General features: G+C 41.8%; 1 protein-coding gene across 5 annotated transcripts; it reads left to right on the top strand.

Annotated features, from left to right (window-relative positions):
* Positions 1-52848: 52848 nt before the first annotated feature.
* XPO1 (exportin 1) lies at positions 52849-119472 on the top strand. Of its 5 annotated transcripts, none has more exons than XM_074989451.1 (25): positions 52849-53557; positions 57670-57801; positions 61239-61340; positions 65101-65173; positions 84043-84104; positions 84183-84227; positions 84359-84540; positions 84979-85027; positions 85109-85228; positions 85359-85487; positions 94437-94595; positions 96631-96828; positions 99124-99262; positions 102482-102663; positions 106432-106588; positions 106733-106896; positions 107734-107868; positions 108576-108759; positions 110573-110679; positions 111172-111366; positions 115250-115418; positions 117124-117258; positions 117359-117518; positions 117601-117697; positions 118437-119472. In XM_074989451.1, exons 2-25 carry the CDS (start codon positions 57676-57678, stop codon positions 118581-118583), a joined length of 3216 nt encoding a protein of 1071 aa, XP_074845552.1. In that variant the 5' UTR covers positions 52849-53557; positions 57670-57675; the 3' UTR covers positions 118584-119472. The 5 variants fall into 5 exon arrangements, with proteins under 5 accessions (XP_074845552.1, XP_074845551.1, XP_074845553.1 ...); XM_074989450.1 differs by lacking the exon at positions 52849-53557 and adding an exon at positions 54144-54256; XM_074989452.1 differs by lacking the exon at positions 52849-53557 and adding an exon at positions 54652-54671.
* The last annotated feature ends 2424 nt before the right edge of the window (positions 119473-121896 follow it).

Consider the following 121896-nt stretch of genomic DNA (forward strand, 5'->3'; position numbering starts at 1 on the left):
CATACACTAACCAAACATCCTTCAGCTTTTTGTCTGCATTCCATTACTGCAAATGTGTGGATTTGTGTTAAGTACAGGAGTTAATGGATGCTCAGAAGTTAGCAGACGAGTTAATCATCATCAAGGAAACTGGAGTGTAGTAAAAACTGGCCTCAGACAATGCAGTAGCTCAGGGTTCGTGGGGCTTTTCAGCATGGACCACATCTGAATAGAGTTTTATGATTTTATAACACCCCTGTGATGGCTACAATAATTCCTCCAATGAAAAAGTAATACTAGGGAAGTATTGTGTATTTTTAGCTGACTTTAACACAACTGAGGTGTTGGTAACAAAGAGAAGAGCCAGTACCATGTGACCACTTGGATCTCCACAGACCACCAAGTGTTCCTCTGGTCACCTGTGTTCCATGGATCACAGTTTGGAAACGGCTGCAGTAGATGAAGAGCAACTGCCAAGTGAAGGGATTTGTTACATCCTCTGTGCTAGAAGTCTATTGGCACAAGCTCAAACTGACTAAATTTATTTTTGTGGGCTCCTAAGGGAGTTATCAGATTGCATCTGTATCCCTGTATCACTTTTCATAACATATCATTTTTCAGGCAAGTTCTATTGCCCTCTAAGAATTTGCAAATTAAGATTTCTAGTTTATACTGTGATATGAAGAATTATGTTATTATTCCCATTATGAAACAATGTGCAAAATAGCTACTTTAACTTGTAACTGAAGGCAGAAATTCACAAGAAATGATGTTGGCGTGTCAGATCGTTGCAATGTCGTGTCACAAGTATTTTCACATAGAAAGCCTGTGAATAATAAAAGTCTTCTCTTTCTAGTTGTTTACTGAAAAATATTTGTCCCGCTGCACCAATCTGAACGTGATCTTCAGTACACTAAAGGAAAGTAAATGAGTAATAGATATTGATAGTGGCTGGCTATGCAAGACTAGAACCAAAGAAACTTAGGGTTAGAGGAGACCGCATGGGTCATCTAGTCTAACCTTCTGCCAAAATGGAGGATTTCTTATGGTCAAACCATCCAAGACAGATGGCTACCCAGTTTCCTTTTAAAACTTCACATGAAGAAGATTCAACCATCTCATGTGGCAGTCAGTTCCATCGTACTATTGTTTTTACAGATAGGAAGTTTTTCCTGAGATTAAATTTAATCTGCTGTGCTGAAGTTTGAACCTCTTGTCCTGCCATCTGTGGCAAAAGAGAACTTTTCTTGATTTTTTTTTTGTTGCAGCCTTTCAAGTGTCTGAAGACAAGTATCATATTTTCCCCTTAAACTCCTCTTTTTCAAACTATATATGAAAGCTTGTCTCCCACCAACTGAAGTTAGTCCAATGAAAAAATACTATCTCACCAACCTTGTCTTCATTTTTTCATGTCAGCCCAGTAAGCACCAAGTGACATAACAAAGAAATCAAGTAGATTTATTATTGGGAAAATATGTTTTCTTTGAGAATTTCTTCTGAGCATAAGTTATTTCAGCAAAGCCATAGATATTCCAAGTGGCATTTGGTAAGAGAAAATTCCTGTTGATTCCCTTAATCCCCCTGATTTTAACAATATGTCCCAGAATATTCCTGTGATAGTCAATGCATGGAGAATTTGTGGAACAAGTGCAGAATTTCAGCTCCACAGTTGTGGAGGTACATGGACCAAGGTGCAGCAATGGCACCTCACAGTTTCTCTCCTGGTTGCAACTTTTGGGGGATGACCAAAACTTGAAGCGCAATTTAAATACGGAACTTGGAATATACAATTGTCCTTTTTTAAATGAAAAATTTACAAAATATTCTTTTACTTCACTACTTCCAGTTTAGATGTTTTTGAGTTATTGCTCCATCTCTTGTATTATCATTATTTTATCTCTTTTTAATTTCATTCTGTTCTCTACAGGTTCTTATCCTGCCCACACCACTGTAGTATATGAGCACCTGAACTCCTTCTTTCCCTTCTATTGCACTGTAAGCAGCATACGGGATTGTGGCAACATAGCAAAGTGGGGGATACAATAGGACAGGGGACAAAAGAGGGACTACAGTCATTATAACATATATATATAGATAGATATTTAATTTTTATAAAGGGACCACAAACCCTGTGAACCAACTTTGCATTTCATAGTTGGCACCTATCAGGCTTCACAAAAGGGGCCTGAAACTAAGATTTAAAGACCCCCCCATCTCTGATGCACTTCAGATTTGGAGCTAGATCCAGATCCAGTTTCATTGTTTGGCCTCCACATTCATGTGTAGAATCATAACCCCCAACTTTGGGAGTATTTGCATTGGTTCATGGACATCCTGGCTGGTAATTGTGTATCTTTTAAAACAACTACCTATTGAATGAAGACCAGTCCAGTCGCCCAGGTCTAAAGCTTACGGGCAACAATCCATTTTTATTCTGATTGGTTTATTATCCATTGCCTCAGTTCAGACATAGGAATATTAGTAAATCAAACAAATCACATGTGCAAGAATACTTTGAAACAATATGCAAAACAGGAACATTGACATCCACCAGGGATAACTGAAACACTGAACAAACAGGAGAAAGTGATGACAAATTCCTAAAGCCATCCATAAGGAGATTTGCCAGTGACTGAACTTTACTGTTCTCACTGGGACTCTATTTGTTCATTGTGGCTTCAGTCAGAATCTAGAGTAATAATATCAGTTCACTACTACTTTCTCATCCTTAGCAATGTGTCCTCTTGTCATTGGGCCTTATGAAAATGGGCACATTTTAATTCTTCATTGTAATCCAAATTGCAGTAGTCTTGTGCCAAGGATATATGTACCAGCCAACTTTTACAACTGTAAAACCAGGAGATTTATCTTGGTCTTAACCTGAGAGCATCCCATACAACGTTAGCAGCAGATTCAAAATCTGGAGACGCTCCTGATCAAGAGGAATATTGGAAATCTTAAAGAAATGTGGAAATCTTCCACCTGGCCACTGAATAGAAGTAGAGGTACTTTAGAGCATTTTTGCAGTCTCCAGGAGGGAATTCATCATGGATCATTTTTACTTCTTCCAACCCAAACTCTAGGTCAAGGACTGCAAAATGTACCAGGAACACCTGATCCCTCTGAACATTGTTATGCTTTTTGTAATTTATCTGTGGGCCACTTATTGGATGTGCCCAGTTGTAGTGTCAAGGAACTTACCACAAACAGCTACTTTATTTTGAGGGGTGACCATTTGAGATCCCAAGAAAAGCTATACAAACAACACCCCATGTCATTACCCAGGTCTGTTAGATTCACACTAAACAAACAGGTGTACAGGGATGGTATCCCAGTAGTTTAAGAGCAGCCTGAGCTAATTTTGGCAATTGAAAGTCCATTGAAACACAGTAGTGATGAAGGTCATATGGATCATCTTTGGCAACATGCACAGAGTCTGAAGCTTGAAAGGTAACACTGCATCTGCTTACTACTTATAGTGCTTGTTCAGGCTTGGAAGGCTGAAGACATTCAGCACCCTTTGCGTTTGTAAAAAGAATGTCAACAGAGGGTTTGCCTCCAAATATTTTAAGAGCTTGACCAAGGTCAGTGTAAAGAGCAGTGAAATATGATCCATTTTTTTATTTGTTTCTGAGTTGAGTGAAACATTGAGCTAAGTAGGATATTTTATAATGTCAGCTTCAGTTTCATCTTTAAAGTTAATTGACAGGCATGGTAAACCTGACATAAATCTGTAAGTGAACTGCCAAGGTTCTGTGATTCTCAGTAGGTGCATACAATTTCTTAGAAATCAGTAACAGTTTCACTTGGAATGCAATTTATTCCACTTGAATATCTGCTAGAGTTAGTTATCTTGCCTGAAAATGTCCTGAACACAGTATGTAGCAGATTACTGGTGTGATAGTTGATAATTCCAAAACTGGGACTCCATCAAATCAAAATAGGAACAAGAAATAAAACGAATCACTTCTCACTAAACCCAGCCCTTTCAGAAATGCAAATATTGGCTCTTCCTAGGGGAAAGTAGTGGAACACACACTCCACTTGTGTTAATAATGTTTTGCAGTTCAACTACTAAACTCTTTCTTCAAGAAAGATTCTCATAAAGATCAAACCTTAAGGACTCAATTGTTTGGTGTTATGGGATATTCTTGCACTATTGCAGTAGCAAGGGGGTGAGGGATAGCTCAGTGGTTTGAGCATTGGCCTGCTAAACTCAGGGTTGTAAACTCAATCCTTGAGGAGGCCATTTAGGGATTGGGGCAAATATATGTCAGGGATGGTGCTTGGTCCTGCCAAGAGGACAGGGGACTAGACTAGATGACCTCCTGATCTCCTTTCCAGCTCTAGGAGATATGTATCATTAATTAATTAGAACAAAATTGTCCTAAATCAAATGTAGGAGGATTTCCTTTGCATAAGTATAAAACCTACACAACCTTTCTTCCTTCCTTGGCCACTAACATAGGGATGGTGGCTAGGGGGGCATATCTCACTCAGCCCTCATGATCTCTTTCTGCCAGAATGGTCCCATGGACTATAGGCCTCCAGCATAAAACAGAGCAATTGTCAGGCTTCTCTACTTCATACCTAGGACCAGCCAGACAACAGGGCTACAGTTACACTACAGCAATCTGTTGACAGAAGTCACTGTTGGAAGAGATTTCCCAACAAAACTTCTATTGACAGAATATGACCATACACAAAAGCCAACCAGAAGAGCACTCCACTTTGTCTACAGAGCAGCTGGACTGCTCATCTGCTCTTTCGAGAAAACAGGCACCCAGAAGCACAGCAGACAGGGCTGTCCATTGTTCTGGATATTCCATCTGTTGAAAGAAGGGCCCCCAGATCATCCACGCAGTTTTTGTTGACAAAATCTGTCAACAGCAGTGTTATTCAGCTGGGCCAGGGCACAAAGCATGGTTACCTTGACCATGTTGACCCCGGGGCGGGCAGCCGGCAGGGGTTATGGTGGGTCAGGACCCTCGTGCCTAGGTCTCCTGAGCCATAAGAGGCTGAGGAGAGTGGCCATGAGATTGCCCAGCAGCCGTGTCAGGCTGCAGCTGCTGGGGGGTCTATGACAGTGGTGGGTTCTGAGGATCAGGACAAGGCACTGGCTCAGCCTTGCTGTAAGCAGCATGGCAGGCCTTAGCACCACGTGCAGCGTGTGGCTGTTTGGGAGGAGCCCTTTAACGTGGCGCATGGCCAGCACCCCTGGAATAGCTTTCTGGCCATGGGACCCTGTCTATGGTGTTTCCTGCTTCTTTCTTCTGGAAGACCATCTGTGGCTGTGTAGATGCGATCTTCTGGAAGAAGGGGCAGCTCTTTCAGAACACGTTTAGCATGTGGAAGCAATCTTCCAGAAGATGATCCTCCGGAAGACAGCTTTCTGGTTTCTGTCACAGGTTTATAGAATGCAAAAGTAAGACCTCATGCCTAGAAATCACTGGTGCCTATACCCACAAAAGGAAGGGAAAGAAGAGATTCATCCTCTTCCTGTGCCAAAAGGTTCAGCCACCTCTTGGTTGCTCATGGAACTCACCATGAAGCAGATAGCTTTGCACCACCCCCTATGCAAGCCAGTGGTTAAATGCCATGATTTGGCCCTGTTTTTTTCTTTGTGGTGGTTTTTTCAGAAAATTCTGTGACGTTACAATATATGACCCAATCTTCCCATCCACGTATTATATGTGTTTTCCCCTTTACAGTAGGGTACCCATGATATCTATGTCACTGTTGCATACCAGCTTCTGAATGTCTCTGACCTCTGTTGATTCCTTGAATCTGTTAGACTGATGGCCAACATCAGGGATTGAAACAGAGACCTTCAGAGATAGAAAAATAGGAGTGTGAACTGAAGAACCAGTGCCTTCTGAGATTGTAATAGACTCATATCCAAACAAAGCAGGCAAAGAGGAGAATGTATACTGCACATTAATTAATGGATTACATTAGGTCTATGGAGGAGCTGGTTTCACGTATCATCAATCCTGGATGTAGTAGTGCTCCTGAAAACCTTATCACAATCTTTGTTCTTACTGCTACTGCTATTGTTGAAGCTCTCAACTTGGTTTTGGTCAGATATTTCTTGTAGTGTTTGTTCTTTTTCCTTCTATGCTTTGCACTGATCAGTTAAGATTTGTTTCAGCCATGGCCAAAAATGTGATTACACCTAGCACATTCTCTGTGTGAATATAATTTTCCATATAGAACTTTTCCTTGAAGAGGTAAGGACAATATTCAGTGGAGAAGGGCCTCTGGTCTGTTCTAACTATTCAGATCCAGACCCAGATTTCAAATGCTCCAAGGTTTGGGGAAGTTCAACTGTGGGGCTCTTTAAAAGAAACCTAGAAAGAAGTCAGCTGAGGTTTTCACAACCAAGTTCAGCAGCTGGAAGCACCTAAAGTGTGAAGATACTTGGGTCTGAGATTTTTGGTTCTGTCCCACCTCTGGTCTCTATCAAGTATTATATGAGGTTTTCTTGATTTTCTTGATTCACTAACCACTCTTAAATAAACATTAAGGCTTGTTGCACATAACAAACACAGACAAAATGTACGTATTTTTCATGATGCTCAACAGCAAGTTATTAAAATCCCAGCTAAGATTTTAATGCAACTTCTTATTTAGAGTCTCCCCTTAAAAGGTCAGAGCATGAGTGGGAAAGGGCAGTGACGAAAGGCTAGGATCCACGCTGCTGAACAGACCCAAGTTCTGTGATTCATGGTGAAAGAAAGCCTTTTCCCAGTGCTTGTAGGATTTCTTTTCCCATGACTGCAGTACTAGAAAAACCTCATCATCCCAAGTCACATGTCATATTTCCCCAAGACATGACAGGAATAAATAGCAGAAGCCAGCAAGGGAAATAAACACTTTAAAGAAACAATACTATATAAAGTACAAAGCTCCCTCCTGTGCCTCTCTGGAGAGGCCTTTCTCCCTCCTTTATCCATTTAGAGGAGACGAGTCATGTTCCAGATTTCCACTGATTTGTTACGAGGAACATAACTGTGACTAGAGACTTCAGTGTGCATGCACAAAGACTCTGGCATATGAAGTGGATATCCAGTGCTTTTTTTTGTGCTGGTACTTGCTGGTACTAAGTACCAGTACCTCAGCAGCCCCAGCCATGGGATTGGCTGGGAGGTGGGGGACGGGAGTAGGGCAGGGAGCTGGCTTAGTACTGGCTCCTCTTTTTTTACAAAAAAAAGTTGCTGTGGATAACAATGTGCCCACCAAACTGATTTGTGTAGAGAAGTGCTTGTTTGCATGTACAAATGCATACTGTGTGTGCACAGATCAGAGACTCTTTGAAAATATATCTAAGTCAGCTGGCTCAGCTGTTTTGCCACAACTCCAGCAAAGAAAGAGAGTGGGAATTCACACCCACTTATTCCACAATTCTGCTCTCACAGTCTCACAGAACACTTAATTAGAAACACAGTTAGGAACAAAATTCCCTGTGAGCCTTCAAATTTCCTGGAAGCAGTCACTGATTTTTTTAAATTGTAATCTGTGACGTGACTTATCTATCTCACCACCTCTTCCTCAAGGACGTTGGGAGATTGTCCCAGCAGAGATAAAAGTTAGGGAGTGGCAGTTCCTGTCCACAAACTTAATATGTGAATCTACATAGGGTGTACACTCCCTGTTATAGATGTGCACTATAAGAGAAACACGTGGTCAGGTATCTGGAGACAGTAATTATTATTGTCCTGATATTACTTCGCATATGTCATTGTAGGAATATTTGTTGAGGACCTCACCTTTCAGAAGCTCCTTATGAGAATTTACAGCTCAATTAAAACTCTGATCATTAATGTCCACATTGATATCTGATGTATGTATAATTGTTAATTATTGATGTATGTATGCGTGCAATGGTCACTCTATACTGGATGCTTTCCAGATATTCAGTAAGAACAGTCCCAACTCAGAGTAGCTCACAGTCTAAGGCTATGTCTACACTATGAGATAATATCGATTTTAAATCATTCAGCCCAGTTTTTCCAAGTGCATGTCTTTACTGTAAATTACATTAGCTCCATTTATGGTGTACTAAAATGGACATAATATCATAATATCGTAGTAACCTTACTGGTGTAGTGTTCAGTTCAAATTTAAAATTCCAAATGGAGGGTAGTGAGGAAGCACGTCTTTAAATCAAATTTTTCAGCCTCCAGATATGTCCCATATAGGCCCTACAGTTCTCTGCTATGGCCTTTTCCATATCCACTGCTCTCAGGTGTGGAGGAATTAGACAACAGAAAGACTGTTTCAGTTCGGCACCTGGAAGCCCGTGGCTGTAGGATCATGAGAGGCTGAAAAATCTTCATTTTGTTTGTAGTAGCATGGCTGTGGGGTCTGTGGTTCTGTGTATATCCCTGCTAGCTGCCTTTTTTTCTGCACTGCCTGGCACCAGTTGCTGCCCCCTCCCTGCCCCGCACCATGTGATAGATAGGCTTTGGGTGGGAGTTGTGCTTGTCTCATAGGATGAGAAACTTATTTTCAGTCCAGCCCCCCACATCCCCTCCCTATCATCCCCGAGAGGCACCACGCATTCTGGAACTTTCCCTCGCACGCGTCACTTGGCAGTTAGTCTGTGGGTAGGGGTCATGCTTGAACGAGAATCTTCTCTTCAGCCGTTTATATGTTGTCTTGACCCCCATATCCCTCCCTTCCCTCTCCCCAGAGGTGCCACACAGTCTGGAACTTTCCTGTGCCCTGCTGCATCATCTGGCTTGACCCTGGACCAATAACAGGATGTGCTGCGCAAGGTGCCAGACAGCAAGGATGCAGTGAGGGTCCCGTAGCCGGCCAGGGGAAGTCTTCCTGATCCGTCATGACTTTTGAGCAACAGAGAAGAAAGTACTTTGTCACTAGTGTGGCTGTCCTCTCAGAGGAAATTTTTGGATGGGCTTTAGCTATAGTCAGGGGTCTTTTAGCCACCCGGGGGAAGTCTCTCTTGGCAGTCACAATTTTCAGGGCTGGCTGTAGTCAGGGGCCTTTTAGCCGTACCAAGCCGTAACTGTTTCAATGAAGGCAATGTAGTAGCTATACAATTACCACAGTTCTCAAAGTAAGGCTTACAGTGAGGAATATTCTTCTGAGGGTCTTCTTTGGCAGGTGCAAACCTGGCTGTAGTCTGGGGTCTTTTAGCTTCCCTGAGCCGTAACTGTTTCAATGATTCATTGCAGTTTCAGTGTAGTGCCTGTGTCTGCTTAAACATATTCTTCTTCTAAGCATCTCCTTTTCCAGGAGGTCTACATCCAGTTGCAGGTCCAAACCTAGATCCAAACGTAGGCACGCTGTTAATAGGGGCAGGAGGTGGTTCTCCCTGGGCAGTCATGATTTTTGGGGGCTGTCTGTAGCCAGGGGTCTTTTAGCACTCAAGCTGTAACTGTTTCAATGATTCATTACAGTGTAGCACACGTCTACTTAAAAAAATTCTTCTTCTGAGGGTCTTCTTTGTCAGGAGGTCTAGATCCAAATTTAAACCTGCAAAGATCCAGTGCTTTTGCATCCCATTTCCAAAAGCCTTTCAGCTGGGAAACCCAGAATCTTTTCTCTAACCATTCCTAAGCTCTTTACTACCCCTCTCTTCCCCTTCCCTCAATTATAAAAAGCACATCTCTAATAAAGGCAAGCCAGATCCCGTCTGGAAAAAGAGATGTTTGTTTAACACAGCACGGGGAAGAGGGAAGGAAATGTGGGAAGATGTCATCAAATACCCACATCGACTTGTGGGACATTTTTTCCCATGCTGCACCAGTGAAAATAACCACAATGCTATGGGGTTCAGGGAACTGTGGGGTAGGTTCCCACAATACTCTGCTGCAGCACTTGATTTAAGTGTGGCAGCAATAAGTCGATTTTGTGGGGAGCATGTGGGAATGCGAAGGTACTCAAAATAGAATTGATAAAACCTAGCATTAATAAATTGATGTTAAGAAAATCACTTTTAGCTCATAGAGTAGATGCAGCTTAAAGTAGTGGTGGGTAACCTGCACCCCATAGGTCACATGCGGCCTATCCGGCTTTTACATGTGGCCCATGAGACATTTTGTTTACCATTGGTTACCAGATTCTGCTGGTTTTAGTCTGCACAGTTTTTCTTCTACCCCTAGTACTAAAATGACACGTACATGAAGAGAGGGCACATGAAGTGAGTTACATGCTGTTTGCATACTATATTGACAGTGAGAGCTATATAATCCCTCTGTGTATCATTAAAGCACTGCCACAGTTCAGTTGGCACACCCTGAAAAGTCTAGGTACACAAGCAGAGCTGGCAAAACTACCCTATCCACTCAGGCTTAGGTTGGCCATCACTGGTCTAAAGACTGATACACAAGCAGTCAGAGGTTGGGAAAGGAAAATGGTAGGTAATTTGAATCACCTTGATTTAATAGCCTGCAAAATAATAATACAGGTGCAAAATAAAAAATCAGACCTGTAGCACTTGCAAGACTAACAATATTATTTATTAGGTGAGGAGCTTTCATGGGACAGACCCACTTCTTCAGATCTGGAAAATTCAGAATTTTCTTTTTTGTTTTGTGAAGATACAGACTAACACAGCTACCTCTCTGTGGCTAATACAGGTGCAGTTGCCCAAGTGCATCCAGGCCTACAGACGGGAGGAAGGCAAAGGAGATAGTTGCTCCTGGGTCTGAAATGCTGTGGTGGTGGTTGGGCCCAGGGCTCAGTGACATAAGCTCTGCCACAGTCTCCCTCCCACCTTGCACTCAGGCTCACAGCGGCTGTTGGCACCACTGAGTGCATCATACGTTGTGCCTTGCCTAGACCCTGCCGAAGCAGCTGGTAGGGCTGATATGTTGAATAACTGAGCCAGTATATGCTGTTTCTGATCTCACCAGTCACAAGAACAGTCATTTAGGTTCCTGACCACTGTCCTCTTCTCTGACCACCTTGACTTTGGAACTCCATAGCTGGTAGATTATAATGAGATTCTTTTCAGCCTTTATATTTAGTAAATGCATGTGTGGATTCTCATACTCTGTGCAATGGTGTTATTTTTGGTATCGGAGTGTAATGCTCTGGCTATATGCTTTCATGAGGACCTTTGTTATTAGATATGGTTTGTGGTAAAATATGCATTTTGTAGACACTGACAGAGCTTGTGTACCTTTTGAAGAAGTCAAATTATGCAACAAAGAAATAATGGATCTATGTGGGCTGAGCCAAGAGCATGCTCTGTTACAGTGTTGAGTCATTCACATGATTAGCGTATACTCAAATTCTTTAAGCTAGTCTCCTTTTATTTGAAAATAACCATAAAATTCATTTCCTACATAATTGCAGTCAAAGCTGAACCCTGCAGAAATGAAAGGATGGCACATACAGATCATCTACAGTATTTTGCCTCATTTGGGTGTACAAATGATACCATGACATTAATTGTGATTGACAGGTTGCTCTAAGAGATTAAAAGGGGTGGTCTTGTGGCTAAATCACTGGATTGTGGAACAAATCCTTCCTTTGCCACAGACTAGATCTGCAAGCTTGGGCAAGACATTTAATGTCTGGAACGTTATTCTCAGATACAAAACCCAGGAATAATACTTTTCTACACCTTTTCTTGGCTACTGAGATAAGTTCTTTGGAGCAGGGAATGTCTATTACTACAATTCATTAGCATAGTGTTGTGTGTCTGTACGACATCTAGCACTAGGGAGGTTTACTGTGGATGTTTCTTTGAAATATAAGTAACACTAGTAAGCATATGGTATGTTCAATCACTCTTCACTTGATCAGCTCAAAAACATAGTGTGAGTATCAGCTCTAGAGGTGAGTAGTGACAGACCATTCATAACTTTTCTTTCTTTCTAGTTTAAACGGCTTACCAGTTATATCTGTTCAGAGAACACTTATTGAAAATACATCAGTGGGTTTATTACCTCATGCTAGACAAACACTTTGGTGACTTGTTTACGAGAGCTGTGTGTTAAATAGCTGGATTGTTGTTTTGACCCTTTACCTAGATTTTTTCTTAGAAGTTACTGGAGAGCCATGTGAAACAAGTACAAAAGCTTAGAGCCAGGACTGCTATTAACAGCAGATAACATAACTATAAAGCTGCAAAATTAGACATGTTATGCATTAGCAAAATGGACTTTATGATAGTGTTTTTGATAATGGATGACAATTTCATATGGGTGTATTTACAGCTCTGTGTTAATCACTACAAGCAAGTGCTGTCATATCATTGTGAACAATGCACACTAAACGATTGTAAAGACACTGGACCGAGTCCTGGAGCCCATATTCATTTTCTGCTCAGTCCTTTGCTCTCATAGTGATTGTTGTTATTATGTTTTCTACTGGAATCATCACAATTGAAACAATTAAAATTTTGCCTGAGTAATGATTGATACAAAGCTATAAACATTTCAGGATATGGCCCCATGCATTAGCAATCTTAAGTCAAGGTGGATAATACAAGTTTTCTTTGCCATCTGCAAGTGGCAAACAACCAATGTTCCCTACAAGCTAAGCACTTGAACAACAATGCAAGAGAAATTCAAATGTTGCCCAGCTGACTAGCAGAGTGCCCACCTCACCAACAGACAGCAGCATGTGTTTCTATTGGTGTCCCACATCTGCACATACCTTGGTGCATATAACAAAATTTATTCTGCACGTGGATGGGAAAAATTAGCAGGAACCCTGTACATAACCCCAAAATGTCTGTCCTTCTCTTAAATTAAACAATGTATGGAAACAATATTTTCAACATCAGTATTTTAGATTTATAGCACTTTCCAATTACTGTATTTCTTCTCAAAGTGTCATGTAATAAGAGGTAGGACAATTGTTGCAGGAGAAGTGATTTCCACATTACAGCTCATGTTGCTTATATGTTTCCACTCCCCAGTCTACGTAACGTTGTCTATTGACATAACCTACTGTGACTTTTCAGGCAAGACAGTATTCTCTCATTGTTTAGTGTGTATATGCATTCCATAATCAGTCCATATTCCATAGCTAAGGCTAAGCTAAGGCTAAAGGGGGAGCAGTGAAGAGAGTGAAAAGAAGAGCTAATTTAAACAGGCGCAGAAACACAAGGCAATAAATCTGTTGCTGCTGCAATTAAATTAGAGTCTAATCTTTTCTCCACTGAAGTTTTGCAATTGATTGTTTTTTTAGCTATTTTGTGCTATAGTGCAATCATTTAGTGCTTTAGAGACACACAGATCAAGCCTCCTTTAAGGCAGGTATCATATTTAAATTGGCTAGGGCTCATGGGCTTGTAGCCCATTTCACAGGATGTGCCCCTACACACCAAGCCTTCTACTGGAGGAGCAAAAATGTCTCCCAGGCACAGAGCACTCATGGAGGTCAGTGGAGTTAGCACTGGTTCCCACACATCTAACTTAAGCTCAGGTAGCAGACAGAGCCTCTCTTGTGATGATAGTTAAAGGAGCCTTTGTGCTGAGTGTGCCCTCTCCTTCTGGGGATGGAAGTAGGTCCTCCCTCCTCCTTCACAGAACTCAGCCTGCTTGTAAATAGGGAGTGCTGGATAGAGGGGGATCCAGGCAGTCCAAGGAGGAGCAGCCAAATGGACAGCTTTTGTATGGGTGGGCCCTGTTACCATTAACCCCACCCCAACAGGATGAGCCATACAGATGCATAAATTCAGAGCTAGCATGGTCCTATTGCACCCCAAAGGCATGGAGACGTGGACAAGGGAAAGCAAAGTCAGCTCTACAGCCTGAGCTGAGCACAAGCTGGCTTTTTGCTCATGTGGTAGAGGCATGTGGCTTTAGCCCTTGGGTCACAGGTTCAATCCCTCCTGCCAAAAACCAGGGTTGGTAGGCTTTACAAGTAGGGACTTGTCCAGGATGAACTGCTGGGAGGTCTTAGAATCTTGGCATCTGCTTCCTCAGTGGAAGGAAGTATGAGACCAATTACAAGGGAAAGCCTTAGGTGCAAGCCAGTTGGCTTTTAGCTCATGTGGTAGAGATGTGTCTTTAGCTCTCTAAGATTGCAGGTGTAATTCCACCTGCTGACAACCAGGGTCTATTGGCTCTACACTATGTTGGAATATATGTAAGATTCCAGACTGCTTTCATCTAGCCCTGGAACAGGAGAGAGTAATGTGCCTGCCCTGAACTAATTCATTGTGCTCTTCCCTTCTAGCAAACTTAAAACTATGGGCCTGTCACCAGGGGAGCTGGTCCTAAAGGAGATTGGTGCTTCACTGCATCATGTGCCAGCCTCAGCCTGGCTTCTCAGGTGAAAGCACTATACCCAAGATGACATAGAAGTGAGTGAAGCAGAGCCAGACCTGCTAGGCTGTAAAGGGAAGCTTTTGGTTCTGAGGGAGAGGCATAGGTAGATTCCTATAGAGAAATGCCCTTTAAGGGGGTTTGCCATAGCAGGTAGGTGAAAGACCTGGCTGGGGTCACTTGCTGTGTAGTTAGCCACAAAAAGCCTCTAAGTCTTAGGAAGACTAAGTAGCAGGGCCTGGTTTACCTGTTGTGACTGATGTTGAATTGTTTGAATAATAAACTCCCAGTCAGAGAAAGGGAGGGAAATGGTGGTAATGGGGGAATACAGTTGGCTTCTGAGCTGACCTCATGGCATATGTGAGTAGGGAAACTGAAGCAGTGGCAGGGTACGATGCTAGGATGAGGGAGGACTTTTACAGGGTGGAAAGGCCAGGTCTACACTGCAGGGGAAGATCAAATTAAGATAAGAATTCGAGCCTGAAGCAAACCATCAAGTTGGGGCAAAATCTTGTTGTTGAAAAGAAAAGTTCGGGCCAGGAGTCAGCAGCTTCCAGCATGGGTATGAGAGCCAATTTTCATCTGTACGTGACCTGGGAGCTCAGACCCACCCATCCTCCTCCATGCAGCTGGGAGCTTGCTCAAAGCCATGCTGCCTGTGGATTAACAAAAGACCAGCTAATGCTACCCATCACCACTTAAATGGTAAAGCTCTGCATCTTAATTTATTTATTAATGAAGCTGTTGTAAGTAGGACTATTGGTGATTTTAAAAAGTAATACAGGCACTTGGACCGTACACAGAGGTCAAAAGGTCAAATTTCAGCACTCTACCTCAGAAAGGTAGCTGATCCCTGGTTTAGGCAAATTAGTGTTTGTTTAGTGTCTGTGGTGTCTGGTGACTTAGTACCTATGCACCACCACAAAGATGTATCTTAAAACAATATTTATAATGGAAAAAATAGAATACACAATGGCTACGTCTACACGTGCCCCAAACTTCGAAATGGCCATGCAAATGGCCATTTCGAAGTTTACTAATGAAGCGCTGAAATGCATATTCAGCGCTTCATTAGCATGCGGGCGGCAGCAGCGCTTCAAAATTGACGCGCCTTGCCGCCGCGCGGCGCGTCCAGACGGGGCTCCTTTTCGAAAGGGCCCCGCCTACTTCGAAGTCCCTTTATTCCCATGAGCTCATGGGAATAAGGGGACTTCGAAGTAGGTGGCATCCTTTCGAAAAGGAGCCCCGTCTGGACGCGCCGCACGGCGGCAAGGCGCGTCAATTTTGAAGCGCCGCTGCCACCCGCATGCTAATGAAGCGCTGAATATGCATTTCAGCACTTCATTAGTAAACTTCGAAATGGCCATTTGCATGGCCATTTTGAAGTTTGGGGCACGTGTAGACACGGCCAATATCTGACAAATTGTAATCCCATAGGAGGTGCTTACAAATTGGCTGCTCTTTTCTTTTCTTGTCTCAGCAAGGAAGAAACAAAGCCACTATAAACTATGCATTGTACTGCTATAAAAACAAAGTAAGCAGGGAGGAAATGTCTAATGGAAATTCCCACTGCCTCCCTTAGCTAGAAGACAGAAAGGAAGACTTGTCACTTAGACACAAGGGATGCTATTCAGGGATTACTATAGGTAGCACTAAAAGCAGATATGAAGTACGGTACTGACCAAGGGGATGGGAAGCTGGATTGGACAGTCTTGATTTGCTGCCTCCCCATTTCCATGATAAAATGACTTGTTAGAAGTTACAGCTGGCTGGCTGGCTGTTTCTAGATAACTTGCAGACCAGAGTAAGGCTTTGCTATCAGGCACAGGTGATGTGCCCCATTGGATACAGCCTTGTGCTAGAGCACAGTGAAGGATGGGGACCAACTGAACCCTATTCTGGAGTTGCTGTGGGGCAAGTCTGAGCACAGAAACATTCTGGCTGTGTCTATGTCGCTTCCCACCTCAATCCATTAATTGTGTCAAGGGCTCCTGGAGGGGAAGAAGTATGTAGAAGCAGCAGAGACACCTTGGCTCCCTAAATCAGCTGTATTTTGCAAGTACCCATGCTTTGCATCCCTCTTCCACCAGCATAGACTGTTCAAAGGAGCTTTAGGATACTAGGGAATGTGGCTCAGAAACCCCACCTCCTTGTAGTCTATTTTGAATTAAAGAAGCACAGAAATATGTATTTACACACACACACTCTATATCTGAGCTCTGTGCCACTGACCTCAATGGCAGCAGGGTTGAATCAATACTGAGTACTAGGAAATACTGGTTGAACCTCTTTAATCCGGCACCCTCGGGACCTGACTGGTGCCAAATGAATTTGCTGGACCTTGGAAGGTCAATATTGTCTGGCAGCATATTACCAATACTTCCAGTGCTTATTGGGCTCTTAGAATACATTTAGGGGTAAATTACAGCTAAACAATAGCACAGAACACTGAGAACCAGAACTGGTGGCTGTAAACAAACTTCATGGGACCACAGGAAACTTGGCCACACCCATGGTAAGTGGTCATCCAGCTAACTAAAATCATGCCACATTACGGATATTGCTGGATGAAGGAGTGCCGTCGAAAGGGGTTCAACCTATATTTGTGTTTTAGAAAGGAACGAGCAACATCACTATGGACCCATAATGGAATTTAATGGCAACTAGATGATTGATATCACCAATGAGGAGCTTTGGAACAGAGCAGGACAAGAACCACTTGATGTTCAAATCAAGAGAAGAAAGTGGGGATGGCCACACTCGCATAAAACTATCATCCAGTATAGTCCGTCAAGCTCTCAAATGGAACCTGCAAGGAAAACACTAAAGAGGAAAACCTAGGACAATGTGGAGAAGATCTACTGAGACCGAAGGACAACAACTAAGGCTATGGCCACCCTTGGCCAAAACTTCGAAATGGCCATGCAAATGGCCATTTTGAAGATTACTAATGAGGCACTGAATTGAATATTCAGCACCTCATTAGCATTAGAATGCTTCCAGCCGAGACATTTCGAAAGCACCGCTTTCGAATGCTCGCAGCTCGGCGCAGCTACACAGGGGTCCTTTACGAAAGGACCCAACACCTGTTGAAATCCCCTTATTCCTCTCAGCAGAGGGGAATAAGGGGATTTCGAAACCCCCCTGTAGCCGCGCTGAGCCACGAGCGTTCGAAAGTGGCGCTTTCGAAGCGCCACAGCCAGAAGCATCCTAATGCTAATGATGTACTGAATATTCAACTCAGCGCCTCATTAGTAATCTTTGAAATGGCCATTTGCATGGCCATTTCGAAGTTTTGGCCAAGTGTGGCTGCAGCCTACAAGTTTTGTCCTGAGACAGAGTGAAGTGAAGGAGACTTGCAGATGTCCTATGCTCCATCTGGGGTACAAGGGGGGTTTAAGTCAGGAAGATTGATAAATAAAGAGTCTCGGTGAATGATGGAGTCACCTCTTGTAGCTGCACAGGTGTTAATATTTGTGCAAAATCAGCCCACAATTGGGCTTTCTATAAAGCAGAGGAGTTTGACACTAAAGAAAGTCAACACTTTGCAGTAGTTGCCACATGCTGGCATCTGTACAAAAATGCTCCATAGTCTTGCAGTGTTAGATCATGAATCCAGCATGTCAAAGAGATGGAAGCTATCACAAAATTAAACAGATTCAGATTTGCCCACAGTTACAAGATGTCCTCTAATTACAAGAAGAAACTTGATTAAGTTCTTGCTAAAACTTCTGCCTGTAAAACATCCTACTGCAATGAATCCAAGCCAAAGTCATGGCCTTTTAAATAGTACAAAAATGTACAAATATAAAATGTACTAAATCAGGAGTTGGAGGGGAGGCAGGAATTGGGAAACTTCTATGTTTGCAGAATAAAAACGTGACTTGTGCCAGGGATAATCCATTCTGTATACATATTCACACCTAGCTGAAGAAGAGGTACTAATGGTCACTAATATGAAAGAAGCTGTCTTTAAAGGAGATTTGTAACATTCTCTTTTTTCAGATCTAGGAGTAGCAGCTGTAAATTCTTTCAGGGATATTATCTGTCAATCTCCAAAAGGAAACAAAGTAAAATTAAAATATAAATATAATTAATTGGAAATAATATGCATAGAAAGAAACACTACTGAGATTGAGAATTGTAGCTTGAGTTTTTTAAACAAGTTGCGTGTGCAATTATGTATTTAATTTGCATGAGCAATTACTATGATCATAATTACTATAATCGGACCATAATTAACTATTCGTGTAATTGCATTATCTGTGCACTTACTGTAATTTATTTACAACATAATTATAGAAATCAATCATTGAACAGCAAATAAGGAATCTTGTGTAACTCTTGCGGTTGCAGGAGCAAGAAAATTGAAAAGCTGAGTATTTTAATGGTGATTTTTGCCATCAATATGTTGAATCATTTTTGGAACTGAGGGTACAACCTTATCTCACTGGAGTCAAGGAGTTTTGCCTTTGATTTCAATAGATCTAGGATTCTGCCTTCAAAATACAAACTGATACTGCATGTACTCACTCTACTAATTTTTGACCTGATGCCATAATAAGTGGGGAGTTAGATGACTCTTGTAAAATACACCAGTCATATGTACCACTGTCTGATAAGGATGGTACTAAAACTTGTGGTACCGTATATAGCACCAGGAAGCCTCAGAAAGCCAAATGCTATCCAAACAGCCAAAACCTGAGGCATTTGAAGATATTCACACCTTGGAAGAGGCATTCCACACATCTAATAATTCTTATATGGCACTTTCCATCAGTAGATCACTAAGTGCTTTACAAAAGGAGGTCAGTACCATGATCACAATTTTTTATAGATTGGAAAACTGAGGCAAAGACAGGTGAAGTGACTTGCTGAAGGTCACCCAGTGACCTAGTAGCACAGCTAGAGACAGAACCTCCATCTCCTCTTCTCTTCCTGTTAGACAACATTGCCTCTTCATCTAGGAGAAAGTCCTTGCAGACAACACGTGACCAAAGTAACTAGACTGAGCATTTAACCAGCTGCTCTTGGTATTAAGGTGTTTTAAACCAAACAAAAAAAAAGTTAGCTAATATTTTAATTAACATATTTTAAAAAACCACTACACCAATTGTAGGTAAGGTTTAACATTCTTTTAGCTGGTTGTGGTGAGCAGGATGGATTACTGTTTTGCACTAAGATAAAATTCACTCCTGGTTTTAATTTAGCCTGAAAATGCACATCCTAACCAGACCAGTAGATGGCATAAGCCATTTATTTCATGATATTCAGTACAGTATTTACTGTACTATCTTCAAAATAGTGGTGTTACACATGCCTACTTTTTTATAGCCTAATGGCTGTCACTCCTAAAATATTCAAATTGGTACAGTGGTTGACTGTGCCTTTTGGATATTCAAGCTAACTAATTTCTACTTTTGCTATAAATTTGAAGTAGAAATTCATTATACACAAACTCACAAGACTAGATATTCAAAGATGTGCATCCAAATCTGTCTTGGAAAAAAGAGGTTAAATAAGGAATTAAATATATTTACTTATTTGGAGTTATTAAATAACAAGAGGGGCATCAGTCTGAACACCTTGTTAATAGTTCAACACATCAAAATAAACACAGCCCTGTAATGTATGACAATATGAAACAGACATGCAAGAAAAAATAACGCTTCCCAACATGTAGTAGTGTGCTCTGCTCCTTTAAATGTATGGGGAGCCAGAGAGCTGCAAGTTCTGGCTTCAGGAGCAGCAAGATAGGCAGGTGTTGGTAATCAGTTGATGCAGCTAAGCAGCAGCTAATGATTGACTCCAATTCTCTGCCAAAAGATTATAAGTGAGGACCGAGCTATGTAAGAAAAGGAGAACTAGGAGAGAGAAATGTTTTGGAAGGGGTGGCAAGTTGAGGCCTTACAGAACTAGTTATGATCAAGACCATCACTTTTGTTACTTTTCTATATTTCTTGTATTTGTGTAGCAGAAAAGTAAAAGCACTTGAGCAGCAGGCTAAAACAGAGTTGGATGTGGCTGAGGGTATGTCTTCACTACAGGGAAGATCGATCTTCCCATTGTTGATCTTCTGGAGCTCAATTTAGCACACCTAGCAAGGATGCGGTAAATGGAAGTTGCAGGGCTCCCACATCAGTGCCAGTATTCCTGGCCCAACCCCCACCCTTAGCAGTAAGGGAAGATGGACTTTGGATCAGGCCTTAAATGCCAAAATTCTCTAGCTAGGATGGGGTTTTTGGGATTAGTCATCTGTACTCTCAACTTCTGATGCTGCTTCTGTGTGAATCATTCACTGCATAAATACATCCATGATTTGTTAGGCTTTGCCATACAATTTTGCTGAAGGAAAATTCTAATCATTCTTAAATAAACACAAGACGAGTGCTAAGGGACATAGATCTCTGAATAATTAGTAGCTATTTTATTTTGTTGTTAAAAATTGTGGAACAAAGAATGCTGGGAAAATGGGGGGAAGGGCCTTATATTCTGTAAAGCATAGAACTTGTACTGGTAATATTTTGGTGTAGAACTTTCTGTGCCTCTAAGGAAGAAAAGTAGTTCACTAAGACACCATTTTCTCAATACTGCAAACCTAACTGTAGCTATGTAATTATATGACTTTAAGAAATAAAATTTCATGTTTCCATAGCAATATTATGGCTTCACTTCACTTTACAGGGATCATATAACTCTTGGTTTTATAGCAAGTGTTCACCATGGAAGCACATGCTAAAGGCCTTGGAATCATAGGGTAATTATCTGCTTATTTTTGTGGGGAGGTTTTCATCAAAAATTGAATTGCTAAGAAAAATGTTACTGGCTATTTCAAGCAGTTCGCTCTGAGACCTCTCTTCTTGCTTCTGAAAGAAGTGCATAGAGTGGGTGCTGCTGGAGTAAAACCTAAGGATATGGGTCCCAATTCTGAAAGGTGTTTATAACCTATGAACCTGCTGGGTGTTGTTCACTGTCACATGTAGTGGTACCTAGACCACTTACAGAGAGAAAGGATGTATCTCCTCTACAGCCTCAGATGAGAGTCAGCTGGCTCTTAACTCAAACTGCAGTGACTCACGTACTAAGCTCTAGAGGTCACAGCTTTGAGTTTGCCTGTTGGTAGTTACATTGCAGAGCCTAATTCTCATTGATTATGTCTGCATTAGAGAGTTTTATAGACAAAACTGGGGTTGGGACCATCCAGATGATATTGTGGTATCTTCATGTACTGAGAATACCTCTCCAGGGGAGGGAACTCCAGTTATTAGGAAGAGACAGGTACTAATAATGGGCAATTTGATCATTAGCAGTATAGATAGCTGTGTTTGCAATGACTGGGACAACTGTATGGTGACTTGCCTGCTGGAATACATATTTGTTGAGACATCTAGAAAGACTTATGTATAGTGCTGGAAGGACCCAGTCGTTGTCAGACATGTAGGCACCAATGACATAGGCAAGGAGAGAAGTTCTGGAGGCCAAATATAGGGTGTTAGGGTATTAGATGGAAGTCAAGGACCTCCATGGTAGCATTCTCTGAAATGCTTTGAGTTCCACATGCAGGGTCAGGTGAACAGTCAGAATTGCAGGATATAAATGTATGGATGGGATGATGGTATGAGAAGAAGGGGATTTAGGTTTGTTAGGGACTGGAGAAACTTCTGTGAAAGAGATTGTGACTCTATACCCTGGGAGACAACCTGTAACCTCCATTTTCCTCATCTGTATATAACTATGCTATTGAATATAAAGGATACCATATGAATTTTTGGGGAAGGATTATGATCTGTGGAATGGGACCACTACTATTCAACATATTCATTTAATAATCTGGAAAAAGACATAAAGAGTGAGGTGGCAAATTTTTCAGATGATGAAAAACTACTCAAAATAGTTAAGATCAAGGAACATGTCAAAGACTTACCAAGGGATCTTACAAAACTGGGTGATTGTGCAACAAAATTGCGGATGAAATTTAATGTTGATAACTGCAAGGTAATGCACATTGGAAAAGATAATCCCAAATATACATATAAAATTAAGGGGTGTAAATTAGCTGTTATAACTCAAGAAAGCAATCTTGGTCTGGGTCTATATCTGCCCCGAATTTCAAAGGGGGCATGTTAATCAGGGCAATGGGAGATTACTAATGAAGTGCTGCAGTGAATATGGAGCACTTCATTAGGCTAATTCTCCTGCGCGGCAACTTCGAAGCATCAAACTTAGAAGTACTGGCATGTGTGTAGCCGGGGGGACTTCAAAATAGTGTGCACACTTAGAAGTGCCTTTACTTGTCACCCATGCCAGGGCTTTGAAGTTTGATTCTTCCAAATTGCGGCAGGGGAGAGTTAGCCTAATGAAGTGCTGCATATTCACCACAGCACTTCATTAGTGATCTCCCATCACCCTGATTAACATGCCTCCTTTGAAGTTGGGGGGAAGTGTAGGCAAGCCCTTGGAGTTATATGGATAGTTCTCTAAAACATTCACTCAATGTGTAGTGGAAATCAAAAATGTAACAGCATGTTGGAAGTCATTAAACAAGGGATAGCTAATAAGACAGAAAATATTGCATCATCTTTATATAAATCCACAGTATGTCCCCATCTTGAACACTACATGCCCCATTTCAAAAAAATATATATACTGGAATTGGAACAGGTACAGAAAAGATAAAAGTTATTAAGGATATGAAACAGCTTCCATGTAAGGAGAGATAAATGAGACTGGGACTTTTCAACTTGGAAAAGAGATGACTAAGGGGGAACATGACAGGTCTATAAAATCATGTGTGGTGTGGAGAAGGAAGTGCTATTTCGTCCTCATAACACAAGAACTATGGGTCACTAAATGAAATTAATAGGCAGCAGGTTTAAATCAAACAAAAGGAAATATTTCTTCAAATAAAACACTGTGAACTTGTGGAACTCTTTATCAGAAACTATTGTGAAGCCCAAGAATAGAGCAGAGTTAAAAAAGAACTAGATAAATGCATGGAGGATCGGTCCATCAATGCCTGTTATTAGCCATTATGGGCAGGAATGGTGTGCCTAGCCTTTATTTGCCAAAGGCTGGAAGTGGGTGGCAGGGGATGGATCACTTGGTTATTGCCTGTTCCATTCATTCCCTCTGGGGCATCTGTCACTGTCCACTGTCACAAGGAAGGATACTGAGCTAGACAGACCTTTGGTCTGATCCAGTACAGCCATTCTTATGTTTTTAATGCACCTTGCCTCTTGCCTCTCACTGCGATTTATTGTTTGAAAACAAAGAACTTAAACAACACAAAATAACATAACTGACAAATGTAGGATACAATCCTCAGAGATCTTCCACTTCCTCCACCACTCATGAGAAAAGCAGAAGACATTCTACTCTTCTTGGCGCCTGGTCCCACCTTCCTATTCCTTATATACCTCACCCATGTGATGTACAAAGATTCCTTACCTGTTCCTTTCCAGGCACTTGTATCACTGTAAACTTGTGTTAAGAGAATGGAATAGGAACTCAAGAGATCAGACTTCAATTCTCAGCTCTTCCGTGAATTTCTTGTATGAACTTGGGCAAGTCTCTTTGAAAATTGTTCTACTTCCTAATCTTCTGCTTGTATCATGTATCCTTTTCCCTACTCTTGTCTATTTGTACAGTAAATTCTTCAGCCCAGGTACTATCTCTTACTCTGTGTGTGTGTGTGTGTGTGTGTGTGTGTGTGTGTGTGTGTGTGAGAGAGAGAGAGAGAGAGAGAGAGAGAGAGAGAGAGAGAGAGAGAGATGCCTAGAGCAACAGAACCCTGATGTTCATTGAGGTCTCTAGGTGTGACCACAAAACTGTTAATATTTGTGACTATACATTGGGAGCTGGAACCCACTACTTGATTTCTTCTATTGAAAGCTTGTAAAATGAAGCTGACTTGTTGGGAAGGATAAATTTCATGTTAAGGGCTGCCCAGAGGCTGCTAATGAGAATGCTGACTGGTACTATCTGACCTTTCTTCTATTATAAGAAGGAGGAATTCCCCTGAAGTGATAAAAAGGTGGGCACTTCAATTAATCTGAAGGATTTTAGAGATCTGCACAAGAAAAGGTGCCTCCATATTAAGGGAGTACTGAGATGAGTCTAGGACTCTCTTGGTGATGTCCCCTGAATCAGACATGTCTGTGCCTTTTAGATTAAGATGATTTGGAGAAACAGTTGTCATCTCAGGACAAGAAAAAAATCTGCCTAATTCTGTTCAGTCAGTTATAGCATTTGTTTAATGCCCATTTCGGAGAAGGAACTGGTCCCCCAAGACTTCAGAGATACCCTGATTGTACACACATACAAGAGAAAAGGTGACTGTGCATGTTGTGATGACCATCTGAACATCTCTATGCTGTCTATAACTGGTAAAGTCCTGGCCCTCATCCTTTACAACCAGCTTTCACTACATGTATTCAAAGATGGCATTAATCTTGAAAGTCAGTGAGGGTTTCATGCCAGTCAAGCCACTGCCGATATGATATTTACAGACAGATACAAGAGAAACGTAGAGAGCAACATAAGGACCTCAATGTGATTTTCATCTACTTGACCAAGGCATTCGACATGGTCAACAGAAATGGGCTCTGGAAAATACTTGGCTCGCCTGAAAAATTTATCAGCATTGTTCGGTCTTTACATGATGGGATGCTTTGTCACATCCTTAACAATGGGGAGACATCAGCACCTTTTGAAATATCAAATGGTACAAAGCAAGGCTATGGCCTTGCTCCTCTCCTGTTCAACATCTACTTTTCAATGATGCTTTTGGTTGCTTTTAAGGACTGCACATTGGGCATACCTATTCAGTTCCAAACAGATGGAAGTATTTTCACTTTCCAGAGACTTCAGGCTCACACTGATGTAAGGAATGTGGCAGCAGGAATGCAATGCTGCTGAAGGCTGGGAGGAATGTGTCTCCCAGAGATCATTTGCATGAGAATGCAAAGGGGTGCATGTGTGATACCTTTCAGGCAAAGCCTAATGGGTAGCAAGTAAGCTATGAGATTTTGTCTATTGTAAACACATTGTTGTAAAATCACAATTTATGCTGACACTCAGTGTGGGAGTTGTGGGATCTCATCAATATTCTGGGTTGTTGTGGGGGACAGGGCAGTCGCCATACCTGCATAAGACATTGATTACACAGGGCTCCCTGGTTTAAAGCATTGTGAGGGAAGAGAAGAGGGGTATTAGTTGAGTCAGCTTGTTGAGTGCCTTGGTGTATATGTTGGCTGTATAGCTGTAAGCCTGGCTTGACAAGCCTTCCCTACCTGTTGAAAGACAGAATGGGATACTAGGGTTTTTGTAACAGCAACAAAGGGTCCTGTGGTACTTTATAGACTAACAGAAAAGTTTTGAGCATGAGCTTTTGTGAGCACAGACTCACTTCATCAGATGATTTTTATGGTTTTTCATCACAGGGTTTTTATGAAACTCTGTACTGGAGATATTAAGAGCTGAAATCATGGAGTAGCAACTGAGGCTATGTGGAGCTGAAATCACAGAGTTCTGCCTCAGGGCAATTCCCCCAGTAGATGCTGGAGGGTGGGTGGTAGGAGGAGTGGTGGATGGCAGCAACCGACTGGTGGCCGGTAAGGGAGAAGCGGCAGATGGTGCAAGTGGCCGGTAAGGGAGCAGCAGACAGATGGACTGTGTGACCGGCAGGCAGCCAGTAGGAGGCGTAGCCAGCGGCCAGCAGGTGGCAGTCAGTGGGATGCTGCAGACAAGTGGACAGGTAGTACTGCCCTGGTGATGATTCCGTAGGCACTGAGTCTGGGACTGCACCGCGAGAGGTACACCCTGTAACTGTGTGTGGGGAAAGGGCAAAGAGACCCAGCAAGAGACTCGGTTCTATAGCGTATGGGGATAGTATCTTGTTAAAGGGGCTTGTCTCTCCTTTGCTTAGATATACTGCATCTGTCACCGTAAACTTGGGGTAGGTTATTGTCATTAAATAAGCTGTTTCTATCTTAGACTTTGTGCTTGCGACGGGTGGGGAGAGAACTGCCTTACAGGCACCCAGCATGTGGGGTGAGATTGTCCCAGGCCACTGGGTGGGGCTTGAGCCGGTTGGTTGTATCCTTGACAGGAACCCCCTAGGAGTTGAACCCGGCCCTTCTGGCAGGCACCTGGCATTAATAGAAGGGTTACACTAAAGTGGTTACTACAACTATGCATGACCTTCTGTTTGCTGATGACTGTGCATTGTTGGTTCATTCAGCAGAGGATGCACAGGAGCTTTTTGACCACTTTGTTCCTTCTGTTCACCACTTTGGACTCACAGTGAGCCTCAAGAAGACAGAACTTTTGCCTCAGCCTGTTTGGAAGGAGTCCAGCACTCGAGTGATCACTGCTGCTGGTATTGTCCTTAAGTCTGTTGACAAGTTCTGCTAACTTGGAAGTGGACTGTCCTCTAGCATAAACATGGATCAGACAGTACCAGTAGGCATCCTTCAGTCTGCATAGACTATGGATCGCGCCCTTTATAGTTTCAACTGAGGACTTCATTTACAATGTCTACTGTGACTATGAAGACCCACATGAGGGTGACAGTCCTTGCTGCATCTCTTGCAGATGTGGTGGGTGTCTGGCAAGTCCTTAGTGTGCTTTCTGTGCACTCGCTTCTCCTCTGCTAGCTGTCTGATCCTCACCTCGCCCTTCTGAAGGCCCTTGTGTAACCCCTGCCTCCATCTGCTGCAGTCATCTGCTAGTTCTTCCCAGTTGTCCAGCTCGATGTCTACCTCTCTGAGGTCGCTCTTGCAGACATCTTTGTAGCGCAACTGGGGGCGTCCGGGAGGTCTTTTGCCAGAGGCTAGCTCACCATACAGGATGTCTTTTGGAATCCTTCCATCATTCATCCTGTGGACGTGGCCAAGGCAGTGGAGCCGACGCTGCCTGAGGAGGGTGTGCATGGTTGGAATTCCAGCTTGCTCGAGGATGCACCTGAGGCAGCGCAAGTGGAAGACGTTCAGCCTCTTTTCCTGGCGGGCATACAGGGTCCAAGTCTCGCTGCCATAAAGGAGGGTGCTGAGGATGCAGGCTCTGTAGACTTGCATTTTGGTGTGAGTGTACAGCTTGTTGTTATTCCACACTCTCTTGCTGCGTCTGGACAGAGTTGTGGCCGCTTTTCCGATCCTTCTATTTAGCTCAGTGTCCAACGACAAGGTGTCAGTGATGGTGGACCTGAGGTAAATGAACTCGTGGATGACCTCTAACATATAGTTGTCAATGCTGATTGATGGGGATTCAGCAACATCCTGACCAAGTACGTTTGTCTTCTTTAGGCTGATGGTAAGCCCAAAGTCCTTGCACGCTTTGGAGAACTGATCCAGCAGTTTTTGAAGCTGGTCTTCCGTGTGAGATACTACAGCAGCATCTTCTGTGAACAGCATGTCTCTGATGGGGACTTCCCGCACCTTAGACTTAGCTTTCAGCCTTGCAAGATTAAACAGTTTCCCATCAGATCTTGTGTGCAGCAAGATGCCCTCTGTTGAAGATCCAAAGGCATGCTTTGGGAGGAGTGCGAAGAAGATCCTGAACAATGTCGGAGCAAGCACGCATCCTTGTTTGACGCCGCTCCTGATTCTGAAAGCATCTGATAATGCGCCGTCATATTGGATGGTTCCTCTCGTGTCTTCATGGAACGACTGGATCATCTTGAGTAACCGTGGAGGACAGCCTATCTTGTGGAGCAGTTTGAACAGACCATCCCTGCTGACCAAGTCAAAGGCCTTGGTCAGGTCAATGAAGGCTATGTAGAGTGGCTTCCTCTGCTCCCTGCACTTCTCCTGCAGCTGCCTTAGAGAGAAGACCATGTCAACGGTAGACCTCTCTGCATGGAATCCGCACTGCGATTCGGGGTACACCCTTCTCAGCAATCTTCTGGAGTCTGCCACGTATGACGCGAGCGAACAGTTTACCAGTGACGCTTAGGAGGGAGATTCCACGGTAGTTGTTGCAGTTGCTTCTGTCTCCTTTGTTCTTATACAACGTTACAATGTTAGCGTCGCGCATATCCTGTGGAACCTCACCCTCTTTCCAGCACCGGCACAGTAGCTCATGTAGGGGTTCCAGGAGTGTGTCCGCGGCACACTTGATTACCTCTGGTGGTATACCATCCTGGCCAGGGGCCTTTCCTGCTGCAATGCTGTCGATGGCTCTCTTCAGTTCATCCACAGTCGGTTCCTGATCCAGTTCGTCCATTACTGGTAGGAGCTCGACGGCATCGAGGGCTGCGTCAACCACAACGTTCTCGCGTGAGTACAGCTCGGAGTAGTGGTCAACCCAGCGCTCCACCTGTTTGGCTTTGTCAGCGATGACTTCACCAGATTTGGATTTCAGAGGTGCCATCTTGTTCTGGGTGGGTCCTAATGCCTTCTTCATACCCTCGTACATTCCTCTGAGATTACCAAAGTCAGCACAGGTCTGGATGCTGCTGCATAGCTGGAGCCAGTGGTTGTTGGCACAGCGCCTGGCTGTCTGCTGTACTGTTCTTCTGGCCGCTCTAAGTGCTTGCAGGGTACTCTGGCTCGGTGAGTGTTTGTACTCCAGGAGTGCAGTGCGCTTCTTTTCAATGACTGGAATCATCTCATCGGAGTTAGGTTTGAACCAGTCATTCGTGTTTCTAGCTCTTCTTCCAAACACCGACCAGGCCGTGTTGTAAATTGTATCCCTCAGATGTTGCCATTTGGATGTCACATCGGCGCCCCCAGGGCCGCTGCACAGATTTTCCTGGAGGGTCTCTCTGAACTTTTCAGCTTTCTCCGAGTTTGCCGTCTTTCTGGCGTCAATGCGGGGCCTTCCAGCAGGTTTAGAGCGGTACAGCTTCTTGGGTCTCAGCTTTAGCTTGGAGCAAACTAGTGAGTGATCTGTATCACAGTCAGCACTATGATAGCTGTGTGTCAGAAGGACATTTTTGAGGTTATTACGCCTAGTGATGACCATGTCTAGTTGATGCCAGTGCTTCGAGCGTGGGTGTCTCCATGACACTCTGTGCTGTGGCTTCGTTTGGAAGAATGTGTTTGTGATGCACAGATTGTGGTACGTGCACAGTTCAAGGAGACACTGTCCATTGTCATTCATTTTTCCCACACCACATGGGAGCAGATGGGGGTAGTGGGTTGGAGAGGGTCCTATGATGATGGTAGCTGGGGGGGGGTGAAAGGTGGGGAGGAGGTTCCCGGGGATATGAGGTCATTGCTCCACAGGGAGCTATCTTGACTCATGGTGACAGGGAGGTGTGAAGTAGTGGGATCCTTAACCACATTCTCCACACCCCACTGCCTTGTGGGTTATCCTGGGAAGGAGCAAGGCTAAGGGAGTAAACCCTGACAGAAAATCTGGAGTGGAGTCCGAAGGCGGTTCGGTGTCAACTTCTGGCACTGTCTCGGCAACTCCTGCAGCTGAGCTGGTACCAGATGTGGAGGTTATCCTCTCCTTTGGACTATATCAGTAAAGCCGAGAGGGGGACACTGGTGTCTGGGCAGCCCAGAGTCTCCATAATAAGTGCCCAGGCTCGCACCCGGAGAGGTACTCCGGCATCGCTGAACAGCGTTGCATCAACATGGGAGGCAACAGATACCGGTTATAAGCTCTTGCTCGACTGGCGTAGAGAACGAGTGCCAGGGGTTGCCTTCAGCGGTGGGAGAGATCCTTGCATCTCACTGGACAGTCACCGCCCGCCTCAAGCTGGGCAGCTCCCAGCCAATAGGGAACAGTCCCGCCACAGTTCACCTGCCTCGCTGGGTGCGTGAGGCTTAAGGTTCCTGAACCTGACAAGTGACTGAAATTTGGGCACCAGGCAAACCAATAAGTAAATCAACAAGAAATGAGAAACATCAACAATTTAAGCTTGCTTGCTGGAATGTGCGGACCATGCTGACCGGCTTGACTGAAGATCTTCAGGCCATCAGTGACACCTGAAAGACTGCTGTCATCAACAAGGAACTGAAGAGGCTCCGAGTTGATATCACTGCACTGCAAGAGATGCGACTCGCAGATTCAGGATCTATAAAGGAAAAGGACTACACCTTTTTCTGGCAGGGTAAAGCCCAAGAAGAACCCAGAGAGCGTGGTGTTGGCTTTGGTGTCAGAAACACCCTTCTACAAATGGTGGAATTAGTCATGGGCAGATCAGAAAGACTTCTTCGGATCACGCTTTAAACTTGCGCTGGTCCCGTCCACCTGATCAGCGCTTATGCTCCAACCCTGTACGCCACACCAGAAGTAAAAGACAAGTTCTATGACGTGCTTAGTGCTGCTGTAGCGCAAATACCTGCTTGTGAACAACTGTACATCTTGGGTGACTTCAATGCAAGAGTTGGAGCTGATTGGGCCTCATGGCCTTCCTGTTTAGGATCAGACATATCTGCTTGATTAGCCAAAGCCAGCTCAACTGTTGGATAATTGAGCAAACGCTGGGGTGACCATCCATCCTGTATTGGGCGGGACAGTCCCATATTTGGGGTGCCAAAAAGGCATCCTGACTTATTTTTCAAAAGGGTCTCATTGTCCCATATTTGGGCAGTCCCCTCCCCCACTTCGCTGAGCCTCGGGAGAGCGTGAGCAGCTGCCACTTACCTGGTGCTCTGGGGGAGCAACGGCAGCTGCCGCTTTCCTGGGAGCGCTGGAGGCTGCCGCTTTTGCAGGGCTCCCAGGGAGTGCTAGCAGCCGCTGCTTCCCTGGGGCTCCTAGGGATGGCCAGCGGCTGCTGCTTCCCTGGGCTCCCAAGGAGTGCTGGTGGCTGTCGCCTCCTTCCCAACTCCCCGGGGCTTGGAGGAGCTGCCTCTCCCCACATATCTCCCTGTCACATATTTGGGACAGGGAGATATGGTCACCCTATCAAATGCCTATGGAATGAGCAAGATATTAAATTCCATACCAAGGTAGCAGTCTATCAGACAATAGTCCTGAATATCCTGCTATATGGCTCCTAATCATGTACAATATATATCCACCATGTTTTGAAACTCAATCCATTCTATATGCGCTGTCTGAGCAAGATTGCCCACATAAATTGGTGGCACAAAATTCTTTACACAGAGGTTCTTAAGCTATGTGGTGTCATAGGCATGGAAGTGATGCTTATGAACAAACAACTTTGCTGGAATAGTCATGTTATGAGGATGGATGGTACCCAAATAACAAAGATGGTCTTTTATGGCCAGCTTGCTCATGGACAGTGGTCAGTATATTTGCTATAAAGACACCTTAAAGGCCAACGCAAAGTCATGCGGTATATCTCCCAATGATCTGGAAACTCTAGTTCAGGACAGACAGTCCTGGTGGCAAACCACGGTAGTCTCTTAATTGCTTTGAGAGTCAGCATATCCAGGAACTACAGGAAAAGTGTAGGATCCAAAAAGAACGTACAATGCCTGCAGCTGGCGTTTTTTCATGTGACATCTGTAATCGGCTCTGCCAATCAAGGATTAATTTATTCGCTCACCAACCGCATCACAGAAGATGAGATCTGTCGATACAGCTCAGTGCAAGGAAAGTTAGCATTTGTCATAAAATTCCTCAAAGATTTGAACTGACCTTATCAGAAGGTGCCTGATTGCCTTGGGCAGTTGCATAACAATGGAGGCCTTCCTCACTGCTCTAACTGCTCTTATCTCACCTGGAAGAGGAATATTTGAAGGACCAGTTGGCACTTTAATTTGGATGCTAACTTCAACAAATTCCGGAGCCAACAAGAAAGCTGCCAAAGAATCACTGGAGTCACAGAAGTGAGAGTTGGGAAAGATGGATTACACAATCCAATTCATCACCCTGCCTACAGTCACTTTCAGTGTGATGGCCTATCTATTTTAAATGTTTCCAGTGATGGGCTTTCCAGCCCTTCTCTTGAGATACCATTTTACATTCTAATATGTATTGCTATCACAAAGACCGTGTCTACACTAGCCAAAAACTTCATATTCAGCGCCTCATTAACATGCGGGTGGCTGCGACACTTCGAAATTGACACGGCTCACCGCCACACGGCTCGTCCAGACAGGGCTCCTTTTCGAAAGGACCCTAGCTACTTTGAAGTGCCCTTATTCTTATCTGCTCATAGGAATAAGGGGACTTCAAAGTAGCCGGGGTCCTTTCGAAAAGGAGCCCCGTCTGGGTGAGCTGCGTCAATTTCAAAGTGCTGCGGCCGCCCACATGCTAATGAGGCGCTGAATATGTATTTCAGCGCTTCATTAGTAAACTTCGAAATTGCCATTTGCATGGCAATTTCAAAGTTTTTGGCTAGTGTACACACAGCCAAAGTGTTTCCTAAAATTTTTCTTTCATCTCATTATCCTAACTATACCTCTGTAAACTATGCAGAACAATTCCTCTCTAAATTTCTTTGCCTCATCCAACAATTATAACAAAGTCAGCAAACTGTACTAGATCTTTGCTGTTTTAATCTTTTCTCATATCATTCCCACCCCCTTCCCCAGGCTGTAGATTGTCTCTCTTCCCTTCTCCCGAACTGCACTCTGTTTGCCAAAATATTTTATCATTGGTTGCCTAGAACATGTCTTGATGTAGGCCCAAATCCTCAAAGGTATTTAAGTGCCTAGACAATATTCTTGTGTGCAGCTTCCTGAATCTCTCCTGTTTGTTGAAGCTGTTCCATTGTGTATAAATGTTTAGGGTCTCTTGGACAGAGAGAAAGTAATGACTGTATAGTCCTCTGGTGAGGGAACCCATAGGAAGAGGAGAAACTTAGGCTACGTCTACACTACAGAGTTATGTCAAAATAACAGACATTATTTTGAAATAACTTTGCTGGCATTTATATCACGCACATGCTATTTCAAAATAAATTTGAAATAGCAGGTGTGTTATTTGGAAATCAGTAAAGCTCATTGCAGGAGGAATAATGCCTATTTTGAAATAGGCTCTGTTAAGACATGGGATGGAGCTATTTGGAAATAAGCTGCAATGATATCCAATGACACTCATTTGAAATAGCACTGTGTGTCCAGAACTACTGTTTCAAAATAGTTTGCTGCTATTTCAGAATACATTTTATGTGTGTCTGTGTTATTTCAAAATAAAATATTTCCAAATAGCTGTTTTGAAATATCTTATTTCAAAATAACTGTAGTGTCGATTTAGCTTTTGGTTCAGTCTTCCTGTTCACATGTCTAATTATTTATCCGAAGTGAATCAGCTTCAACAGGAGAGACTGAGTTTCCCTCCAGTGCCCCCATGAGCATATCCATCACTCAGTGATTAAAATACCCTCCTGAGAGATAGAAAATGCCTGTCAGGCAGCGAGACCTGCAGTTGGGTGTTCCACATTCCAGGTAAGTGCTCTAAGCACTGTGATAAAAGTTATAAGGCAGGTATCAGGAACCACCACCTTCCTCTGCCCCACATTTTGTGCAGTGTGAGGAAGATGTAACTCATTCTCCAGTAAAGACAGCTTAGATGATTAAGCTACCTGGCTGCAGGAGAGAGGAGTTGTGGATCACAAGTAGAAAAGAGGCCTCCCTCCTGCTTGGACTTAGGTTTCAAACTGTGAGAGGAAGGGGACCCAAGACATACCTCTCAGGTTAGCATCTCACATTGGCTAGCTTAGGCAGCTCCCTACTTGGCATGGTGACTTTTCTGGATCCTGTTTTTAGGCACCTATCTTTTTCCCCATGCATTGTGTTGGAAAGCTATGATGGGCTTCATGGATCTCATTGTTCTTGTGATTTTCTAAGTGCCTGAAAATTAGCCTTGTGATGCTGAGTGTTGCAACACCTAATTCATAGATCCATGCCCTAGAGTCATTATTAGGGTTAGCACTATTACTTCTCACTTTTGTGGTATCACAGACAAGCTCAGCATACCCAAGTGGGGAATAGAAGCTCCAGTAACAGCATTTACATTAATACTTTAGGCTGATGTGTCCCTGAATAAAACAGAAATGTCCCACCATCCTGTTATTGTACAAAATAGTGATTTTGTAAACACCTGCAACCCTGTGAGAATGCCCAACATACACCTTTCACACTATTCCTCTATCCAGATGCTCCATGAGCACACAGTCCATTCCAAGGGTGTCAGAGAAGGCAAAGTCAGTAATGCTGCTGGGCTGTGGAGGGCAACAGACAGAAGTAGGAAGCTTTTCTTTCTCTGTTCATTCCACTGCAAAAATTCTCCTGCGCATTCCTTATTCTGGCACTACAAGTATACTCCTAGAGTCCTTGGCTTGGCCTATACGGAAGAATTAGGTCAATATAAGGCAGCTTACATTGACCTAATTATGTCACAACAGCCTTGTCCCACCATGGTAAGTGCTCCACTACACTGACACAACACCACCTCCACAGGAGACATAGGGTTATCAGTGTAGTTAAGTGATGCAGTGTCCACGTAGACACTGTTACTTACAGTGGCTGTTGGTTGTCATTTTTGTGAATTTCACAGCTTCTGGAGCCATGAACTTAAAGAAATACCAGGCTGGTGAATTTCTGCTACAGCTTGGCTGCCCGGCATCCCAGCTCCTACTGCAGCTCCCCTGCTCTCAGCAAAGAGGTGAGAAACCCAGGTGACTGCCCCCTGGTTTTGGCAGAGAACAAGGAGGTGAGATGCCCAGGAGGCAGCTGGACTTCTGGTGTGAAGCTGGTGGAGCTGAGTGCCCTAACTCTCAGTTCACCCCAACTCCATGTTCACCTTCTCAGTCAGTGCACTGCCAACAGGAGGAGGTTAGTGTGGACTTGCCTCTAGATTGAAAGCCCAAAAGGGACTATAGATCATCTAGTCCGGCTCTTGGATATGACAGGCCGCCAACACCACCCAGCGCTGGCACACTAATTAATCCCAGCATACTCTGTGTGCCTATCCCAACAAGCATCATGGTTTTTCAGTTTGAAAATTAGTCCATTATGCACTTTGGTTGCCCAATATTGAAAACTATGATAGGATTTTTGGATCCCTAATACAGAAACACTGGCTAATTTTAGCTGAAACGTATTTGTTGGCTTTTGCTTTTGACGGCCTTTCCATAACCAATCGTATGCACGAAAACCATGCATTTTGAAGATGGCAGTACTGCTCCTGGATTACTTCAAAGGATCATAAGGCTCTTACCACCACCCCAACAAAGAAGTGTCTAAAACTAGCAGAGGATGAACTTTCTCTTTGTGCCTCTGTTTATATTGCCTGCTTTTTTCTCCTGAGGCACTGTTTAAACAATTTAAACTGTTATGTTTGAATTTGAAGCCGTGACCTTCCACTGCTTACTGTCAGAAAGATAAGTAATGACACAATTACAATGAATGAAACAAGTTTAGTTTGCAAGTTCTGAAAGTCCAAGATTTAACTTGCGTTTTGTCAATCTTCCAGACTATATTCATGGATCTCACTGTTCACGCTGAATTTTTAATATATTTGTTTGGAAGACAGCCTCAGGCAGAATTTGGTTATTGTAAAACTTCTCACGAATATACTCTAGGAGGGAATAGGATGTTTAAAATCAGTGCATCTTCTCTTCCATGGGTTTATGTTTTCAAGGTTCTTTTTCTCAATTAAGAAGAGCTAGAAACTTTCTTTTAAACAAGTATTTAGAACATGTCAAATACTGGAATAATGTATAGGAAATCCCTACTCATACTATGCAAATGCACAAGAAGTCAATGGGACAGCAAATGTAAGGCAAGCTGAATTTGGCCTTATCATAGGTAATTCCCCCAGTGATAAAATAAAGTGACTGCTTGACAAACAATGCTATCATAATGAGAACATCTTTTCAGTCATTACATCACCTGATAAAGAGACAAATATCAGTTTTGTTTTCTCAGGTTGGTTATGGACAAAAGATATTGATTCTTAAATATTTCCCTTCCTACTAGCTATTTACTATGACATGCAGAAAACCACACAGCTGAAGCTCATTTAAGTATATTGCATTGCTGTAAAGGACATTCACTACATTCATGGTTAGGATGCTAAGAAATGTCTTTAATTTATTAAAGGTTCCTACTCTCTTCTTCTACTCCACGGACCACAGAACACAGACAGACAGAATTGCAAGACCTAGCATGTTTCCAGATTTGTAACAAGCGTCTTTTATATTTGACTGCTAATGGATGTCTTTGTTTCTGAAACTGTATTTATGAGGCAATGCTGGCCTAGGCAATTCAGCCATCAGTATCTTTTCTTTGTACTACACTTTACAGTTCAAAAGCAAATAAAAATAGTTAATGGTGACTGTTAAGGTGTCAAATTCAATCTGTTAGGCTATTGATTATATTTGGATGTCCTAATGAACACAGCATGCATTTTTGTTGGTTATCCTGCAGTATAACTTAGTAGTTTGAGTGCTAAAAATAACATTAAAGTTATATTTTCAGTATGTGATAGCCAATATTTTCAACAAAAGAAACAAAATTAAGATGAGAGTGAGTTTCTCATGGAGGAGATATCTAATAGCTTATATTTTAATTACACAATAAGTTTATTTTAATATTTGTATCAGACTGTCCAGTACTCTTATTGATTGTTGGCCAAAAATTAGTGTCCAAATTCTTCACTCTTCTATGCCCTAGAGATACTAAAGTTCAAAAAGCTGGATGCCTGGGCCAGTTGATTTGAAATAATTTCCCACTTTGCCTACTTCTGGTAACTTTTAGACCAATAATTTTAATACAAGGTAACCCAGTAGCACTTTAAAGACTTACAAACTAATTTATTAGGTGGTCAGCTTTCGTGGGATAGACCCGGAGTCTGTTCTGGTATGGCTATGGTCTGAAGAAGTGGGTCTGTCCCACAAAAGCTCACCACCTAATAAATGATTTTGTTAGTCTTTAAAGTGCTACTGGACTGCTTTTTTGTTTTGATAGTATATAAACTAATATGGCTATCTCTGTTACTATTAAATACAACGTAAATCTGTGAGTCTAATGAAAGCAAAAGAGTAATTTTATTAGAGGTACAAAGTATAGGATCTCTTCAGTCTTGTGGCTCTTATACTGACATGTAAATTTAAAACTTCTTGTAACTGCTAAAAGAATGCTTTGAAATCCGAGGAACTGTACCCACTATAATCTGAAACATAGAAGGTTTAAAGGTAAATGTTGTTAGGAGCAATATAGCAGAGAATTGTGCTAGTCAATTCATGCTATAGCTTCTTCTTGCAGATATGGCAGTAAATGCCAATACCATACTTTTATTTTACAGTGCAATTCTCTGACTAAATCCATAGTCGCACTAGTCAGGGAAATCATGGTGTCATAGGTCCCTAATAGCAACAACCATACAACAGGGTTTGCATATACACAACAGTGTTACAAACTGTGTTAAACTAGATTTTAACTCTGATCTGAACCAATTTATTGGAACATTGCTGGTGCAACTGTGATTTAGATGAGAATACAATACAAATTCCCAATTTCTCTGGGCAGGCAGTCTCTCACACCAGAGTTTCTAAGCTTTGAGTCCTGAGCTTCCTTCAGGGAAGTTAATCCAGTTGAGGCCCCACTACCCTGCATTTCTGCTATATGTTGTTAAAGGCCAATATATCTTAATGTCAACATTTTTTACTATGGAACTTTATTGCCCAACTTTGGGAAATGCTGACATGATTCTTCCTTTCCTTTCTGACATGTTTTTGTTAGCACTTAAAGAGTTAGAAATTGTGACACAAATAGTCACTGACATCATGTTTGTAGGTATAGCTGCCTCTTTCATAACAGGTATATGTGGCTGCTTCTACTATAGCATTATTAATACACAACCCACTGATTTCATTCAGTATCTAAACTAGTGACTTGTCTGGTATGGAGCAACTTTGCAGATCATGCCATAAATAATCTCTCTGTGGTAAACAGGAATGAGGATGAGCTACAATGGCAAATAACTTTTAAAACTACAGCTGGAGAGGAAAGGTGATGGTGAATGAGTGAAATTTACCAGGGACAAAATTCAGCCATGTAAAAATCCATGCTCCTGAAAAACCTCAGATGGATCTAAACCAGGGGCAGCAACCTGCAGCTCCAGAGCCACATGCAGCTCTCTAAGGAGACACTTGCATTTCTGAGCTCTGCCACCACTGACTCCTCTTGCAGCTCCCTGCCCCACCCCCACACTGAAGTTATGGAACTTAATGGAAGTGGCATAGCAGCCAGAATGGCAGTGGGAGGGATCCAGCCATTAAACCAATTCTATTGAGTTCCATAACTTCAGCAGGGGCAGTGAGCCACCTATGCTGCAGGTAGGGGGAGGGGAAGCCAAATCTGTTCCTGCTGGAGCCATGCTATGAAGGAGGAAGAGGTGGGGGGAGGCCTCCTGGGAGCCAAGTGCAGCTTCCCTCCCCATGGGGGCAGCACCTCCACTGGGCAGTGCGGTGTGCCTCAGGTCTGCTTGCCATGCAGCTGTGGCCCCTCCCCATTTCTGCTGGCAGCCACTGGAGTCTGGAGACATGTCCCAGTGGAAGCTCATCTCTCCCAAGACCTGACCCAGCTCCCTGCCTGGCACCAGGACCTGGCAAGTCTGGCACCAGTGCTGTTGGGTGGGGAGTGGCTGGGAAAGGTGCAGGCACTTTCTGGCCTGAGAAGCTGTAGGAGGAGGAGGGCGAGGAGATTCAGAGCATGTGCAGGCAGGAAAGCAGTGGGTGGGCAAGTAAGCTCCAGGTTCAGTGGGCAGGTTAAGGCAGGGTGGCTGAGGCGGGTTAAACCTGGGGGTGGTGGGACAGTTTGGGGCTGAGAGGAGTTAAGCCTGGGGGTTGGGGGCAGGTGTGTGGGATGGAAGGTAAAGCTTGGGGATGAGGGACGGACCTGGGGACTGAGGTGAGTAAAACCTGAAGATGGGGGGTAACAACTTCCTAGCTGGTACAAATCATTGTGTGGGTGCTGTTCTTAAAATAGGGGTGACAAAAAGTATGGTTTGATGTTATTTATTAAGGATCATCTCATATTCATGTGCATTGTGGCTCCTGAAGTATTGATTGTAACTGATTTTGAAAAAAATGGCTCTTCTCACTATTTTGGTTGCAGACCCCTGGTCTAAACAGAAGGGAAGTGCTACACTACTTCTGTTATGAAAGTAAGTTGATATAACTTGAATAAATGTGAGAATTAATGCCATTACATCTCCAAATGTCTCACATACTGATTGACTCTCTAATAATAGGACATTTAAGGAGAAAGTCCCAAGAAAATCGACAGTTGTCCAACTAAGATATCAGACCTATGTACAGCTGAAGTGAAAAAAAAATATAGATAGATAGATAGAATACTTGGAAGGGTTAAGAGAAAAGGTTGGAAGATGATACTTTATAGCTATGTCCTTGCTTAGAGTCTAAGTTTCATTCCTCGTGTCCAAAATACCATTGGCATCCACTGGAGTTTAAAACATGCAAAGAATGCAGCTCTTTGGTTTACAAAATTCAGCTTGTCTCAACTCAAAAATGTCATGCAAGGGTGATGATGGATTAGGACAATGTGATGTTTATTTATGAAGAGAAACTAGAGAGAAAGCTGATTAGTCTGAGGATGTGAAGAAGAGATGTGAAGGAAGGTGTGCAAGTGTATTGGAAGTATAGCAAAAAGCAATCAGGTGCTCCTTTCTAACTTGTGCTGCAGGAAGTTACCCGACTAATAGTGTGTTTGGGTACTGAAAAGACTAAATAATATCATTAGTTATTTGCAGACAGAAAACATGTAAGGTTCTAATTACATAATAAAGGGAGTCAGTTGCTCACCCTTTGTGTTGAGGAAAGAGTTCCACAAAATACAAGATTCTACACAAATTAGGGCTTGTCTGCACTTAAAACGCTACAGTAGTGCCCTTGTAGTTGCACCACTGTAGCGCTTCCATGTACACCTTCCCAACATGAATGGAAGGGGTGCGTCCATTTGCATAAATAATCCATCCCCCAAGAAGCAGAAGCAAAGTGATGGTTTAGAGCTGATGGACCCAAGTCATCAGCAAGTGGGATTGAACCAGAGAGGTTAAAGCTATATGCATTTACCACAGTGCCAGGCAAAATATGGCCCATAAGCCAGGTTTGGCCCATCAAACTTCTTAATCTGGCTTGCATGCCATCCCTCTGGAACTCTCAGGCATGGAGCAGGTCCAATGTGTGGCTCTCTGCACTGTGTGCTGATTAGGAGAGAGGCTTTGCATGGAAAATGGCCAATGGGAGCTGAGAGATTGTGTTGGGGTCAGGCGCAGCACCTGAAGCTTCCACTGCCGCCCCACAGCAAGCATCACAGAGAACAGCATGGAACAGCCAGCTGTTTTGAGTGCTCTGGGGCTGCTGAAAGGGAGACACTTGCCTGAGTGTCCTGCTGGGTGGCTGTCTGGGAGCTGCCTAGGTAAGTACTTCCCAGCAAGAACCTGCCTTTGGCACCCCACCCTCTCCTGTACCCTAACTCTCTGCTCAAGTCACTACCCCCACCTGCCCCAGGCCACCATCCAAACCCTCTGCAACTCCCCATCATAGGTCACAACTCCCTCCAAAACCCTGCATCTGTTCCTAGATCCCTCCCCCAGTATGTCCTGCACACATACTCCCCCATCTCCTGCATCCCCATGCCTTATCCTAGGTCACAATACCTTCCTTCACCCAATCACCTACTTAGACTCCACACCCTCTCCAGCACCCCAGTCCCCTACCCCAAGTTCTCTTCTGCACCCAACCTCCATCCCAGACCCCACAACTCATCCATGGAAAAGTTCAGCCCTTGACCACTTACCAAAATCTTGGAGTGGCTTCCCATCAAAAATTATTGCCCACCCCTGGTCTACCACATGGGCCAAAAGCCATCTGACTTTCAGCTAAGGCTGTACAGCAGACTTCACTCTCCTTTCTAGTGGTCTCACTGCCTCTGAGTTATAGTTGGAAGAATTCTTTTGTTGACCCTAGAACTGTCTATATGGAGATGAAGGTCACCTTAACACACCATTCTGGGATATGGTATTTTCATAACCCCTACCCACATAGTTAAACTGACCTAATTTTCTAGTGTAGATGGCTTTTGTAACATCCTTTGTATGTCTATTCACATTATTTTTCTCAGGATACGTTAGTTTGTGTTTTCCCACATTGTGCTAGATTTTCTTTCCAGATTCTTTTGTATTATTGTCATATCCCCATTTGCAACATCTCCCCATTTATTATCAACTGCAAGTTTTATTAATGTTCTGTTGACACCACTGTCTGGACCATTATTTTAGAACATTTAGCAGGACACACCAGTTTTTCCTGCTGTACTAGATGATCAGTTAAGCACAGAATCCACTAAACAAATTTAGAAAATTAAGCGAAAAAGTCAACCAAAAATCTTTGAGAATTTAAATAGATATAGGTAGAATCTTGATCAAAACCAGCAAGTGTCACTCATAAATTCATTTAAAAATTAGATATTAAATACAAAAGGTGAGAGAGAGCTGGCACTATAGTTTTGGTTCCTGAAACAAAGCTAGATTAAAGACTGCAATGGGACAAAGGATGGAACAGCTTTCACTGATGGCTTTCATTAACCAAACAAACATTGAACTCCCATCCAATGAAAGCTGCAAAAAAGCATTTTAAGCAGGAACTGCTACACAGGGTGGCAGGGATAAAACAGAGATCAGCCAACTTAATATAAGATACATGTACATCTACATTTTGAAATTTGATCTTGTAGCACCTGATTTTGAAAGCGTCAACAAGCAATATAAAAAACCTTGCATAGAACTATCTAGCCTAGAGGTCAGCACCCCAGGCACACATGCCAAGAGTAGCATGTGAGCCAATTTTCATCAGCACATGAGTGGGAGCTCAGCCCTGTCCCTCCTCCCCCCCATGCAGCCTGCTCAAAGCCATGCCTCCCATGGATTAACAAAAGACCAGCTAATGGTACCAACCACCACCTAAACGGTAAAGCTCTGCATCTTAATTAATGAAGATGTTGTAAGTAGGACTATGTATCACCGGCAATTGGACTGTACATAGATATCAAAAGGTCAGAAGTGTAGCCATGTTAGCCTGTAGCTGCAAAAACAAAAAGTCCTGTGGCACCTTATAGACAAACAGATTTTTCTGAAGCATAAGCTTTCATGTGCAAAGACTCACATGGCCAGATACATGGGTAAATCAACTGGTCTACATTTTCCTTGGGAGACATCACTGCAGTAGAATTGCTAGTGGCATATGGGCTCAGGTAACTTTGAGGAGCTAGCAGTGGCTGTACTTTCTGAGCCTTTGTTAATCTCAGGAGTGAGATACCAGCTAAAATTACCACTGGCTATGGAGAATCGTGCCAGTGCTAAGTATCATTGCCTTCAATCCATACCCATGGAAACACGGTCTGAAAGTTCTTTCATGTAACTGAAAAATTCTCTCTTCATTCCCCCTCTCCACCACCCAGGCCCCTGCTAGGTCCATCGTGCCACCTGGAGAGCTATATTGTGCATAGTTACCCCAAGGCTGAATTGTCAATAGGCATGTTGTGTTTAAACTTCAGAGGACGAAGGGGAGGGAATTCTGAACCTTAACTTTAACTTTCCCCTGTCACTGTACATTCAATTCTATCTCTGTTCTATCTGCTGCTGCCGCCCATTGAAGCTTTGACATTTCCTCCCTACACACCTATAAATGCCTGACCATGATGAGGAAAAACAAGAGGATATGGGAAAATGTGTTCAATGAGATCCTGCAAGTCATTGCTATATTGGCTTGTGAATAGGAAGCCATGAGGATGAATAATTCAGAGAATATGGAGATGGAAAGAGCAGACAAGAGAAAGGCCCAGGAGTAAGAGGGGGAGCTGCACCAGAACTTATGTGGCTTTTCCACTATGCTGCACTTGTTTAACCTGCAGATCCAACAATCATGGGCTCACCGCCTTCCTCTGCGGCTAACGGAGAACTCCATTTTAGCATCTCCCCAAGTCCCCAACACTGCACATGGCATCAGAAGGAACATCCTTAGCCCTACCATACCATGCTGTGAGACACTAAGGACCACCACAGACAGATTCACTGAGCTACAAGCCATGGTTGCTGTATGGGAGCTAACTGGACATGAATGTTCTCTTGCCTTTAAATTCTGTTCATTTCAGAAGCTTTTATTGTATTTGTTTTTAATTGCACCTTGTTTTGGTAACAATCTACTTGTTGGTAAATAGTTCATCCTTTGTTACTAGTTCTAGTAAAAGCCTGCAGTACTTGTCACACTCAGGTCACGAGACATTTTATCTTGATTCTCCATTCCTGGCCAACGGGAACTGCGGGGAGCCATACCTGTGGACAGTCAAGGTAAGCAAAATGTCTCTTAGCCCACCAACAAATTACCCTGAGAGCCACCTGCCAAAGTTTGCCAACCCCTGCTGTGTAAGAACAGAACTCTAAGGATCAGTGACAATATAATAATTATAAATGTACACAGCAAGCATCACGAATTTCACAGGTGCCTTAAGACAGTTCCATTCTCAAATATATATCACGTACTTCACAATTCCAAATAGCCCCCGTAACTTCAGGGCCAGGTGGAGCACAGTCCACCAAAGCACATTACAATGGCTGACTACTAAAGTGCTCTTTCAAGGCCTCCCTTAGCCTCACAGCTCTGCATTGAGCTATTGTAACCTTACAATTGAGGGTTCGTAGGACCTGTACATACTAGTTCTTAGTTTGGTACAATATAAGTTGCTCAGAGGTGTGAAAAAGCTACTTCTGAACAACGTAAGTTACACCAACCTAATAGACAGCACTATATCCACAGGAGACACAGCTACTACTCCTGCTTGGGGAGAAGTAATTATGCTGACAGGAGAGCTCTCGCCTGTTGGCATACAACATCCGCACTAGCAGTGCTATAGCAGCTCTCTTATATTGATCTAGATGCACTGTTGTACTGAAGACTAGCCCTCGGATAGCAAGATCCCCACCTCTGCCCTCCATCATGGTAGCAACTTTTCCCAGTTTGTCACTCACATATTATGCAGAATACAACAGGTGGCAATAATCACTGTGACGTTTTTCTCCCTGGCTTCCAATCTTGCGAGTAATCAGCACCAGCATCCCTTCAGCCTACCCTAAGCACATTCATTGGCAACTGTCATTCCGCACCTATACAACAGGTAATTGGATCTTTCCTTGAAGCTCTTGAGGTGTCCAGCACATGGCTTCATGAGCCAGTGGAACACAGGACAGTGTGGGTCTTCCCATAATTGCTACTGGCACGTATATTGCTAATAGCAATGCAGTGGTTGGGAAAGAATATCCCTGCTTGCAGATTTCTGAACTCTCTTATGTTCCTAAACATGCAAGCATCATACATCTTCTCTGTAAACTCAGGGTTGTGAGTTCAGTCCTTGAGGAGGCTGTTTGGGACAAATAGACTTGAAAAAAAATCTGTTGGGGTCCCTTCTAGTTCTATGAGATATATATTATGTATGCATTATTATGGATAACAATGGTATCACTAAAAAGCAGTAAAGTAGCACTTTAAAGACTAACAAAATAATTTATTAGGTGAGCTTTCGTGGGACAGACCCACTTCTTCAGACCATAGCCATACCAGAACAGACTCAATATTTAAGGCATAGAGAACCAAAAATAGTAATCAATGTTGACAAATCAGAAAAAAAAATTATCAAGGTGAGCAAATCAGAGAGCAGAGGGTGGGAGGGAGGAGTGTCGAGAATTAGATTAAGCCAGTATGCAAAAAAGCCCCTATAGTATCCCAGAAAATTTGCATCCCGGTTCAAACCATGTGTTAATGTGTCAAATTTGAATATGAAAGAGAGTTCAGCAGCCTCTCCTTCCAAAGCAGTGTGAAAATTCTTCTTCAATAAGACCCAAACTCTTAAGTCATTAATAGAATGGCCCACTCCATTAAAATGTAGACTAACTGATTTGTGGATCAGGAGTGTTTTGATGTCTGTTTTGTGCCCATTAACTCTTTGTCAGAGAGTTTGAAGTCTGTCCAATATACAAAGCATCTGGGCATTCTTGGCACATGATGGCATATATGATATTAGTTGAGGAACATGAGAATGTGCCCGTGATTTTGTGACTAACCTGGTTAGGTCCAGTGATGGTATCTCCAGAATAGACATGTGGACAAAGCTAGCAGCGGGCTTTGTTGCAAGGAAAAGTCCCAGGACTGGTGTTCCTGCGGTATAGACTGTGGCTGCTGGTGAGAATCCTCATAAGATTGGGAGGTTGTCCGTAGGAGAGAACAGGCCTGTCACCTAGGGCTTTCTGGAGTGTGACATCCTGATTAAGGATAGGTTGTGGGTCTTTAATAATGCGTTGCAGTGGTTTGAGATGGGGGCTGTAGGTAATGACCAGTGGTGTTCTGTTCTTTGCTTTTTTGGGCCTATCTTGGAGTAGCTGGTCTCTGGGTACGCGTCTGGCCCTGTTGATTTGTTTTTTCATTTCTCCTGGTGGGTAATTCAGGTTTATGAATATTTGGTAAAGATCTTGTAGTTTTTGGTCTCTGTCGGTAGGATCAGAGCAAATGTGATTGCACCTAAGGGCTTGATTGTAAACAAATGGATGTAGTTATGTGTGCAGGATGGAAGCTAGAAACGTGTAGGTAAGTATAGCGATCAGTGGGTTTACAGTACAGTGTGGTACCAATTAGGCCATCCTTGATTTGTACTGTAGTGTCCAGGAAATGTATCTCTTGCATGGAGTAATCAAGGCATAAGTTGATAGTGGGGTACAAATTGTTAAAGTCCCTGTGGAATTCTTCTATGTCTTAAATATTGACTCTGTTCTGGTATGGCTATGGTCTGAAGAAGTGGATCTGTCCCACGAAAGCTCACCTAATAAATTATTTTGTTAGTCTTTAAAGTGCCACTTTACTGCTTTTTTGTTTTGATATTATATAGACTAGCATGCCTTTCTCTTTGTTACTAATGGTATCGCTGTATCTGTAGTCACTGCATGTCATCCCAAATGTGCTTTATGATGCAATCCATCAGTCAGTGGTGATTCCCTGAGTAGAGAAACAGTACTCCACCATCTGCATTGGCTTCAAAAACTCCACCACCAACCTTAAACTGGTTTTTGCTGTGTCTTACAGCAATCTGTCCTCCATGGAATCGTTGTATCTCCTGTTGTTGCAGGTCTTCCTACAGCTCTGCAAATACCAGAGGATCTTTTATCCTGTGTTTGCAATGTTCATAAAAGCCGTGTAAAGCTGTGTGGGCTCCATCCTACTTCCAGAGATGGCAGACAGCAAAAAGAGCTTTATACTTTTTTGTGGATGTTTAAAAATGGTGTGGAAATTATGGGACATACATGAAGAAATTTGCACAAGAGGAATTTGATCCACTGCTGCAAGTCATTCCTGTGCAGTGTGTTTCTGCCTTACCATGAACTGCCATAACTTCTCAAGACAGTGAGCAAAATGATGGGAAAATGCATACTGTACTGAAATATAAGCATTCCTGGTGAGTATGCACCGCACTGATGCAAGTAGCCAAGTAGGCAAAGACACATCCTAACTGCAGCAGTTTTATGTTGCAATAACGTACTCCGATCAACATTTGTTGTGAAGTTATAACCTTAATTCTGCAAAATCCAAGAAAAGAAATGTGCAGATGGTTATTTTTCTTCAGGCATTTTTGACCAAAGAATAAGGTCCAGGATCTCATTTCATTGGGCTATGCATTTATCTGACCAAAGCTGTTAGCTACACATTGCAAGATGACTATGATATTTAAAAGTCTGTGAACATTAAAAAGGTTTGCAATGATCTATTAGACCTCTAAATAACTTAAGCATGCTGCTTCTCCAGAAAAAACCTCAAGGAAAGGTAAATTAAACAAATTCTGATTTCCTAGCTCAAACTGCATTTGACATGCAATTTCAAAAATGTCGTTGTAAAAGTGAAAACTTTCATACTTTCTACCATACTTTAAATTTGATTCAATATTTTTTCTGACAGAGAACCAAACAAACAAGAAAGCAAAAAACATGAGGGTTTACTGACTTAATTTTGAAAAAGTGAAGAGGTGGGGTACCAAATTCCACCGTATAATGGAAAACTATCTGCAAGTTGAGAAACTGCCTTCCGTAATAGACATGTATTCGTACAAAGGGCAAGCCCATCTGGATCAGTTAAGCAGAAATCAGCAATGATATAATAGATTTCTGCTTACAAACTGTTGGTATGGTAAGGTCTATAACTTGGCAAAAAGATGGTCTATAATATTTTTTGCAGTATTAGAAACCAAACAACCATTTCTTTCTTATTGAGCATTATCTGAGATAGCAGAGGCCAAGGTGTTCTAAACTGCTTGGAGAAGGCAGAAGAAATAAAAAGGCAAAATATACGATATTTCATCATCCCAAGTCCAGACTGTGTAAAGCAGGTAAAATCACAATCTCCCACTTCAACACAGTGCAACACTGTAAAGACCACTCATTTTTACTTAGAATTCCCTAAACTGTAACTTTTACATCATATGTCCTAAAAATAATTTTGCCCTGAACAAGCTTAGATATTTAAAATATATTTATCACCACTAATTTATATTTGCTGTTGTGTTCCTTTCAACTTGCTCTATGAAAACAGATACTTTTGTCCCTAGCCTACTTTACTATCACTTTCAGATTCTAGGTCATAGTGTCGCAGCATTTGATTTCAGGGATGGGAGCAGATTTCCCCATACCTAACCAACTCAGTTCATTTACATACATGCTCTTGTTTAAACCATGGTTATAGAGATGTTTTAAAGTCTTTAGACAAACTGGGGGAAAAAAACAGTAATTAAGGAGTTCATATTCCATAGCCTAAACTAAGTGACAGTGCTACAAGCATTGTGCACAGGGTTTACATGTCAAGAAGATACGATTTTAATCCTTGCAGAAACATCTGTCATGGATAGTGTGTATCTAACATGGATAATGCACATTTTGGTGGAGGAGAATGGGGACATCTTTACTACATTCACGTATTTCCAGTTTATTATTAAAAGATTCCATTTAAATATCCAAAAGTCATGCATGTAAGAGTTTTTTTAAGTTTTTCAGTGAGTTTTCTCCTTAAGTTATATCAAAGTAAGAAAAGGTTTGACAGACCTGTGTTTGCAGTCAAAAGTAAGTCTCCTTATAGATACACTTTGGTCAAGAATAGATAACCCTATACAATTCTGTATGCGGTAATGCTAGGTGCTACACCAACTCCTTCAAAGATATTTTACTATCGTTTTTTACCTTTAGTGATACAAGAGATCAGAGTGTAGTATTTTCTGCTTTGGAAATATAAAGGGGACCAGTCGCTTTCTGCAAAAGAAGTTTCTGTTGATGTTCTTCGGCCGCTTTTATGATTTTTCTTTCCTAGATTATCACAGTGGTTTTATTTAAAGTTATCCACCACCGTCATGTGATTAGCTTAGTCATTATACTGCATTATACTGTACACAGCAGCCCCCCCTCCCCCCCGAATTGCATGAGAATCAGGTTCCTGGGGAACCAGGTGTAATTCAAATTTTGTGCAAGATGAGGTGGAGGCGGGGCCGCCAGTTCCAGACACATGGAGCTGCTGGCGCCTGGGATGTCCAGCAGCAAAAGGGCTGGGAGCTGGCCAGAGCACAGCGCTTCACTACTGGCTCCAGCCCCCGGATCCCCCAGCTGCACGAAGCTGGCAGCAGCCATGCCAGTCTGGCTCCTGGCTCCTGCAGCTGCTGAAAGCCGGGCAGCAGCTGTGCTGGTTTGGCTCTCCCAGGCGGATAAGCCAGGGAGCAGCCACATCACTGCACCTGTCTGGTCCCCAGCTCCTCCAGCAGGAGGAACCCAGGCCCACTGGCTCCAGCCTCCAGGGAACTCCTAGAGCCAGGGGAATCCCTAGCAGCAAAGGGGCTCAGAGCCAGCCAGCAGTGGCTCCCTGGGGCTGGAGCTGGCAAAATGCTGCATTCTGCCAGCTCCCATCCCCTTTAACACCTGGGGATTCCCTGGCCTGGCTGCTCCCGCCACTGGGGTTCCCCTCAACTTGCGTTAAAATGAGGAACAGGCAGGTCAAGTTGGCATATTTCAGGGGTCTACTGAAGGACTAGATGTTGTCTTAGGTGTCAATGGATGTTTCATCTGCAGCCTTTAATGGGATTAATGGTTAAATATGTTCCATGTGAAATGAGGAATTCTGATTAGGTAAAACCTAAAACAGTGGTTCACAACCTTTTCATTAACAGGACACACTTCAACACGACAAACATTTCAAAGCACCCCACTTTTATCAGGTGAACAGATGGTTCCCAAATGTCACATATTTCTTACATTTACTATGGTTACTAGAGAGGTTTGCAACTTAGCAGTGCAAACTACAAGCTAAACAGAGATCAAATGGGATGTTAAGCAATTGAGTAGCTGGTAAAAATTTCAGCAGTTACTCGATTACCTATGGGTGAGTGGGGAGGGAGGCAGCTCCAGAGAGCAGGCTTGCGTCCTCACCAGCCTGTGGGAGCTGGGAGATGGCATTTAAAATGCATTCCAGCTACAAGAGGCTGCCTGCCTGCCTCCCTCCCTCCTTGCCACGGCAGAGAAAGGACATGGGCTCCCTGCCAGCCCGTTTGGGATGGGAAACGGCATTTCAGCTGCCTTATGTTGTGAATGGGCTTGTGTGAGGCTGGTATTTCTCCTCCTGGCGGCTCTGCAAAGAACCACCTTGAGGAAAAACTGACAAATCCCATGGCAGCTGGGACTCAGGCAGCCTGGCTGGTTGAGCCCTAGCTGGCATAGGGGATAGTCAGTCCTCCCTTCCCTCTTCCTCCATCCCTCCCCCTGCAGACAGAAAGCAAAGGGAAATTGACAAATTTTCACAGCACACTTAGGCACTTCTTACAGCACTTGATGTGTCACCATGCACCAGTTGAAAACCACTGTCCTAAAGCATCTAGCAAGAGTACAATATAAATTTACACAAGAGTGTAAATACAAGGTATATAAGTTTTTACTCCTATTTAGCTATATACTTCATAAGCAGCAACTTCAACTCCTATGAATGAAAGCAATATTTTGTCTTTGGCCGTGTCTACACTAGGCAAAAACTGCAAAATGGCCATGCAAATGGCCATTTCGAAGTTTACTAATGAAGCGCTGAAATACATATTCAGCGCCTCATTAGCATGCAGGTGGCCACAGCACTTCGAAATTGACGCAGCTTGCCCAGACGGGGCTCCTTTTCAAAAGGACCCTGGCTACTTCAGTCTCCTTATTCCTATCTGCTCTATGTCTACACTGCTTTTTGGCTAGTGTAGACATAGCCTTTATGTCTACCTTTTGTACAGTGCACCAAAATGACAAAACATGTTACAAATGAAAGGCATAATTTTTATGTTACTAAAGTAATGCCTTTTGCGAGGGATTTGGTGCTCAAATTAGCATTGCTGGTTCAAATCCTCCTTGAAAAACAAAATTGATTCAGAATACATGCTGTAAAAATCTGTACTTTTTAATAGAAAGAAGAGCTAAGTACTTTTAAAAGTTCATTAGAAGATTCTGTTTCTCCCATTAAAAATTAACAATCTTTTATAACACACTCCTACGTACAGTATTTCCCCCAGCAACATTTGAATAGACCTTACTTTTTGGCATATTGATTCTGGGAATGGTGCACCTTGTTATGTGAATACTTACTGAAGTTAATTATAATTAAACTCATTGATATATACCAGTGAGAAGCAACTCAGGAATGTGGTGTACAGTCTTCATAATTACCTGTGTGTGATTATATTTTCCCAACAGGAGAACAGGGCACTGCAGAAGGCTGGCCCAAAGTACTCCCTCATGTACAGAACTGGCCTCAGTTCCCTGCCATCTGCCAGTGGGACTGGCATCAATCCACCCACCGCCCACCTGCATGAGTTTGGCCCAAGACTCCACCACCTACCCGTATGTGGGGCTAGCCTAACGCTCCTCTGTGCCCCCTGTGCATATGGCCAGCACAAGATCCCCTATGGTCTACCAAGCTCCAATCTCTAATCCACCCTGTCCCCCACGCATTCCTCTGTGTCCTGGTAGAAGTCACCCCCCCCCCGTTGTTGTTGGGGGCAAGTCTGTGCACTTGTCCAGTTTGCTCTTACCCACTGATGCGCAGGCCACAAAAGCAGGTGGACAAGTGAACAAGTCTGCCCCAAAAAAACCAAGCCAGGGCTTAAAGGAACTATCCTGTCATACTGAGGCATATGGTCACTCTATAACTAGCAACAGAGAGGAAGCCGTGCTAGTCTATACACTATCAAAACAAAAAGCAGTCAAGTAGCACTTTAAAGACTAGCAAAATAGTTTATTAGGTGAGCTTTCATGGGACAGACCCACTTCTTCAGACCATAGCCAGACCAGAACAGACTCAATATTTAAGGCACCAAGAACCAAAAACAGTAAGCAAGGAGGACAAATCAGAAAAAGATAATCAAGGTGAGCAAATCAGAGAGTGGAGGGGGGCGGGGGGAAGGCCAAGAATTAGATTGAGCCAAATATGCAGACGAGCCCCTATAGTGACTCAGAAAGTTCTCATCACGATTTAAACCATGTGTTAATGTGCCGAATTTGAATATAAAAGCCAGCTCGGCTGCTTCCCTTTCCAGAACTATGCCATAATTCCTTTTCAGTAACACACATACCTTGAGGTCATTGACAGAATGCCCCATTCCATTAAAATGTAGACTAACTATAACTCTAATTAGCGTGAGCTTCCCTAGCAAAGCCTCCCCCACCGTCTCAGCTCGCATCCCTTTGTCAGCCAACTGTTTCCTGGAGAAAGTCACAGTCATCGCGCGACCAGTTTCAGCCGTCAGAGAGCAGGCTACAACTGCCCCCCACCACCCCGCCCCCCCTTCAGTGAAAAGCGCGGGGACGCCCTGCTTGAGTCTCTGCGCCCGTTACCCTGCTGAGGCCCGGAACTGCCGCGCCCAGCTTCACTGCAATAGGGCCGTTGGAAGACCGAGGGAGACAGTGAGGGGGAGGTGGGGGCTACCCTTCTCTCCCTCTCTCTCACACACACACACACACACAATAGAATCCACTGGGCTTTTCTACCTGCCCTTCTCCCGTTACCCCCCGGAGCCAGCCACAGCCGCACTCCCCAGGGCCGACTCCCTCCCAGCGAAGGCAAAGAGAGGCCCCTACTCCTACAAGACACCAGCCGGCGGCAGGTCTCTACATGCGCTACAGTCTCCTAGAGTCCCGGGTAGCTCACAAACCCAGACCCACGACACCCAGCGCTTTCTCAGTCCGCCTCACTACCCGTCCTACGCAACCGCGCGCCCTTCTGCACGCACAGTCGCAAAAGCTTCGATCAAATTCCTACGTCATTCCAAGCGCCCAGCCAATCATCTGTAGGTAAAAACTGCGCTCGCGGGTCGGAAGCTGAGGGCGCGCACAGACTTTGAGCGACAGCTGGATGTGACCAATCAGTGAAGGCTATCGCGCCACCACCTTCCCTCTCTGCGGGCAAATCGCTGCTGGAGAGGAGGCGGGGTCTCCCACAGCCCCCTCCGTCTCAGCCGAGCAGTAGATGGACGGCCTCTTGTCCAATGAGAAGCGAGGCCGCCTGCGCAGCGGCCGCGTTCGTAACCAATGGGAGCAGCTGCTGGGCGGAGGCCCCAGGTTTCCAAACGCTTCGCGGCGCCATGGGCTGAAAACTAAACCGAGATGGAATCTCCCAGTCTGAACCGGTTTGAGCCGGTTCCGAGTCTGTGGCACTAGGAGGGGGAGAAACGCTGCGCTCACTCCCTGCCGCCGTCGTCGCTGCTGCCTCCGCCGCTGTGTGTGTGACCTGCTCACAGGGGAGCCCGCAGGGGGAGCCGCCGACACACCCGCGGGGGCAAAAGTTTAGTGCGAGTGGGGGGGAGATGGGGGTGAACTGAGTCCCGGCCAGATCAGGGGGAGCAGCACTGGCCCGGGCAGGCAGAGACTCAGCCAGAGAAGCCCGGGGCCTGGGGAGCGAGAGACCTGGGGCCCACCAACGCAGCGGGGCCTGGGGAGCGCGGGACTTAGAGAGAGCCAGGAAGGCAGAGAGCCGGGGCCTGGGGAGCTAGAGCCAAGCAGCCGAGAAGGGAGGGGCTCCATCCCCGGTGCTGGGTGGCCTTGGCCCCGGAGCAGGGAGCTGGGGGCCTAGTCCTTGTAGGGGGAGCCAGCAGTAGCAGTAGGGAGTGAGTGAGCGAGCTTGGCCAGGGGTTAGCAGCAGCCCGCGCTGAGCGTGTCATACACCCAGCCCAGTGCACGCTTGTCTCGAAGGCGGTGGGGGGAGAAGGGTGACACCAATACACGCTCAGTAGGGGAGGGCGCGCGTGTGATTTCTCCTGATTTTTTTTTGGTGTGGTTGGAAACTTCACCTCCCCCGCCCGCATTTTTAAAGGAAGAGGCTGTAAATAACTACTTAGGTAAGTAACTCTTAATACTATGGGGGTGAAGAATGTGGGGCGGGGGGAGTGTGAGGGGTAAAAGGGGCCCAAAGAAGGGTGGATGTGTGTGGCGGGCGGAAAGGCACAATGGGGCGCAAGACTCGGGGCGGGAGACGTGTGCTCTGTGGGTACAAGCATCAGACGACACGGCTGTGCAATTGACTAGAGAGCAGATTCTACCACTGATGCCATGGATGTAGGGAAAGAGGGAGCGTAGTATGGGGAGGCTACTCTCTGGGCTCGTGGGGCTGGATGATGGTAATTCTGTGCCTTTGGTTATAGGTGAAGTGTGGGGCTGGGGCTGCCGTTGGGAACCCGAGAAACTAGGAACCTAATCTGTAAATTATTAGGAGTGGAAGTTTCCAGAAATATTTTTGTGTGTCTGTGCAGCAGTATTGAAACGTCCGCCTGGATCACGTGGGGTGGCCCTGTATACAACGCAGGGATCGAGTGGAGGGAGGGGCTGCAGTGTCTCTGTTGCTCTGTGCAAAGAAACCCAACAAACCCCCTTCTGTTCTTAACCCCCCAACTTTAACCCCGTCCAACTTCGGCAGATACTTTCAGTATTAACTGTCAGGAGAACCGGTTGTCGTATAATTGTGTGTTTTTAATGGTATAATGTTTCACGTACTGCGGTATTCGGCTGCTTCGCAAGGGAAGTCAGTTACGGCTTTTACAGTGAGTGGGTGTGCGTCTGTGTTCACACGTGTGTGCACGCAGTATTTGTGTACATCAGCTATCTTGCTGACAACAATTCTAATGTATTTGCAGTGAACTGGGTGTATGTTGTGTAATCAGATGTGTTTGCCAGTTTGCAAGGACTATTTAACAAAAGTTCTACTACCCATTATTACTGTACACCCGTATGTGGGGGAAGAAAGCATGTTTTGAACTGCGGCATTAACTTTAATATAACTGGACACTAAATTTTTGTGTATGTTGGAATTGGTTGGTAATGCATTTGCAGTGTGTTGTGCAGATAGAAAAACCGACACTTTAAATTGCTTGATATAAATAGTCCAGCTAGTTTTGAAGAGTGGTGGGATGCCGATTTTACTCCAGTTGGAGCTGTTTGCTAGCCGAGTTGGGCGGGGTAAGTATGTTTGTGACCGACTACTTCTGTACTTACATTAAGCGTGCTACGGAACCCGCTCAACCCGAAGTAGCTGTATTTGACCTAGAGTCTGACTTGCATGTTGTAAACAGATTTTTTTAACCTCGTTGTTTGTATGTTCTCAGTTATTCAGCCCAAATAATTTTAAATTTAGCTATTCTGATCCGTTTGTGGAACAGTAATCGGTACGCTTGCTAGAAAGCATTTTTGCACTTCCTTTTGCACAAGAGCACTGAAGCATCGGCTACCTATATAAACATGTCTCCATTCTCCTGGGCTTCGGCAAATACAAAATTCTTCCAGTCTTCGTTAATCTTAATATTTGGTTTTCGTTTTCCAGTTTCATACATGGTAGCAATTGGAAGCCTCTTTAGATGCAGGCTGAGGGTATGGATCTGGATAATAGGCTAGCAGACCACATACAATACTATAGGCTTCATATATGCACATTATTAGGAGTAGGCAATCAAGTTAATCGCAGTTGGCATTGACCACGAAGCCGCCATTTTTGTATTTCAGTTCACTAGTAGGTAGGTCATTTTGAAGATAATACTGGGAGTGGCAAAGCGCTCTATTAGAAGCGTTTCCTTTCTGCTTCCATGCGGCTAATAACTTCTAGTCACGTGGAGGCTGAAGTGTGCTCTTAAGACCGTTTTAAAGCAATTGGAGGCAGCCTACACCTACATTGAATGAATGAGTGTCAATTTAAACGTTGATTAGTTGGATTTACAAGCACTTTCGTACTTTACGTTTTAGCCATGTGCAGCCGATGGAAGGGGGCATGTTTGCATGTGAATGTGGAAAAGGGAGAGTTAAATGTAACTTGATGCTGGTATTGAAATTTTACAGCTTTTTAGTATCTGGCACTTTCTCCATGATGTAAGGATAGTCCCCGACCCCTGCCTTCCTGAGTTAAAAAAAATTATATCAGATTTTTTTCTGCTTCATATTTGACATTTTTGTATTTGCAATTTGTGTAACTAAAGTGGGGTATGGAATTTATATTTTGAATGAAGAAAAATTTAACAGCCGCGGTGGATTATTTTAAAATGTTTAACCACTTAGGATATATTTGACCTGAAATTATGGTGATTATTCTGATATAATTCTAATATGCATACCTGTTTTGTTCTAAAAGTGATAACCTAGGTAATGAATCTTTTTATTTCAGCTCAGTAGTTGAGTGAATTGTATGACTTTTAAAAAAAAAACAAAAAAAAACTATGCTTCTCTGGTATTGTAATAGTTATTTAATTTCTAATTAAAGAAATTTTCTGGATGAGTGTTTTGATACATGAATCTTGTCTTACATCTAGTATAGTAATAACTTGGACAGACTTGGGAAACAGCCTCCATGTACGCTTAAAATGGAACTCATGGCATAAATCAAACTTGGTTTCTTTTAGAGCTATAAATGGTAACTTTTTAAATATACTCTAGGCATTATTGGGGAAAGAAGATACAGATTGTAATCTTCCAGTAGTTTTTGCTGGTGAATGAGGAAGGCCAAATCTAAAAATTTCTGTAGCATGATGCTTGTTTTGAAATAGTATGCAGTAGTCCTTGTGGTACAGCCTCTTTGACAGCTCCAATGCCTTCTGCTGCTGTTCAGGGGTTTTGATCATCCTAGTCCATCTTATATATATCATTAGAATGGGCAGTCATGTTAATTTTGCCATGCAGCTATAGAGTGAAATTAAAGAGCAGGAGACTGAAGGAATGGTGAAGCTGGGGTCTGTGTGAGTTTGAAAGCCATTTCTTTCCACCAGACAAGATGGGCCTAAAAGCTCATCAGACACCTACAAATCAAAGAAGTGAGTCTGTCCCAGAAAAGCTCACCTAATAAATTATTTTGTTAGTCTTTAAAGTGCTACTTTACTGCTTTTTTTGTTCTACAAATCAAAGGTTGATATGAAGAGTTCCCTGCCAGGGTTTGGGATACTGGAATTCTTTTCCAAACAATACCTTACTGAGCTTCTTGCCTTCACTCCTGTTGATGACTCCAATCTTTTATCACTTTTTACTTTTGTAAGAGTTCTCTAAATTTTTCAAACTCTGGATTTTACTTGCACTATAGTTTGATACTTGTGTGTGGATGGAAAATAAGGTGTGTGTAGGCTAATTTTTTTAGTATGGAAGACCCCCACTGTTCTGTTTTGCATCATAAGTGGCCACATTAGTTATGCTGAGAAGTTAGTTAATATGTTTTTGTTTGGAAAAATTGCTCCTAGACTAACATTGACTTTTCCAGTTTACTTGTGCATTATTTCTTGGTGTATCTATCTCATTTGTGAGTGATATGTTGCAGATATTTGAAACTTGATTTAGGCTCTTGTTGCTTGGATACATAGATTATTTAACTGTATAAAACTCATAAAACTAAACCTCAAGTGTGCATATTTTATAGAAATTCAAGTCTGTCTGAATATTCAATGTTTTGGCAAATATTTCTGTCCATGGAGAACTTGCAGAAAATTAACATGATAAAATACCTTCAGTTGAAACAAATTACATTTTAAACAAGTATTTGCAAATTTTGTTAGGTTGGCTTGGCTTGTATTATACCTTGCTCATGCTGTAGCTTGTTGAATTCTGATTCTCATGTCTGCAGTTTACTGGGAATTGGAATGGAGATTCAGGCCAGTTAAATTTTTAAGCTTATTCACCTTCATTAAGTCTCCTGTGTAAAACTTACTGCCAGCTTGTTTGGCATGATAAAATTGTATGTTTTCAGATAGACATGATCAGTATTGAACTCTTTCTAATTGTGTTGTTACTCTTCATAATTTAACATGGTGTGGTATCAACCTATTTTATCTGCAAGGTCTAAGAAAACTCTTAACTGTGTGTTTTTACAAGTTTTGAAGTTATGGATATATTCAACAGGTCACTGGTAAGCAGCTGTAGAAATAATTCCTTAGAAACTTGCTGGAAACTGATTTTTCTTGAGTTTGATCTGATTCCTTTTATTTTTCAGTACTCTATGCCAGCAATTATGACAATGTTAGCAGACCATGCAGCTCGTCAGCTGCTGGATTTCAACCAGAAATTGGATATCAATCTCTTGGACAATGTGGTGAATTGCCTGTACCATGGAGAAGGAGCCCAGGTAAAATATATGTGCAAAATACGGGAGTCTTAATTTGAGTTTTATAAAGTTAGTTATATTAAAACTTTATATTAGTCTGAGTCTTTGGAGGAACATGAAATAAAGAGTTAAATTCAATTAAAGTTCACCCAGTAAATTAAAACAAGCTTTTAAACAACTGGAGGTGACCAGAATAGTCCTGTAAAGACTATTTGGTATTATTAGTAACAAAGGTACCCTACAAATTTGGCAAACTGCCTGATGCTGATCTGTATTCAAATGCTTAAAGGAAGCCTTGAGATAAGACAAAGGTGAAGAGAGGTCACTTAATTGTGAAAGGAGCTACTTACCAAGTATTTTCTAATGTTCATTCTTTTGTTGCCAAAAATATGGAAAAATGTGCTTTGACAAGAATTATCTTCCCGCACAGTCCAGCTTCCTTTCAGGGAAGTTATAATCATGCCATGTTTGGCATTTGGTTTGCAAGAAAATAGTTAGGTCACTAATTCACCATTGACTTCACTCAAGGATCATACTTAAGAGGGAAACCTTTTATTCAAAATAACTCTGCTTATTATATATAAATTATAAAAATGTATATGATATGTGCACTTGCACTAACAGTTTGAGAGTGAATCTTGTATTGCTTTTTTTAAAATTAGTTTAGCTAAGCACTGTATAAAAGCAAGGTGTAGGAGGGGGAATGGTTCCAGCATTTTGGGGATCTTCTACAGCTTACACACTGTGCCTGGTGAAATTGACTAACCAAAGGGTTTGTGTCCTTGCCCCAGCTTCTTTACCCAGAGGCCCACTGGACATTTTACTCCCCTTCCCCTCTCTTGTGTGGCAAGAGTCCTTCCAACCCCAACAAGAGTGGTCCAAGGATTCGGGGGGGGGGGGCCTGACCCTCAATTTTTGTCATGGTCACTCAAGGCAGGAGCTAGGGAGTCCCCAGACCAGGGTTTTCTCTTTGCAGCGGATGTTTCCTTGACCCCACTGATCATTACATATAGTTTTAAAAAAAAAAAAAAGACATGTAAAGGAAAATATGTAACCCCACTCTGTGGGCATTGAGAACCACAAACATCTGTCTCTGGAGGATAAGATAAATTCATCCTCTTCCTCACTTGTGCCAAGCCTTGGCTGTCCTGAGGGATGCTAGAGGACAAACACTTGTTTTGTTGGTGCCTACACACACTTGAGTTCTAGGTGGCAGGACCATTCTTTCCACTACCAGTCCACCTGTCCCACTCCAGCCTGCAAAACCTTTTGCTTGGTGGACTCTTCTACACTTAGCCCTCTGCCCAGGGTCCCCTTCAGTCTTTGCTGCTGCTTGCTGTGTTTGGCTCTGGACTGCTCTGACTCAGTATTGATGCTGTTCTGCCTCCAGCTCAGTTCCCTGAGCTGCTCTTTTGGTTTTGGTTGGTGTGTCTCTGCCTCCAGTGTGGCTCCTGGAACTGTTCTTCTCTTCCCTCTGGCTAGTATGGCTGTGCTCCCCAGCTCAGCTCAGCTTCCTGCTCTGTCCTTAGCTTGGCCTCATTCTGGCTTCTGTCAGCTCCTAGGACCCCTGGGCTCCTAGCTCCTTCATTGACCTGTGTGTGCTATCAATGAGGCTCTCCCCATTGGACTTGGGACTGTCGGTTTCAGGGTTCTGACTTTTCATTGGCCTTTCCCCTTTTGATACTGGGAGATGGACAATCACAACACTATACTAAGTTTCAGTAAGGGGTTAACAGTTTCCTTATACTTCCATGCTGCTGATACTCATTTTAAAAAATGCATTTAATTCATGGCTTAATTCCTGTGCTTCCTGACGTGTGACTTTTTTAAACCTGCATTTTGTCAGTTAGGGCAGTCTTGATTTTTTTTAAGAATGGTGTCCCTGTAGGTTGGACAAAACATAGGGAAGTGTAAGATTATAAGATTTCTAAAGGTAGCTACAACAGTCAGCCTAAATGGTTACAATCTAAAGTACCTTCCATAATCTGGGAAGGACAAGATGCTTGAGAGCAACATTCTATTCTCTAAACTACAGAATCGGAACCACCAAAAAACTTCAGCCTTCTGTTTAGTGGCATCAGATTTATGATGATGAAAATGAACATGTGAGTCTATACTTCTTTGGATTGTTTTCAGGCAGAGCCAGTTATCAGCATGGGAATGTCTGTGTAAATTGAAGATGAAGGGGCATATAAATGTTTAGTATGTCTGTCATATAAATACCTTGGAATGCCAGAAGCATCAGTTCCATGTGAAACCCTGTTGTCGCTTTTAGGTGAAGTAAAAAAGAAGCGGATGTATATAAATGTAAACAAACTTGCTTAGCGATTGGCCGAACAAGAAAAAGAGTGGACTTGTAAGCTCCAAAGTTTCCTATGGGCTTTTAAAAATCTGCATTTGTAAAAGGGGTGTTGATGGTTTACAAGTAAGCAACATCCTAAATAGATGAGGGTTATGGTTAACTGGTAGGGTCTGGAGCAGCCCTGTCCATGGCTGCCTTTGGCGGGTGCTTGGGAGGCAGATGAGGGAGGTGCACCCCAGACTGGAGGGGAGGGAGAGCTGGAGTGGCCTCCCTAATTATGCCACTTTAATTTGTTAAATGATAGGTTAGTTTGTAAGTTGCACTTTCACAAAAGAGATTTCACTTCAGTACTGATATGGATGAATTGAAAAAATTTCTTTTGTTTCTTTTCTACAGTGTGAGTATTTATCAAAAATATAAAATGAACAATGTACACTTTAGACTGTTCTGACTGAAAGAGAGATGAGAATGTAGAAAAATCCCTAAACAGTAGAATACCATTTATTTAAATATTTAACAGTGCTATTAAAACTGATTAATCGTGCTTATTTTTAATTTCACAATCACGACTAATGTTATTTCATTTGACTGCCATAGTGATTAATGGTTGCCATGAAGGAGAAGGAAAGAACCCAGTGCTGCCTTTAGAAATAACTCTTTTTACTTGTAAACTGAAAGTTTTGGTTAGAGAAATCAAGACCATGAAGGGGAGCCCCTTGATAGTGCTTTAAACTCACTTGAGTACAATAATACTATTTCACATTTGCATAGTTCTTTATGTGATGAACTTAAGCACGTTCTATTTTGGGATTGAGTAGCTTGCATTAAAGCCTTTGCGATACAGGAGGTCAGACTATAAGTGATCTATTATAGTGGCTTCAAGCCTCTAATCCTATGTACCTATGAAAGTTTGAAGTATTGAGTAGAACTTACTACGAACGTTCTATTCCGTTCCAGTTTGAGAATGCTGAAGTGTTAGTTTATAAAATTTGCTGACCCAAAGAGTCAGAAAAACATTTGATATGATCTTTTGCTCTTGACTTAATTCAGAGTGCTTTTGGTTTTAAAGTGGTAAGTGCTTAAAGTGCTCAAGATATATTTTTGGCAGTGAATTGCTTCTAAAATGCAGTTAATTGCTTTTGTTGTTCTTCTTTAGCAAAGGATGGCACAAGAAGTCTTGACTCACTTAAAAGAACATCCTGATGCATGGACCAGAGTTGATACTATTTTGGAGTTCTCTCAGAATATGAACACCAAAGTAAGCACATGGTCTTCAATTGATTTTTCTCCCTTTCTTCCATTCATAAACTTTGAGGAAGGTATCTCATTTTTTATTAGCTTTTGTTTCTTCAAACCACATTTTTTTTTGTTTTTATTCCTAAAGTTTCCTTAAATTTTATTCTACTGTAAACAGGCCTGCCATTTAATTTTTTCCTTTACATTGGTAGTTTTCTTAAAGAAGAGATAAATTAGGAATATAAAGTGTTTCAAGGCACATTCAGAATTTGTATGAGTTCGGTATATGTACAGATCTGAGTAATATATAAAATCTGCTAGGGTCAAATTTTGTCCTTGAATAAATGTTGCTCTTGTTAGTGGGAGCCATGTGCACATAACTGAGGACAGAATTTGTTCCTAAGTATTTTGATGATTGAGTAGAACACAAAAAGATCAGACTGGAGTTACTTTCAGCAGCCTAATCAATACAAACTAGGCACCCCAAACATTTTTGTAGTGTTGGCTATAATCTGTACTAGCTTGCAGAGCACAATAAAATCATACAACTTTTTAAACCCTGCCAGTGTGATAGAGATTGATTAAGGGGGCAGAACTCAGTTTTTATTTGCAATTCTAAAGGTTTTACTCTAAGATAACTACTAAGACGTTTGAACAGAAGAGTTGATCAAAATGTGTTTTGACTGTCTTTAAGTTTAACTCACACTTCTCTTTAAAGTAATTTTAAGCATGGTTTTCTGCTTGATACACACTAATATAGTTTGTGTTCAAACAGAAAATAGCAATGCTCATATATGTTTCTGAATTCAGATGCAGTGCTAACTTTTTAAAAATTACTCTGTAAATTTTAGGGAAAAACCGTTTAAGAACTTCCTCAAAGTGCTAACCTTTAAGTAACAGTGTTTGCCTGTTTGCTTGCCTGGTAAACTTTGCTTTTTATACTGACAGACGTTACTAATGTTTAAGTTGATTTATCAACAGTATTTTTAAAAACTCAAATTTGTCTTGTGAAAAATGAGATGATTAGAGGAACAGAAAGAAAGCAACAGGTAAAGAATTCTTCAATTTACATAAATTGCAAATAATTTGGTGCTAAAATTATGCACTATGACATTTGGCTTTTATGCAATCATATTTTATCTTTAAAGCTGTTAACACTATCTGATATTAATCATAATGTTCCATTATGTTGATTGCTTGTAATAGGAAGAAAAGGGGTGTCTTCCTGTGCAACTGACACAGCTAGGCTTTGACGGCAGGCCTCCACAAGGTCTACCCTTTTGATTCCCTTTAACTGAATTCTGTTCATCAATTGTTTTTTGTTTCTTGGGAGGTGGGAGGGAAAGGGGAGTCAATGCATAGAATAAGTACTTAATAAGGGTACCATAGAAATTTCTGCCATAGGGATCATTTCATGCATTTTTTTTCATTTAGTCTTTGCTGTTATGTCCCTCACCTTCATAACTCAGCAGTTGATTTCTGTGGTGCTTCTAATATTTAGCATAAGGAAACAGACTAAATAACTACTAGGAAGACATTAATTTTGAGTGTTACATAAATGTGTGTTCATATAAATGTTTATTATTTATAAAAAGTACATTACAGGTAGTAGTCAGATCTAGAATGTTCAGGATTGGCCAGCATTTGCGGTTTTCTAGACTGAATAGATTTTCAGCTGTTGGTGTAAGACAGGTATTTGACTCAGTGCCAGGAAAGGAATTGTCAGCCATCTGCATCTGTTCCACAAGGTGGCTTACAAAGTCCTCTAGCATGGCATGCAAGTAGGGTGGGTTGGACAGGTATTGTTCAGGCATTTGCATTCTCTGTTGCTTCAGTTCATGTGCAAGTGGTACAGCAAACTGAACCTTGCCAATTTAACTTTGCATTGTTTCTTTATATATAAATTTGCAAAAACAATTCAGTAAAAAAAATACTGGACAGAGGCTTGAGGAGAGATTGGAGAACTGTAGAAAAGGAAATAAACAAACAGCAATAGTTAGGCATTTACCTTTTCCCGTTTAAAAGTTGTCAACTAAGTTCGGTAATCTCAGGTCACATTTGGGGGAGGGGGTGAGCTCTAACAAAAAATTCCATCTCACTTTCAAAGCAAAATGACTTGATTTAGTTTGAAATCTAGCTCTCTCAGGGTTTGACACAAAAAATGGCTAGTCAGAATTGTAAATAACATGACTGAAGCCATAAAATTTGCAACCTTTAAATGGTTCAGAACTGCTTTGGCAAAGTTAAGTGTCTGATGTTGGTGTTCAACCATTGAGTTTGTAGACTGAATTTTCTCTCAAGCTTTTCATAAGGTTCTTTTGTTAGCTTCTATTTACCTGTAACAGACAGAGGCTGTGCATGTAAGACTATTATAATTGCTGCGGATGCTTGCTATAAAATAGAGCATGCTGTTTTAAAAAAACATTCTTGTGAAGCAGATTCTGCTATATGTATCCTTTGCTTCACTTCAACTAATGTTAGGTAGCTGCACAAATTTAAAAACAAAACCCAGAAGATAAACATTTACTGCTGATTATGGGGGGGAAAAGTTAAGTAATTGAAGACTGTGTACAGTGTTTTTGAAATCTAAGAAATACTCTTCAAATGTGGAATTTGAGTGAAACAGGCCAAAAAATTGTCTGACGTAAAGGCAAATGGAATTAAACACCATGAAGATGAGAACAGCATAAGCATTAGTTTTTGTGTACAATGTAGTTGGGGACAGTCTACATTGTGCTGTTAAATTGTGCAGTTTACATGATCCCTTTGGTTGAAATGATAATGAATCCTACTTTGTAAACTAACTATTTTAAAGATGAACTCTTATTCTCAGCCAAACTCCAGTCATACTGCTACATAGACATGAATGTTTACCTTTCAGGCATTGGTACTGTCTTCCTCACTAGCCAACTGCTGACTAAGGCAACCAATTCCTTTCCCCATTTTTCCTTTCTGTCTGTTCAGTTTTAAAGCATGTGACCTGTTAAGTTGATGGTCATGCCATAAGTCTTTTTACTACATATGAGTAGGCAGTAGGGACAAAATGGATTGTATGAAGTGGCTCCCCTACCACAAACACCCCTGTTAAACTCTTACCAGATTTTTGGGTCAGAGCTCAGGAGGCAGTACCTGAAAGGTAAAAGCATTTCAGAGTGCATGTTAAGTCTCGTTATTTTTGACTGAGCAAAATAGATCATCTTTAAATTGTAGATGCAGGTGCCATAGGGGTGGGGATTGAAATTAAGTAAACCTGTGGGTTGTCTTGCTGTTCCTTAAGTAGCACACCAGTGAAGTTTGGGAAACACTTTTGTTAGAAAGTACGTGGGACATTACATCTAATGCCAAAATCTTTGAACTGAGAGGAATAGGACGAAGCTGGAAACCATCCAAGCTGCTAAATTTTTAGGAGCTTGGTTGTGTTAATACACGAACACGAGCAGTCGTTTATGTTGTGAATTCATATCTGGCTGCTACTTTCTCTTCTACAGATAGCCCCTTTGGCTCCCAAATGGCTTTTTTTTTTTTTTTTTTTTTTTTTTTTTAAATTTCTTCTCCTGGTGTGAGCATGATCAAACAGCAGGACTTATTTAGCATAGCAAAGAATAAAAACAAGAAAAATGCATGAACAACTCAGTAAATGGGTGAATAGACTTTATTTTAAACTAAATTTGTTAGTTTATTTTTGAAATCTTAGATGTTGTGTGAATGTTTGCTTGAATGAGAATCCTAAAAGTTGTCAGTCCTACAATAACATTCACATAATGATCTTCTCCAATTTTCAGTATTATGGACTGCAAATTTTGGAAAATGTGATAAAAACAAGATGGAAAATTCTGCCAAGGAACCAGTGTGAAGGTAGGGAAATACGCGACATTTTGTATAATGATTTTGAATTGGGTAGTTAACTATGTTTTTGAAGTTCAGAAACTTTGTCCTTTCATCTAAACAATTTCCATTTTAAATATATGCGGTAGGTCTCTTGGATTTACTAGATGAATGATACTCACATGTTACAGTATGTATCAGGACAAGTTTTCAGTTCTTTACTGGGCTGATTATCAAAGATGCTGAGTACCAGCAGCTCCCATTTAACAGTAATGAAGTTGGAGAGAATTCTCAACACTGATCATCTGACCATTTCAGAAGTCCTTGTTGGTTGGGTTTTTTTGTTTTTTCCCTTAAGTTGTGTTGGTAATTTTTTATTCAAAATAAGATTGCCAGAGAGAGGAACATGTATCTGCTGCAAACTCCCATTGTGCCAGACAATCAGGTATTTTGGAGTTTCTTCAAATGTACATAAAATTACATGAAATCTGAGATTTCCATTAACTTAAAATAGTATGGGGGCAAATCTCTGCTATTATAATTTTCTTTGTTTTTTTGCCTTTAAAGAAATTTTGAGCTCATGAATCATCTGCTTGGATGTACTCTCCTTCCTCTCTCTAGAGCACAAGTTTTAAAAAATGCAGTGGTTCGCAATATTCTCTCTAATCTTTTCCATCTATGTGCAACTTTTTTCCATCCATGAGTAAAATACTGTTTTTGTGAGTGTGCGCACCAAGACCCATGTGAATGTGTGCCACCAGAAAAAACACAAACCTACCTGTGAGCACTCTGCTAATCAGCTGGGCATCATTTGAATTTCTTCTGAGTGGCTGCACAAGCACGCATTTTATAGCTAATACTACTGGTAGTCAGTATAACTGACAAAATGAAGATAAAGCATTCCGAACTGATAAGATGTTGTCCTTTCCCAATGAGAAGAAATACTTGGAATAGTTCATTGGTCCATGAAGATGTTTCTGGCTAAGACAAGTCAGGAAATTTGGACCTTGTTTGCCAATATTTGCTATGTAAAAAGCTCTTGAATGTCATCAGCATTCTGAACTTTTTTCTCTGCTGTTACTGGTGGTGGGCTTTTGGTAAAATGCCTGACATTACAGGAGACTTAAAATATAATTTCTGCTGATTTGCCTCAGTGAGCTAGTGAGGTGCCATTTGAACTTGTGCTGTCCCTTTTGCAGTGAGCATTAAAATTTCCAGGTTTAACAGCCTCTTGCTTGATGAAAAGTACTGCCTGAAGATGAGTAGAAAAAAAAATTTCACATCCCAGGTTATACTTTTGCTCCAATAACAGAAGTGAAAATAGGGTTTTTTGTGGCACCACTAGCAGGAGACCACGGTTCCTCAGGGTATGGCATCAAAGCAGAGATAAAAACATGGAATTCTGAAACAGAATTTTTGAGGACTCTAGTGGGACATTTTCAACTTGAAATCTAGTACATATTTAACAGGTTTAATTTTACATTTTTTTTTTTCTTTTAAAAAGAAAAAAAAGGTTTCTTGCTGTCTCTGACACAACTGAATGAACCTGCTTAGTTTTGACCCAGCCATCAATAGAAAGGCAAGACTTTCTCTCAGCTGGATAACGTAAAACACAGGGCCAGACTGGCTTTTTAGAAGGTTAATTTTTTTAACAATATAACTAATACAACACCACTAGTTCAGAATAAGTAATTCTAAATACTCTTATTTTCACACTGCTTACATTGTCTGACTGGATTTTTTTTGAAAAGTAAATATTTCCTGAAACATAGTTAGAGAAGGTAGTGACTTATCTTTCAATTGGGGATTCCAGCTATCATTAGATTGGGGGCCGGGGGGTTGGTTTCTGCTGGTAGCTACAGCACTTCTCAGGATCATGCAAGTTATAACTAGGTTTGGGTAAAGTGTAAATAGAAGAAAATAAAGTTATCGGAATGAGTGACTTAAAGATTTGGGGATCATAGTCTGAGGAGATGAACTGATGCTGTATACCATTGGAAAACTGAACCTCAAACTTTTCTTTGGGTTACAGCATGTGTTCCTAGTCTTAGTCAAGTATTGTAATTTAGGTTTTTAAATTGATGGGTGTCTTGATTGCTTTTGTGTAGGTTTTAATTATATCCTTCATGACTTGCTTTCAGATCAGAAATAAAGAAGGTCAGCAGTATAAACTATTCTACAAGTTGAATGTTTTTTTGAAAGCTTGTCATATTAAAGCCAGGTGAACAAAAATGGATTTTTGGAATACACAGTTCTTGGGAAGATGTTAAGATTAAAAAAAAGTATAAATACCCACCCACCTTCCCCAGTGTACTGTCAACATCTTGGTCTCTGCTATGTTGAAATGTCAAGATGTGGGTCACACAGGGTGAGCTACAGCTGTTGCTAGCGTGCTCAGATCCTGAGAGAGGGCATTGCTTTTGTCAAGTCTCAGTGAACAAAGGGACATTGTAAACTCTGAAAAAAGTTAAAGCCTCTTTTGGGGAGAAAAATGTGTAGTTTCAGTCCATACATTGAACTTGGAACAATCGGTCACCTCTACTACCTTTGAGAATAAAAGTATGTAAAATGGAACGCAGTCTTGAATGTAAGCACTATGTTGGTTAGAATCAAGGGAAGAATACTATCAAAACAAAAAGCAGTCAAGTAGCACGTTAAATTTCACGAGAAATCATTCCACCTCTCTACTCTGCGCTGGTTAGGCCTCAGCTGGAATATTGTGTCCAATTCTGGGCACCCCAATTCAAGAAAGATGTGGAGAAATTGGAGGTCCAGAGAAGAGCAACTAGAATGATAAAAGGTCTGGAGAACATGACTTATGAAGAAAGGCTGAAAGAATTGGGCTTGTTTAGCTCGGAAAAAAGAAGATTGAGGGGGGACATGATCATGGTTTTCAGATATCTTAAAGGGTGTCATAAGGAGGAAGGAGAAAACTTGTTCTTCTTGGCCTCTGAGTAGAGAACAAGAGGCAATGGACTTAAGCTGCAGCAAAGGAAGTTTAGGTTGGACATTAAGAAAAAGTTCCTAACTGTCAGGGTGGTCAAGTACTGGAATAAGTTGCCAAGGGAGGTTGTGGAATCTCCCTCGCTGGAGATATTTAAGAACAGATTAGATAGATGTCTATCAGGGATGGTGTAGATAGCGGTCGGTCCTGCCGTCGGGGCGGGGGACTGGACTCGGCCTCTCGAGGCCCCTTCCAGTCCCAGTGTTCTATGATTCTATGAAAGACTAGCAAAGTAGTTTATTAGGTGAGCTTTCATGGGACAGACCCACTTCTTCAGACCATATCCAGACCAGAACAGACACAATATTTAAGACACAGAGAACCAAAAACAGTAAGCAAGAAGGACAAATCAGAAAAAGATAATCAAGGTGAACAAATCAGAGTGGAGGGGTGGCGGGGAAGGTCAAGAATTAGATTGAGTTAGGTATGCAGACGAGCCCCTATACTGACTCAGAAAGTTCACATCACGATTTAAACCATGTGTTAATGTTCCGAATTTGAATATAAATGTCAGTTCGTCCCCTTCTCTTTCTACAAAGGAGTGATAATTTCTTTTCAGTAACACACATACCTTGAGGTCATTGACAGAATGCCCCATTCCATTAAAAAGTTGACTAACTGGTTTGTGGATCTGGAGTGTTTTGATGTCTGTTTTGTGCCCGTTGACCCTTTGTCTAAGGGAGTTAGAAGTCTGTCCAATATACAAAGCATCTGGGCATTGTTGGCACATGATGGCATATATGATGTTAGTAGAGGAGCATGAGAAATTGCCTTTGATTCTGTGAGTAACCTGGTTAGGTCCAGTGATGGTATTTCCAGAGAAGATATGTGGACAAAGCTGGCAGCGGGCTTTGTTGCAGGGAAAGGTTCCACGACTGGTGTTCCTGGGGTATAGACTGTGGCTGTTAGTAAGGATCCTCATGAGGCTGGGAGGTTGTCTGTAGGAGAGAACAGGCATGTCACCCAGGGCCTTCTGGAGTGTAGCATCCTGATTAAGAATAGGTTGTAGCTCTTTAATAATTCATTGCAGTGGTCTGAGTTGGGGGCTGTAGGTGATGACCAGTGGTGTTCTCTTCTTGGTTTTTTTGGGCTGATGTTGGAGTAGCTGGTTTCTGGGTGTGCGTCTGGCCCTGTCGATTTATTTTTTTACTTCTCCTGGTGGGTAATTCAGGTTTATGAATATTTGGTAAAGTTCTTGTAGTTTTTGGTCTCTGTCAGTTGGATCAGAGCAAATACTACATATTCATCACTGATTGTTAATGCAGAGGCTTCTGTTTATTTAAATTTGTGTTTTTTGTATAAGGCTGATGAGCATTAGGAACTTTAGTCTCCGCATATAGGTGTGCTTTCATTAGTTAAGATTAATGTAAATGCCCCATGATTATGCTAAATTGGTTTTCTGTTACAAAAATATGGAATGCTGGTTCAGAAAAAGATACTTTGACTTTTGTGGTTAAGGTCCAGTAATAGAGATACAGTTGACTTTGTAATGTAAAATGAAATTGTACTTTTGTGATAAAGGTAGTTTATCTTTCACTGAGTTTGTGTGCACATCTGTTTATTCAGTCTATGAAATTTGAATTATTTTTTTCTAGCATCAGTTTTGAAAAGGACTATATTCAGTTGCAGTAAAACACATTAGTTTAGAGCAGGGGTCTTAGGTAGCACAAAGCTCTTGGCTTGCCAAAGGCAGGAAACGGTAGAAGCTGCTGTTCCTGGAGTGTGTTGAAGGACTCTTCATTTTTAAAGCTTTAATGGGTGGTAGAATTAGGTTGGTGTATTTTGTTGGCAGGAAGAGAGCACATATTGATATGATAGTTGTGGGAATAAGAATTTGCATGAGATTTTCGAGGAGGAGGAGATGGAAGAGGAAGAAAAAATCAGGTTCTCTGCTTTTTATGAAAACAAGAAAAGTGTGTTTGTGCTGAATGCCACTCTTCATTTTTACATAGTGTCCAAAGTCAGAAGGGATTTTAGTGATCATTTAACGTAGTGGTTTTCAAACTTTTTCTTTTTACTTGTGGATAAGTCTGAACTCTAGAGGTGTTTAAAAGTAATTTTAAGTAGGACGACCATATCTCCCTGTCTCGACGGCCATTTCCACACGGCATGCTGATAAATGGCCCAAAATATGCTAAGGCGCAGATGCACATTTTCAGGAAGAAGGAGCTCCCAGTAGGAGGTCTTCCTTTTGGAAGACCCCCCCGGGGGGGCCGCACTTCTGCATGTTGTTTTGGAGTCTGGAAGAGCGTCTTCCAGACTTTGAATCATGTGACCTTATGCTAATGAGGCATGGGGAATTTTGCACCTGCACCTCATTAGCATATTTCGGGCCGTTTATTGGCATGTGTAGAAATGGCCAAATAGGAAGCAGGGGGATATGGAGACAAGGGCAGCTTCTCCAAACCCCAGGGAGCCAGGAAGGAGGCGGCAGCCCCTAGCCCTCCCCTGCAGCACTGGGGAAGCAACAGCTGCCCATGCTTCCCCAAGGCTCAGGAGGGACAGCCCAATATGGGACAATTCCTTTTAAAAAAAATGCCTTTTAAACATCCCTCCCAGTATGGGACCAATGGTCACCTTAAATTTAAGATACTGAGGGGAGGGGCAGTATTACACTCTCTCTCATCAGCACGCTTTCAAAAGCTGTATCAGCTCTTATACAAACCTGGAATATACCTTGGCCAATTGTCACAAGTTATGGATCTCTGGATCTGTGATATTGAAGATAAGAGTTTGGGATTGGGAGTCCAGGAGTCTTGAATTCTAGTCCCAATTCCATTAGGCTATATCTAAACTACAGCTCCGTTTCGAAGCGGTGGCTTTCGATAATAACGTCAAAAAACAGCCTTTCAAACAGGAGCGTCCAAAAAGGAGTACTTCCTGTGTTAGGATTTGCAAATATTTGCATAATCCCAACAAGGATGTGTATTGTCATGTAATGGGGAATAGGTACAGGCATTATAGGTCAGTCAGTTGAGACCCCAATGAACGTGCCTGCATCTGAACTGCAGGAGGAATTACAACTATTCTATTTTTTATGAAGCAGCAGGAATTCCAAAGTGTGGGAGACATTTCCCAGTTTAATTTGGGGGTGATTATTAAAGTTAAGTGTTGCGTCTGCCATTGTTGTCTAGATGTCCATTCAACGCCTTGTTTAGCCTGTCACTTTGTTTTTCCAGGATGGCATCCAGCTTCCCAACATGGACTTTCTCCTTCACAGTACTCCCAAGTCCTTTAGAGGATGTCTGGTCCAGGTCAGCTGATTGGTTGATTGCAGGGCTATAAATTGTTTGGACTCAGGTTGAAGTTCAGATTTAGGGGAATCGTAGGTCTTGCTCTGGCTTGAGCTTGAATGTCTTACACAGCAGTTTTACAGTTCCAGTGCCAGGGTTGGCTGACCCAGGCCTGCTGCAGATGTTTAATTGCTGTATAAATATACCCTTTCTGTCCCTTAAGAGAATTATGCCCCATATGCCATGTGGTGGGGTTTTTTCCCTAAATCAAAAATTTCATTAAAAAAGGTACATAATTTTAATTCATTTTTGGACGTTTTCTTTCTCTGGTCTTTGTGCTGACACTTCCTGGGATGTTGCTACTGGACTGCATACCATTCCAATTTTTAAAGAATAACCATATTTTCTGTTAGCAAAGGCACAGTTTAAAAGTAGCGCTGTAGAAAGAGAATTGTTTTTCGAGGATAGCAGTCTTTTTCTTGTTGAGCCCCTCCAGGAGCAAAGAACCATGCCAGTGTTTGTCCCTCGCAACTTTTGCATTATGTGTAATCTTATAACGTGGCTCTAGCTAGTGTTTTGATTTGAAAAAGACATTCTGTTCTTGGCATTCATGTTTAACAGTCCCTTCCTTTACTACAGTTTTGGGGAAGACAGTGAAATGAATTTCCGAGATGCTTTCACTGTGCTCCAGAGCATTAGGAAGGTTTAAAAGATATTATAGCAAGTCTGTGGGAGAAAGGAAAACACTTCTGTAACAGTGTGTGGGTTTTTTTTTTTTTAAAGCTTGAGCAGAAAAAGTTAGAGAATGCAGGTCATGAAGCGTGTTGTTCCTATGCTTGACTCACTGTTTAAATTCGTTTACACCAGTGACAGCAGTCTGGATTGCTGTCTCATATGAAACATCTTTGTATACTTATTAACCCGTTGATACAAATATTTTTACTTTAGAAATGTGATCTTTGAGTTGATCTGTTAAAAGAGTCAGGAATAGAATTACATAATACTCCATGTAAGTAAAATGTAGTGATAGTAGAAATGTATAATCTCACCTCCCCAAAAGCATTCGGAATAGGGTAGTTAAGGCTTTTTAAAGGATTAAGGAATACATTACTTTTGAGTGACTAAGTGGAATACAAAACAATCACTTATTTTGGTCATGTGACAGTTGTGTGAAAAGGGCATTAAGTTCCTGGTCCATTGTTATCCACAGCAGTGGCTCTCGACCAGGGAGAGATGCAGAAAATAACAAACAAAAGTGAGGCATGGGCAAATCCCGTCTTCTGTGTTCTTTCAGTATTAATGTATTTTTTATGTGGAGATAAGAATTTTTTCATAAAACAATTTCTGATACACATCCCTTTTTAAAAAACTAATAAGTATAAGTCTCTGAGGGGTAGCCCTGTTTGTATATGCAAAGGCATTTAGGAGTTCTGTGGCTCCTTTAAAGGTTAATGTATATTTGGACATAAGTTTTCATGGGTCAAACCCACTTCAGATGCAGTTGGGTTTTACCCATGAAAGTTTATGCCCAAACAGATTTGTTGTTCAAGGTGCCACAGGACTCCCCATTTTTATTTAAGGCTATTGAATAAAAGTAAACATGCACAGAGTTTAGTAAATTTTGAAGACTGTATAAATTAGTGCATAGATTGCTCAAATCTGGTGATTTTTAACTGGCATACATGTACCCAAGGGCAAATACATAGGTCTTGCAGTAGGCATATGAGCTCATCTAGATATTTGTATCTTTCTGTTAAATTCTTGTTGTGCTAGTTTACTTTTCAGATCTGAAGAAGTGAGTCTGTCCCACGAAAGCTCTTCACTTAATAAATCATTTTGCTAGTCTTTGAAGTGCTATAAGACTGCTTTTTTGTTTTGTTTAATTCAGTGGTTCGTGAATCTTTTCATGCCAGACCCCCATTTAGGCTTACCTCAGTTAACGTGACCCACAGGTTCAATGGGAGGGTTGAGAGTGAGCCTGCTCTTTCAGGTATATCATCAGAAGTTTCTCTTAGTGCACTGGAAGGAGACAGAAAAGGGGAGTGCTTTTTAGGGCCGTGAGAGGGTGAAAGAGGAATTAAGTGTGCCTAAAAGCACAGTGGGATTTACTGGGGGTGGGAGGGCAGAAGATAAGGGGAAGAAAGGGGCTACTTGGTGAAGTGGGATGAAGAGGACATGGTGAGGCTGAGAGGGTAGTTTCCTGGTACAGTAAACTTCCATATCTGGCATTCTGTCATCCGGAACTCTCAAATAACTGTCACTTTAACCCTAATAAATTTTAGTTACGTTTTCCAGAGTACAGTATTGATGTGGAAATTCAGATAGGATCATTGTTTGGCTAACGGAAGTGCTTTAATTTTACATGGCCCCGGGAGAAAAGGCAAGGGGCGACCAGTTATCAACAAAATACAGACTTTCTTATATACTCCATGCAGTCGTTCTGTTATGGGTTGCACAGATACGGAAACCTGAATTTTTCCGGCTTAAACCAGTCTTGCAGTTACATTGTCATACTGAGCTAAGCGCATCTTTCTCAGGTTGCTTTCTGATAAGCTTTCCTCCAAGGCCACCTTATTTTTCTCACTCGCCCTCGCCCACCCCCCTTTCCCTGCCCTGGCATGTCTACTTGCCTTGCAGTATTTTTCCATTCCTCATCATTTCCCCTCTTGTAAGTGCTTGTGCTTACACCTCTGTGTTCATCAGACCCTTAATGTTTTCTTGACGCTCACACTCAACCATCATTTGTAGTTCTGTTCTAGACAGCTCAGAGACGCTTCGAGTGATTATAGTTGGGCAAACACATGGACAGCGCAATGCTAGCAGGACAAATGCATATAAGAATAATAAGACAATCAGAGCATACAAGAGTCCATACAATATCTTTCTCGCAAGCAACCCTAAATTAGGCAGCCAGGAGGTTAACCAAGCCCAGATACAACCAAAAGCCCAGTCGGTTTTTTCTGAGGCCACCTGATGGAGAACTGTTAACTGATATTCAGTTTCAATACACTTATCCTGGGGGACATAAACACAACTGCAGTTAGTTAGCAGACATACCCCATCTTGGGAGGCTAGCAAGTGATCAAGGGCTATACGATTTTGTATAGTGACTTGGGAGAGTTGTGAAATTTCTTCCTTTAGTGCCTGAAGTGCATCCATGGTCACATTTCCCATGGCTTCAATCGTGGCTGAGATAATAACAATGGCTTTTTTTCTAATTCACTTATTCCTAGCCACGGTAGAAAGGTACATGCAAGTTGGTGGAAACCAATGTTTCGGGTGACTAGGGGATTGACAGATCTTTTGCCACAATGATGGTTTAGGTTCCAGGCATCCTCACAGCTTACTTGCTGCAAGATTTGAACCCCAGGTATGATCTATCCCAGAGTACAGGTGCCCACCCAGTGGGGAGGTAGGGTCTTTATAAGCCTGGCTTCCGCACAACCAGTATAGTCTGGGGCAGTTTGATTGGCATGGGTCATCCAGCTACCTACTGGGAAGCTGGTATTAGTGGCACTGACCACCTTAGTATGGTTGCAAGGTGTATAATGGCCAAGGTTAGTGGCACTGGGAGGTGTGCCATTAACTTGATAACAGGTTGGGGCCGCTTTCCTGGAAGAGATTATCTATGTCCCTTGGGGCCCCATGGTCTTATCTGGACTATACTGGACTCCAGCCAGTACCCCGGGCTTGGTATTGTTCCACTCATCAGAAGATATGGGAATGCCAATCATGGAGCATCCCTGTTACAGGTGTGTGAGGTTGTGTGCACATATCCAGCAAGTGCTTAAATTTCTTCTCTGTGCCACCACCTGAGAAAGGTGCACAAATAGATTCCATTCCCATTCTCCTTGCACGGAGGTCAGGAAACTCATAACCTGAGTAATATTAGCAGCATGGTGGTTTGTCTTTAAAACTTTGGCTTCCAGCATGCTACCACTAACAAAATAATGACTACAAGAATGCAAAATAGCATTACTTCCTGGGGAGTTTCTAAATCTGTATAATTGTCTGCAACTTCCCAGGGGTTAGTGTGATTCATATTAAGTCACTAAAAGCACTATAACACACACATTCAGCGCCCATGGTTTTAGGTGAAATTTGGCTAGCCATGTAGGCTATTTTTCAAGATTTCATAGTCTGATCTTCACTCACAAAGGAACCCTCTGGTTTTCGAGACTTTGTTGCCTAATCGTCACTCTCTTGGAACCCTCTGGATTTTAAAGGAGGTATCGCTGGTGAGAGCGGCCTTCCACTCCTTTGGGGTTGGTACCTATTTGCAGTGGGAGGTATGAACCCAGGCAGCAACTTCAGCTACCTTCACGGCAGTTGGGGTGGTTAGCAGGACCTGGAAAGGCCGCTTCCACCAAGGCTGCAGGTAATCTTTCCTCTGGTGGGTCCTAATTAAGGTCCCGTCTCCTGGTTGGACTGGATTGACAACCGAGCCACCATCTAGAGACTAGTCCTCTGCTGTGGCTTTAACCTGCAACAAGATGACCTCAAGGGCCTTGGTGAGCCCTTGTCAGTAGGTTAATAGAGAATCATGGAGATGTCAGGTGTTGAGGTAGAGGGGCTGCAAGTCCCCTCATGGGTTGACCAAAAACAGTCTCAAAAGGGGGATAGACCTGAGGACTTCTGGATAGAGTTTCGGATTTGGAAAAGTACCAAGCGGAGGGCCTTTGGCCATTTGAAACCAGTTTGCTCACTGGTCTTTGCCAGGCGAAGCTTAATATCAGTTTGGTTTTTTTTTTGTTCACTTTACCCTCACTCTGAGGATGGTTTGGGGTGTGGAGCTTGTATTGGATGGGAAGGACTTTACAAACGTGTTTGACCACCTGGGCAACAAAATGGGGGCCACAGCGTGAGCCCAGGGAAAGGGGCGGACCGAAGCAAGGCAGTAAGTCAAAAAGAAGTCTCTTGGCCACAGTGAGGGCATCAGCCCATCGGCAAGGGTATGCCTTAGGCCAGCCTCTGAAAAGGCAGACAATAACACATACTTCCAGGACCCTGACCTGGGCAGCTCAGTAAAATCTGTCTGGAGGTGAGAAAAGGGGTAAAGTCCCAAAGGTCTGTAGAATGTGTGTGGCGGGCGGGGCGGGCATCCAGGATTCTGTCGCTGGCACTGTGGGTACTTGTGACAAAAATGAGCGGCGACTGCAGAAAAACCAGGTGCATACCAATGACTGTCAACCTTGGCTAGCATCCTCCCTTTGGCTGAGTGGGCTACTAAGTGGGCCAGTTGGGCTAAGAGGGATAGTAGGGCCCTGGGAGCTACAAAGCAACCAGATGGGTGCTGCCCCAAGGAGTCGGACTGGAGAGTGCAGCCCGCAGAAATCCAGGCGTCCTTTTTGGCTTCTGGGATGGCATCCTGGAGGAAGGGAAGGTCAGGGGAGATAGGGGAGGAAAGGTAGAGAGCGGCCTCTAAGACCGGAGCCGAAAGTTCTGACAGGGCAGTGGTTTTGGCCATGGTGTCCGCCCTGTCATTTCCCAGAGATGTAGGGTCGTCAGCAGCAGTGTGCGCTTTGCACCATAGAACAGCAAGGGTGGGGGGGAGGAGAACAGCATCTGGGAGAGCAGTGATGAGGTGATGGTGAGAGATGGGAGTCCCAGCAGAAGTAAGAAAACCTCATTGTTTCCAGATCTGTCCAAAAGAATGGCAGACGCCAAAGGCATAGTGAGAGTCTGCATAAATATTAGCGGACTGCTCAGCAGCAAGATGACGGGCACGGATAATGGCAATGAGGTCAGCGGCTTGAGCGCTCGTAACAGAAAGAGGTGCAGGTTCAATAACGGTGTGATTAGAACAGACAGCATAACCAGCTTGAAGAATACCATGATTATCTCGAAAACAAGAGCCATCGACATAAAGAATGAGGTCGGTTAATCAGAGGGGTATCAGAAAGATCAGGGTGGAGAAGAGAGACAAAATCCACAGGCTGAGCACAGTCATTGGGTTGTCCATCTGAAGGTGAAGGAAGAAGAGAGGCAGGATTGAGGAGATCTCAGTGGACAAGGGTCACATGGTCCGCAACCAAAAGAACCACCTCATAGTGGGTTAAACAGCCAGGGGATAGGTGCTGAGTTCTGTCGTGTTGGAGGATGACAAGAATAGCATGTGGGACAGCAACAGCAAGTGGGTGCCCGAGAACAAGGTTATTGGTTTTAGAAACCAGCAGCGTGGCAGCAGCAGCAGTGCGGAGACAAGGAGGGAACCCAGAGGTGATCGGGTCAAGGGAGGCACTATAGTAAGCAATGGGATGGTGTGGGGAAGGCCCAAAAGGTTGGGTCAGGACACCTGAAGCAGTACCTTGGTGTTCATGGCAGAAAAGAGTGAAAGGCTTAGAATAGTCAGGCAGACTGAGAAGAGGAGAGGGCTTATTTAAGCTGACAGAAGGCAGATTCATGGATATCTTCCCAGGGCAGCGGGTCAGGGGAAGAGTCATGGGTCAGAAGGTTTGAGAGGTTTGGAAAGTTCAGAGTAATTAGGAATCCACTGTCAGCAGTATTTGGTAGCACCTAAGAATCTGCAGAGTTGGTGTTTGGTCTGTGGGCAAGGCAGAGGAAGGACAGCAGAGAGGCAATCAGGAGACAGATGATGGGTACCGCGAGAAACTGCATCCCAGGTAAGTAACATAAGTCTGACAGAATTGCAGCTTAGAGTGGGAGGCTTTGACCTCGCACTGCAAGTTGTTCTAAATGAGCAACAGAGTCAGCTTGAGAATGAGGGAGGGTATCAGAGTAAAGGAGCAGGTCATCTACATACTGAACCAACACAGAATCATGGGGCAGCTGAACTGTATCGAGGTAAACTTGAGAAGCTGGCTATATATGGTGGGCGAGTCATGGAAACGTTGAGGCCGGCGGGTGAAAGTGTCTTGCTGACCCTGGTAGCTAAAGCAAACAAGTATTGAGAGTCAGGGTGAACTGGTGTAGAGAAAAAGGCATTACAGAGATCCACCACACAAAAATAAAAGGCAGAAGCAGGTATCTGAGGAAGTACAGTGGCGGGGTTGGGCACCACAGCTGTCAAAGGGACCACACAGTTGTTAATAGCACATAAATCTTGGACAAATCCGTAAACAGGCAACCCCTCAGGTGTATACTCTTCCTCTTACAGACTGGGAGGATCAGAGTATTACAACAAGAGCGAGTCAATACAAGGATGCTTTGTTCTAAGAGACCTTGTATTACAGGAGCAATGTCTTTAGAGGCAGCAGCTGACAACAGGTATTGCGGGATCGATGGGGGAGACACTCCTGATTTAACCTTGATAGAAAACAGGGTGGCACCCTTCAGTAGTCCCACATCGGTTGTGGAATGGGACCAGAAGGACTCGGGAAGGTGAGCCAATAGTTCCTGTTGCAACAAGGAAGAATTGGACTCAGGTTCCTGTTCCATTAGTGTCATCATCAAGGCTGGAATTTGGGCTTGGGGTAATGTGAGGAAAACCCCATCTGGAGAACAATGAACTGTTGCCCGCCATTTACAAAGGAGGTCTCGCCCCCCAACAGACTTGCAGAAGCACAGGGACTCGATAGAAAGGCATGTTGCTCAGTTAGGGGGCCCAAGGTAAATGAGAACGGCAGCCTAACAGGGTGGTCAGTGGGTGGTTCTCCAATACCCATAGTGGTAATTACTTTTGTCAGAACGGAAACCTTAGATACAAAATCAGAGGTAAGCATAGACAAAGAAGCACTGGTGTCAACAAGAAAGGGAGCAGTCTGTTTTTCTATAGTAACAGGTAATCGTAGCATCAGAGAAGGTAGAAAGTAACGGAGCTAGAGTCTCTGGGTCTTCTTGGCTGGCCTAATACCGATTTTCATTCTCATGGGACCGGTCCGGGTGGTGGAGCTCGGCAGGCACCTGGCTGAAATGTAGGAGCTTTTGCTGAGAGTGGGGACCCCCTGGGTCTATTTGGACACTCATTTTTCTAATGGCCTTTCTGCTTGCAGTAGTGGTAGATGTAATTAGGAACTTCAGAGGGACCGGGTGGTCAAGTGAAGCGAAATGGTCCCATAGGGCGCCGTGGTCTGGTGCTGCCCGGAAGATCTTTAATTTGCAAAGCCATCAGTTTTTCTTGAGCCTTCAATTTTTGCTGTTGGGTTTTAGTATAAAAGTGAGTGGCAGCTGCCAAAATTTTGGTGTGGGATTTAGTTTCCCAACCAATCGCAGTGTTTTGCAGAGCCTCGGATATTTTGGGTAACGGTCCTAAAACAAAGGTTTTGACTAAGCATGGCAGGGAGGCTAGCTTCTGGGTCCTAAGTGCCAGAATGTGCCTTAAAGACTTGGATCAGGTGAGAATAATAATAGGCAAGGTGCTCTTCTGGCTTTTGCCTGCAAGTAGAGATTTTGGACCAGTCTGTCTTTTGTGGGGAGACCTTAGGGATGGCGTCGAGGACATTTTTATAGTGGTGTAGCAGACTGTCTTTACTGGGGTCTTGAAGAGGCCCCTTGGTTGTTTTAAGAAGGGTGTTGTTCTGGTCTCCAGGAAGAAGACCACTAAGGAGCATCTGAGTGTCACCGTGAGTCGGCTTATAAACTTCAAAGAGGGATTAGAGTTTTTGTGCAAACCCGGTAAGGTCTTCATGGAGTTTGGGGAAGGTGATTGACCAGGAGATAATTTCTGAAGGTGAAAAGGACATGGACCACCATGAACTCCCCTTCCAGTACAGGGCATTCTCAGTGGGGACACTGCAGCTTGGCAGCTTTCTCACTCTGGAGAGTTTTTCTCACAGGGATCTTTTCCTTTTGGCAGTCTAGTTCGATGGTGGCATTTTTTTGATCCCAGAGGGTAATTCTGACCAGGGTGCCCTGCTGATCTAGAGTGGCAGAATGTATGCTCCATTCCTCCTGAGAGTTCAAAGGGGCGTCAATTTCAAATCGATCCCCTGCAGGGGAATCGTAGGTGAGAGTACTAAGAGGGGACTCGGGGTCAGGAAGCGGTGGCAGCGTCTGGTCTGATGCCCTAGTAGGTGCGGCATCAGCAGCGCCTGAGGCCAAGGGACTGGCAGGCGGCAGTGGAAACGGGACCCACTGATCTAATCATCTCAGGGTAGATGGTTTAGTGGCAGAGTCAGGACTGGGTAAAGTTTAGCTGGATATGGTGGACAAGGGGCAGACGGGGTTGGTCGCTGGCATTGGAGGTCTTTAACTCGATTTTGAAGATGATAAATTTGCTTTTTAAACTTTTCTCCTTGTAGGAGGGGAGCGCTTATGGTGCTTTTCAGGCTTGTCTTCCCATACGTACCAGGCTTTCATTTGAACTGGGCATTTACTTTCCAAATTTTCTCGGAAACGTTTAAGAATATTGTGATCCCACAACCCATCTAAGGGCACTGCAGTTCAGGATCGTCACTGGTATACTGGTTCCATTTAGTTAAATACTGAGTTGACCTGGGCCCATATTTCAGAGACACAAACCATGCGGGATCCCATGGTGGGACCTTAGAGGTCCTGTCACCCATTATCACGCTTAGGACTTACTGACGCCGAAACAAACAGGTACTCACCCTGGCCAGGGATTTACCACCAGAGCCAAACGGGCAGATGATAGATCAGGGTCCGGAGCATCAAAGCGCAGAGCCGAAGAACCGAGTTGAGGATTGCCTTCCCGGAGTGATGAAGTTGAAGAGCTGCGACGAGGGTCCTACTCGGGGCGGTCTGTGTAGGGATGCATTCCGGACGAGCCCCCAAAATGATGTAGAAATTCAGACGGGATCATTGTTTGGCTAACAGAAGTGCTTTAATTTACATGGCTCTGGGAGAAAAGGCAAGGGGCGACCAGTTCTCAACAAAGTGCAGACTTCCTTATAGACCCCATACGATTGTTCTGTTATGGGTTACACAGATATGGAAACCTGAATTTTCTGGCTTAAAACAGTCTTGCAGTTACATTGTCATACTGAGCTAAGCACATCTTTCTCAGGCTGCTTTCTGATAAGCTTTCCTCCAAGGCCACCTTATTTTTCTCACTCGGCCCTCACCCATGCCCTATCCCTGCCCTGGCGTGTCTACTTGCCTTGTGGTATTTTTCCATTCCTCATCAGTATAGGAAAGTAAATACAAATAATTACAGCAAATACAGTAAAAGTTTACAGTGTACAATGGTACTGTTGGTAAATAAAGTACTCTGCATACATTTTTGTTTAATATCTAATCTTGTTTTTATTTAGCATTATGCATTGCTTGGAGTACCTCTCTGTTATCCAGAATATTTGAATATTCTGCAACCTCCTGACCCCAGGGCTGCCGAATATGAAAGAGTTTACTGTATTAGCCACATTTGTGGAGAAGCTCCAAATACCATGCACAGGTAGCACTGAAGTAAATGAAGGATATTTACTAATAGTGCTAGCAGCTCCTAGATGTGTCTTAGCCCAGGAGGCACCCAGGTACCAGTGGCTGCTGGGGCAAAAGTCACCAAGTTCCTATACCCTATTCCAACCTACACCACGTGGCTAGTGGTCTGGGCTTAGCTTTCCACTCCTGACAGTGGTGGTGGAGCAGCCATGTATTCAGGTGCTGTGCAGGCACATTGGCCCTGGCATGGGTTCCCACTGCCAGAGGATCTCACCAACATGACTTCACAGAGTATTGGTGCTTATCCCTAAGCCTGACTGACAGAGTGGTACATACTGTACATGATGTGCATGCAACTTTCCAGCGCCCCACAACCCTGCTCATATTTTGGCCATCAGTCTTTCTGTAGATTTTTCCAGCTTCTTGTAATGCCTAGTTTGGTAACCACTGCTCTAATCACGAAGCAGTCCAAATGTTACGTGGAATTAAGTGGCTATAATATCTTGTTTCTAAAACTAGTGTATTTTAAAATTTTGTTCAACAGAAGGAAAAAAACTTACAGAATAGTTTGTCTTTATAGTTATCTAGTGTGTATAACACATTTTTCTAATTGCTGTATCAAAGCCAAATAGAAGTGGGATTATTAATGAAAGAGTACTGGGTTTGCTTGAAAATCAAAAAAGCAAAGTGAGTTTAAGCGTGGCAGACTTGTAAAAATGATTATAAATATATATTTGTCCTGGCCCAATCAATGGACCTGAACTGATGTTAGTGGATTGTGTCATGATGATGGGAAAAGTTAATGAAACTGTAGGGAAGCATAATTTCATAGGCTCCACACCTGGACTCTGATGTTATTTAAAAAAAAAAAAAAATAGAACTGAAACTTTTTTCCACATGATTTAGAATGGATAAAATAAACAGGTCAGTTGAGTCGATATTTAATATGGTCAGCAACATAGTATAGAGAAGAAGGCTAGGCCTGTGTTTACCCCTGTTTGTTAAACTAATTGAAAATTGTTTAAAGTGACGAAATAGGTCAGGCTGTAAAGCTTTGTCTGTGTTGCAGGTTGAACCTCTCTTATCCGGCACACTCTCCTCCAACATCTGTAGCTCTAAAGTCTAAGAGTCCAGTATGCAGTGGAAGTGTTAGTAATGTTGCTACCTAGACAGTGTTGACCTCCTGTGGTTTGGCAAATTCTCTCAGGTCAGGTCCCAAGGGTGCCAGACTAGAGAGGTTCAACCTGTATATATTTCCCACCAGTCAAGCTAAACTTGTGGATGTTTTTTGTAACTTCCATAGCCTAGACATGCTAAAGTGGTGGGGAGTGGTGATACACTGAACTCGGTGAACTCTGTTGCAGCATTGCCTTTAGTTGCCCGTAGCTATATAGGTTTGCATTGTTGTAGCTATGTTGATCCCAGGATAAAGAGAGAGAGAGTGGATGAAGCAGTAACTTTTATTACACCAACTTCTGCTAGTGAAAGCTCTACATAGAGCTCTTAGTCTAAGTGTTATATTTGACATTTTGGCTACATCTACGCTACAAGATAAATATGAATTTATTAAAATTGATTTTATAATTTCAGTTTCTCTAAATTCAGTTTTGAGTATCCTCACTTCCAGGGATGGTCTAGACAGTACTCAATGACCTATCAAGGTCCGTTCCAGTCCTAGTATTCTATGATTCCCACAGGCTCCCAACAAATTTGACACATCGCTTCCACAGTGAAATCACCAAACATCAACTGTTGCAGCAGTGCATTTTGGGAGCCCGTCCCACAGTTCCTTCAGTCCTGCTTTCTGAGCCAGGAGCATCAGCACTGTCAGTTTCCCAGGTCCAGCAACTTGGGGGATGTGGGAAACTGACAGTGTAGTGGCCCTGGTCAATTTCCCAGCTCCCTCTAGTAAGGTAAATCTTCCATTCAATGGACTAATAGGGATGTCCCTTCTTCTCCATAGTCCCTTGAATGTGAGGGTTTACTCCCCCTCCGCACAGGCTCCCCAAATGATCCTGACAGATTCTGGGAGCATTAAAGCGCATGAGATCAATATGGATTACAGCACAGAGTCTACTCAAAAATTTAACATTTGAATCCTTAGTTGTTCTAGATCTTCCTTTGTGTTAATAGCAAGAATGTCATCTGCTGCAGCTAAAATGTGCATATGATTGAAAGATACTCATTGACATCCTTTGGAGTGTCAGATATTTTGGGGTTGTCTTCCAGCTCATTTGCATGTATAATTAAGACTAGCTTAAAGTTGTAAATATACACCCTGCTGAGAGAATGTTCAGTACTTCTGGATTCAGGTTTTCCATGTGTAGGTCAGGTTGATAAGTAATTTTTAACTCTCTTTGTAGGAATAAAAAAGTATGTTGTCGGCTTAATTATCAAGACTTCATCTGATCCCACATGTGTAGAAGTAAGTGAATTCTCTTCAGGGAAATGGAAAGGGAGGGAAGCATTACTGATAATTTAACTCTTTCTTTCTTTTCTCTAGAAAGAAAAAGTGTATATTGGAAAACTGAACATGATTCTTGTTCAGGTAAGCTCTAGCTACTAGTTTTTTACTCTTGCACATAAAAACATTACACACTTAACAGTTTAACCAAAAAAACTAGTTTTGCATAAGGAAAGAAGGCTGTACTTACCACATTGGCTTTCTGTGGCTTTCAGATACTGAAACAGGAATGGCCCAAACACTGGCCAACATTCATAAGTGATATTGTAGGGGCAAGTCGAACAAGTGAGAGTCTTTGCCAAAACAATATGGTGATTCTTAAATTATTAAGTGAAGAAGTGTTTGACTTCTCCAGTGGACAGATAACTCAAGTGAAAGCCAAACATTTGAAAGACAGGTAAGTAAAATATTCTGTAACTTTTCATATACTCTTAATACACACAGTTTTCAGTTGCTACTGTAGAATTGTTCTTATTGGAAGTTTTTGTCGAGTTACCCCATTAGCTTGTGTACACTTGAATTTAGTTTGAATATTTTGATGGCTCCATTTTTCTTAATGACACTGCTAAACTTTACCAGACTCATTTAACAGGTATGTCAACATCTGTTTTGTGACCAGCTTCTACCTTAACATGGATTGTAATTCTACCATTGTAATGGTGAGAAGGCATGGTGTATCATGTTACTTGCCTGTAGACCAGAATTTGCACTTAGTTTTTATAATTTTCATTAAAAGTTTGCTTGCTTACTGCAAAAGGAAGACTATTGTAGTGGGTCTTGTAGTTCTGAGAGTGGTGGTGCTGAATGTTTAATATCTATTTTCATTTTTTTCTAGTATGTGCAATGAGTTCTCTCAGATATTTCAGTTGTGTCAGTTTGTGATGGTAAGTCTGATTTCAATAACTTTTTAAAATGGCAGAATTTCTTAGAAAGAGAGTAAATTAGTAAATATTGTCTCATTACAGGAAAATTCCCAAAATGCTCCCCTTGTTCACGCAACTTTGGAAACTTTGCTGCGATTCCTAAACTGGATTCCACTGGGATACATTTTTGAGACCAAGTTAATCAGCACGTTAATATACAAGGTATCGGGTATTTGTAATGATGGCTACTAGCATATAAGATGGAAGCTTTTGTTAACTGAAATAATATGTTTAATGTGTAACTTGCTTTTTTGTAATGTCTCTAATCTTCTTTCTGAAATCTTTCTTACAGTTTTTAAATGTTCCAATGTTTCGAAATGTCTCATTGAAGTGCCTCACAGAGATTGCAGGTGTCAGTGTAAGCCAATATGAGGAACAATTCGTAACCCTCTTTACACTGACCATGATGCAGTTGAAACAGGTAACTTTTTTGAGCTTTGTACAAAATAAACTTTCCTAATTTAAGCTTTGACTGCCTCTTATTTAGCAAGATCAGTTTAATAGAGGAAGCTTAACTTACTTGTAAACATACATTGATTATATAAAGCTAACTGCTGTATATTCATTTTGCGCACACACATTCACTATATAAAGCTAGCTGCTTTTGACATGACTGCCAAGGTCTCCTCAGCCCTGGCAGTAATTTCTGCCACCTGGTCCAGGAGCTCAAACTGATCTGCTTGTGCTGCTGAGGAGAGGCATGCAAGCTCTTTGCTCCCCTTCCTCCCCCCCCCGCCGCTTTTTTTTTTTTTTTTTTTTTTTTTTGCTTCCTCTTCAGAGTTTATTTTTCATCTGGTCCTAACTGGAACATAATTTCTTGGAGGACTTGCTCATGTCCATTCCATGTGAGCTGTGTTCACGCTGTCTACACCATTGCTGAGAATTTTTTCCCCCTGCATTCACATTGGGCCAGCTCTAATGTACTCGAGCTGTGCCTTCATGCACCGGTATTAGAGGTTGTACTGACCCCACACTGTTGCTTCTTGCCACCTCTGATGTTTGCTGGAACAACCCTTCTTCCTTTGGCAAAGCTCCTCCACAGTGGTTTTGGAATTGTAATTCATAGTTTGTTAAACATAAGATTTCTTTTGGTGTATGTAGATGTTTGCAGTTTGTGTTAGTGATGATATTGTATATTGGGCGTCAGCAAGCACAGGTGCCAGGAGTGGCACATAAGGTGGGAGCTCATCCCTGTTCGTCTTCCCCATGCAGTCAGGCATTTGCTCGAAGCCTGTGGTTTAACAGAAGACCGTTAATGCTACCAACTATCGCCTAAACAGTAAAGTTCATCTCTATTGATAAATGAAGCTGTTGTAAGTAGGACTATTGCTGACTTTAAAAGGTGTCACTGGCACTTGGACTCTACATTCAGGTCAAAAGGTCAAATTTCTTCAGTCTGCCTCAGAAAGGTTTCTGACTCATGCTGTAGATAGTCCCTATAATTGATGGACCTCTTTTGCCCCAGACATGCCTCAGGGCTTCAAACCTTGTGACTCCTCAAATATATGAGGAGTGAGTGACCTGCACTCCAGCTGCTTGAAGACTTGAGAGAAACTCATGTGAGAGAAAAGTACCAGATTTGTCAGGACTTGAGTCTGTCACCAACAATGTAAGAGCAAAAAGACTGAATGCTATCCTCATGGAAGCCTCTCTCATTCTGTATCTAAACTGCTGCAGAAAGTCGACCTATGCTACGCAAGTCCAGCTACACGAATAACATTGGGTTATTTTTCTGCAAGGAAGCAAATCTGCAGGGGGCATGAGTTATTGTGGGATCTGAACCGTGTGGGGTTGCTAGAAGAAACTCTTCAGTCTGCTTGCCTTATTCTTCTCATCAGGGTACAGTGGCTGACTGCAGAGCAGTCTGCGCTTGATTTGGTGGATGTTTGCTATTCCCTCTAAATCGACCATTGGTGGATTTATCTCAGAGCATCAGACCTTGCAGTGATGGAGTTGTAGGCTCATACCAGCCTCACAACTAAGTTGCTGCTTATTTTTCACTGAGCATTTTGGCTTTGGTATAGAACACTCTTCCTGGCAATGTTCAACATAGTTGGTGCCAAGGAAGAAGTACAGAAAGCAGTGCACAGGCAGAAGGATGTCATCGGTGCAGAAGAACAAGCATGGTGAAGACAGCAGAGTGTACTCTTTGCTGGGCTGTTTCTCTGCCCAGGGTATTGATTCCCTGGCCAAGTCTTAAAAGCACTTATCTAATGATTCAAAACAGGAATTCCCTGCCCTCTTGGAGGAGGATCAGAATGTGGTCAGGAGCTCTATCCAGGTTGCTCTGGATAAAGGCAGCGCAGCAGCTAAGACATGAGCCTGAGCTGTCACCATAAAGCATTGCACTTGGCTGTGGTACTCAGGACTTATTCATGAGGTCCAGCAATTTATCCAGAACTTGCGTTTTGAAGGCTTCTTACTGTTCTTGGAGCAGACAGACACAAAGGCTGTGTCTACACTAGCCCAAATCTTTGAAATAGCCATGCAAATGACTGTTTCGAAGATTACTAATGAGGCACTGACATACATATTCAGCACCTCATTAGCATGCTGGTGGCTGCTGCACTTCAAAATTGCTTCCGCATGGCTCGTCCAGACAAGGCTCCTTTTCAAAAGGACCTGGGAACTTTGAAATCCCCTTATTCCTGTCAATGGGTATGATCTCTTCTTGGGATTTGTACCTGATTCTGTCAAGGGTCATGGGCCCTTCTTTCAAATCATTAGCGCCATGCCTTCTACTTCTCTCTTGGAAGGTCAGTTTTCTGGCAGTGAGCACCTCAGCAGATAGCTATAAGAGAATTTCAAAGGTCCCGGGGCCCTTTCGAAAAGGAGCCCTGTCTGGATGAGCTGCATGGCAGCGAGCCACAGCAATTTCAGAGTGTCACCTCCATCCACCTCCATCCCTTTTCAGGGACTACTTTTCTCAAAGAAGTCCTCGCTTATGATGTGCAGCCCTTAATGACTTGAGAGGGAAAGGTGTTTTTATTTCCTAATCCCAAAGGGGACCAGCAGCATGTTTTGGATAGGTGTTGTCTCAATAGGTATCTTAAGAAACTGAGGTTCTGCATTGTCTCTTGGTCTTCTCAATACCCTCCCTAAATTCAGGGGACTGGTATACCACCTTCAGCTTAAAGGATGCAGACTTCCTCATTTCTATTTTCTGTGGCCACAGAAAATTTTTCAGATTTATTGTAAACTGATGTCGCTGCCACCTTCTCTCTTTTTACCCTTTTGCTTGTTTACAGCACCACAGATTTTGTCCAAGTATATGGCAGTAGTAGCAGCCTTTGTCAGATGGCAAGACATCCAGGTCTACCCATAACTTGATGAGTGGCTGATCCAGTGTCTGTGGCTCACGTGGAACATGATCAGCATAGTTCAAGCCATCATCGGAGTGCTAGACCTGTTGATAAACAAATAAAAAATAGTTCTTATTTCTGTTCAGTGAATAGGGTTCATTGGAGCAGTGTTGTTCCACCCTGGTTGTCGTCTTCCCTGGACAGATGGAAAGACCCAAGGTGATCTGGGGGTCGGGGGGCGGGGTATGCCCTTCTGCCATTGGTGTCCCCAGTATCAGACATGTCACATTGAGGTGGTTGAAGTGGACTCCCCAGTCTAAGGACTCAGGGCTTTTTGTCTCAGGAAGAGCTGTCATTGCACATAAACGTACAGTCCTGAGTTCTCAGACATTTAGCTTGTCAAGTGTTCCTCCCCCAGATCTTAGGCAAGGTGGTACAAATTCATGACTGTGTTCTATATCAACAGATAGGAAGGAACTTGATCCTTTGTCCTGTGTGAGGAGGCCATCTGCCTTTGGTACTTCAGCATGAAGCATTCCTTTCTCTTAGAGGCATCAGACCTTTTAGGAGCCTAGAATGCACTGGGGTGATTTTTCAACATCATTCTCTTCTCATCACAAGTACTCTTCACCTGGAGATTGCCAAGTCTGTTTTCCAAAGTTGGGAGTCTTCCCAGGAGATCAAGCAGAACAGGAAGTACTGTCAGTTTTGTTAGCTGTGTGATCAGCCTAATCTCCCTTGTTGACGCCTTGTTGCCATAGATGGGGCTGCTGTATGCTTTTACCTGTTCCCTCTCATTCACGAGGTGCTCCTGGAAATCAAGAGGAAAAAAGGAAAGTTATTCTTACAGCCCCATTGTGTCCACATCAGCACTGGTTCAGCATGCTGGTGGACCTATCAATAGCATCCCTCTTCTGCTTCCGCTTTCACTCATAAGACCATTGCTGGTTGCTTCACCTGAACTTTGCGTCCTTTAATCTCACTGTATGTATGTTGCATGACTGAATCCAGTGCAGTAGGCCTTGCTTACAAGTTCAGCAGGTCTTGCTACATAGCTGTAAGCTTTCCACTGGGGTTACTTATCTCAATACATGGAAGTATTGTAGGCATCCCAGTGAGTTCTCTCTGATTCACTCTGCTTCAATCTCTCTTGTGCTACTTGATCTATCTAAAGCAGCAAGGCAAGCCATCTGTCAAGGAGCATTAAGTAGTAATTTCAGCCTTCTGCTCTCCCGTGAAATACAATGTCAGTGTTCTCTAATTACATGTTTGGTTTCTCAGTGGACTGGAGAGATTCTACCTTTAGGTCTGCAAACAGATCTCTTCTTGGGATTTATACCTGATTCTGTCAAGGCTTATGGGTCCTCCTTTCAAATCGTTAGTGCCATGCCTTCTACTTCTCTTTTGGAAGGTCAGCTTTCTGGTGGTGAGCACCTCAGCCATCAGGGTCTCTGAAGTCAGGTGTCATACATCAGAACCACCACACACTGCATTCTTTAAGAACAAGGTACGACTGTGCCTCCACTTGGCTTTCCTGCCAAAGGTGTTTTCACAGTTGCATAGCATCTGGCCTCACAAGAGGGTCAGCAGCTTCACTCATTCGATGTGAGGCAAGCCCTCACCTTCTATACTAAGAGGACTAAATTCTTTTGCAGAGGGACATAACTTTTTGTAGCAGTAATAGAAAGGATGAAAGGGTTTCCAGTATCATCCCAGAGACTGTCCGGGATAACCATCTGTTTGAGTTTCCTATGAGAAGGCAAATATTACATCTCCTGCTATCCTAACAGCTCATGCCATGAGAACTCAAGCCTCTTCAGTGGCATTCTTTGCACAAGTCCCAAAGTGCAGTGAGTCACCTACTGTGGAATGGGCACAAGCAAGCACCCCTCTTGGAGTTGATTGTCAAGAGGGTACAGAGAGGGGGTGTGGCTGATATTCCATTTGTATCTGCACAGGTGCTGGCCCAACAGATACCACTGAAGAAAAGTACCTGCCAGTGGTGCCTGTGGTGCATATGCATCTAACATGGAATGGACCTGAGCAGCACATCTCAGAGAGCAACTGTTACAGAAAGTTAATAGCCATTTTGTCTAAGAGGTGAAATATAGCTGAACCATTTAGTAATAGTGACCATAGTATAATGTGATTAGGGCTGTGAAACAGTTTAAAAAATGGAAGCACAAATGGGACATACAAATGTTTAGCATAATCTACATAAATACTTTCCTTTATTAGCTACAGGAGTGCTGTAAGAACACCTATTCTCGTTTTCAGGTGACCTTGTAAAGAAGTGCAGGCAGTATCTTCCATAAATGTAAACAAATGTGTTCCTTAGCAATTGGCTGAATAGGCAGTAGGACTGAGTGGACTTAGAACCCATGTCATTTTGGTTTTGGAGTGCAGTTACACAACTAAATACATTTATAGATTGCACTACAGTACTTGTATGAGTTGAATTGAAAATGTCATTTTTAAAGTGCAAATATTTTTAATAAAAATATAAAGCACTGTGCACTTTGTATTTGGTTATTAATTCCAGCTGATATGCTAACTGATTTAAAACTGAGTTTTTTGAGTTAATCATGTAAATTAACTGATTGAGAGCCCTAAATGTAACATGCAAAATGGGAACTACACAAAAATGAGGGAGTTTGTTGCTTTCACTTTTTTAATTGTTGCAAGGATGAAATGCATGCAAGTTCCATTGAGACTGTTTGCAAGAACAATAATAGAAACTCAGAATAAAGGTATATCCCAAAATTGAAAAACCAGTAAAATAACCAATAAAGTAATCTCATGGATACACAGTAAAGAAAGAAGAGATTAGAGAAAAGGTATTCTTTAAAAAATTGACGTTGAATACTAGTAAGACAGAGAGCCTAAATTCTGGCAAGTGTAAAAGTGTAATTAGGCAGACTGAAAAAAAAAATTCTAAAGAGCATCCAGCAAAACACACAAATAAACAGCCATTTTTTTAAAGGAACAGGAAGCCTAACGAGGAGTCAGAATGGCCTCTGGACAAGAAATAATGCCAAAGGATCACTCAAGGAATACTAGGCTATAGCAGAAAAATTAAAACAATCTTTAATGCGTTCGGTTTTTGCTGCAGATGATGTGAGGGAGATCCCTACATTTGAATCATTCTTTTTCTGTGACATATCTGAGCAGCTCTCCCAGATTTAGGCATCATAGGTGGTTTCAGAAAAAATGAATAAACAGTAATAAGTCATCAGGACCAGATGGCATTCATCCAAAAGTTTTGAAGGAATTCAGATATTAAATTGAAGAATTCCTAACTCTGATTTGTCATTTATCTCTTAAATCAGCCTCTGCATCAGATGACTAGAGGACATGCCAATAAAAAGCTTCAGTGGTGAGCCTCGTGGTCTAGTAACCTTAACTTTTGTACCTGGTAAATTGGTTGAAACTGTAGTAAAGAGTAGATTTATTTATCTGACATATAAACATGATACGTGAAGGAGGAATCAACCTGGCTTTTGTAAAGAGAAATCATGACTTACCAATCTATTAAAAGTTCTTGATGGATGTCCGCGAGCATGTGCACGAGGATGATCCAGTTGATAGTGTACTTCATCTTTCAAAAGGCTCTGACTAGCCTTCACAAAAAGCAATTAGAAACTATTAAGAAAAGAATAGATAATAAGCAAAAGACATCACAGTGCCAAACTGTAAATCCATGGTTTTCCTATAACTTGAATACTGGGTGTAGTTCTGGTTGCCCACTCTCAAATGAGATAATGTTGGAAAAGTAGGATGGCAGCAAAAAATAGGGGGTATGAAACAGCTTCTGTAAAAGGAAAGATGAAAAAGTTCACTTATGAAAGAGAGAGCTAATGGGGGTAATGATAGGGGTCTATAAAGTAGCAAGTAGTATGGAGAAAATGAATAGGAAAATATTTCTCCACACACAACACAAGGATCAGCCTTTACTCAGTGAGATTAGTAGGCATCAGGTTTAAAACGAGCATGGAAGTTGTACTTCATACAGCGGTTTGAGTTTTTAACAATCTGTTCATGTTATAGGTCATCTCTTGATGAATAAAAGTATTATAGTGACCTTAAATTAAAACAACTTCTATGATGTTGAGTGGTGTAGTGTTTAAAAATGCATTTTAATAGTATTCTACAGTACAAATGCACTACAGTGTATCACTGTATGTTCTACTGACTCAGCAAGGCTGTCTCGGGGGCCACCATCCCACAGCCCCAGCTGCCAAACTCCCACGCAGCCCCTGTTCCCATCCTCTGGGTCTCTCTGGTCCAGCATCATCTGTAGTGTTGGTGGCCCAGTGTGTCCTGGATTGGAGAGTTACAACCTGTGGTATAGATGCTTGTAGTTTGTTATCTTTCATAAATATCAATGACTGCAGGAGATCTTCTTTTAATTTTCCTCTCTTCACTTGCAGCATCTTAATGGATTTTTGAAGTTTTAAACTACCTAGAAATGTATGGCTAAGTTTTAGATAGTTGGGAGGTTTTGTTTTGTGTTGTTTTTTCCAATCCTGATTTAGCTTCCGTTGAAGAAAATAAGAATTACACACTTGTATGCCAAAGTCAGATGTGACACAGAGTTCTGAGTGTTAATCTTCATTTAATTCGGCAGCTGAAGTTTTGTTGTTCTATGCCCCTGTTAGGCGCTTGCTTTCTTTTAGTACAGGGAGTGGGAAGCCATTTTTCTGTCCGGCCACTGACCCACAAAAAAAAAAAAAAAAAAAATCAGTCTGGGGCTACATAAAAGTGAAAAGAAGGGGAAGAGCCCCCAGCAGCCCCTCACTGATGTGGCCCTTGACTGAGATATCTCTTTCCCCTCGTGCCCCAGCACCACAAGCACCACTTCTGGGAGCCTGGGGTGGGACAACAAAATGGAGGAGGTTCAGTTTGTGGAAAGGGGCTACTGGGGAGCAGGCTGGGGGTTGGATGCTTTGGGTGGGAGCGTTGAGGCTGCAGGATTTGGGCAGGAGTGGGCTGTGGGTGGGGAGCTTTTTCTCCCACAACTGCTAGGCACACCCCTCTCTCTGCTGGTTTGATTGATTGGAATTCTGGCCAGTCAAAAGCAGTGGGGGAAACCACTCTGCCAGAAGAATGACACTGTTATTCCCCCAACCTGGGAAGGAAAAGGAGGAACACCACCCCCCCATGCGTGTGTGCCAGTGCACCAGTTTGTGGGCCAGATCTGGCCCTGTCTTGCTTGATCAGGCCTGTGAGGCTTAGGGCTCCCTGCTGTGCACTTAGGAGGGCATCCTGTGCCTTGGGGTCCAGATCCAGACAGCTGGGAGCTGATGGTTCCCCCACCCCATCTTAGTACTTAAAATCTGCCAGTTATAGTGAGATTTTTATTCAGGCCATTGAATGCCAAACTTGGGAGTGTGCTAAAATACTTAAAACATATTTTAGCACCACATTATACCACTGCTGAACGTGGACCATACACTTGCATTTGAATCCCTTTGGTTTACTGACTTCATTTGACTGAAATTTTGTTTTGTGAAGAAACTATATTAGAATGAAGCTCATTTAACTCTCAGCTGTAATTCTGGCAGCAGATCATTGATTTAGGTTCCCCTGCTCCTGTTTGAAACACTTAATGTCAATACTGTCGTCTTTGGGCAGTCATCAAATTTAATACATTGAAATTATTTTTATTTGTATTATGGGTAGCCCTTGGTGGCCAGGGTCCCATTATAGGTACGGTATAGTATTTTAAAGATTAATGTAATTCATTCACATATGTTGGGACCTTTCCATATAGATGTGTCGGAGTGCTTTCATGTAGTGTGGGTGGGAAGGAGAGGAAAGAACTATTTGTCCGGATGGTTGTGAAAGGGAGCATGCGTTGAATAGCAGAAGCGTGCTTTCCTAAAAGGGACAAAACAATTTGTTAATTAAAAACACTCATGTTGTCTAATATTTTCTCAGCGTAAATATTGCTTTGTCTTTTCCAAGTACGTAATATAATGCAAATAAAAGGAGACATTGTTTGGTTATGATCTATACTGTTAAGTTTTAAAACTGCTGACTGAGAAACGTCACTCTTGTTTTGTTAGATGCTTCCTTTAAACACCAACATCCGACTTGCGTACTCCAATGGAAAAGATGATGAACAGAATTTCATTCAGAATCTCAGCTTGTTTCTCTGCACGTTTCTTAAGGAACATGGTCAGCTTATAGAAAAGAGATTAAATCTAAGGGAAACCTTAATGGAGGTAAGTTTAATGGCAGTCAACTTGCTTTGTGTGTCCTTGTGCTGATTAAGTGCTTCAAATGAAGCATCCTCCTTAGTGCAGTTACTTGAACTAAATCTGTAGCACTACACTCAAGAAGTGCAATTAAGGGGAGTAAGTCCTTGGGTAGAAATTCCCACAATTAACAAGGACTTAAATCCCTGATTCAGGGGTGCTAAAGATAATTTACTTGGTAATACCTGCTAATTGCATTTTTATATTCAGTTACGCTACATTTATGTATATCTCAATGCCCAAAAACTGCAGTCTTGATCAGACTAAGATGTATCGGAGGAGTGTATGTGATATGTTTCACTTCAAACTTAAACTGTCCTCATGTCTCCTCTGTATTTATCTTAACCAGCCTAAAGTGAGGATTTGTTTCAAACTTTCAGTATTAAACTAAGAAAACTAATCACGGAGGGAAATATCATATCTATGTTGTTACACAGTGATAGACCATGCAGTAATATATGCTTTAGGGGTAGTCTAAAGTCATGGTGTAAATGTTAGCTACTAGTCACATGTGGTTGTTTAGCCAATTGAACAGTACATATATTTTCAGAATAATGTGGCTAGTTGGCTATAGGAGTAGCTCCTGTAGTGCCTACTGCTTCAGAACTGATTGGATGCTATGGAGTTAAAGGTTAAAAGTGGTGGACTTCTATTTAAGCCCTATTTACCATGCACTCTTGGTGACAGTATTTGGGTTGCAGAAGTACCCATGTCTACATTGTATTTACACACTTCTGGGTGATCCATGCCTGCTAGCTTGGGCAAAGAGATCACTTAATTGCAGTGTAGATGTTTGGAATACAGGAGTTAACTGCAGGCCCCAGAGAGATCGATTTTGTGTCTTTTCCAGATGCGCAAAATCGAACTCCGGGAGATCAACCCTGAATCGGTCCATCTCCTCTTAAGCATAGACATACCCTGAGAGTGTTCAGGGCTGCCAGTGCTGCTTATATCCATTGACTCCAGAGTGCACTACAATCAGCCATATGGGTACCACTAAGGGGAAGAGCTCCCGCAAAAAATGCATGCATCATGTACACACAAACATGGAATGGACATAAGCAACACATTTCTAAGAACAGTTGCAGAAAGGTTATGAATGTTTTGTCAGCATCAAGGCCAACATATAGGTAGTACTTTCATTGCTACCCCATTTAACTAATGCTTCCATTTCTACCCCATGTTGCAACAAGGACCTTTTGAAATCTCTCAGGCCACTGTTTCTGGGAGGTTTGGAGGATTCTGTACTACTCAGGGGAAGTTGCAAATGAAACTGTTTAGAGCTGTGTTTGATCATGTTTTGAAACTGATTTTATGTGAATGTTGTGATTATGTTGCACTGGCTTAAGTCAGTTCAGTTATGGATGAGCTGATTCTCCTAGTGTTTCCAGCCTATGCGGACTACATGTAAATGTATTTTGCTCTTTCCAACTGATCTTGTCCACAGGTGACAGTTCGTATGGGATGCTTTGTTCAGCTGGTGGGAAAGGTTAGCTAAGAGAGCATTGAATGTTGGAGCATATAGCCTCTTCTCCTTCCCCCCCACCCCCCCACATGTCTTGATAGAAGTGTTGAGTGCAGATGAGCAAAGCTTCTGCCTTTCCTCTGTAGACTAAACAGCTGCCTTCAGTGGCCCTTAAAAGATGCATTTAACAGAGACTTCTTCAAAATACTGAGTTCCATGGTACTATGGCAGTGGAAATATCAAGCAGATAGATACTGTTATTTTTCTGCTAACAGACACCTTGGTTAGGAAACTTCAAAGTACAGTGTCTCATAGAGACTCGGTATATGGTTCTTGATGAATAGGAGTTGCATATGCAGATTGAATTATTTTGAGACATCACTGTATTTATAACAATTGCTTTGTTTCTAAATGGTAAAGCAGAGAGAGAGAAAAAAGCTTTCACTAAAAATATTTGGATGAATAAAACTTCCACATTACCCACAGAAAATATTGAGTGACCAATAATCCATTTCTCTGTAAATCACATATCTGTAGGCTCTTCACTATATGTTGCTGGTGTCTGAAGTCGAAGAAACTGAAATTTTTAAAATTTGTCTTGAATATTGGAATCATTTGGCTGCTGAATTGTATAGAGAGAGTCCATTTTCAACATCTGCTTCTCCATTGCTTTCGGGAAGTCAACATTTTGATGTTCCTCCCAGGAGACAGCTTTATCTGCCTGTTCTGTCAAAGGTAATATTGGGGAAATTCATGTTTAAGTGACTACACCATAAGTTTGCACACATCCTTGTACAAAAGGGGAGCTGTAATTTTTATGTCCAGAGCCTCAATATAAGACGGGGTGGGGAACATTTTACAGGTCAGGGGCCACCTGACTGTAAGGGTGCCAGGACTAAGGGGCCTGGGAAAGGTGCAGGGGCAGGCTGGGAATTGGTGTTGGCAGAGGTGCAGGAGCAGGCCTGGGGGCTGGAGTTACCTGCTCGCCCCTGGATGCGCATGGCTCTGCGCCTGCTCCCTCCACTCCCAAGCAGCAGTATGTAGCCTCTAGGCAGTGCTACTGAGGCCACTGCCTCTCCTCCTCCCCTACCCCCAGCTGGGGGATTGGCAGAGGGCAGCAGTGGCATCAAGCTGCTTCCTGCCCCCCCCATCCCCAGCAGATCCCACTGTCGTAGTTGGGCCCTAGCTTGCCTGATTTGGCCCAAAGGCTTTTGGGGGTCTGCACCCCCAACTCCACTGTGGGCTGGATATTATGGAGGGGATCCTCGTGGTTGGACAAGCCATGGTCTGGATTTGGACCACAGTCCAAATCCATTCCAACCCGTGGGCTGGATGTGGACCACAAGCCAGAGGTTCCCCACCCCTGTGTGAAGAAATTCTTCTGACAACATGGCTTGGGTCTGTGACTAGTTGCCCTATCCCTTGGGCTGTTAAAGTGTGGCACACCTATATATTTGGTACTTTGTGCATTAATACTTCAGATTACTTGGAGGGACACTGTTAGCTCAGAAACAAGAAGTCCTGTGGCACCGTATAGACTAACATGTTTTGTAGCATAAGCTTTTGTGGGCAAAGACCTGCCTCCTCAGATGCAATGTGGTGGAGATTCCAGAGGCAGGCCTAATTATACAGGCTCTTCAAAAGGACAGAGTCAAATCAAGAGGAAGGCTAGAGTTGGCAAGGTCAATTCAGTCAGGGAGGGTGTGGCCCATTTCCAGCAGTTAATGTTGAGGTATGAACACCAAAGCTACATCTACACGTGCCGCTTCTTCCGGAAGCAGCAAGGTAATGAGCTGTCCAGGAGATGCTAATGAGGCACATATGTTAATTTCCTGCACCTCATTAGCATATGGGTACACACGGCCCACGGGTATCTTCCAGGATTACCCTCTTCCCCAAAATTTTGGAAATTGAATTTTACCTTTCTCTGTCTCTCTCCATCTCTTATATAAATATGGTAAATATTTGGTCTGTTTATATGGGCCCAGTTGGAATGTCAGGTCCTCCAAAATTATCCTTGTGTACTTGTTTAAAGCATGGATTTTGAAATCCTGTTTATATTTTGAATGTAATGTGTGTGTACGCACTTTGAATTTCAAAGTCAAAAGCTACTATTTTTTTAATGGGAAGAGGAAGCTTTAGTGGAAGAGACTTGCAGAGTTTGCATGGTAATGCCCATGTTTTTTAATCAGGCATTACAGGACTGACACTTCTCAGCAGAAGCAACATTTGACTGTAGTAGTTGTCTGAGCAATCGGGAATAGCGTAAGAATTCATGGTTAGTGTGAGAATTGCAAGAAATTTAAACCTTGTGGATAGTTTCTGTATCAGCGAGACTGCATTTTGAATGATTATTGCTAATGTTGCTGATTTTATTGGCCTGTTATAAATTGAGGTTAAGTGTTAAATGTGTTCCTTCAACATGTTTTAATATGCTTTGTCTTGGATATCACTAGTATTTATGGTTCTCCTGTGTAAAATCCCCTTCTATATGCAATCTTTAGAGAATAGGAAAGGTGAGGACAAGATTAAGTAGTCTTCCCACAACTACTTAATGCCTTTTTGGTGCTTGTCTGTCGCATAGCATGTGTTCCATGCTGATATGTGGGAGTTGCCAAAATAATTATATTTGAAAACTTTTATACGTTCGGTGTTTTTTTGCTTTTGCTTGAGAAACCAGCAACTGACTGTTTGTTTGCCCAGGGTCAAGTGTCAGAATGTAGCCAGTGACCCTACTCTTTAATTGCATCATGCTGTCATTCTTTTAGAACACTATTTTGGTCTCTCTTTTGTAGTGAGTGTGTTAAAATATCTGTTAGTAAGTTCTCTTATGTAAGTAGGTATATGTGTCTAAGCTAAACCTGTTGGAGACCATAAAGTTGATTTTTTTAAACTCTCCAAACAAAGCACTCTGAAATATATTTTACCATATTTGACTGCTCGGTTTGCCATTTACTCTGCAACTGGTCATATGCCCACTCCCTGAATTAGTTTTTAATCTAAAACTGTTGATTTTTCTTGTAAACATAGGTTCGATTGTTGATGGTTAGCCGTATGGCTAAACCCGAAGAAGTGCTGGTTGTGGAAAATGATCAGGGGGAAGTTGTACGGGAATTCATGAAGGATACAGATTCCATAAACTTATACAAGAATATGAGGGAGACACTGGGTAAGTAACATGACTTTTATGTGCATATGGTCACAAAATATGAAATCCTTTGACTAAATACTAGCTTGCAATCTAATTTAGATAGCAAATGCAGGGAAGAATAACTGTTGATAACTATGAACTATTAATAACTTCTTTGGCAGTACAAGGCATGCTTTGCCTTTGATATCACAAATTAAAGCAGAGAGTACATGCTTGTAGAATTCCATTTTATTGTTTTCTTCTGAAAGGAACTAACTACATGTGACACAAGTCCTGTTTAATGCATTCCAGGCAGAGGTTCAGGGATTGATGGGTGCAGTAGAGGAACTGGAATGAAAGACAACAGTATAAGTATATATTAGTTCTAATTTTATGTAGCAAAATGTATAGCTCTAGCCCTGTGGGTTTGTGGGGAGGGATGCAACTCTGGCTTGAGCCCTGGCTGAAGGGGCAGCCCGGGGGCAGGGCACACAGCCCACGATCATGCAGCTGTAAGGAGGGTGCAGAGCACTATCTTCAGTCCACCATTGACAGCTGAAGCTGAATTCATAAATGCCCCACTGAATCCTTGACTAAATCATATCCTTAATTATAAATAAGTCAAAATTAAGATGAAACAATGTTTAGATTTTAATTAAACTGAGTTTGTTGTTAAAATTTTCAACCAGCTTTACTGCTTTTTTGTGTTCCAGTCATTTCCTAAATTATTCTCTTATCCTAATAGACTCAGCAGCAACTGTGGCACCACTGATCTTCCCCAAAAAGCATGGTTTACTTACGTACCAAGCTGGACACAGCTAGGTCTGCCCACTTTTGTGGAATGGTGGGCAGCTTATTGTTCTTGTCTTCCTGACCAGGGTTAGGAGAATAAGCATTTTCCCTGCATGTTGGGGGTCAGGCGGGGGGGACAGATCTGCTGAAATCTTAGTAAATGCTCCTTGAGCATGCACAGAAACATTTTTCTAAGCTAGATGGAAATTTCAAGATCTACAGGATGGCATATTAGTTTTCAAAATGGTCTTTTCAGTATTTGAGTTATTTTTGAACAAGTTAGAGTCTAGTTGGTGAAAACAAAATTGCAGTGTAAATCTTTGTAACCTTAACTATTCAATTGAAAAAGAACCAACGATAAGCTACTATCTTAACATAGTGCATAGTCGAAATAAAACTTTCCTATTACATCACAATTTTGAAAATGTTTCCATTCTGAAACATTAGAAATCATTCATAGGAGGCATTATAACAGACTCCCTGCTGCTAAAAGTATCAAGATGTGTATTGTTGGCTGAATAGCTACACAAAAAGTACTTCCTTTACTTCTCTAATAGGTAATTTAAAAAAACAGTCTGTTTAGTAAATTAAATTCAGAAAAATTAAAAACCCTGTTTTGGGTTATTACATTACAAAATGTGTACCCATTAGTCATCTATAAACCTGGCAAATACTGAACCATCATTTTAGAGCTTCTGAGAGAAATAACTGTAGGAGTTGTGAAACTTATCTTTTGGTTGTGAATACAATATAGAATACCTGTTTTTAAACATAAGGAATGGTAGTCTTCATCATTTTGTTGTAGGTATGTAAAATGTCTGCTCTTCTACTGTTGTCTTAGTTCATCTGTTCAGTGTCGGTTCTTCACCTTCCACTTTGGTCATTGAATGCTAGCCAGACACTGTGTTCGTCATGTTTGTGGTCGCATGTGAATTTAGTCTGTCTAATCTATACTTTCATTCCTCTTGACATCAACAACAGAGCTAAGACTGCTTCTGTGCCTTTATGCTTAGTTTTGAGACCACCACCATGGCTGTGTCTACACGTACCACTTCTTCCAGAAGTGGCATGGTAATGAGCCGTCTGGAAGATGCTAATGAGGTGTGGACGTAAATTTTTGTGGGTACGTGCTACCTTGGGTCTCTGAGTGACAAGGGCCTCAAAGCAGTGATACCTGAGCTCCAACTGCACACACGCTTTGAAGCTCAGAGCTCTCTGATCCCTCCATTTTATACAGCAGTGTCTCATTAGCTGTCTTCTAAATCAGAAAGTCAGCTGCACATTAATGACTAAATTCACCTATTTTGACTCCTCTGTCCTGCTCTCAAAATCTTGCAGACGAGGGAGCTTCCAGAAGGAGGGTTTCCTGCCGGAAGATCCCCACAGGCCACACATCTGCACATGTATTTTGGAGTCTGAAAGAGCTTTTTCTGGACTCCGAATCATGTGCCCGTATGCTAATGAGGCATGGAAAATTTACATCCGTGCCTTATTAGCATCTTCCAGATGGCTTATTACCACCATGCTGCTTCCAGAAGAAGTGGCACATGTAGACACAGCCCATGTTCCTGAAATTTTCTTGTTTATGGATACATGGGCTCAGCATCATATCTCTCAGTGTAGTTTACTGTTGATTCACTGGTACACCAAAGCAGCCAGAGCGTACCAGCTAGTTAAGCAGGATTTAGGGCAGGACAGGGGAGCCAAAGCATATTGGTGAATCTAGCCATTAATTTGCAGCTGACTTACTGATTTAGAGGACAGCGAATGAGACATTGCTGTATAAAATTGAGGGATTGGAGTGCTCTGAGCTTCAAAATGTGTGTGCAGTTGGAGCTCAGGCATCATTGCTTTGAGGGCCTTTTCACGCAGAGGCCCGAGATAGCATGTATCCACAAAATCTTCAAAGAGCAGTGAGTTACATCAAGAAGTTGGCTAGTGAGAGCTCTCATTATACAACTGAGTGATTTACAACCAATGGAATTTTTGCATGTAGATTAAGTGGGAGGAGGGAGAGTGATGGTTAACTTACCATGGAGATCACATTAACCTCCCTTTTGTGTTACTGGAGCCTATATAATCCTAACAGTTAGATGCAACCAGTGTTGTTAATGTAGCTTGATAGCAGTTTAAATTCTCCAAATGCACTTCATGAACAAAATTTCAGTTAACTTTAACTATTTACTTTATACTTATGACAAAAAAAAAAAAGCTTGACATATTTTTATAGGAACCAGTTTATTTTTTTAACTCACTTAATATTTTAGTTAAATCCTTAAACTCACATTGAACTGTAATTTTAGGAAGAATGTGCTCTAGTTCTTATACAAAACATGGTTGTTTTTGTACAGTAAATACAAGACAGAAGTCAACCTTTGGTATGGAGTTGTGACCAGAATCTTCATAATGTACTGTGACTACTTCAAAGTGGCTTTTGTAACATTGTTCAATGTAATTTTCTTTTAGTGTATCTTACACATCTGGATTATGCTGATACTGAACGAATAATGACAGAAAAACTCCACAATCAAGTGAATGGAACAGAATGGTCATGGAAGAATTTGAATACTTTATGTTGGGCTATTGGGTCAATCAGTGGAGCAATGCATGAAGAGGATGAAAAACGATTTCTTGTTACAGTAATTAAGGTATAATGCTGTAAAACTAAAGAGTTCCTTACATTTGTGTTCAAAAATTGACGTTTTTAAAAAATTAACATTTGCTGTACATTTTTATTGAACAAAAGTTTATTGTTCACTTATCTTTCCATGAAGGGCATACTCTACTATGGTCAATGAGGGGAGAACAGCATTCTTGATGTATGTATTTTAGACTTGTTAGAATTTTAGTTTTATCACTAGTTATGTGACAAGAGTAAAATATCTGTCAAAACAGATGAGGCTGTGCCTGGAAGAAATGCAAGATTCCTTAAAGACATTTCTTACCGTACTATAAAGAGTAATATTAATTGATGATACTGAATTATTTCTTTGTTATCATTTCTTTGACTTTCACCAGTATAACAGCATAATAGGTAACAATACACGCCAATCTCTCAATTTACAAATTTTCAATTTATCAATGTTCACTACAACAAACCGTGCAAATTTTATACTTGTTTTCAATTTACAAACACTTTCACTACAAAGAAGAACTATCCTTTGCCAAATGTCTGCTTCATAAGTAACAAATGCAGAGGAATACAGCAGAACTCAGTGAGCGGCTGACTCATTTCCCTCAACCTCCCAGCTCTTCCCAGTTGGTTCTCATGCTTCTTTATGTTCACATCATCTTCACTGTTAGTGATATTAATCTTCAGATATCTTATTTGTGATCATTGTGGATAGAGGTGAAATTTTCTTCAGGAGCTGTCACTAAGGCCAGGAACCAAGGAAACCAATATTCATAGCTACCAAACTTAAAGTTATTAAAAGGAGTGAAAGGGGCCAGCAATCAGACATGTTTGGCAGTGAACTTGGGAGCATCGACAGTGTGTACAATCTTTGTGCAGAAAGAAATGATAAAAGAAATGGCAGAAACGTACATTGGTGGAGCTAAAAGTTGCATTGAATAACAAAGGCCATGGATGCAATTGTGTAAACTTGTAAGACTTTGAATACATTGGCTCGACACCCATAATGAACACAACATACCTTGGAGCTCCCTCATAAGGGATAAAGCTCTGTCTTTGTTTGAGAACCTGAAGAAGAAAGCTGAGGAAGAGGCAAGTTGGCACTTCTGAAGTAACGTTCAAAGCAAGTCAAACCTGGTTTGAGCGCTTTAAAGTGCATTCACATTACCATAGTCTGTGTGTTACAGGCAAAGCAGCATCTGCTGGTATTTAGGCAGCTAACATTTTCCTAGCCACATTGCAATGAATATTTGATGAAGGTGGATATTCTCCCAAACAAATTTTTAATGTTACGACATGGGGCTTTTCTGAGGGGAAAAAAGGCTTCTCAAACCTTTTATTTTTAAGGGATGAAACAAAAGCAATAGGTTTCAAGGCCTCAGAGGATCAACTAACATTACTACTTGGTGGAAATTTGGAAGGAAACATGAAGCTGAAGCCCCTCCTTATTTACAATTTGGGTAATCTGAGGGGTGTTTAAAGGCTTAAACAGGTCATCTTTACCTGTGATGTGGTGGTCTAATCAAAAGGCATGGGTGCCAAAGCAGGTTTTTGCTGATTACATAACAAGCTACTTTTCATTATTCATCTCTAAATATTGAGCTGAATATAATCTGGATAATAAATGTTTGCTGATCTTCAATTAATGCTCCAGTCACTCTATCAATATCCAAGAGTATGGCGATAACATTTGAGTGGGTTTTTTCCCCCACAAATACCACTTCCATCCTTCACCCAATGAATCAAGGCATCATTGCTATATTTAAAGCTTACCATCTGCAAATGGTGATTTTATATCTGCATCAGATGGAGAAGACAAACCAACAATTAAGCAGCTAGGGAAGAAGTACAACATCAAGATGGCTATAGAAAATATCAGAACTGCATGGAATAAAATTTCTCAAAGTATCCTGAATGGTATTTGGAAAAAACTATTGCCAAAATATGTTCATGAATTCCGTGGTTTTGAGGGTGAAGTGAAAGACATTCAAATTCTATTGTGCAACTGGCAACTCAGGCAGGATTCAATGAGGTGGACACAGATGATGATCAAGACCTGTTGTCGCATGGTGAAGAATTGACTAATGAAGAATTAGTTCAAGTGGATGCAGAAAGGTTATCAGAATAGGAAGAAGAATTGAATGAACCACAAAAAATGCTGGACACTAAAACACTCAATTCTTCAGTGCATTAGAGGCAGCTACACAAATTCTCGATGACTCAAACTTAGGCTGCTTCTACGCTCACTGTCCCATCAGCGGTGGCATTGTAATGAGGCAATTTTGAACCAGGCTAATGAAGTGCTGACATATATATTGAGCGCCTCATTAGCATGATGGCAACATTGCGAATTTCAAAGTGCAGACTTTAAATTGCAGCTTGACGGTGTAGATGGGGTCAGCTTCAAAATAAGCCCCCCATTTTGACATTCCCTTACTCAAATCTAGTTTTGTGGAAGTAAGAGAGTGTCAAAGTGGGGCGGTTATTTCGAAGCTGCCCCCATCAACACTATCAATCTGCAATTTGAAGTCTGCACTTTGAAATTTGCATGGCCCCCGTTACGTTAATGAGGCGCTGAATGTGAACGTTAACATCTCATTAGCTTTCTTTAAATTGACTCATGACAGTGTTGCCTCCCACAGGAGATTGAGTGTAGAAACAGCCTTAGAATGGAGTTCAGCGTGCAAGCGACAAATTCATGAGGCTGTTCAATTCTGTCAGGAGTTGTACAGCAGGGAAAAGTGCTGCAGCACAAACTTTAATTCTGTCCTTTTTTTTTTTTTCTTTCAACCCTCAAACTCATCGCCTCCTCCTAAGTTCTTATCACTGGTTTGGCTGGTCCGCAACCTCAAAGGCTGAAGATAAACCCCAATTTAAGAAGATTGAAGTCACTACAGAGCTGTTTCCAATGATGATGCAGATGATCCCATGGAACGCGCATCAACCACGCCCTTCTTCACCATTATCTAAGAACTGATGAACCGTAATAAGTGTCATAAAACAGCAAGAAAGTGGCACTTATTTTTATGATTGTACAGTATTGTAATGCGAGGGAAACACTGGGTGATTTTTGGGAGTTGGGAACCAGTCGATTTTTTTTTACATGGCAATGAACAATTTAAGAATTTTCACCTTACAAACAGTTTTCGTGTAACGATTTTGTTAGTAAATTGAGAGAGAGGTATAGTAGGGAGCCAGTCGCTTATGTTACATGAAAAGTTAAGACTGCTTGGGTTTTGTGAAATTTCAAACTCCTGGCCTTCATTTGGTACAAAACACTGAAGATTGCTCAAGTATTATATCCATACCTGATCATGTGAGAGTGACCTGGTATGAGTTTACATTTGTAGCAGAGATTAATTTTCCATGCTATTGATTTGACTTGAAGTTTTTTCTGTTTTTGAAACATCCTATTTGTATTTGAGAGGGGCATTGTTCAAAACTATACCGTATGCTAATTTTAAAAAATCATTTTGAAGATACTTAATGAGTTGTATTTAGAAACATTTTTGGTTAGAAAACTGCTTTTTGTCCTTCCAAAAAGTTTCAGTGAATTTCTGTAATTCCAGTATTCTGATTTTAATCTACATTGTTCAAATGCATTCAAAATGCTATAGATTAGTGATCTTTTATGTATTTGTCAGGTATTGCCAAACCATAGATGAAGAACTGGTAAATTTTTATAGTAATGTAAATTTTGCCTCATCACAGTTCTAAGAAAATACAAGCTTTAAACATGGGGTGGAAAAGGTACAGATTTTTTCTCTTCTTTTCTCCCTTGCAGGATCTTCTGGGACTCTGTGAACAAAAGAGAGGGAAAGATAACAAAGCGATTATTGCATCAAATATCATGTATATAGTTGGTCAATATCCACGGTTCTTGAGAGCTCACTGGAAATTTTTGAAGACAGTAGTCAATAAGCTATTTGAGTTCATGCATGGTAAATGTTTAACATTTTCATCATTTTTCTCCTCAATAAGAAATTTTTAGGGACCTAAATGTTACTTTCATATTGGAGCTGTTTGTGTTTGTGTGGGCAGTCTTTGTAAAGAACAACGTCATGCATAATTGTGTTTTAATTTAGAAACCCATGATGGTGTCCAGGACATGGCTTGTGATACCTTCATAAAAATAGCACAGAAATGCCGCCGGCACTTTGTTCAGGTTCAAGTGGGAGAAGTCATGCCATTCATCGATGAGATCCTGAATAATATTAATACAATCATTTGCGATCTTCAGCCACAGCAAGTATGTCAAATTCAGCTATTTAGGTAATAAGTATTGGCTTTTACTAAGATTTAAAAGCGACGGTGAAGTGGCCATGATGCTTCCTGCAGACTTTGTTCATTCTTTGTGGGAGAATGTGACTATGGTTACACTAGTGAGTTTTGCTGGCAAAACTGGTGGACCATCCACACACCAAATGCATTTTGTCAAGACTGTAACAATTCAGAGAAGAACTTGGTAAATTCATCAGTGGCTATTAGCTAGGATGGGCAGGTGTAGTGTTCCTAGCCTCTCTTTGCGTGAATCTGGGAATGAGTATGGGGGGGGGGGGGGGGGGGGGATCGCTTACCTGTTCTATTCATTCCTTCCAGGGCACCTGACAAAGGCCAATGTCAGAAGATAAGATACAGATCTTGGTCGGACCCAGCAGTGTCATTCTTATGTAAATGAGAAAGCATGGAAAAGAACTGAATAAAATGCTTTTCCAGTCAGTTGGACAGGTACCAGGATGAACCTGATAGGATTTGTTAAAACAGTCCGTCCATCCTGCTGTACACATTTTGATATAATCCTTACTTTCTCAAAAACGTAGGAAACAAAAGTGTGAAAATGGTTCAATAGGGCCCAGTAAAAAGGTTTTTATTTTACTCTTTGGTTAAAAAAAATTGGAATTTTTTTTTTAAGTTCTGGCTGGAAAGATCTTTAGACTCAGTTAAAATAATTTCTGATTCAACTCCTATAGTTTTTAAAACTGGTGCCTGTATAACCAGAAATATAGGAATGGCTGCGTAAAATGATGTTTTAACATAAGATCTTAACTCTGAAAATTTTCTTCACTTGTTTTTCTCGCTAAATAAGGTGCATACATTCTATGAAGCTGTTGGATATATGATTGGGGCACAGACTGACCAAACTGTACAGGAGCATCTGATAGAAAAATATATGTTGCTCCCTAATCAAGTGTGGGACAGCATAATTCAGCAGGCAACAAAAGTAAGAGCACTACGAAAATGTTAATTTCGAAGTATTTGTGTTCAACCAGCAAACATTACTGAATATTTTTTTTCATACAATAAAATTTTGTGCTTGATCTGGTGTTTTCACAGGCTTTTAAAGAACTTAGCAGCTTATTCCTTGTATTAATATAAAATACAAGTCCCTCTGTGGGACTTAATTTGTGTATTGAGAAGACTTTTTTTTTTCCCTGCCCCCACACACTTCTACCCCAGGTAGGAGGGTGGTTTTTCCCAGCCACTACTAATATCTACACACGAAAGAAGAATTTTCCCTTTTGTGAAGGAAAGTAAAAGACCTATTTTTCTGTACAGACCCCAGTTGTGACAAGAACATGCTTTGTTCTCCACCTTATACTGCTATTGGACCACCATTCCTCCTTGTTTTTTTCTTTTTGCCCTTCTCTAATCTGTCTCTTCTCCCATTCTCCTGTTCTCGCAATCTTCCTTTCATTAGGCTTATACTTCTTCCCCAAAGAGCAATATTGAAGTAACCCCCTATTTCATCCTGTTGCTGCTCTTACCGTCACCAAGTTTCATGAGCCAGAGCAGAATTATAGGTGCCATCTACATATTGATAGGATGAACATTTGAAATTAAAATGATTGAATTTTGATTTAATAAATTACCAGAAAAAAAAACTGTCATTCACTGAACTAAACTGATCTAATTACTATTCTTCAATAGAATGTTGATATTCTAAAGGATCCTGAAACTGTTAAACAGCTGGGTAGCATTCTGAAAACAAATGTAAGAGCATGTAAAGCAGTTGGACATCCCTTTGTGATTCAGCTTGGAAGAATTTATTTAGATATGCTGAATGTGTACAAGTGCCTAAGTGAAAATATTTCTGCAGCCATTCAGGCTAATGGTAAGAACTTCGTGTTATTGTTGACAAAATGAGAATAACACCATCTGGTTTAGTAACCGTTTTTAGTCAGATAAAGTGCTTGTTGTAGGAAATAGCTTGCCTTATATTGGCTTTTCAGATTAATGAGTCTCTTATTAACCTTTTTATTAAAATAAACTTCTCGTCATGAAAAAAAATGATACTCAACTATGAATAAGGAGGACTGTGGAGTTGTAAAACACAGTAAATGTTTATCTCTATGAAAGTTAAAATCATCTTAAATTTTAAAATAAAAGCCCTAGTGCACACTTCAAAATGTGGCTTATTAGTTTCTTTGAATCAGAACCAGATTTTCTAAAATGAATTGTCGTGTTTGAAAAGTGCTATTAAATTAGTATTTTTCTGTTAAGAGACTCCTGTCTTAAGTATCAGAGAGGTAGCTGTGTTAGTCTCTCTCTTCAAAAACAGCAAGAAGTCCTGTGGCACCTTATAGACTAACAGCTATTTTGAAGCATAAGCTTTCGTGGGCAAAGACCCGCTTTGTCAGCCGTGTCTGACAAAAGTGAGTCTTCACCCACGAAAGCTTATGTTCCAAAGTAGCTGTTAGTCTAAGACTCACTTTGTCAGACACGGCTGACAAACTGGGTCTTTGCCCACGAAAGCTTATGCTTCAAAATAGCTGTTAGTCTATAAGGTGCCACAGGACTTCTTGCTGTCTTAATAAATGATCTGTACTGAAATGGGAATCAAAGGTTATTGCTTGAAAGAAATTGACACTTGCATAGCGTTTTTGTCAGATTACAGATATTCCATTTAAGATGCTTTCTCGGGGGCTGTGGCAGAGGGGGTAGGGAGGGTGATTACTGTAGTGTGGAAATAGGCCTTTCTATCCCCATAAAGAGCCATGGGATGATCTAATAGAGCAGTTTGACTTTTCCATCTCTGCTGCACCAATCAGTGTTCCCTGTGTGCTGTTATGTACATACCTGTCTGTCACATGATACAGGTAGAATTTGCACAAAAGACTGAGTGGAATTTCAGTTTTCTTTATACAGTTGCTTGTGTAATTAACCTATATGAAGACTGCACTGCCAAAGAATCTATCTTTGATTCTGTGCATCTCCAAAGATCAGCAGTTGTCCTTACCAAGAAGTAGGTAGATGTTGCTTGTTACTCATTGAAGCTGCATCAGTACTTTAGCGGAGCAATGATGTTTTCACACCTGTCATGTGATTCCAAACTCTGGGATCACCATGAAGGCCTGAGTCCAGGGTAATCTGACAAGTGTTTCTAGGACTGTAAAGCAAACCTAATTCAGTCAGTAGCAGGTAGTACGGAGGCCCTGCAATTTGTAGGCAGGTGCGCAGTGGTGCGGGAGAGGGCAGTGAACTGCTCGGGAGCAGATTACTTTACTGGCCAAAGTCTCACAGTATGTACAGGTTGAAATGTGTGATATGATAAAATCACAGGTGGAAGCTGTTCGATCATGTCTGCCACTGACAGTATACTCGAGTGGATTAGTTGTGTGTAATACTTTTGGCTTGCTCTCGTGACTTCCCATACCAATAGGACAGTACAAAAGGAAGGAGACCAAAATAAATGAGGCATGGAGAAAACAGGAAGGGAGATGGAAACTGATGCAATGTTTTCCCAGATGAGTGCTTGATTCATAGGATAGACCTGTGCAAAGAGCATGAGCTGGTAAATGTTATGTAAGAAGAATAGGCTTGGTAAAAGCTGGGATAAATGTTTCTGTGAAAAGTCAGTTTTCTTACATTAAATTCAGATATCAAAACCTTTTTAACTCAGTTTTAACACTTTAAAACCTTTTCAGGTGAAATGGTTACTAAACAACCTTTGATTAGAAGTATGAGGACAGTTAAAAGAGAAACGCTAAAACTAATTTCTGGTTGGGTGAGCAGATCCAATGATCCTCAGATGGTAAGTGGATTTTTAAAGTAACTAGCAGTATTCGTAGTAAGACACAGAGAAATCTACCATCTTTCCAGCAGAATAAAGGTGTGATTGAGACTCTGCTTGTGTCATAGCGACTCATTTTCAAAAGGTCCACAAAAAATATGCAAAACACACTCTAGGACTCAAGGCTAAGTGAGAACTGCATAATTTGAAGTGATATTGCAACAATTTTATGGGCTATGGCCAAGTGGGTTTAATAGATTTGGAGCTCTGTGATCAATAGTCAAAGGCAAGATGGTGTTAGGAAAAAATTAGTAGTGTGGAAATGTTGCTCAAGGAGTCTCTGCTGCTTACAGGAAAAATATTATGCATAAATTTGGCAAATTCCTTGAAAAAGTACCTGAATTATCATTTGTGGGTATCTAAAATAGCTCATACTCTGGTATAAAGTGCTAATTATGCAATTCTTGTAGACAGCCTTTTAAGTTACCTAAAATGTTCTGCTTCCTTCACCAGGTAGCTGAAAACTTTGTTCCTCCTTTGTTGGATGCAGTTCTCATTGATTATCAGAGAAATGTTCCAGCTGCTAGAGAACCTGAAGTACTCAGTACTATGGCTATCATTGTAAATAAACTGGGGGGACACATTACTGCTGAAATACCTCAAATATTTGATGCTGTTTTTGAATGCACGTTAAACATGATCAATAAAGTAAGTATATTCTTTTGTATTTAGACATGTTTGGTCTCGATATTACATCACATGAAATCAATCAGCTAAATACGATATCCTCAGTAAAGTTCTCCTCTGAAATGGGAGGAGACCCAGACATTTTGCGACTCCATCTAGAGTTACTCATTGCTGATGATTATAAAGATCGTGATGGGTGATGGTATAAAGCCACGGTGTCCAATACAGTCATCACATATAGCAAATAGGACACTGTAGTGTGGTGGTTTAGTTCTGGAGCCTTGTGCAGCTCTTAGCCTTTAAATGTGGCTCCTCCTAGAGCCACGCACAAGTGCTGCATGCCTGTGCACGCACGCACCCCGCTCTGGGGGAAGAAGTGTGTGGCGGCCCCAACCCCAGCAGTGGCTCTGAGTCACTGGCATTTGGGGTGGGGGATGATTCTGTGGCAAATATAGAAAGGCCAAATGTGGCAATCTTTCAATTCCCATTGGACACCACTGGTATAAAGTTTGTAAATGATAATACATTTCCTAAGTATCAGAGTCAAGGCTTAGATTCGCAAAGAAACTTAGGATATAGAATTATAGACTACTAGAATAAGAAGGAACCTTGAGAGGTCATCCATGCCAGTCTCCTGCACTCATTGCACCATCTAGATCATCCCTGGGAGATATTTGTCTAGCCTGTGCTTAAATCTCCAGTGTTGGAGATGTCAGTGTATTTCCAGGCAGTTTATTCCAATCTTAAACACCCTGACAAGTTTTCTTGAATATCCAACTTAAACCTCCCTTTCAGCAGTTTAAGCCCATTGCTTCTTGTCCTATCATCAGAGAGTAAGGAAAATAAATTTTCTCCCTCCTCTTTTAAACAACCTTTAAGTGCTTGAAAACTGTTGTCGTCTTAGTATTCTCTTTTCCAAACTAAACAAACCTGGTTCTTTTGCTCTTCCCTCATAGGTCGTGGTTTCTAGACCTTTAATCATTTTTATTACTCTTCTCTCAACCTTCTCCAGTTTGTTCACATCGTTCCTGAAATGTGATGCTCAGAACTGAGCACAGTGCTCAGAGGCCTGATCAGCTCAGAGTAGAGTGGAAGAATTATTTCTCGTTTCTTGCTTATAACACTCCTGTTAATAAATCCCAGAATATTTGGTTTTGTGTTTGTTTTTGTGGGTTGTTCTTGGGTTTGTTTTTTTTTTTTCAGTCATGTCACCCTGATGCATTTAATTTGTGGTACGTACATTATGATCTCTAAATCCCTTTGTGCAGTACTCATTCCTAGATAGTCACTTTCCACTTTGTATGTGTGAAACTGATTGTTCCTTCCTAAATCTAGTATTTTGCAATTGTCCTCACTGAATTTCATCCTGTTCACTTCAGACTATTTCTCCAGTTTGTCCCAATCATTTTGAATTATAGTCCTATTCTCCAAACGACTTGTAGTCCCTCCCAGTTTTGATATAATCTGCAAACTGTATATTTATACTTTCTAAATCATTATCTAAATCATCAGTGAAGATATTGAACAGAAATGGTCCCAAAACTGAGCTCTGTGGAACTCCACTTGTTATGCCCTTCCAGTATGATTTAGAACCAAGTAACTACTCTTTGGGACTGGTTATCCAACCAGTTATGCACCCACCTGAATAGGCTGCATTTCCCTGGCTTATTTTTGAGGTCATGCAAGACTGTATCAAATGCATTACTAAAATCCAGGTATACTATATCTGCTGCTTCTCCCTTATCCACAAGCCTTATTATCCTGTCAAAGAAAGCTGTCTGTTTGGTTTGACATGATTGTTCTTTACCGTTTCATGCTGTCTGTTACTTACTATATTATTTCCTATATGTTTGCAGATGGACATCTTGCTTATTTTCACCACTTTTCTGGAATCAGTGTTAAGCTGATCCGGTCTGTAGTTTCCTGAATTATCCTTTTATTTCCCTTTTTATAGATGAGCACTATATTTGCCCTTTTCCACTCTTGTGGAACTTCTCCTGTCTTCCATGACTTTTTAAAGATCATAGCTGATGGCTCGTACGCTTCTTCAATCAGCTCCTTGAGTATTCTAGGATATATTTAATCAGGCCTTCGTATCTTGACGGGATCTAACTTTTCTAAGCAATTTTTAACTTTTTTTCCTATTTTAACTTCTGAACCTTCCTCCTTTTCTCCAGCACTTACTAAGGTAGGCGTCCAGTCACCATCAAGCTTCTTTGCAAAAACCAAACCAAAGAAGTTAAGTACCTCTGCAATTGCCCCATTTTCTGTTGGTTTTTCCATCTTAATTAAGGGTTCTGCACTGTCCTTGGCTGCCTTTTCCCTTCTAATTTGTAGAATGTTTTCTTGTTATCTTTTGTTTCTAATTTGAGCTTGTTTTTTGCCTTGGCCTTTCTAATTTTGCCCCGTATACGTTTTTACCTAAATCTTTCTATTTGACCTAGTTTATACTTATTTAGGACTCCTTTTTGATTTTTAGATCGTTCAAGGTCTGGTTAAGCCAAGGCATTTTCTTGTCATACTTCTAATCTTTCCTGTGTATAGTTTGCTCTTGCACCCTTAATAATGTCTCTTTGGAAAAACTGCAACTTGGTTTTCCTCTTAGAATCACTTCCTATGGAATCTTACCTACCAATTCCCTGAGTTCGCTCAAGTGTTTCTTTTAAAAATCCATTCTTTGTTTTGCTGTTCTCCCTCCTACCATTCCTGAAAATATAGCTCATATAACTATCATTTCATGATCGCTTTTACCCAAGCTGTGTTCCACTTTCAATTTCTCAGTCAGTTCCTCCCTACTCCTTGAAATCAGATCTAGAACAGCCTCTCCACTATTAGCTTTCTCCAGCTTTTAAAACAAAAAACTGTCTCCCGGTGCCATCCAAGAACTTGGTGGATAATCTGTTACTTTCTATACAGCAACCACTGTGTTAAACTTTTAAAGACCTAAATAAAAACTACTTATGAGTCCTTTTTTTTTTTTTTTTAAACTTAGTCGTAGAGCAGTTGCATGGTAAAATGCTCATATGATATTCTTTTCTTTATAACCTTCAGTGAAATATACCTAATTTCATAACATTTCAAGTGTCTCAGAGAAAGCACTATTAGAAAGGTAATATACAAAGTATGAAATAGCCAGAAATAATTCCCAAAATATTAATACCCGGACATTTCTAGAAAATTGCCTGAATGCTGCTTCTACAAATGACTTTTTAAATTGTAACTGTGTTTATCTTATTAAAAACTGATCCAGAGTTTCTTTTCTGTGGTTTTCATGTGCCTCTAAGCATACAGGAAAAGATCGTAAAGTTTGGAATTAACTGTGAGACCTAAGTGGCTGTCGTCCATGCCCACTGCCTCCGCCCTGGCTAGGCAATAATTAAATTCAAGGAAATTTGTTTCTGGTGGGGAGGATACCAGTCTCTAAACTCTGTAGAACCTGAGCATCACAATGTAGTTTGGTTCTCTCCACTCAGAATCCTAAGCACCTTGGAAGAGAGTCTACTGTACTCTGGTCTTGCCAGTGGCATTTACTCTTGGCCTTCTCCTGCACCCTTCCTCTTGCCTTCATGCTTACTAGTAAAAAATGTAGCTTCCACCACATTTGAAGGGAGCATACTTTATGAAGTATCTGCCTTATGGCTACACCAAATATGTTGCTTTGCAGAAAAAAGAGCCTTTACCGTCCACTGGCTTTAGGGTGGGACTACCTACCCTTACCCTTTTTTCTGCAATAGTAGCCTTTCTGCTTTTTTTCTGTGCGGCAAAGCATCTGATTTTTAATTGTACTGCTGTATACAAACTTAAGTGGTATGTGAATGGCTTACATAATTCTTATTTGCTAACTGTAGTAGAACTCTGGTTTGCTTGATAATCTTGGAATTTCATTGTGTTTTTCTCTTTTTAGGACTTTGAAGAGTATCCTGAACACAGAACAAACTTCTTCTTGCTACTCCAAGCAGTAAATTCTCATTGCTTCCCAGCATTCTTGGCCATTCCACCTGCACAGTTCAAACTTGTTTTGGATTCTATTATTTGGGCTTTCAAACACACAATGAGAAATGTTGCAGATACAGGTGAGTAGAGCTGATCTGTATTTGTGAACTTACAGGCTCGACTATAGCCAGTGAATTGTTCTGAATTTTATATTTTGAGGGATTGTAATGAGTTGTCCAACTGCAAACCTTTAATGGGCAAAAGGTGGTGTTGGCGGGGGATGGGGGTTGTATTGCTGTATAATCACTATTTTCCATTAGTCATTACTGCTGTCTGTCCAGGTGTATAAATATTTCAATGCAGGTTGCTTCCTACAGCCAGGGGAGGGTACATGTTGTTGTTCTCTTTAATGGTTTCCTTTCTTTTCTTTTGGCTCACTGCCTCCCCACCCTTTAGCAATTAGGAAGTCCTAATAGGAGAATCCCATACACTGGAAGCGTAGCAGACCTTAGACTTCTCCCTTATTTTAGGCAGTGCAGCCTGCTGTGTAGAGATAGAGGCAAGGTCCAATAGCATCTTATTTAAATAAGTATCTAACTTTAAGATTGGTCTCCAAGTTGTTGTTAAGTAGTGATGCTGGAGAGGGGGTTTGAATTTGCCACTTGTGTTAATGTTAGTGGTTATGGTTGACAGTGGGCCGACTGGAAAATAAAACTTCAGCTCTGTGAACATTATTTTTTAGAATTTCTTTCATCATCCCATTTTGGAATGGAAAGCCAAAACTTGGGGGGGAAATTGCAGAACCAAAATTATGTTTTTGTTTTGATTTTGAACACCAAAATGTGATGTTTGCAAAAGAAATAGGCTGCCTGTGATTCCCAGCTGTCTGCCTGGTCACCGGTGAAGAACCGGGGACCATGAAAGTCATGGTTGCTAAGGAGCCTAGTCAGTTTTCTGGCAGTAATGACCCAGACAAGAACTGTCATTTTCAGTCTGTAGTTGCCATGGCTTCCAAGGTTCCTAGTTCTCCTGCAGCCTGCCATGTGGGGAATTTGGAACCATCTAAGTCCTTCCTAGCCCAGCACATAGGGAGCTAGGGCATGGAGATTCTCAGGGCTTCCAGATGCTGAGGTTTTGAGGGCTCCTTTTAAGCCTATATGGTGAGCTAAAGGGAAGCCTGAGAATGCCAGATGTGCCAAAGCCCACTTGGTGGTTTACTGAGGATTTTGGGAGCTAGACCTCTAAGGGCTAATCAACTTCCAGAATCAGAAATCTAGCTAGTTCTAGAAACCTTGGTGTCCCTGACTCCAGGTAAGTCTGCCTGACGTGTTGTCCCAGAGCTGTCTCCCCTAGACGCTTGGTCTCAGTAGACCACCAGACAAGACTGTGGAGATGCCAGGTGGGTAAACTGCAGGAAAACTGGATTTCATTGGAAGTTAAACTAAATCTAGCTATTTTTTTGCAAAACATGTAGATGTTAAATACCAAGAAAGGAAACTACTAAAAACTATCAGCTGTGTTTAATCTATGTGACTTTTGCAATTAAACATGCACTATCACAGCAAAAGGTGGGAGTTAAGTAGATTTTTTTTTTATAATGGTCTAAGATCCTGGTAGTTAATAATCATATGCATATGTAAAATCCCCAAAAATAAGATAACTATTTGAAGAGATGCCTGGAAAAATCTTTAAATAGTGGATATCCTGGTTCTGTCTAGGTTGGTCTGTCTTTGTACGCAAATCTGAACTTCCAGAATATATGCAGTTTTTCTGGAAAGAAAAGCTGATGTAGAAAGATTTAACTACTACGAGTGGTAATTTTCACACTTTTTTGCTTTCTTTCAGGTCTTCAGATACTTTACACACTATTACAAAACGTTGCGCAAGAAGAGGCCGCTGCTCAGAGCTTTTATCAAACTTACTTCTGTGACATTCTTCAACATATCTTTTCTGTTGTAACAGACACGTCACATACTGCTGGTAAGAGCGTTAGAAGTTGAAGGAAACAGTACAGCAATCATTATATAATAAAGGAATTTATTTAGAATAGTGTAACTTAATTTATTTTTCACATTTGCAGGTTTGACAATGCATGCATCAATTCTTGCATATATGTTCAATTTAGTAGAAGAAGGAAAAATAAGTACACCTTTAAATCCTGGAAATCCAGTGAACAACCAAATGTTTATTCAGGAGTATGTTGCTAATCTTCTGAAGTCTGCATTTCCTCATCTGCAAGAGTAAGTGTACTGTGGGTGTTTTTTTTTTTTAATTGGTCATAGTTCTCAATTCCCATGTACTAATTTGTATTTTTATTCTTAGTGCACAGGTTAAGCTATTTGTAACAGGACTCTTCAGTTTAAATCAGGATATACCTGCCTTCAAGGAACATCTTAGGGATTTTCTGGTCCAAATTAAGGTATGTTTGTAAAGTTACTATAAATTTGAAATCAGTGAGTGTGAGCTTCAGAATGAATGACTGGTTCATGACTTGTGAAAAGTTATGCAACTGGGCAGAGTCCTATTGGACACTTCAGTAAGCATGCAGAGGAATGAATACCAATTGTCAGACTGCTTAGACTGAGAGACTGGATTGATACATCTTATGGATTTCTATGCAGCTATGAATTGTTTCCAACTGGGAGATGTGTAGTAAGCTCTTCTTTTTGTTTTTTTTAAAAACAGGTTGTACTGCAGTCCTGGTTATAGAATAGTTTTAAGGCCAGAAGAGACTAACTAGATCTCTTAATCTGATCTTCATGTACATTACAAGTTGTTATATTGCATCCAGTTAACCCTGTATTTAACCCAGTAACTTGAGGTAGACTTGGCAGTCCTCAGGTACCTAAACTTTAGTTAATCCTTGCTGAACTCAGGATTTAATGGGACCAAGAAGTATGACCACACAATACCTGAGGCTGATATCCACCCCCTTAACAAAAATACAAATATGTAGTGTGCTGTATTTCTTACATTGATTTAAGTTTTATGTGGTAACTAATATTGCATAAGGAAATTTCCCAGAACCAGAATTCAAAAAGTTGTCAAGTGCAAAATTATTTTTATAGTTATGTATAAAATATATTGATTTTGGAAGCTTTTATTTTTGGATTTAAAAATATTTACAGTGAACTAACCAATCTGCTTCATTTGTATAGGAATTTGCAGGTGAAGACACATCCGATTTGTTCCTGGAAGAAAGAGAAACAGCCCTTCGACAGGCTCAGGAGGAAAAACATAAGCTTCAGATGTCTGTACCTGGCATCCTTAATCCACATGAAATTCCTGAGGAAATGTGTGATTAAAATGCATAAAACCAGTTATGCAGTTTTCTTTCTGTACAGCTGCTTTGTTGTGGTAGAAGAAAACAGCACTTGGATATTGACCAAAATGATGCCAATTTGTAAATTAAAATGTCACCTAGTGGCCCTTTTTCTTATGTGTTTTTTGTATAAGAAAATTTTCTGTGAAATATCCTTCCATTGTTTAAGCTTTTGTTTTGGTCATCTTTATTTAGATTTGCATGAAGTTGAGAATTAAGGCATTTTTTAAAAAATTACTTCATGCCCATTGTGTGGCTAAGGGGAAAAGAGGCAAAACATAACTTGTTAAGTCTATTGCAAAATTACACATTTTTCCTGTGAGACTACCAATTTTTAATGAGGGGATCATTTTCTTTCTAGCCTGCCTTGCAGTCTAGAAGGAAAAGTAATGAGTAAAACAAATTGAGTTGATTGTTAAGCAAAGGAGTTACAGTTCTGCATTACCTAAACAGTTAACAGCTTTTGGGCTGAATGGTAAGGCGAGGCTACATGTATTTGCAAATAATATGACAGGTTTGCAGCAAGATCATGTGCATATCATCCCATTGTAAAGCAATTTCAAAAGAGTATGGGAACACAGTACAGTTAGTTATTTTTACACAGTTCTTTTGTTTTTGTGTGTGTGCTGTCGCTTTGTCGACAACAGCTTTTTGTTTTCCTCAATGAGGAGTGTTGCTCATTTGTGAGCCTTCATTAACTCAAAGTGAAATGGTTAAAATATTTATCCTGTTAGAATAGGCTGCATCTTTTTAACAACTCATAAAGAGAGAACTCTGGCTTTTGAGATGACTTATACTAATTGACATTGTTTACCATGCTGTAGTGCTTTAAGAACACTACTTAAAAGCAAAATAAAATTGGTTTACATTTATTTTCCTTTTGGCTGATGTTTTATTGGATAAAAATGCAGAGATCACATCAATGATTGTATAGAAAAAAATAATACTATAAGAGAGATGAATATCAGGCTAGATAAATGCTTCTGTAACTGCAATGGCAAACTTTAACAAGCAAAAGCTATTCAAGAGGAGCGTACACTTTTGTTTTCAGTTCAGAAATTCAGAATGAGGTGCCTCATTTTGTGACTAGGTTAGCATCAGCAGGTCTGAACAATATTAAAGTATTTTGCACCTACATTTTTGTAGTTTAATGCCTTTCCAAAGTATATGAAATATTGAGGCCAAAGGCAAGAAAACTGAACACTTTGATTTGACATCCTAACTTTCCCTCTAATATTTCTTTTTTGTTTTCTAACAAAGGAATAACTTGTTTTCTGTCAGTCCAAACTTTCTTGAATCTTGGGACAGCTTTCATTCATCTGATCTGCAGTCCTAGCCCTGCCACTGTGATACAAAAATACAACATTCATGTGCAGTTGTAAAGGAAATGAGTTTAGTTGATTAGTGTTATCCTTTTTATAAAAAAAAAATTGAATACTGTAGTTACTTGTTCGTATTGTGCATTTATTTTCAATCAAAGTTTATTAGTAAGTGTCTACACAGAACATAACCAGAATATTTCTCTGGGTCTGGGCATTTTCCCCACAGTTGTGCTTAAGAATATCTCTGCTTGCTTTGCTACCTTGGCCTAGTACTAATAAAGGCAGATAAATATCTGTCTGCAGAACATTTGGCAACATAAGTGTTGCCGACCTGAACCATTAATACTGGATAGGGACAATACCAAGACCAGTATTGAGTTGTTTTCAAATCTCTTGTGTCCTGGGATTGCTGTAACTTTTGGCAGGGTGAGACATAAGACTCAACTCCACAATGGCTATAGCGCAAATTTTGGGCTATGTCTACACTAGCCCCCGCCTTTCAAAAGGGGGGTTGCTAATGAGACACTTAAGGGTATGCTAATGAGGTATTTGCCCACCCCATTACGGCAGTTTCTGAAGGGCCTTGCGAACTTATACTCCCCACAGAAACCATTATCGCCTTCATGGAACTTAGATCTGGTCCTTGACACGCTGTCTAAACCATCCTTTGAACCTCTGACCATCATCTCCCTCCATCTACTTACCATGAAAATGAGCTTTCTTCTTGCGATTACATTGGCTCACAGGGTGAGCGAGTTGGCTGTGATAATGGCGATGCCGCCCTATACAACGTTCTCCAATGGTCTTCTGGACTCCAAATCACATGACCATATGCTAATGAGGCACGGGGCATTTGCATCCACACCTCATTAGCATATTTCGGGCCATGTATTACCATGCCACTTTTGAAGCCTGTGTAGAAACGGCCACTGTGAATAAATAAATCATCTTTTTTGTTAAAGTTAAAAATACATTAAGAAAACTTAGTAGAGTTCTAAAGATATAGGAAGTAAACCTTGACTTGGGATGAAATGTTCAGTCCAATGTAGGCGAGTGTGCCCTGAGCACAGTGTTTTTCTCCTGGTGGTATCCATTGGGTTGGCTCTAACCCCTTTGGTACTTCACATTCATAGTGCTAGTATTATGGGCCCTATCAACCTTGTGCCCCTCCCACCCCACCTTTTCCTTCTTGCCAGTGATGGTTGCTTGGAACTGCTGTCTCTTGGTCTTTGGGAAATGTCCTGGCAGTTGCTATTTCTCTAATGTTTCTAGTTTTGTTGAGTTATATTGTATTTGAACTCCAGCTAGCAAAGTTAATCTGTCCTTTGATACCAGAACATTCCTCAGCAATTCAAGTTCTTGGGGCAGTCTCATAGAAAGCACCACTGTCAGATCTGCAATAACTTCAAACTTCACACCAAAAAGGACCAGGAAGCAAGATAGAAGGTCCTCAATGAAGGCAGTCCTAAGGTCTGTTTCATAGAAGACATTCAACTCACAACAGGCACCTTGGCTCTGGTGTGGAGCACTCAATTGCCACTACCCAAGAAGAAACACAGGAAGTAACCAGAAAGGAGTTGTTTCCTGGTGCCAAAGTCCCCTGGATGTGCAGATTGTGATCGTGCAAGACTTGTATGCAGCCACTCTTGCACCCTGGCACTATAATGGCCAGTACTAGCACTTAATATAATAGAATACTAGCACTTCCAGCATCTCCACTCATTCTAGCACCAGAGGTGGTCCTAATCTGTGCATGGTAGTAGCTACTCAGGAGATCTTCATGAAAACCAAGGACCTACTGTCATTGCCAGTATGTGTGTGTCTGGCAGTTCAGGATTCAGCACCACTGATACCACTGAACAGCAGGGAACCATCCCCAGCTTCCACCTGGTACAAGGACTGTCTCCAGCAGAAAATACTCCAAGGTAGACGCATCATAGTCTTCACTGGAGCACCAGTCATCTGCACCATAGG

Source organism: Carettochelys insculpta, chromosome 3, assembly GCF_033958435.1.
Source record: "Carettochelys insculpta isolate YL-2023 chromosome 3, ASM3395843v1, whole genome shotgun sequence".
Taxonomy (NCBI): Eukaryota; Metazoa; Chordata; order Testudines; family Carettochelyidae; genus Carettochelys; species Carettochelys insculpta.

Bases quoted from the DNA above. Each gene is read 5' to 3' on its own strand.
- XPO1 (XM_074989450.1), top strand. From the start codon at position 54,197: ATGTTTCACGTACTGCGGTATTCGGCTGCTTCGCAAGGGAAGTCAGTT. The intron at 85,488-94,436 runs GTAACTTTTTTG...TTGTTTTGTTAG, and splicing joins CCATGATGCAGTTGAAACAG to ATGCTTCCTTTAAACACCAA. The intron at 117,698-118,436 runs GTATGTTTGTAA...TCATTTGTATAG, and splicing joins ATTTTCTGGTCCAAATTAAG to GAATTTGCAGGTGAAGACAC.